Source organism: Schistocerca gregaria, chromosome 5, assembly GCF_023897955.1.
Source record: "Schistocerca gregaria isolate iqSchGreg1 chromosome 5, iqSchGreg1.2, whole genome shotgun sequence".
In the NCBI taxonomy this organism is placed as follows: domain Eukaryota; kingdom Metazoa; phylum Arthropoda; class Insecta; order Orthoptera; family Acrididae; genus Schistocerca; species Schistocerca gregaria.
The window spans coordinates 179,486,789-179,630,967 of record NC_064924.1 but is presented as its reverse complement, the minus strand read 5'-3'; the positions used below and the strand labels follow the sequence as shown (position 1 = coordinate 179,630,967).

The 144,179-nt window shown below is 43.5% G+C and overlaps 1 non-coding gene across 1 annotated transcript; it reads right to left on the bottom strand.

Moving 5' to 3' along the window:
• Positions 1 to 14,659: 14,659 nt before the first annotated feature.
• Positions 14,660 to 14,743, bottom strand: Trnas-gga (transfer RNA serine (anticodon GGA)). The gene is given in 2 exon segments: positions 14,660 to 14,694; positions 14,704 to 14,743. It is a non-coding gene; the product is annotated as a tRNA-Ser (tRNA).
• Between the last annotated feature and the right edge of the window lie 129,436 nt (positions 14,744 to 144,179).

Sequence of the window (144,179 nt, the reverse complement as noted above, 5' to 3'; positions counted from 1 at the left end):
AGTAAGTCCATATCTACTCTGAGCTGCTGTAACGATGTGGAAAGTCTAAATCTGACTCTGAAAAATAATCAACTGGCTGTTTGACCTGTTTTCTTACTTTTCTTGGCATTGAAGTAATGAAATCTAGCTTACGTCGTTTTGTTTCTGCAGCACGGTCTTTTCTGTCTTTTGTACGACTTTCCTTCTCAGTAGCAAGCTTTCCTTTTGCATACATTCTTCTTCTATTCCCTCTTTATTGTGTGTAGACGTCAGAAGCATATAAGTCAATGCTTAGCCAGAATATTTCCCCTAAACCTTCATTTCATACGGTTGGATTATATCTTCAGATGAAGTAATCTCACGCAGTGTGGCTTAAACATCATCTTTTGAGGGGAGGCTGGTGGAGGCCATAATTGTCGTCACATTATTAGATTCTCACCAAAATACGTGTGGGGATTTAACTCATTTCGCCACTCTCTGATTAAAGCGCCATTTTTGATTTTGGAGACCAAGTGAAACAATTATTTCCTCGGGAAAGTGGAGCTTTTCAACACTTGCATTATACGATGTTCAAGTATAACATAGAAAAGTTACATGTAAGTAGCAAAAAACAGACTTATTTCATTTTCTCACCCCTGCAGCGACGTGCAGGGACGAGCTGTCATGGAACAGAGAGTTACAGTAAGACAAACCTGCCACCTTGGGGTCAGCTCCTGAAGCGATGGCAGCCAGTTAAAAAAACTCTGCAAGTGGTTTTACCCCCACCTACTCTACAGCGACACCATATCAATATGAATACATCAAGAAAGACAGACGAAAGGTGTCATCTGTTTAATTGTGTTTAACGGAGTAGGTTGGTTAAACATTAAATACTTATTTAGTAATTAGCTGTAGAAGCATTCGACAAAAGTGTATAACTGAAGGGAAATAACACCGCAAATGCTTATTTGTTCGTTTCAGAAGCGTGGATTATTTACTGCGGAAATACATAGCAGCACTACCTACTGAGCTTCCAATACAATATATCTAATCTTTTCAGTTTTATAGGCCGCTTCTAGCGCTATGAAAAGTGAATTCCGATGAGTATATGAACAGTATCTTTTCTGTGTGCGTCATTTGTAATGAAGTTGACCAATTCGTTGAAATATTCCTCGTTATCATTAAAGAATTTCGACAGTCATCTGACTCTGCTTCAAGTTCTCTTAGCATGTAGAACGACTTCCAAGCCACTTTTCGACCATCGTCGCTTCATCTTGCTTTTCTTTTTGCGGCACGTAGCGACTGCAATCGCAACAGATGCGAGTTTTATTTCGTCAAACGCAGACGTTTTCACTGGGAAGGCAGAGTTCTAATTGACGCGTCCCGAGCATAAATAATGTGCAGTAATATTGTGCCGTTCTTGGCCTCCTAAATTTCGTGCAATATATTAACACAATATTATTGTGCAATAAGTATTGAGTGTCTGAGGGCTCCTTTAAATATTTTACCATCTTACGCTGTTGCCCGCATTACGTTCAGGTGTAAAGGGAGATTTTGGCCACACTGCAAACCACTTTAGGAATCAATGTGGGGGTTAAGGAAAGAGGATTTGGAATAGACAAAAAGTCATTCATGGTAACGTTCTGAAGCACTAATAAAAAAGTGGCAACACCAAAAAATAATTAACGTAGAGCAGTGAAACTTCTGGAATGTCTAGGTAACAGATTTAAGTGATAAACATTGCAAGGTCACAGGTTAATGGAAGTGCGAGATAACCTATTGCAAATGCGAAATGCTTGTACGTTACTAACCGGTGTAACCAAAAGAATACTGAGCGCAAGCATGGTTAACGCTGTTTATGAATAACGCTGAAGTTGTAGTCCGATGCTGTCCCATATGTGTCGATTGGAGACAGATCTGGTGAACCTGCAGGCCAAGGGAAAACGTCGACACGCTGTCGAGCATGTTAGATCACAACAGCGGTATATGAGCGAGCGGTATCTTGTTATAAAACACCCCCTGGAATGCTGTTCGTGATTGATAACACAACAAATCGAATCACCAGACTGACGTACAAATATGCAGGCAGGGTATATGGGATAACCACAAGATTGCTCCTGCTGTCAAACGAAATCACACCTCAGAGCGAAACCAGACCATAACTCCAGGTATATGTCGAGTGTATCTAGCACTCAGACGTATTGATACCTGGCCGTCAACTGGCTTCATTCTAAATAACACACGGCCACCACCGGTACCGAGGCAGAACCAGCTTTCATCAGAAAACACAACAGACCTCTACCCCGCCTTCCATGAGCCCTCGTTCGACGCCACTGAAGTCACAAATGGAGGTGGTTTGGGGTTACTGGAACGCACGCCACAGGGCGTCTGGCTCTGAGCTGTCCTTGAAGTAACCGATGTGTAATGACAAGGAGGTAGTGCGCACCAAGCCTTCTGCCTTGGACTCCGGAACTTGATGAGCTACGCCAGTCGATGCGAAGCTCAAGGAAAAGGTATCAAAGGAACTGTATACCAGATCAGAGGAGGTATTTATTAGAAATTATAGAATGTATAGGAACAATTTGAAAGAGAAAATAAAAGAGGTCAGACAAAACAGTTAGGAGTCATTCGTAAATGATATCTTTTTAGACGCCTGGGGTATTCCCTACAGGAAATAGAGGAAAAAGTTACAACCCCACTGTTCTTTCTACACTGAGCCGTGGAAATCAAACCCTGAGTTTACGATGGATTGGCGAGGTACTGCAGAAGTATTAATACGAACTTTATTACCAGATTACGATGAAAATGAAGATACCTTAGAACAAGCCCGAATTAGAGCAGCTGACAATGAGCCATACACTAACAACTTAAATGTGTACCTATTATCTGTGCTAGAAATTAGAGAGTAATTGTGCTCATTCTAAAACAGGAAGGCCCCGAGCCAGACCGAATACCCGTAGAAGTACTGCACTGTTTAGCTCCAAAATTGGCTCCCGTTCTCATAAACTTATTCAATGCATGCCTTGCGCAACAAAAATTTCCCAAATGTTGGAAAAAAGCCAATGTTGTGATATTGACGAAAAGCACTGATAGGGACCCAACACTTCTTAAGTCGTACCGCACGGTTTTTTTCTTAGACATAATGAGAAAAACGCTAGAAAAAGTATTATGTGGAAGATTGGATATCCAGCGACTATTATGCGTTCAAAATGAATGGAAGTATGGCTTCCGAGAAGGAAAATCCACAGAGGACGCCATTAACAGGGCCCTTCATTATGTTCATTCCACCGAATGTAAAGATGTCTCTGGGGTCATGGTGAACATCGCAGGCGCCTTCGATGGTGTGGTGGCCGGAATTCTTCTCCCACGTGAGGGAGATGGACTGTCGCCAGCGGCTGCATGCTTGTCTGAGGACCTACTGTGAGTGTAGATCGCGGTGCTCTCCGCTCTAGCATGTTCCTTTAGTAAGAGGGTAACCAAGGCTCTGTTTTGGGACAGGTTTTCTGGGGCATTGATATGGAGCCGTTGCTGAACAACTTTCAGCAAGAGGCGGCTATCCTTTGGGCGGTGGCCTATGCAGGGACCTACTTTCCTTGGTTCATAATAATTCCATAAAACAGCTCGAGGTAAGATCCGCGACTATCATGAAATGCTTGATGGACTGGTGTTGGACGACCAAACTGGCTGTTGCACCAGAACAGTCCAATTATATTATGTTCAAATGTAAGATCTTAAGAGACTCCAGTACCAATATAATAGTTTCAACAATCAAACGTCCGCTAGATATGGAAATGGAAATGAGCGTTTGGCTTCTTTGGCCGGGAGGCCCCTTGCGGGGCAGGTCCGGCCGCCTTGATGCGGGTCTTACTACATTCGACGTCACATTGGGCGACCTGCGCGCCAGATGGGGATGAAATAGTGATGAGGACAGCACAACACCCTGTCCCTGAGCGGAGAAAATCCTCGACCCAGCCGGGAATCGAATCCGGGCCCAGAGGTCGCCAGTCTGTCACGCTGACCACTCAGCTATCAGGGCGGACTCCTCTAGATATCTGGGTGTCCATCTTGATCAGAATTTGAACTTTGACTCGCATATTGAGCAAGTGAGCATGAAGATCTTAATTTGTATAATAAAGTCACCAGTATTGGACTGAGGAGATTTCATCCCCCCCCCCTCCCTAATGTGATTAAAATATACAACAACAGACTACTTGAGTCAGTGGTGGGTTACGGCTCTAATGTCTGGCCCACAGGAGTAGGTTGGTTAGGCCAACAATGGTGGTATGCAGAGTGCAACGAAATATTACTATGAGATCAATAGGGGCCTTTCCAACAGTGACTATCTGACTATCAGTGGCTTGTATGTAATTATGGGGTTACATCTGAGAGATCTGGTCATTAGACAACGGGCTGCAATTTACTGGCTTAAAAGGAATGAGTATGTGCGAGTGGAACAGATTATGAGGAGAGTTTGTCAAAATGTCAAAGAAATTAAACAGCTAGCTTGGCACAGGGATTGGGAACTCAGAAACCGCACGTAGGACGTTTCAGTTTTTACCATCAGTAAGAGAAAGACTAAGATCAAAACACCTAAATTCAACTCGCAGACTAGTGCACTTTTTGTCCGGCCACAGTCCCCATCTAGTGTATTTTCACCGAGCGGGTAAGAGGTATGATCAATCTAGTGAATATGAGATTGAGATGGGCACACCAGAACATGCCGTTTTTGACTGTCCAGTTTACGCACGAGTTGCCTCCAATGAGAGGCAAAATCTTACCATTAATAACATTGATGAAATACTACATCAAGTTTATTTGTAGCGTTAGCAAATAAAATATAGCCCATGCTCAGCCTCTTTGTAGGAGACAGATGCTGCAGCAGAGCAATATATAGGTGAGAAAAGCCATGTGTGCCGTGAGACAGACATTGGCAGCAATCCATTGCCTAAACTCAGAAATACAGTTCCTTACAGTGTTGTCTTTACCACCCTAGGGAAGAGAGTAAAGTTTATGTAGAGTATAGAACGCAAGAAGACGGCAAGTAGGGTAGCGTGCCGGCCGTTGTGGCCGAGCGGTTCTAGGCGCTTCAGTCGGGAACCGCGCTGCTGCTACGGTCGCAGGTTCGAATACTGCCTCGGGCGTGGATGTGTGTAATGTCCTTAGGTTAGTTAGGTTTAAGTAGTTCTAAGTCTAGGGGACTGATGCCCTCAGTTGTTAAGTCCCAAGGTGCTTAAAGCCATTTGAATTTGAGGGTAACGTCTGGAACACTTCTCCATCTAGCGAGAGTTAGGTTTAGGGAGGAATCAATAGGAAAGGTTTCTTGGTCAAGGCTTTGACTCTCATCCTTCTAAACACTTAATTTGCTATAATGTGCTTTTAAAGGATGCTCCAGTGGAGAAACATTTAGAAAGAACACCAACGACTGTTTAGTTAATAAACCTATTTGTGTTAATAATTGTTATAGTTAGATAGTAATAAAAAGGCAGTGGCTTCGCTAATAGTAGACCCCGCCCTCTTCCCCGTGATTGGGTACGGGTACTAGGCCCCCTCCACGGGGCTTGCTAAGAGGCAGCGAATTGTGTCTAATAAACAAATTATTGTGACTTAATGTAAATGAAGCAGTATATTGGGCGTTTTTGTTGATTTTCTTTCATTTGTAAGGTCTGTGCTTTGTAATCTACACTCATCCTCACAAATTAAGGATAATGCTGATACATGGTGAAATAACACTCTGGTGGGCGGTTTGCGGGTTTAAATCACCTCGGGCTATCACCATGCGGTGCATTTCATCTGCAGTCGTCGCACGGTGGCGCTGGCAGCAATCTACATATGCAGAGATTGTAAGGTGTCAGGCAAATCCAACACTTTCCATGAAAACCCTGACATGATAAGCAAATCTAGTAGTATGTCACATAGCTCCGAATAAATTCGTGACATTAAATTAACCAAAGTAATACGAGTAACGAGTGAGCAAATGGAATACCACAGACTAACACAAGAATGCCTAAATGCATGTCATACCTTCCCACCGTGAGACAGACGCAGTTCTGAGGGGAGAAACGAGAACAGAAGCAGAGAGCAGAACTGTGTTAATCTGGAAGGCCCTACGATAAGGGACGTACTGGACACCCACGTCGCCAGCTAACCACTAGGACAACGCCAGCTGCAAGTTTTAGCGTGAGACTTTTTCGCGTCTCTGTTACGTCAGGACCACCCCCCAGCCCATGTTAAAAGATAGAGCCCTCCAGAAGAACAGTATAGATCTTACGATAACACTAAAAGGACCACACCAGCTGCAAGTTTTAGTGTGAGACTTTTTCGCGTCTCTGTTACTTCAGGACCACCCTCCAGCCCATGTTAAAAGATAGAGCCCTCCAGAAGAACAGTATAGATCTTACGATAACACTAAAAGGACCACACCAGCTGCAAGTTTTAGCGTGAGACTTTTTCGCGTCTCTGTTACGTTGCAAACTTTAAAAACATTGCCCCACCACGAAAGGTATAACGTTGGATACACAGAACTTTTGTAGGCGTAGTTTAAGGTTAACATTGAGACCCTGATTGGTCAGAAGAAAACGCAGCCAGATAGTTTTTATAAACCAACTTCGGTAAATTGTAGTAAGGAGAAGTTAGGAGAAGAGAGTTCCGAGACGGCGAGGTGAGCAGAGCTGTGCTGCCCGCCGCCCCCTGACGAACACCGACAAGGTAATGAACGCACACGATGCCGCATAACAGCGCATAAAGCTTCACTCAGAACTGCAGAAGTCTCATCTGCTACAGTCCCTTTTTGCGTAATACTAGTGTCGATCGTCAATTAAAGCTCATGGTATTCACATTTGCCACGTAAGTTACAATCTGAAACGCGATGATTCTTCTGTTATATAGTTATTGAGAAGCCACATCAGCCACTGTAATTTACGATAAGTTAGATAAGTAATTAAAGATAATTGAGGGTCACTGTAGACCATTTTGATAGTTTTCTCTCTTGTGAAACTTAATTTAAACCTATATTATAAATGTGATATGGCATGGTCATCCTTCGATACATTGTAGAACTTGGAAACCCACTCAGGGAATATTCGTTCACATTTTTGTTGAACGCAGTTGGTTTTTATCATCCTGTGTTAAAACATTTCCTTTTATCAATAGTGCAATTTATAAACAATATTTTATGAATAGAATAAAATTTCCAATGGTAAACTTAACTGCTTTTTCGACATTATTTTACCAGCTAACTAAAAATAGGAAATCCTTGAACCTCTTCCACTAAATTTAGTTAGTATTAAGGTTCTTTTACAGGAAGTGCAGTGGAGCTGACGCTGAAATCATTATAAGTATTTGGTTATATCATCGCTAGCCTCACTGAACTCTTCTGAAATCTACATGTCATGTGTGGTCTGACGTCTCCTTACCAGGAACAGGTCCCAGGTTCAAACTAGTCAATTCCCTAAAAAACAAGCTCAGCGCGTCGTTGCGCGAAAGTGGTAGGGCGACACGTTATAGAACAACAGACACCACGCAGAATGTTAGAAGATGTGTTGGAGCATGTCAGAGTACGTGCTAATGGTGACTGTGTGTTGAAAATGGCACAAAGAACACATATTGATAACGTTATGAGGGGTAGAATACTAGGGCGACCGGAGGCTGGCCAAACACAACAGTTCGTAACACGGGCACTCCGTGTGCCACAAAGTGTTATCTCAAGATTATGGCAACGATTCCAGCAGACAGGTAACTGGTCCAGGCGCTACAGTACGGGACGTCCACAGTGTACAACACCGCAAGAACACTGATATCTCACCATCAGTACCCGCAGACGGCCACGGAGTACTGCAGGTAGCCTTGCTCGGGACCTCACCGCAGCTACTGAATCAGCTGTCTACAGACGACTGATAGGACATGGTTTATTCGCCCAGACACCTGCGAGGCGCATTCCACTGACACCTGGTCTCAGGAGAGCCCGTAAAGCACATGGTCATCGGAATAGTGGTCCCAGGTGATCTGAACAGTGATTCTCGCCGGGTTTTCATCTGGCGTGAATCAGGAACTACATACCAACCCCTTAAAGTCCTTGACAGGGATCAGTATGGAGGTCGTGGTTTGATGATGTGGGGTGGGATTATGATTGGTGCACATACACCCCTGCATGTCTTTGACAGAGGAGCTGTAACAGGTCAGGTGTATCGGGACGTCATGTTGTACCAGTATGTCCGCCTTTTCAGGGGTGCAGTGGGTCCTACTTTCATCCTGATGGATGATAACGCACGACCCCACCGAGCTGCCATCGTGGAGGAGTACCTTGAAACAGAAGATTTCAGGTGAATGGATTGGTCTGCCGGTTCTCCAGGCCTAAATCCCATAGAGCACGTCTAGGATGCTCTCGGTCGACGTATCGCTGCACGTCTTCACACCGCTAGGACACTTCAGGAGCTCCGACAGGCACTGGTGCAAGGAATGGAGGCTATACTCCAGCAGCTGCTCGACCATCTGATCCAGAGTTGCCAACCCGTTGTGTGGCCAGTGTATGTGTCCATGGTGATCAAAAAATGGTTCAAATGGCTCTGAGCACTATGGGACTTAACTACTGTCATCATCAGTCCCCTAGAAGTTAGAACTACTTAAACCTAACTAACCTAAAGGCATCACACTCATCCATGCCCGAGGCAGGATTCGAACCTGCGACCGTAGCAGTCGCGCGGTTCCGGACTGCGCTCCTAGAACCGCTAGACCACCGCGGCCGGCCATGGTGATCATATCCCATACTGATGTCGGGGTACACCTGCATCACGTGGTCGTGCGGTAGCGTTCTCGATTTCCACGTCCGGGTTCTCGGGTTCGATTCCCCTAGTGCTCAGAGCCATTTGAACCATTTCTCAACTTATCACGAATACCGTGGACTTACAGATCTGTCTAGTGTGTGTCCCCTATGTGCCTATGCTATTAGCGCTAGTTTTGTGTAGTGCCACGTTGAGTGGCACCACATTCTGCAATTATCCCTAATTTATGAGCAAGAGTGTAAATAGTAGACCATAACTTAACAGCAGATGTAGAAAAAATAAAATAAAATAAAATATAAAAAGATGTCACTGTTGTGCTAACTGCTGGTCAAATTTCTGCTGCAGATGTCATGATGCGCCAGAGCCATACGCCGAAGGCTTTGTTCTTCCCTCTCGGTAGTGTCACATAGCCGTCCAGTGACCAGTCTTCCTGTGGCTGTACATTTCCGTGATCACCGCTACCAGCTATCATGTGCAGAGGTTACATTCCTGCCAAGTCTTTCTGCAATATCGCAGAAGAAACATCCAGCTTCTCGTAGAGCTATTGCACGACCTGATTTGCATCGTCGTAGTGGCGCTATTGGCTCCACTCTTATGCGACCGGCACGAAATTTGAATAGACATCATCTTTCAGATGTACACTACTGGTCATTAAAACTGCTACACCACGAAGATGACGTGCTATAGACACGAAATTTGTCCGACAGGAAGAAGATGCTGTGATATGCAAATGATTAGCTTTTTAGAGCAATCACCCAGGGTTGGCGCCGGTGGCGACACCTACAACGTGCTGACATGAGGAAAGTTTCCAACCGAATGCTCATACACAAACAGCAGTTGACCGGCGTTACCTGGTGAAACGTTGTTGTGATGCCTCGTGCAACGACGAGAAATGCGTACCATCACGTTTCCGACTTTGATAAAGGTCGGATTGTAGCCTATCGCTATTGCGGCTTATCGTATCGCGACATTGCTGCCCGCGTTTGTCAAGATCCAATAGCTGTTAACAGAATATGGAATCGGTTAGTTCAGGATGGTAATACGGAACGCCGTGCTGGATCCCACCCGTCTCGTATCACTAGCAGTCGAGATGACAGGCACCTTATCCGCACGGCTGTAACAGATCGTGCAGCCACGTCTCGATCCCTGATTCAACAGATGGCGACGTTTGCAAGACAACAACCATCTGCACGAACAGTTCGACGACATTTGCAGCAGCATGGACTATCAGCTCGGAGACCGCAGCTGCGGTTACCCTTGACGGTGCATCACAGACAGGAGCGCCTACGATGGTGTACTCAACGACGAACCTGTGTTCACGACTGGCAAAACGTCATTTTTCCGGATGAATCCAGGTTCTGTGTACAGCATGGTCGCATCCCTGTTTGGCGACACCGCTGTGAACGCACTTTGGAAGTGTTTATTCGTCATTGCCATACTGGTGTGTTACCCAGCGTGATGCTATGGGGTGCGATTGGGTACACGTCTCGGTTTCCTGCTGTTCGAATTGACAGCACTTTGAAAAGTGGACGTTACGTTTCAGATGTGTTACGACCCGTGGCTGTACCCTTCATTCGATCCCTGCGAAACCCAACATTTCAGCAGGACAATGCACGACCGCATGTTGCAGGTCCTGTACGGGCCTTTCTGGATACAGAAAATGTGCGACTGCTGCCCTGCCCAGCACATTCTCCTGATCTCTCACCAACTGAGAACGTCTGGTCAATGGTGGCTGAGCAACTGGCTCGTCACAATACTCCAGACCCTACTCTTGATGAACTGTGGTATCGTGTTGAAGCTGCATGGGCAGTTGTACCTGTACACGGCATCCAATCTCTTTTTGACTCAATGCCCAGGCGTATCTTGATGAACTGTGGTATCCTGTTGAAGCTGCATGGGCAGTTGTACCTGTACACGGCATCCAATCTCTGTTTGACTCAAGGCCCAGGCGTATCGAGGCCGTTATTACAGCCAGCGGTGGTTGTTCTGGGTACTGATTTCTCAGGCTCTATGCACCGAAATTGAGTGAAAATGTAATCACATGTCAGTTCTAGTGTAATATATTTGTCCAATGAATATCCGTTTATCATCTGTATTTTTTCTTGGTTTAGCAAATTTAATGGCCAGTAGTGTAGAAACACACCTACCAACTTCCTTTTATGTCGCATAACCCTTTTTGGTGCTGTGATTTTTTTTGTCTGTGTGTTTTGACGCTAAACTGAAATATCTATTCTACATGTCGGTGTATAATATCAGCGGAGTTTCGTTGACAAGATAGTGCCTGGCGGACAGAAGAGGTTTCTGTTCCACCGCTACAAAAATACGAATCACGCCCACCATTCCGCGAATTGTTTCCACGTTATGAAAGCATCCGCCCAGGTATAAAAACACGCAAAAGGGAGAATAAAAAAAACGAGCCGAAGTCAGCCGCGGAGCGCTGGCAGCCGCCTTGGTTGCAAGTACTGTACAGTAGCTCCAGTGGCCAGCGCCGGTCCGGTGCGAGTAAAATAAACAGCCGAAAGCCGCCGGTGCGGCGTGCTCTTCAGGAGGCAGCAGCAGCAAGTCGGCCGCCGCCGCCGCCCGCGCGCTACCGTGTAACTTTTTCTCCATTTAATAAACGTTATGTTGGGTCGGCGAGCGGCCGGTTTGCGTATTATTTTCGTGCGCGCTCCTTTTGTGCGCGCGCTGTTTCGCGTTGTCGGCGGCCGCGCGGCTCACTTGCAGGCTAATACCGGCCATTGTCTCACCGATATTCCCTTAGAGTGCCCCGAGCAGGATTAAAAACGTAGCGAGCGCGCGCACCGTGCGGCGCTATATTTTAAATGCCCTCTGAGCCCCGCTCTCGCAGTCGGACGCAACTGTTGTGCCGAGCTGTTCCGCGGCAGTGTACACGACGCGAGCCCGCCCGGGCTGTGCTGGCCACCTCGCTGATTAAAGCTTTTCGGCCCGTCCCCTCCCTTCCTCCCCTCCCCCCACCACCCTCCCTCCCAGTCTTGTGTATCTCTGGCTCGTGCTGTTGTTCTCCCTGCCGTGCAAGCGCCGCCCTCCCACTCACACTCTTAAATAACTCATTACGGCCAAATAAGCCTTCGTTACTCGCCAGTGGGTTCGGTGCGGCCGGTGGTTTTTTTTTTTTTTTGTTTTAAAAACGACCCGGGTAGCTCGGTCTCTGACCTCGCGCGGTGGGAAATAAGATTATGTTTCGTTTCCCATTATTCGCGGGGTGTACCGGCGTAACTGTCTGGAGTTCTGCCTACCTACGGCTTGTTTTGTTGCGCAAAAGCCGAGTTCTGATAATGCGAATGAAAGCTGGTTGTTTGCGGGATTCCGACTTTTGTAAATTACCTCACTATTGTTCTCCCGTTTCTGACAAGTCGAGAAATTTTCACTAAAAGTTACACACGTCTGAGTAAAGGCGCTGTTGCAAATAAGCTCAACAAAAGTTAAATTATACGTGTCCTTAAATGTTCCGCAATTAAATCATTAGCGACGTAGAATGTTGGGAAATTAATGCCAAATTCCGTATTATAAAAGCACTTTTTTATTCTCTAAGGCAGCGCTTCCCAACGTGTCGTCCGTGAACCCCTTGTGGGTCCGCCGGTTCTTTCTATGGGGGTCCGCGGCCACCTTTCACAAAATCGTGTAAAATAATGAGTAAGATTATTGAATAAAGATTTGAAAAAAAAATTCATCACTATTTTCTTGTTTCGTGTGAAAAACATGTTTACTTTTACTTCAGGTCGTATTCCCAAGCAGCCTTTGCGGTTCTTCATCGAGAAAGCATACACAGTTTAGTGCCAGAGAACGCGGCTTCTCTGATCGACTGTTTCGCGGCAATACGGGGGTCCTTTGTGCGCCGGCTCACAGCGCTAGATGCGCTGAAACCTTTTACGCATGCGCGGAGCGAGCTTTGTCGACCAATCAGCGAACAGTTTGGACGTGCGTTGATTTCTCTTGGAGGAAGGCAGCTCCAACGTGTGAAATGTCAATTACAAAGTAATTTTAATCAGGCTATTGTGTGTTGAAAAAAGGGAGTAAATCCAGTAGCAAGTGTCTGGATACAGTGGGAATTCAAATTGGATCGTTAATTTCAAGTTGTTTTCATTTATCTCTAAACCAAAGACTATTCATACTTGGGGGGAGGCGGGATCATTTGGAAAAAGGCACTAGCATTAAGAAGCTTTCAGTTCCCATGGGTTTCGCTCTGAAAGTTAAAGTTACTGTGCTCTTGACTGATTAGAGGTCCGCCATGGATTTTCGACTGAAAAAGTAGTCCGCCAGCTGAAAAGTTTGGGAAGCCCTGCTCTAAGGTATATTTTCGGTGACGGTACTCTGACTGGCCATTAACGGATCCTTACAGGTTCTGCAATTAAATAATTAGTGAATAACAATGCTTAACAGTGTGGAAATAGGAAGTGGAGTGAGACAAGGATGTTGTCCGCCCCAAGTCTCTTCAACCTGTATGGAGAAATGCTGGCGAGAGAAGCGCTGAAAGGATATGGAAGCTACAAAGTAGGAGGACGTCTCATCAAAACCATCTAGTATGCAGACGACCTGGTAGTGTTCGCCAGCAATCAGAGACAACTGCAACACACGATGAACAATTTGGTGGAAACGGGAAGAAGATGCGGCATGGAAATCAACATCGAAAAATCAAAAGTGATGCGCATATCAAAACGTGAGAAACACTTGAAGACAGCTGTTGACAATCGGGAACTGGAAGATGTGAATCAGTTAAAGTACCTGGGAAGTTTTATCACACCACTGCACCAACGAAATCCGAGCAAGGATCGCCAAGGCCAAAGCTGCTTTCAACAAGAAGAGGACTCTGCTGACAAGCAGGTTCAGTTTGGCATTGAGGAAAAAACTGATAAAGTGCTACATTTGGAGCATTGCACTGTGTGGTGCACAGACATGGACCATGAGAAAGAAGGGGAAAAAATACTTAGCGAGCTTTGAAACGTGCTCCTGGCCGAGAATGGAAAAGATCAAGTGGACAGATCGCATAAAAAATGACGATGTACTGCGAAGAGCAGGAGAGAAGAGAAGTAGTCTGCATACAGTTCTTCAGAGAAAGACATGAGGGACTCATACAGGATGTCATCGAAGGGAAACTCAGAGGAAACGCAGGGCGAGGAAGAAGAAGAATTCAACATGTGGACGATATGAAAGATGGAAGGAGATACAACAGACTGAAGGAAGAAGCTGAAGACAGGGAACAGTGGAATCAGAAATTCTCCGTACGAAGACATGGACCTGCCACTAGGCAGAATATTACATAATAATAGTAATAATAATAATAATAATAATAATAATAACGTTTCTGAAGGTATATCTTCTAAAATATGTGCGATACAGTGACATAATTTTGTAGGTACCTTCAGCAAAATATGTGGATACTGTCTGTAAAATGTATTGCGAATGGAGTTCGTTGCAAAGAAGTAATACATTTAAACTTCAAAAACAATGCTGCAGTTTTTCACGCATTTCACTTTCTTCTGACGGCGTAGCTCCTGAACCATGTGTCGTTCAGATGGCTCTGAGCACTGTGGGACTTAACATCTGACGTCATCAGTCCCCTAGAACTTAGAACTACTTGAACCTAACTAACCTAAGGACATCACACACATTCATGCCCGAGGCAGGATTCGAACCTGCGACCGTAGCAGCAGCGCGGTTCCGGACTGAAGCGCCTAGAACGGCTCGGCCACAACGGTCGGCGAACAATGTGTCGTACAATGGTGTAATACTGTAGGCACATCGCAAAGGCCTGAGGCTGTGTGTAAAGTTTGTTGCAAGAAGGTAAGTGCTTCAAATGGTTCAAATGGCTCTGCGCACTATGGGACTTAACATCTTAGGTCATCAGTCCCCTAGAACTTAGAACTACTTAAACCTAACTAACTGAAGGACATCACACACATCCATGCCCGAGGCAGGATTCGAACCTGCGACCGTAGCGGTCGTGCGGTTCCAGACTGTAGCGCCTAGAACCACTCGGCCACTCGGGCCGGCAGGTGAGTGCTGTGGACGATGGAAGTATGGGAATTCACGCTTCGGAGGTACGCTTCCTTTTCACCTCCAGCCCCAGCCGTTTGACTGGTAGGTTGTTCTTAATACTGCAGCGATTATTGCCTAACAGTAAGGTATGTATGTACCAAATTCGGTTGAAATCGGCCTAGAGTTTTTGGAGATGTGGAACACACATACACACAAAAGAACGGTGCAGTACTTTGGGAGATGAGGAACATAGATACACACGAACCTACACAAATACATAAATCCCTTTTTATGATATGTATGGATGTACAGAGAGATCACAAATTCCCATTGCCCCCTATGTATTACATAGATGTTAATGACTTGTCATTCCTTACTGTCGCAGGTGCCGATATACATCTAAATGATGGCTGATGAGTCCACTTACGCCACTGAGGAAGGGATCTTAATCAGCAAATGGGATCACGAACATCACATACAGGAAAATTATTGTGAGGTATTCAGTCACCTTGATTTCGCTGTAAGGTTTCGGAAACCTTCATAACGAAGACCAAGAATATTATGGTGGAGAAATTGCTCTTTGCAGCTCGTTGTACAAAATGTAAGCCCCGCTCAGGACAGCCTCCAAAACGACTGCAAACGTGTGTGGAGGTTGCACTGTCTGCCGAACCTTCGCCAAAGAAGTCCATTTATAGGTGGTGAGGAGTATTGGGAGTTCCATACTCGACATTACAAAAATGTTTGGGGAAGGACTTGAATTTAGAGGCATTTAAATGTTATTTTGTTAACGTACAGACTAATAATGACCCGCCAAATGTCATCAACCTTGTGGGCGAATGCTCGATGTCCTTACAACTCTTCCTACAAGGGGAAAAACTGTTTTTCTCACACGAGTGCGTAATGCAGCGCGGTGCCAAAGCGAGAAATATGTATTTCTGTAGTAAACAAAGAACTTGCTCACAACCCATGCCCTGATCTGCACTACAATGTCTGCCACCCACTTGGTATGTCAATATTTCTTTGACGGTGCTGTGAATCACATTGTATATCTCACCATGTTACGTGATTGGTTTATTCCACATCTGCAAGGTCACTGACTGGTGGTGTATGGATCTAGCAAGATGGAACACCAGTCCAGTATGCTATTGCCGTAGAGATCTCAAAGTGGCATTTCCTGATAAATAGATTGGACGTGCTTCTGACCATTTAACTGCACCTTTGGAGTGGCCATGGTTGCTGCCACATGTGACGAAACAGTCGACGAAATAAATACTAAAGAAAAGTCACACTGTAGCGTCGCAAGTTGTTCCGAGCGAACGTTTGTTTTAGGGTAGCTTGCTATATGTAAATTCGGGGGTTGACATCTAGTGGCCTACCCGGGAAACACACGTGCGTCTGTCACTGCCTGCCGTGGGAAAGCCATTCAATGTCTCTTACTGAACGCGTACATTCACCACCTATAAGAGTCTAAATAAAGGATAGTAGTTTTTGTGTAATAGCTTTCAAAATTTGTATACTTTGTTATTAATAGAAAGGTGGTTTGAAAATCTAAGCTTTCTAGCGGGCATATTTTCGGAGATAGAAAAATTTACTTTAAAGTTAAAAAAACTACACTTAAGAAAGGAAATTCACCTGGGAACATTTATGACTTGTTTTTGGTTGTCGATTGAAATACTCACCTAAAGTGTCAGGGTAAACAACTATTTAATTGAAATTTAATTTAAAAATTTCAAATAGCTTACAATTTTTGTAGTCTGAAATATATAATAACTTCAGAAAGAACTATTAAAATCAATATTTATTTTATCATGCGTTATGTGAGCCTGTGGGTAAATGAGAGTGTGTATAGGGGACATTCGTCAAATTTCAATATTCCATTATATACCGTCTTAAGTCACGTGCAAGAGTTACACAAGCCTGTCGTGAGAAAATTATCCTAGGGGATTTACCGACTTTGCTGATGACTGCTATTGTTACAGAACAGCCAGAAAGTCAGCTGGAGTAAAATCTGTATCTAAAGAGTATTTCCAGAATTATTGTATTTTCGTTTTCGTTTATTAAACATTACTATAATATCTGTATATCAGATTGAAACAAATGCGTCTGTGTATAAGGATTGGTGCAGACCAGTCTTGGCGCGAGTATGACCACGAGCGAGTATTTTGATTGGCAGTCAGTGTGGTCAGCCAGTCAGAACTGAGCCGGTTCCCGCTCGTTACCTGATTGTTATACTGGGAGTGAGGCTGGAAGAAGGGAGTCGCTTGCTAGCTTTGAACGTTGACGGTCATGTTACAGGTGCCAGTAAAAATAATGGGTAAGATGAAGAACTAATTAGTGTTTGAGTTAGTGGTGAGCTAAGTCGATAGCAGTTGTTGTTGAGGACTGCTTGGCGAAATTTCAGAGAATTTGACTAAATCTGTTGGACAGATATTCGCGGGTGAAATATTGCCTTCATAGAATCAAACTGGCATTTTTCAGTATTCAGCTACTGAGCATTTTTTGGTGAGCAGTTACTTTTTTAGTAATCCACTAGAAGGACTGAATGTAATAAGTCATATTAGTGGTGAAATTAATGACTGTGAAAACGTTGTTTAATTTGGGTCGGGTTTGGACAGATTTCTGGCTGCTGTGGATGTGAAATGTGTGTATAAATCGTGAACTGGAAGGAAATAGCCAATAGTTTAAATGTGGACTGAATAGTACCTTTTCTTTGGTTATCAAGGACAAAATAAACATTATTGTGTGGAAATTTCGGACATTATTTTTCAGAAGCCAATCCATTTTCTTACTGCCCGATAAAATTGGATGACAGTATTTCTAAAGAACTTTCTTTCACAACTAGATTTGCGCGGCCTCAGTAATTGTAGATATTAGGTGGTGTTTTTTTTAATCAACGCTGCTTCTACATCATCTTGTAAGTATCTACGTTGCTGAGTGAAGGGACGTTGAGCAGACGCCGTTCTGAGGTAGGTGAATTTTAATTTGGAGTGACAATGACGAATAGACAAGAGAAATTAAACCTCGACCCGTCGCCACGCTACCTCAAAGTTGTCCTCTGCCATGAACAGACTTTCATACAATTCGACCATCTACGAACATGTGCACAGGCAGTAGCAGGAAATGGGACTCTGTGATCACTGTGTATTCCAAACATAGGATTTCGGCTGACTATAAATATATTGTGTATTTTAATTACACAATGAATATGCGACCTGATGTTTTCTCGGAGTGTTTCTAACTTACAGAATTCTCGGTTTTCCGCCTGGGTCACATCGTAAGTTCTTAGTGATATTCCGGCAAACAGACTAGTAGTCATTTACAAGTGGTTCCCGAACACTGCTGCTCTGCTCTGGTCGGCTGTAGCATTTTCCCCCAGAAAAGGTACCTCATGTTTTGCCGGCGTATTTCTAATGCGTAGAATATGCAGGTGTACGCCCGCGTCATATCGTAAGCCTCCCACGATAATTCTGTACATGTCCAGCAGTCACCATAACTTCCAGCGGGGAGACGTTTTACGCCCGATTCATTTGCTACCAAGATAGCCTTCCAACTGAGCTGAAGCACCTGGAGATAACATTCCGAAGCAATGGGTAGAGCAACACGAAGATAATCTGTAGACAGGTCCTAACTGGATAACTGCAGGAAGAAAAAGAGGAGCACGAATCACTACAGTGCATACCACAGTTGGTTAACATTTAGAAAAGTCCTGGAGCGACACAGTGTCAGATCTGTACTTCGCTCACCCCCTGCGTGGCACTCGACATTATCAGCAATACGGGTTTACCACTATAGCTTGTTCACTTTTTAACGAACTCTGTGGTACTTTAGGGAGAGCAGGTGTGAGGGCACGGAAGGCTTAGCAACAGTTGCCGCAGAGGTGAAGACGGCTCGTCTATTTGAATTTCTCTCCAGTAGTTGTAGTAACAGTTTCTACAATATTGGAATACATGTCTTTAGTACTGCTTTTTATCGTAATGTTGGATAATGAAACTGTTTGAATTTCTTTGCCTTTTTTCCCGCAAACGTGCTTGGACCATGTCAATAGACGGGCAGTAAGAGAGAGTCTCAGTGTTACAGCAACACTGACCTTACGTCTTATGTTAGAAGAAAGATTAAGTAAAGGCAAACCTACTTTTCTAGCATTTGTAGACTTAGAGAAAGCTTTTGACAATGTTGACTGGAATATTCTCCTTCAAATTCTAAAGGTGGCAGGGGTAAAATGCAGGAAGCGAAAGGCTATTTAAAATTTGTACAGAAACCAGATGGCAGTTATAAGAGTCGAGGGGCATAAAAGGGAAGCAGTGGTTGGGAAGGGAGTGAGACAAGGTTGTAGCCTCTTCCCGATGTTATTAAATCTGTATATTGAGCAAGCAGTAAAGGAAACAAAAGAAAAATTCAGAGTAGGTATTAAAAGCGATGGAGGAGAAATAAAAACTTTGATGTTCACCGATGACATTGTTATTCTGTCAGAGACAGCAAAGGACCTGGAAGGGCAGTTGAACGGAATGGACAGTGTCTTGAAAGGAGGATATCAGATGAACATCAACAAAAGCAAAACGAGGATAATGGAATGTAGTCGAATTAAGTCGGGTGATACTGAGGGAATTAGATTAGGAAATGAGACAGTTAATGTAGTACAGGAGTTTTGCTATTTGGAGAGCAAAATAAGTGATGATGGTCGATGTAGAGAGGATATCAAATGTAGACTGGCAACGGCAAGGAAAGCGTTTCTGAAGAAGAAATATTTGTTAATATCGAGTATAGATTTAAGTGTCAGGAAGTCGTTTCTGATAGTATTTGTATGGAGTGTAGACATGTATGGAAGTGAAACATGGATGATAAATACTTTCGACAAGAAGAGAGTAGAAGCTTTTGAAATTTGGTGCTACAGAAGAATGCTGAAGATTAGATGGGTATATCAGATAACTAATGAGGAGGTATTGAATAGAATTGGGGAGAAGAGGAGTTTGTGGCACAACATGACAAGAAGAAGGGACCGGTTGGTAGGACATGTTCTAAGGCATCAAGGAATCACCAATTTAGCATTGGAGGGAAGCATGGAGGGTAAATGGTAGTGGGAGACCAAGAAATGAATACACTATCCAGATTCAGAAGGATGTAGGTTGCAGTAGGTACTGGGAGATGAAGAACCTTGCACAGGATAGAGTAGCATGGAGAGCTGCATCAAACCAGTCTCAGGACTGAAGACCACAACAACAACAACATCAGTGTTAATAATATTTTCCGCGTATTTGGATTCTTTTTTACAGATCGCAAATTTCTTTTGAGAAAACTCAATAGGTTTACCAACTAACTGAGCGTGTTTCGAACCCTGATGACTTACTTAGTAAAGAAGGCTTCGTGCTTTTATTTTGAACCGTTTGTAAGCATGCAATGCGTTGGGGAATTGGATTATTCCTTGTTTCTGTAGCGTCCTTTATTGTTAAGTCAAAATGTAAGTAGATATCATCAAACTTGCGGTTAGGTGTTAGGTTACATTTCTCATCCACATCCTTGGAGGCAAAAGGAGCTTCCTGGCTCAAAATCGCTTCATAATCAATTTAAGACGCAATCACGTCCAAGTCATACAATCAAGTCAAGAATGAGATCGGTGTAATACGCACACTCCGTCTCCAGACATAAGCTTTCATCGAATCACGATGCCATTAAACGTAACGCCCAACAAAGCGACAATAACAACAATAAAGTATTTTGCGCTCACTGAGTAAGTGACGACCACTGCAGCACCACGCGTTGCTACACCGCATAATTTGGCACCAATTGCAAAGCGCTGCGAAAACTTTCGAATAACGACCGATAAGATCTAATCAAAATACCGTCGACGTGAAAACAAGATAAGTCATTCTTGGTCACAGCAGCGACAACTGATGAAGGGAGAGGTGGCGAGGGTAGAATGCGACTTTCCTGTGTCCAGCCTACAACACGAACCAAACATTTTGAAATAAAACCATTTTCTTTAACATTATACAAATGGTGCTTTTATCGATAGGCTTTCTATCGTTTCACTAGAACAATTTCAGTCATTGCAGCGAATATTATGTTTATTTGTACGTATACCATCTCAGCGTCCTTGTGTACCACCAATTATCTGGGAACCATGGTCTATGGCCATCGCAAACCAGAGGTCTACCAGATACCTTGACAATGTTGTGAGGAATAAACTAGGAAAACCGTACGCATGGTAAAAAAGAGGTACCATGAACACAGATGCCACACTGAATTACATCAGAGCACCAAATCACCTATGGCTGCCCGGAGTGTAAAAATTGGGAATACTATAGATTATAGCAAAGCCAAGATATCTGGGTAGTCCTCCTTCTTCTAGGATTGTGTAATTAAAGAGGCCACTGTAACTACAGCCCACACAGTCTAATTAACAAAGATAGCGGACTACAACTGTTACAAGCTTGGAACTTTACAGTGGGGCGAGAAAAAGCAAAGCGTTCTCGTTCAGTAATAGTGTTACTTAAACATCGATAAACTATCGATTTATAAATAGTGTTTGCATTATCGTCGCTATAGGTACTTTGATTTAACTATCGATAGTCATATCGTTTATCACGTAATTCTTTTTTAATTGTCACTTGAAAAATTGTCGGATCCTGTTACCTCCACTGCATGTGGAATGCAAGGGAAAAGTAAACTCCATGAGTATATTTAATCAGCATCAAATATGGTAACACCTTAGCCAGTCTATGCTGTTCACATACGTGTGTTGTTAATAGATTGGCCTCTGTGGGGGAAGGGACGTGAGAGAGGGAATTTTACTTGTTTGTCTTCCAGTGATGACAACACACTCCGTGCGTGTCTCGTACCGATCAGGTCCATATGGTAAAAATTGCACAAGCAAATAACATGAAATGATTAATGCAAGTTATACTGATCTCCATCCGCAAATATGTATGCATACTTGTAGCGCGGAATACAAATGTAAATAAGGGTGCTGTAACAGAAAGTAGGTAGTAGAGGAAAAAATGACTTTTAAACATTTGTTAAGCCTTTGCGATTGTATTACATAACGTATTTTACAATAAATGCGATTATTATCGTTATTAATTAAACAACCTCACTCTTGTAGTCTCCTGTTACCGAGCCCTCATTGTACTTACAAGTGTTTTCAATTGTATACGGTGTATTAGGCGTTTCGAAAACACAAACCGTCGACTCAGTCCTCACACCCCATGTCACTTATGCCTTTGAAGAACCACAAGTGTGGTTCACATGTTGGTTTCCCGCGTTTTGTTCGATTATCAGAAGTTGTTCCTCTAAGGACGCACCAGTACCCGTAAAACTGAATATAGTAAAAGCACAACCTGTCGAGTGCCAAGTTTTCTATTTGTATGGTGGCTGGACATAATCATTAAAATATACAGCTGTATTTACATGCTGTCTGCTTCCACAGTATTGCAATGCATATTCATACGTAATTCGGACGAAATATGAATGTTTCAATGGATGCGACACAAAATTAATATCCTCTTGTCAAGAGGTGAATGTGAATGTTCGGTAATGTTTTTGCAAAAACTCCTAATCCTGTAGGAATTTCTTAAGCTCTCGCCCGTTAATGCTGAAACTTGCAGAGCGGGTGAATTAGCTCACTATTTTTATTTTTTATATTTTTTCCGAGTTTACAGCATTCTGCGACCTAATTAATAATTTTTCGAGCGTCACGTGCAATATTGCTGCCCCTAAAGCCTCTTGCTCTTCAGGGTGTCGTACTAACTAATCTCAAAGTGCCAACTGAATATAAACATCCAGGGAAAACGACCAATATCAGACCACTTGAAAAGAAAGCACTGTGCAAAACTAAACTATCATGGATTAGTAATAAAATTGAAAGATGAGGGAATAGCAGTAGTAGGGATCTGGGGGTGTCAGCACACTTTTCATATCAAATTAATTATATTGATCAATTAATCACCCCCACCCCCGACCACCACCACTCACCCACGCCACCGGATGACGTCACGTGTTTCTCAGCTACACATGTGCCCCAGCGCACTCCTCCTCCCCCCCCCCCCCCCACCGTCCTCCCGCTCCCAAAACCTACCACTTTGGTGGGAATATCGAACTTTGGTGGGAATGTCGAATTTTGGTGACAATTTCTTTGTACCAGAGCTGTGCTGACACCCCACCCCACCCCCCACCCGAGAATTGGTGAGAAAATAAAATTGGCGGTTCCCTTTCTGGGACTCGAACTCTGGTTCTACTGGGCAGAAAACCCTTTTGCACCCCACTAACGCAATCAAAACACCAGAGGCGCTTGAAATTGGTTGTAGCCAATAGGAACGCAGCATCCGATCACAAAGGGGATATAAGGCAGGCCTAGCAGCTCTGCAGCCTCAGTCCTGGTCAGTCACCCAGAATGAAGTTCCAGTTGAGATTGTCCAGCCACTGCAATAAACAGATTAAGAAGAAGCCGCGGAAGAGTGAGTACCCCTTGCTTAATGTCTGTGTTTATTACGGTGTCTCTGTGTTTCTATCATCGCTTGTAATGGTTTTTATGTTTGCTCATCAGCAGATGAGATGTCCTCCAGCCTATCGGGGTCTGCAATAGTGACGTGTCCCAGCCCATCGGGACCTGCAGCAGCAACAGCTTCCTGGGATCCTGTCGCGCACCTGGTCAGCTTGATGGAGCAAGACAGTCAGCTGTTATTGTCGGCTGAAGGCACCCAACTAGCCCCTGACTCGCTGAAGTGCGCCGGAGGTCCTGGTCACCATAACAAAGGTCGGTACTGGTCTCCATCACACGCGCCCTCGCAGAATATTCCAGTGATACTGTTGTGACTAACTATTTGCAACTTTTCTCAAAAACAACTTTTATTTACGTAATCTCACAAGGTTTCTGACTGAATAACAGAAGAAATGTAACAATAAAAATGCCAGCAAAAGTCTCCTAATTGACGCAAATAAAATTCACTTCTTAATTTTCACAAAGGTTCGAGATAACACACACACACACACACACACACACACACACACACACACACACACACACACACACACGCACGCACACACACACTAGTAAAGTCCAGTTCAGACAAAGACGTAATCTTCAGTGATCGAAGTCCACGAAGTCGGCATCCAGACTAAAATGAACTTTGGGGCTGGTTTTAGCCATTAACTAGCCTTCTCCAGGTAATCAGGTTTTGGTGTAGTGATACTTTCTGCAGGACGTGGCTCAACCTCCAGCTGCAGGAAGTTTCCATTCTGTTGTATGTAAATAGCTGGTGTTTACGACAGTGATATTTGGTACACCTTGGACATAGACAACCCTGTCCTTTGTGGTGTAATATGGGTTGCCGGCCCTCAGGGGCTACCTTAGCTCCGTTATAACACCCTTCCTCCCCTTGGAAAAGCTGGTGTGGCATGGGCGACCACGGAGGAGAGGGTACCAATATAGCCTGATGCCGTAGGCTGATCTGCAGCTAAGTCCTCTTGAAGGAGGCAGTGGCACCTGGCTGCGAGAGATTAGGGCGCCTCCTTCCGCGTGAAGTGGCTGGAACGCCAAAGCAGTGGCAGTTGCGAGGTGATGGCGGCTAGGGCAAGCGACATGGGAAGTCTGCATAGTCCAACCAAGGCGGTGGTGAAGAGGAGGCGGGAAGTGGGTTCAGGGGAAGATCCAGGAGCTGCCCCAGTTCTGCAGTAAGCGGCGGCGTGGGGCTAACAAACGGCGTCTGCTGGCTATCTCCGGGAAGATCATCCACCAACTGAGGAGAAGGCATCAACAAAGGTCCCAAGGAAGGGGCCGGTGATGGAAGAGAGAGAGGAGCCGGCATTTAGGGCTGCAGCTGCTCAAAAAAATGAGGACACAGTTGGTTACAATGACGCAAAACCACCCTGTTGATCAGGTGTACATCGAACAGTTGTCAACCATGGGGCCAGATAACGACCCCTGGAATCCAGTTGGTCTGGGACCCGAAACCACGAGCCCACACCTTGGAGCCAGATGAATATCGGGAAGCACCAGGCAGGGCCTGAGGTACAACCTGGAGCAGGAGGAGATGGAGTTGGGTCCGAGGCTGGTGACCATGGAGCAGTTTGGCTGGACTCTTGTCACCCACTGTAGATACTGAGAAATAACGTGAGAGCTTCTTGCAGAGAACCGTCCTCTGTGTATTTCTTCATCTGAGTTTTAAAAGTGTGAACAAGCCGCTCCACCTCTCTATTTGATTGGGGATGGAAAGGAGGGGTAAAGACGTGGTGGATACCATTATTGTGGCAGAATTAGGCGAACTCTTGACTGATAAATTGTGGGCCATTGTGAGATATTAAGGTGATGGGAAAGCCTTGAATGGAAAATATTTTTGACAGGGCCATGATGGTATGCTCTGTGGTGATAGAGGAGCGTCAGATAATGAAAGGGGAGTAGGCACCTGTGATGAGTAACCAGTAAGCACTGAGGAAGGGTCCCGCAAAATCCACATGGATGCGTTCCCATGGGAGGGAAGCGGCCGACAAGGATTGGAAGGACTGGCGTGGTGTGGGAAGGGCCTGGGTACACTGCTGACAACCACAGACCATGCACTTTGCATCCACTGTCATGCCTACCCAGAAGACATGGTGACATTGATGTAAGATGTGGAGAATGCAGGACCATAGGAGCACCCTGATGACAGCCACCAATTGATGGTGGATGGAGAAGGAGAATCGGAGGTCAGCCTGGGCGCGAGACGGAGGAAGTGTCGGTCAGCCATGGAGAACATACCAGTGCACCAGCTGCAGGAGCAGATCTGCTGTCGTTGCTGCGGCCACCCTCTCAGCTGTGACTGGGAATGCAGCTAACACATTCTGTATGACTTCATCGAAAATTAGGAGATCCGACAAATCGAATGCCAAATTCTAGCCGAAGCAGAGCCGAGAAAAGGCATCAGTGTTGGCATGCTGGGAGGTGGATCAGAAATGAGTACCTAAAACGTGAAAGGAATAGGGCCCATCCCTGCAGGCAGTGGGAAGTCTTTGTGGGTAAATGGGCTGATGGGGAAAATAAGGCCACGAGGGTCTTATGGTCAGTGATTAAGCGAAAAGACAAACTGTAAAGGTACGGGAGGAATTTGGCACAGGAAAACATGATGGCTAGGGTATCAATTTGGGGATATTTGCATTGGGAATCTGTAAGGAATTTTGATATGTACGCCACCAGGCATTCCGATCCATTCAGTAGATGGTGCGAAAGGACAGCGCCAACACCATAGTCGGAGGCGTCTGTAGCCAAGAGGAGGGAAGAAAGGGGTTATATGGCATGAGATACGCCGCAGAGTGTAACCTTCACTTTAAGGTTTGGAAAGCCGATTCACAAGCTGGGGACCAATGTAAAGGCACGTTCTTTTGGCATAGATGATGGAGGGGGCTGCGATGTGGGCGGCTTAGGGAATGAACTTTCAATAGTAAGCAATTTTACCCAGGAAAGACCGCAATTGGTGGACGATGCGCAGAGGGGGAAGGGCCGCTATAGAGGCGATGTGGGAGGAGGTACGTGATATGCCATCGCTGGAAATGATGTGACCTAGGTAGGGGATAGCAGGTTGAAAAAAGGAGCATCTAGCAAGGTTGCATTTTAGGCCCGCATTCTGCAGGTGCAGGAACAATTGTTGCAGTTGACTGAGATGTTCATCTGTGGTACGGCTAGTGATGATGATTTCATCGAGGTAGTTGATACAACCTGGCTCATCCCACAAGAGCTGTTCCAAGTAATGATGAAAGATGGTTGGTGCATTAGCGATGCCATACATAAAGCGGTTCAACCAGAACAGCTGAAACAGTGTGTTGACGACAGCCAAGTGAGTAGAAGGCTCATCGAAAGGTATTTGGACTTAGGCTTCGGCAAGATCGATCTTCGAAAAAAATTGTCCCCCTACAAGCTTGGAGAACATGTCCTTGGGACGCGGGAAGGGATAGTCATCAACCTGTAGCTGAGGATTAAGCATAGCCTTGAAGTCGCCACAAACTCGAAGACGCCCATCTGGTCTCTTTAGGACGACCAAGGGTGTCGCTCACGAACTGTAATGGATCGGAGTGACTGTCCTGTTCATGTTGAAGATGTTGCCAGAGGGCATGGGGAACTTGCTGGCCTGGAAGAACTTCGGGTGGGCAGACGGTTCCAGGTGGAGCGAAGCATAAAAGTCTTGAGCACAGCCAACGCCCGGCGAGAAGAGGTCCTGGAATTCCGTGCATAAGGTATCGACTGTCAGAAACGGAACCTGGGAAGACACCAGATGAACGTCGTCGTCCATGGTGAAGCCAAATGCCCAGAAGGCATCCAACCCAAAGAGATCCGCTGTGGTCGCATTGTTGACCACAAGGAACGTAACTTCCTAGGAAACCGATTCATACTGGACAGAAGCCGTGCACTGACCCAAGAGGGCGATTGCTTGCTTATTGTAAGTAAGGAGGCGCTGAGGTGTGAGCGCCAGGAGGGGGGGGAGTCAATCTTCGCATAAGAGGAATAGTTGATCAGTGAGACCGCTGCTCTGGTATCTACCTACATCTGCAGCGGCCGATCTGACATGGGTACACGCTGCACAATACGCCTACCTGTCAGGGCAGTCTTCCTGTGCATGATTCTTAAAGCATCCCGGGCAGGTTGGCAGGTGGACTGGCTGGCGGCGCTGGCGAGGGTGCGGGGGTCTCCATGCTCCGACGGTCTGCGCCAAACCCGCGGAGCCGTCAGAGGGTACGAAGTCCTGGACAGGGCGGCTGCCTTGTTGACGCTGTGCAGAACAGGACGGGCGGTTCCAGTCATCGGAACAGACGGTGGCAACGTCTTCGACCTCGCGGAGGGCCTCCACTTCCATCCAGGATTCCAAACGCGCCGTAGAGACTTCATACTTGCATGCTAGATCAATGATCTGGTCCAGAGTAGGATCGTCGAGTCTGAGGGCGTCGCGCCAGAAAGCCGCGTCAGGGGCAGCCTGGATGAGGTTGTTGTGGACCATCTCATCCGCGTAGGTTTCTTTGGAGACATGTGCTGAAGTGACATTTCCGGCTGAGACCTTGCAGTTCCGCAGCCCACTGGCAATAGGATTGGCCAGCGTTCTTGTGACACTGGTACAATTCGACACGGGAACCCAACATGTGGGACCGTCGTCGGTAGTAATCCGCGAGAACCTCACAAATCTTGTAGAAAGTCAAAGAATCCTGAGGTTGAGGTTGGAGTTTCGTCAAGAGAACATACACTTTGGACTGGTTCCAGGACACAAAGCAGGTTCGACGAGCAGCCTCTTGGACAACCTGGCGGATTTGAAAATGCTGCTGGAAACGCTTCTCGAATGTTTCCCAGTCTTCAGCATCCTCGTTGAAAGCGGGAGACAGTGGGAGCTGCGGAACCGGGCGGTTTTGCAAGTGAACCGTAAATAAATGTTCCTGTGTATCTTGAGATTTCTTGCAAAACTGTTGAAAACCCTTTAGTAAATCGTGCACACTTTGGACCAGCTGCTGAAGTACAACTTCCGCCATGAGCAAGACACACGCAGGCACCAATTCGTCGCCACTTGTGTTGTGACTGACAGTTGGTAATTTTTAATAAACACGACTTTTATTTATGCAAGATTACAAGGTTGATGACTGAACGACAAAAGAAAAGTAACAATAACGATGCCAGTAAAAGTCTCCTAACTGAAGCAAACAAAAGTTCACTTCCAATTTTCCACAAAGGCTTGTGGTAAGACATATATATACCAGTAAAAGTCCAATTCAGAGACGAAGACGTAACTTTCAGCGGTCGAAGTCCACGAGGTCGGCATCTGGAGTGAACTGAACTTTGCTGCTAGTTCTAGCCACTAAATAGCTGTCTCCAGCCAATCAGGTTTTGGCATAGCGATACTTCCTGCAGGCCGTGGCTCAAGATCCCCCTGCAGGAAACACTGCTTCTATGTATATAGCCGGTGTTTACCATGGTGCTTTTGATACGCCTTGGATATAGACAACCCAATCCTCTTTGGTGTAATATGGGATACCGGCCCTCAGGGGCTACGGCATAACAGAAACTACATGGACAGAGTGAGAATGTAGTGGATGAGATGATACCAATTAAGCATTGTGCACCACTACTCTTCTCTTCAGTGTACAATTTAACCGCTAGTGGTTCGTAGCGTGTACATATTGGTATAGAAGCAGCCAGAGACAGGGAGTGGTGTATTGTGATAGAGATCCAGAATGCACCTAAAAGTATTAAAGTGCCATTTACGGATGTGGAATGGGATGAACTCTGTCGAGCAAAAGCGTATATCATACAGCAGTTGACTGCGGAGTATCACTCGAACCGTCCTCCTCCCGACATTTACTGTGCCGCTCTAACTCTATCCATTACAACATTGTACAATGACTCTGCACTCCGTGTGAAATCAGCTGACACATCCGTTTATCTACAGCACTCCACCGTTCAAAACTTTTACGATCAACAGATGGTACTATTCATTGTGTTGGAAAATACTGAACAGTCCGCTGTCTTGTGTTAAAGCTGTGTATAGAGACATTGCAGACTATCTAAGGATGAACTATGTAGACGACCTCGAACATTGGGTCAGTAAGGTGCCGACGAAAACTAATGTACTGCCAATAAGTTTGGGAGAAAGACATGCTGTATTCTGTGCTTACTAGAAGGCTATATTTTCTCTATTCTGTACTGGCATTAAGATATAGAAAGAACCAGTTGATGCAGCGCATCCTGTGTATGGTTACTGAATTAAAAAATGTATGTAACCAAGTATGTGTTTTTTACTTCTTGCCTCTTATTATATTGCAAGTGCTAAACCTATTGCCCTAGTATTTTCACTGGAAACATAGAACAGCAGAAAATTATGTAATTTAACTAAATTCTCTTTAAAAGCCCATTGCACGCCAGTACCTGAAATGGCCGGTATCATGTAAAGGGCATAGTGTTCATTATTTTCTATAAAAACCCATTGCACGCCAGTACCTGACGTAGTAGGTGTCTCAGCAGGGTGGGGGAAGCATAAAGACTTTGTTGTAAGCGAGTGCAGCTGTGACGGTGCGTAAGAAGACCGGAAGAAGAACAATGGCGTACTCCTTCACGACAATATAGTGCAATAATTGTAAGTCCATCCAACTGCGGCAAGACAAATGTTCTCATGTCGCTGCTAACACATCCGGATGGAATCTTCGTTGGTCCATTATGGACCCTGGGACAACGGCTGGTATGTATTTCTTGATGCAATAATTTACCAATAGCCGTATGTATTGTAGAAATTGATTTTGTAAACTTCTTATGTGCTACCAGTTTCGGCATTACATTGATGTCGCCTGGCCACCAAGAGCTGTTGCATAACGATTTGATTCACGGATTCAGTTATATGGCTCCTTCCTTGTATAGCGATTTTACGACTATGACGTGTGGGGCCTGAAGATGGCATCAATGTACTGCCGAAACTGGTAGCACGTAAGAAGTTTATAAAATAAATTCCTACAATACATAAGGCTGATGGTAAATTATTGCATCAAGAAATACATCCGGATGGAGTCCTCTTTGAGGATGTATACATATTTTCAAAAACATTGTTTCAGCCCAAATTCCAACTATTAAATGCGATTCTGCAGGGAGCAGATGCTGTGACATGCACGAAATTCAGTGAGATCAGTGATATCCCTCCACCGGAAAAAGTAAAGGCAAACACAATGTTCATATCTGATGATTTTGCTGTGGACAACCAAGATCAATTTAGGTGTTATTCCTGTTTCGGTCGCCATATGGCTGTTGATGTATTTTATATGGGTCAGACATATTCCAGAATCCCAAAACAGCTGGTGAGGGATAACACAAACCTAATTATAGCATTCATGCAGGACAATCTGAATTTGAAACACATTTACCAGGCTCGTGTAGGAACTAACATGTCGTTCAATGATTTTGTAAAGATATGTGCAGATTTCTGGAATCAGTTACAGTATAGATTTCTCGTTACTGATAAAACAAGAAAACTGAATGATGGCAGGTACAGACGGAGCATCCAGGAGTTCATACATATAGCCATTCAAAGAGATGAGTACATCAGTGTATACATCACCCTGGATAAATCCGCACGCATGCCGGGAGCTCAGTTTGATAGTATGGGTGTACATAGGCAAAACATTCGCTTGTACGTGGACACGAAAATTAAAACTCTCGAACATGAAGTTGGAGGTGTACGCAAGGAACTAGAGACGTAATGTCAAACCCTTCTGAGACTGAACAATACACTGAATTATCGGGTTAATGCAATCGAGAAGAAAGTAAACGGTTTAACTGAAGGGGGGACAGCTGTCATTGAGAACGGGAAGTTGTACGAACGGGTTGTCGCAATTGAAAAGAAAATAGGCAACTTAACTGAAGGGAAAATAGCTGTTGCCGAGAATGGGGAGAATCATAAGAAGAGCGGATTATAAAACCTCACGCTACAAGGAAGTCCCATTAGTATACAACGAGATGTCTACTAAGCGGAAGTCAGCGAGGCCGTTCGCGAGAAGTTACGGTTGCTGAGGTTAGGGCATTTGAAGCGGGAGCAGACCAGATACTGAATCTCTCGATGAACTGCGCAACGACGACGATGACGCTATTGCCGATTTCATTAACCATCACAGCGACGCTAGGCTAGACAAAACATTCGGTGTTAGTAGTGAGAAACCAAATACGTTGGGCACAAAGCCTATAACTTTCAATGAAAAAAACGATACAGATCGGCGATAAACAATTTCAAAGAACACCCCGTCTACTGAACCTTATTTCCTAAGGCCCACAAAAACTGTAAGTTATTTGCCTAAAGTTCTGGAAACGTATCGTGAAATATTGATTTTAACTGATCTGTATAACAATGCAAAAAGGCGAAGCAATGTGAAATACAAATCTATTATAATACCTATTTTGGATGGTGGAGAAAGTAGCAGTGGTGATGATATTGATATTCAGCATAAGAGTGTTAGCAGTCGCCTCCCTCAGCATATATGACGACTCCAATGAACTAGTAAATGGTTCAAATGGCTCTGAGCACTATGGGACTTAACATCTGTGGTCATCAGTCCCCTAGAACTTAGAACTACTTAAGCCTAACTAACCTAAGGACATCACACACATCCATGCCCGAGGCAGGATTCGAACCTGCGACCGTAGCGGTCACGTGGTTCCAGACTCAAGAGTCTAGAACCGCACGGCCACAGCGGCCTTCCAATGAACTAGTAGACCTGCTACGACTGCTCATGGCATCAGCTGCCGCTGGGAATACAGCTCATTCGAATGAAGTTGTTTCGATAATTTCTGAGCTTAGAGAGAGGCACCATCGAATAAGTATGGAGACTGCAGTTCGAGAACTGCACAAACCAGCACGTAAAAGATACCCTCGTAGATATGTTATGATGAAAGGTGTGGACGGCCTGTGGCAGGCGGATCTTGTCGACATGAGAGAATATTCACTTGTGAATAACGGATTTAAATATATTTCATGGTCATTGATACTTATTCCAAATATGGCTAGGCACTGCCTGTGAAAGCGAAAACAGGGAAGGAAGTGGCATATGTGTTTGATGTATTGCTGCAGACGGAAATGAATCGAAGCCCAGACAACCTTCAGACTGATTACGGCGTTGAGTTTTACAATAAATATTTCAAGGCTCTGATGGAGCAGTATGGGATACTACTCGACGTTCACCCATCTGAAGTTCGTGGAACTTCTGAACAGAACAGTGAAAACCCAGATGTGGATGCAATCCAGTCTTCGTGTCTCACACAGATGGACCGATGTCCTCCCGCAAATAATTACACAGTGTGATTGAACCGAACATCGCACAATAAAGTTGACAGCAATCAGTATCCGTGATAATAAACTTCTAGATACAGTATACGATCGTATTAAAGTGGCAGATCCGAGCAAACAGCAATTTAATGAAGGTGGTTTAGTACGTATTTCAAACCACAAGACAACGTTTGAGAAATCATACGTGCCAAATTGTTCAACCGAGATAGTCACAGTTTCCAAAGTGCAGAGAACGAATCCTAGAATCTACCTCTTAAAGGACAGCAGTGGTGCTGAATCTGCAGGATGCTTTTACACACTAGAGTTACAGAAGAGCTCGGAACCAGATGTGTATCTCGTAGAGAGGGTCATACGGCGTCGAGGGAATAGAGCATTGTTTAATTGGCTTGGTTTCCCCGCATCACAAAACAGCTGTATCGACGCTGACGATTTGTTATAATAACAGGGAGCGCAGACCACAAGCTCTTCAGTAGCATAACATGCGTGACAGGAGACGCATAAGAGGAGGAGGCGGTATTCTCGACAAACTATCAGTCGAATTACACATTCCTGGATGTAACTACTGTAGAGCTGGAATAAAACTTTAAAAACGTTTGGCACGCGCGGTAATAAAAGAATAAATCTACTCGACTAAGCGTGTATGGAACACGACATGGCTTATGCAGCGAATAAAGATCGTCACATCTCCGATCGAATTGTAGCTGATAAAGCTAAGGCAATACGTACGAGAAAGGATGTTGGTAAAGGTCAACGCATTTCAGCATCTGCAGTTGAAAAAAAACTATGCGTGGTAAAGTTGGGTTTGGGTGTGAAGAGGTTCAGCCAAGTTATGAGCGCTGCACGTAGGGCGCTAAGGAAGAGGATGAAAACCAAAGGGTTGACAGCGCCCGGAAGCAGAAATGCAGAAAGGAGTGAGAAAAGAAGATCAATTAAACAACCCAGGATTCTACCAATACTCAGGACGTCGGGTGGAAGTATTCCCCTCCTTATTCCTGCCTTATCCGGGTCTCTCAGCGGTGGGTTCACTGGCTGGGGGTGCTGCAGCTGTAGCCAGGACACTCAAGAATGCTCAAAGGGCACGAAGACATAACCGCATGATGGAGGCCGCAACCATCGGAAAAGGGCTATACTTGAAACCATACAAGAAAGGACTAGGTTTCTTCACAAACAAAAAGAAAAGACCCCTAGCTGTCCTACCACACAGGGCGCTTACAAATACAGATCTGCCTAAGTTTGTTACGAAGAAATTCAACATCCCGCGGCTCGGGGTGTGTTTATACGGAATACATTACCGAAGACTATGTGGAAATCAGGAGATACGAAATTGTGAATCTGGATGTAGCAGAAGGCCCTGGAACTCACTGGATCGCACATGTTAAAAAAAAAAAAAGAAGTACAAATAACGTCTACTATTCCGACTCATTCGGCGACCTGCAACCCCCAGAAGAATTACAACGATACTTCACAGGCAGCCAGTTTAACTACAGATTTATTTTTCTTGTTGCTGCTCATTGGCTCCTATTAGTTGTAATGTTGCATTTGCTTTGTTTATTTAGATATACTGCTGCTTGCTTTGACAATTTGTATTTTTTGTCATTGCTGTTTGTGTTAATTGTTTTGTGCTGCTGCATTGTGTCGTCCCTTAGTTTATACATCTGAGCTCAGTAGATTTAAGTTAGCATAAGATGGGGTAGGCTGTATGAGAGAATGAGTTGTGATGAATTGGAAGAAATGCATTGAGAAGTTATGTGAAAAATATTTGGGCCAAAATGAGTATTGTACAATGAGAAATAATTATTTTGAAAGAGGATATGAACCAAACAGTAGGGTTTAGGGACAACAGGTATAGATAGGACTTTTTGGGAATAATGATGAACTAAGGGAGGTGTCCAGGAAGTAAAGAAAGTTTTGTTTGCAAATCAGATACGATAAATACTGCAGTAAAACAAACCTTGTTATTTCCTTTTGTGTTATTCCGCTATGTGCTTGTGTACCCTTGTGTTTTTGTGTTCGTCCTGTCTTTATATGTTTATCTGATAAGAGTTATGTTGCAGAATTTTTCTAATAATATGTTATTTACTTTGTAAAGATATTTAGACATTATTTATTCTATTCTAATGCTCATGTGTGAAGTTAATCTTTCGAAAGCTCTTCTCATATTTTAATTTATTTACTTATGTCATAATTCCTGTAACACCGATGTGTATGTTTATTTCTATTCTTTTGTAAAGCGTGTATTACTACAAGAGTTATCTGTATTATTATGTTCCTTAATTATATATTTTGTACCTTTGTAATTGTATTCTCATGTCGTAAGTTTGTAATTGTATAGACACCAGTTCTTCGATTTAAGTTTCATTTCACTGCACACATTTCTGTTGGTCATAGTGTATGAATAATATGTGAGAAAAAAAAGGGGGCGTCAGTGCTTCCACGTGTACAAGGGACTGGTTAACAGCACTGCTGATTCTAAGGACATTCTAAAAAAAATTGTGATTGCACAAGTGGTGGCTCATGGACTTGCAATATTGTCCGCAAGACTCTTAGATGGTGATTATGCACCCGCACAGTCGCAACAGATGGCTGCTGGCCATCTCTACAAGGACTACAGTGGGTCTACACCTTTGATTGCCCACCAATACCATTATTTCTACAAGGACTGCAGTCGGTCTGCACCTCTGGTGACCCACCAATACCACATTCTCTATCAAGACTACAGTGGGTCTGCTGTGATGACCTACCTACCAATATTCTTCAAAAGTTCGACTGACTCTGCTGTGGGTTTGCTCTGTTGTGGCCCATTACCTGTCTGCATGTCAAGAGGTAGCACTGTCTTTCCGTCTACTTCTTCAAGACTGCATGGAAATCCACTACTTCCGTGTGCATTTTCTTTTACTACTCAGACTTTGAGAAAAACACATTACAACTAATAGGAGCCAATGAGCAGCAACAAGTAAAATAAATCTGTAGTTAAACTGGCTGCCTGTGAAGTATCGTGTTGAGAAAAACACAGCAATTTTACTTTGATGAATGATCAGGACTGTCTTTATGGACTGTGAGAAAATTTTAGCTTCTGACCAACATTGTATCAATAAGGGTGTGCATTTGATATATTTGTTATCGTTAATATAAAAAAATTTGCAAATAAGTATTGGCCAGTGCCCAAAAGAATTTATAAAAAAAATTTCTGGGAAGCATGGGGGCTATGTAAGTACGCTGTTTGGGTTTTTATGTTGGTAACGCCACATAGCACTATGTATGAAAATCACTGACTGTGCTGTGTGCAGTCTGTGGCTGGTTTGCATTGTTCGAATATTTGCTATTGTAGTGGTGGGTGGTTGGATGTGAACAGTGCATAGCGTTGTGCAGTTGGAGGTGAGCCGCCAGCAGTGGTGGATGTGGGGAGAGAGATGCCAGAGTTTTGAGAGCGGACGATCTGGACGTGTGTCTGTCAGAAAAAGGAAATTTGTAAGACTGGGTGTTATGAACTGATATACATATTATGACTTTTGAGCACTGTTAAGGTAAATATATTGTTTTTTCTCTATCAAAATCTTTCTTTTGCTAACTATGCCTTTAGTAGTTAGAATCTTTTATTTAGCTGGCAGTACTGGCGCTCGCTGTATTGCAGTAGTTTGAGTAACGAAGATTTTTTGTGGGGTAAGTGATTCAGAAAGGTATAGGTTATTGTTAGTCAGGGCCATTCTTTTGTAGGAATTATTGTGTGTCAGTTTAGTGATCATCAAAGTAAGTAAAGTGAGAAATGTCTGGGTAAGTTCAGTTTTGCTTAGCTGTTTGAAAATCAAATAACGTAAGAGGTTTACCAGCATTGTCATTCTTCATTTTTCCAAGGGGACGTTTCAGCCTTTCTTCTTCTCCCTCCCTACTACCGCATTCCAGTCCCTCATGACTATTAGATTTTCATCTCCTTTAACGTACTGTATTACCCGTTCAATATCCTCATAGACTTTTTCTATCTCCTCATCGTCGGCTTGTGACATCGGCATGTATACCTGAGCTATTTTGTCGGTGTTGGTTTGCTGTTGATTCTGATGAGAACAGCCTTATCATTGAACTGTTCACAGTTACACGCTGTCTTAACTTCCCATTCATAACAAATCCTACTCCCATTATACCATTTTTTGCTGCTGTTGATATTACCCTACGCTCATCTTAATAGAAATCCTTGCCTTCTTTTCATTTCACTTCACTGACCCCTGCTATATCTAGATTGAGCCTGTGCATTTGCTTTTTCAGGGTTTCTAACTTCCCCTATGTTATGCGATGGTCTGGCAAGTGGAAGGAAACACTCAGCACGTTCCCTGTTTAGTGATAAATATCCAGAATGCGTTCGTGACCAAACTGGATTTTTTCAGCGTTTTTGATTCCCTAAGACACGGACAGAAGCTTGCCTTACTATTGAAACGTCCCCTTAGAGAAATTATACATGACTGTGCTTAAACTGACACACAATATTTTTGGCGCAACGCAATCTGACTTTCAATAATCCCTGCAAGAGAATGGCCCTGACTAGCATTAACCTATACGTTTCACAAATCACTTACCTCACAAAAATCTTCGTTACTCAAGCTACTGCAATACAGCGAGCGCCACTACTGCCAGCTAAATAAAAGATTCAAACTACTGAAGGCACTAACTACTGATAGGCATAGTTAGCAAATGAAAGATTTTAATACAGAACAAACAATGTATTTACCTCACTAGTCATAATATATATAGCAGTTCATGACACCAATTCTTACAAATTTCAAAACTCCGCCATCTCTCTCCTCACGACCACCACTGCTGGCGGCTCACCTCCAACTGCGCAACGCTACCCGCTGTTAGCATCCAGCTGCCGCTGCCCAACACTACAATGGCAGACAACAATGCAAACTAAACACAGACTGCGCACAGCACAGCCAGTGATTTTCATACAGAGCGCTACGTGGCGGCGGCGTTACCAATAAAAAATCCTAAACAGCCTACTTACACTATGAATCGGCACCATACTGAACAACTCTTTTAGCAGTGTGTCACAAGTTCAGGTCACATGTAATATAAAGCAGACTTCATTAGAAGCTCTGCCGTTTCACAGTAAACAAATAATGTGTTCTCGCTAGGTTACTTCATGTTGTAGGTCGTTCGTAATAGCAAATATATTTCAGCTTGTTAAAACATTCTTACCTTTGTGACTACCTAAGTGTAGAATTTCGAAAGAAACGTTTTACTTTTGCTTCTCAGTGAAATCTTTAGACTATAACCTGACTGTGTATGAGATGTAGCTTAGCTCACTAATGATTACATGTAACCATTAATTGTAATACATCTGAAATACTTATGTGCATGAGTGTGTGAATTATATAGAATAATCGCCTCCATAACTGAGCAGGCAGCTCGGCAAGACGCTATGCGAGGGGCCCGGGTTCAATCCCCCGGCTGGGTAGGAGATTTTCTCCGCTCGGTGACCGGCTGTTGAGTTGGTTTCATCATATCATACTTGCCGGCAGGCAAGTAGCAGAAGTGGCGTTGACTAAAAAGACTTGCTCCAGGTGACTGGTCTACCCGACGGGAGGCCCTAGCCACAAGACATTTCATTTCATTCCATGTAATCCTTGCGAATACTACGCATTTGACCTAATGTACATGAATTTTACGTTATTATAAACTGTGGAGTAATGTCAATACAAGGCTCTATAGCGCAAACACTTGTAGAGCCACTAAACGCAATAATATGAGGTAGTATGTGAAAACAAGTTATGAAATCTGAAAAGACAATCGTTGTTCCATAAGTGTACAAAACAATGTTTAATTCTAGCCCTAACAATCACTTGGCTTCCCTGTGCGATAACGGATAGCTAGGCTGTCGCAGTACAGTTAGTGTTTTTTCTGGAACACGCTGAAAGAAATGACCCTACTTTTGCCATAATTTAAATGTAACTTGCAGAGGGTAATGTAAGTGTGCTAATCGTCTGCAGATTACAAGTTAATAATCGGATTTCCGATCTGCTGTGATTGAAAAACTTTGAAATTACTGAATAATTTTAAAACCAATGGCACGTCAGTGTTGTAGTCACTAACAGATTATAGGGTATGAACATGCGTACAGTGTAAAACTTTGTTGTGAACAATTCCAATAACTTTGAGTATTGAACACAAATTTCGTAATATTAGGTTGCTGCATAAGTTCGCTGCGTTTTAGTTTTGTACGTTGGTGTTCCAATTGCTACAGCTTCATTTATAGATTGTCATTTTTATTTGTAGCCAGCTGTTGTTTTATTTGAGCTTACATACTGTCATTTGGAGATAGCGAGTGCAGCTGTGGACTCTAGAAACTAGAGTCCAAATCGGAGATATCGGTACGTTTCCGACGTATCCTTCTGTCTGAGTTCAAAAGGGGTTGACGGCAGCTGGGGCAGACAGAAATATTTGCGCCATGTATGGGGACAATGCTTTTTGACAGGGCACGGGAAGAAAAGGGCTTTTTTCTTTTTAAGGAGGATAGTTTTCACATCGGTGACACTCTACATTCAAGAAGAACTTCAGGATTTGACGGAGACAGTTTAAACGCGTTATTCCACAACGATCCACGTCAGTGTACTCGAGAACAGGCAGATGTGATGAACTGTGATCATTCCACCATCATGCGACACTTTCAGGCAAAGGGGAAGATTCAAAAATTAAGTGTGTGGGTATCGCATGCTCTAAGCCAAAATCACAAAAGTCAGTGGGTGGTCATACATGCATCTCTGCTAGCTCGTCATCAACTGGTTCGTGAACAAACCGACCATACCTGTTCTTTATCGCTACTGGTGACGAAAAATGGTGTCTTAATGCTAACGTAAGGAAAAGAAGGCCCAAACAAAGCAGTAACTCGTAGAAAGACCTGCGCGAGTCCACAAAAGATATCACCATGCATCTGGTGGAACAGCGACAGTGTGGCATAGTACGAATTCCTCCAGCGAGGTCATTGCTGATTTTTATTGTCAACAACTGAGACGTCTAGCAGATGCACTCCAAGAGCAACTGTAAGTAGGCTGTTTAAGTTTTTTTTATTGGTAACGCCGCCGCCACGTAGCGCTCTGTATGAAAATCACTGGCTGCGCCATGTGCAGTCTGTGGCTGGTTGGCATTGTTGTAATACTCGCCATTGTAGTGTTGGGCAGCGGCAGCTGGATGCTAACAGCGCGTAGCGTTGCGCAGTTGGAGGTGAGCCGCCAGCAGTGGTGGACGTGGGGAGAGAGATGGCGGAGTTTTGAAATTTGTAAGAATTGGTATCATGAACTGATATATACACTCCTGGAAACTGAAATAAGAACACCGTGAATTCATTGTCCCAGGAAGAGGAAACTTTATTGACACATTCCTGGGGTCAGATACATCACATGATCACACTGACAGAACCACAGGCACATAGACACAGGCAACAGAGCATGCACAATGTCGGCACTAGTACAGTGTATATCCACCTTTCGCAGCAATGCAGGCTGCTATTGTCCCATGGAGACGATCGTAGAGATGCTCGATGTAGTCCTGTGGAACGGCTTGCCATGCCATTTCCACCTGGCGCCTCAGTTGTACCAGCGTTCGTGCTGGACGTGCAGACCGCGTGAGACGACGCTTCATCCAGTCCCAAACATGCTCAATGGGGGACAGATCCGGAGATCTTGCTGGCCAGGGTAGTTGACTTACACCTTCTAGAGCACGTTGGGTGCCACGGGATACATGCGGACGTGCATTGTTCTGTTGGAACAGCAAGTTCGCTTGCCGGTCTAGGAATGGTAGAACGATGGGTTCGATGACGGTTTGGATGTACCGTGCACTATTCAGTGTCCCCTCGACGATCATCAGAGGTGTACGGCCAGTGTAGGAGATCGCTCCCCACACCATGATGCCGGGTGTTGGTCCTGTGTGCCTCGGTCGTATGCAGTCCTGATTGTGGCGCTCACCTGCACGGCGCCAAACACGCATACGACCATCATTGGCACCAAAGCAGAAGCGACTCTCATCTCTGAAGACGACACGTCTCCATTCGTCCCTCCATTCACGCCTGTCGCGACACCACTGGAGGCGAGCTGCACGATGTTGGGGCGTGAGTGGAAGACGGCCTAACGGTGTGCGGGACCGTAGCCCAGCTTCATGGAGACGGTTGCGAATGGTCCTCGCCGATACCCCAGGAGCAACAGTGTCCCTAATTTGCTGGGAAGTGGCGGTGCGGTCCCCTACGGCACTGCGTAGGATCCTACGGTCTTGGCGTGCATCCGAGCGTCGCTGCGGTCCGGTCCCAGGTCGACGGGCACGTGCACCTTCCGCCGACCACTGGCGACAACATCGATGTACTGTGGAGACCTCACGCCCCACGTGTTGAGCAATTCGGCGGTACGTCCACCCGGCCTTCCGCATGCCCACTATACGCCCTCGCTCAAAGTCCGTCAACTGCGCATAGGTTCACGTCCACGCTGTCGCGGCATGCTACCAGTGTTAAAGACTGCGATGGTGCTCCGTATGCCACGGCAAACTGGCTGACACTGACGGCGGTGGTGCACAAATTGCTGCGCAGCCAGCGCCATTCGACGGCCAACACCGCGGTTCCTGGTGTGTCCGCTGTGCCGTGCGTGTGATCATTGCTTGTACAGCCCTCTCGCAGTGTCCGGAGCAAGTATGGTGGGTCTGACACACCGGTGTCAATGTGTTCTTTTTTCCATTTCCAGGAGTGTATATTATGACTATAAAGGTAAATACATTGTTTGTTCTCTATTAAAATCTTTCATTTGCTAACTGTGCCTATCAGTAGTTAGTGACTTCGGTAGTTTGAATCTTTTAGTTAGCTGGCAGTAGTGGCGCTCGCTGTGTTGCAGTAGTTCGAATAACGAAGATTTTTGTGAGGTAAGTGATTTGTGAAACATATAGGTTAATGTTAGTCAGGGCCATTCTTTCGTAGGGATTTTTGAAAGTCAGACTGCGTTGCGCTAAAAAAATATTGTGTTTCAGTTTAAGCACAGTCTTGTATAGTTGTTTTAGGGGGACGTTTCACAGCTACCAGGTAGATTGCGTGACGTGATGCTACTGCCCGATGACGCCCGTCCGCATTCCTCTAGCCTGACCTTATTCACCTGGTCTTGTGCCTCAGATTTTCGCCTTTTCCGCTCTCTGTCGAACAATTTTGAAAGAACTTTACCTGATGGAAATGCGCTCCGAACATGGCTTGACGAATGCTTCGCCTCAAATGGTTCAACTGGCTCTGAACACTATGGGACTTAACTTCTGAGGTCATCAGTCCCCTAGAACTTAGAACTACTTAAACCTAACTAACCTAAGGACATCACACACACATCCATGCCCGAGGAACGATTCGAATCTGTGACCGTAGTGGTCGCTCGGTTCCAGACTGTAGCGCTTAGAACCGCTCTGCCACCCCGGCTGGCGCTTCGCCTCAAAAGCACGCGATTTTTATAGTCGCGGAATAGAAAGTTACTCCAGCGTTGGCAGACTGTTGTAAATAGTGAAGGAGAATATATTACTGATTACTAAAGTCTCTGTTTGTGTAACTGTTGTGTATTAAACTTATGGAAAAATGCTACGAACTTTTACACCAACCCATTAGTACTAGACATGGCAATGACTCTGAGCCGTGCACGGCTCGCGCTCATGCCGTTTATTGCTCGTCATCTTGTTTTTACGGTTCTGTTGGAGGTTTGCTTGCCCGTGAGAGGCAACAGCAGCACTTATCGATAAATGCAGCGTCGTACTATCTCTGGAGCGACCGCTGGTATTTCCGGGTCGCCGTGTGTCTGGAGTTGAGTTGGGAGCTGAGTCGGGACGCAGCAGCAGTGGCTGCAGTGAAGTCGGGCACGGAGCAGTAGTCGCGACGGAGTGCCAGTGAGGTGCGGACTGCCAGTATTTGCCGAGTGCTGGCGACACACATGAACTGTCCGACGGAAGGAGATTGGAGCGGGACGATCGTAGGGTGGTCGATCGGTTGGTCGTCTCATCGGGCGACGTGTATTTGGTCTTTTGAGCGTTTCTGGGCCTCGTCACTTGGTCAACTTGTCGGACGTGGCTCAGTTCCTTCCTTGAGCGGAGATGTCGGGTGCCCAATGGGCAAGTGGGAGATGTCGGGTGCCCAATGGGCAAGTGGGAGATGTCGGGTGCCCAATGGGCAAGTGGGAGATGTCGGGTGCCCAATGGGCAAGTGGGAGACGTCGGGTGCCCAATGGGCAAGTGTTCCCTCTGTATTGTTGGGTCCGAGCCAGTGCGCCCGAGTCGCCGAGTCTCCGAATTCCGAACGGACATCGAGTTGAGTCGGGTTGGAGCTGTAGTCAGCTTAGGACAGCCATGACTCGCCCGATCGTTGCCGACACACGTAAGTTCAGCGGAAAAGATCTGGGTCGGTCGTTTGGTCGGTCGTCTCATCGGACGACGTGTATTTGGTCGCCGATGTGGGAACTTCCCGTGTGTCAAATTGATTCGTCCTTGTTGTTCCACAGTGATTGCTTTTACGATTGTTCGAGTTCTTGTCAAAGTGTGTTTACGTGAAACCGTGTGTACCTCCTGTGATTTCCACTGAGCAGATGAAAGCTTTCTGAGTTCTGAAGTAGTCACTCGATCGGTTGAAATAGAGCAGCGAGTGTATCGGGTTGGTTGGTTCTTGAGCCGTCCCTAGGTCGTGTTGCTACTCAGTTGTTTAGCGTTACGCTTGGCTGCCTGTCTCACCTAAACTGTGCTTAGAGTTCCCTCCCCGGGCCGACCCTTGGAACACTCCTGAACACCACTGTCTGTTGTTCGTGATTGTCATTTTATTTGGTCGGAGGTACTGTGCCAGGCCTTCAGCTGTGTATTAATATTGTCTGCTTTATGTTTAGTATATGGCCTTCAGCCGAACTTCATGACAACTTTTTTAAGCTCAGACCTTCAGCCGTGTTTTATTTAAAATTCTTGTTGCTCTGTCTTTAAGCCTTCAGCCGCGTTTGTTTCCGAATCTGTGGCCTTAATATGTAAATCCTTGTCCGAAGGTTTTTTGCTTTAATTATCTTAGATTCTTGAAACGGCCTTCAGCAGTGTTCTGTAAATGTTTGTCTTAAGGTTGTCTTTAATTATTTTTGAGTAATTATTTGGGCCTTTAGCCGACAACATACTTCAAGTTTTGCTAAGATATTTTTCTGTTGTACTGTGTAAAAGCTTATCCTTAAAGCCTGTCTTTTATTGTCTAAAAAAAATTATATGGGCTTTGAGCCGAATAACTAATCTGAATTTCCCTTAATATGGCCTTTAGCTGAAATTTGTAAATGCTTCGCTTTTAAAGAAATTCCTTAGCTGATCTGAAATATTATTTTGACCATTAGCCGAGAAGATATTGCAATTTTACTTAAGTAATGCCTTCAGCCATTACTCTAAATCCTGGTGTTTTAAAAGCAATCATTTAAACTTATTCTGGAGAAGTTACTTGGGCCCTCAGCTGCGAACTGATCTTTGTTGTTTTATAGAGAAAACTGTGCATTGGTTTGAGGAATAAAGTTGTGTGTGTTCTTGTATAACTAACAGTAATTGACCTTGGCCCCTTTCCACAACCTGATCCGCTCTGTCCTGCGAAACTTCAGATATTAGTAGGTGTTCCACATTCGATCTGGCTAGATCAGCGAGATGGTTCTACCTACGATATTCGCCACGAAAAACTTGTACGTCTGTATTTCTTGTTCGCGCTCAGCGCGCATGACAGATGTGAGAAGGAACTCCGGGCTGGCGGTGCCACAACGACCGGCTTCGGCGCTCTCCGGCGCCTTCAACTTGTCCGTCAGCCCCGCAGTGGCACCCGGACGGAGCGGCCAAGTTGGCTAATAAGCCGGCGTGCGGCGCTTCTTCTTGCCGCGGGCCCCCGCGGGACGCCGGCCTAATCACATTATTATTATGCCCTTTACGGGGCGTGGCCGGGCCGCCTAAGCCCGGCGCCGCGCTAAATACCCTGCAGGTAGCGAGCGCCACCGCCTCCGGGGGCGTCGGCCGCCGGACTTAGCGCAACTGGAGGCCAACTCTGTGGCTGATCCCCTTCCAGCTGCCCAGCTGCCTCCGGGGAATCCACAACAGCTAGCACCGGATGCTAATGGTATTCCAGAGTTCTCACTTCGTTACGGGAAAACGCCTATGCTCTAAAATTCTCTTAGTATGTCCTAAATACGCAGAACTTACGACGATCTCATCACGCTGCGTCTACACGAATGCTGAATATGTGAAAGATCTTCACCATATGAGCTTTCACACTTTCTCTTCGAATTTCGTCGATGAAATTGTAGGGAAGCCGCATACTCACACCTTATAATTCACATCAAGCTTTCCATTGTGTGCCAGCCTAGTCCGCTGTAACTAGCTCTGACGTCATAAATATTGCGCAATACTTTAAAATGAAGTAAATAACCTGAAACGTTTCTAGCATGTCAGCAGTAATACAAAATCAATATGTGTTGGATATCAGTTCAATAACTGTAACCATTTTCGAAATTTGGATGTTTTTCTGTAAAAACCATTGGCGCAACAGAAAAGAGCTAGAAACTTAAAAATTTATATTTAGATTCCTTTTGCATAATAATTTAGTAGAAACAGTATTCCGGATCTCACAAATTAAAATTTTAGTTGGAATTCATGATTTTCTGGTTTTTGTCTTAGAAATTAAGGAAGCAATATAGATTAAGTAGGCGAATAAATAAAGCTAGGATGTTTAAATTTAAGTAGAAGGGAGATCCGCTATAATCATAAAAATGTGAGAAATTTCAACAGAATAAATATAAAACTATAGCTATAGCGTATCTCCAAAGAGCAAGTTCAGAGCTCGTCTACTGCGTGTAGTGTAATTAAATTAATTCTCTCGCCCAAAATATTTCACTTAGCCACGTCAGACTTTTATTATGATTATTTACTTGTGTACTGATTGCACAATTAAATTGAAAGTTTCATCGGCCACCAGCAAAGGAAGCAATGATTTATTCGATAACTTAAAGTGATGCATTACTAGCCCAGCAGTTAGTCGGGAGAGCAGATTTGATCAGGCATTCCCTTAGCCGTCCGCACCGCGGCTTTATATGTAAGAATGCATGAGGAAAGTAGGCCTCAGTTCTCTCCAGACCCTGATTAGCGCACCACCTGTGCCGGGAGTCGCGTCGCGTCGGTATCGTTGATATAAACAGCCTCGGATGCAGTAATAAGTTACTCGGGATATGCGTAACCATGAAATCGTTTTCGAGTGAAGTGTTAATTTTGGGATGACGTTAATGATCTATCTTTAGTTTTCGTATGTCGTATTTTCACGTGGCGCCGCAGAACAGACATTCTACTATTATTAGCGTGGCGTTTGATGAACATTATCATGAAATTATGGCGAGCATTCAGTTAAACATTTAATTTGAACAGTTATAGTTGCATCAGCGCATTAGACTCTGAACTGCTCTGGTAGTTGGATTGTGTGGATTATTTTAGGTCTGTGACTTTCAGAATATAGTGAACTTTTTAGAGAGAATTGTTTTTGATTATGAATGCCAGACAATCTCCTAATTCCTCAGATCTATGAGCTGTAGCTAAATATGTATTTCTCAGATGTAGTGGGCACTAGGAATTCTAATTACAGGCTTCATGTTTTGCTAATCACTTTCTGGTTGCCAATACTGTAGTTAGTGAACCAGTGTTGAGAACGGCAAACAACAGCATTAAATAAATAATAGGAACATTAACAATCATTCCACCCGCCGCCCCACAAAATCTATTCGTGGTATCAGACGAGAAACAGCATCTTCTCGAAACAATATATCGACGAGTTTCTTATACGAGGACTAGTCAAAAAGTAGGGGCCATTATGACATTAAAAAAAGCTAAGAACAAGAAATACATTTTATTATTCACATCTGAAAGAGCGACTGACATATTACTTTTCCACATAGTCACCAGACACATTGAGGCTCTTGTCATAGCCGGCCGTTGTGACCTAGCGGTTCTAGGCGCTTCAGTCTGGAACCGCGCGACCGCTATGGTCGCAGGTTCGAATCGTGCCTCGGGCATGGATGTCTGTGATGTCCTTAGGTTAGTTAGGTTTAAGTAGTTCCTTGTTCTAGGGGACTGATAACCTCAGATGTTAAGCCCCATAGTGCTCAGAGCCATTTGAACGGCTGAAAATATTTGTAGCACTACGGGCAGGCCTTGAAAGACAACCTAACGTGTCTATTCGACAGAATTGCATCTGAACCAGAGTTGTTCCAAGGCCTCACTGATTTGCCCAATTTGTAAAGCTCTTCCATCCAGTTTTTCTGAAACTGTAATTACTTGTTAATCTTTTTCTGTACATCAAATCTACAGTTTTCCGTTCCATCGGGATAATTCTCTCGTGGTGCGCCTTATTTTGTCGTAGACTGTAAATTCAAAACCAATTGGCTCTGAGCACTCGATTTAGAACTACTTAAACCTAACTAACCTAAAGACATCGCACACATCCATGCCCGAGGCAGGATTCGAAACTGGGACCGTAGCAGCAGCGCGATTCCGGACTGAAGCGCCCTCAGTACATTGACGGAGCTGTTATTTGTACTCAGGTGATTCGTGTGGAAAGATTTTCTGTGTGGTTATGGCGGCACGATGTTAATTAAAAGACTGAACGCGGAATGGTAGTTGGAGCTAGAGCATGACACATTCATTTCGGACATCGTTAGGGAGTTTGACATTCCAAGATCTGCAGTGTCAAGAGTGCACCGAGAGTACCAAATTTCGGGCATTATCTCTCACCAGAAACGACGCAGTGGCCGACGACCTTTTCTAAACAACCGAGGGCAGCGGCGTTTGCGTGCAGTTGTCAGTGCTAACAGACAAGCAACACTGCAGAAATCAATGTGGGACGTACGACGATTGTATCCGCTAGGACAGTGCGGCAAAATCTGGCCTTAATAAGCTGTGGTAGCGGATGACCAACGCGGGTGCCTTTGCTAACAGCGCGACATCGCCTGCAGTGCCTCTTCTCGTGAACATATCGATTGGACCCTAGACGATCGGGAAATCGTGACCTGGGCAGGTGAGTTCCGATTTCAGTTGGTAAGAGCTGATGGTCGATTTCAAGTGTGACGCAGATCCCAAGAAGCGGTGGAACCAAGTTGTCAACAGGGAACTGTGCCAGCAGGTGGTGGCTCCATAATGTTGTGGGCTGTGTTAACATGCAATGCACTAGGTTCTCTCATCCAACCGAACCATCTGAGTCCATTTTCAGCCATTTATGGACAACAGGTTCTCAAACAACAAAGGTATTGTTATGGGTGACAATGCGCCATGTCACCGGGCCACAATTGTTTGCTTCCAACAACTTGTCGAGTCCATTCCATGTTGAGCTGCTACACTATATTTGGATGTATCCCATGACTTTTGTCACATAAATGTATATCAGCTTAGTAGATGTTTGCTGTAACAACTTCTGTTCGCTGTTGCAATGCTGCATAATGCCTGTGATCAACAGGGATAATGGTAACCTGGCTCTGAGCACTATGGGACTCAACTGCTGTGGTCATAAGTCCCCTAGAACTTAGAACTACTTAAACCTAACTAACCTAAGGACATCACACACATCCATGCCCGAGGCAGGATTCGAACCTGCGACCGTAGCAGTCGCACGATTCCGGACTGCGCGCCTAGAACCGCGAGACCACCGCGGCCGGCAATGGTAACCTCATGTAAGGGTTAGAGACTGGGAATAAAATACAAATTTGTGATTGGCATATAGCATTTATTCATTAGCAGATTGATTGCTAGTTTTTTTTGCGCCGTTGTCCATTATTGTATTACCAAAGCATATCCTGTGCTGAGAGGGCGACAAACGAATATATATATATATCGCAATGCAGCCCGTTATCAATAGCTAGCTGACGTTGTCCTCCATAGAAATAACGCCTAGGAAGAGTTTTCAGAAGCTGCGCCGGACGACATCACACGTGGTGGACCTTCCAAATGCACATATCTGCAAGAAAAGATAAGTTTTTGTTATTGTGTGTCAACTAATCAATTCTGTCGCCCTACAAGAGCGACCAGCACTGTCTTGCTATCTAACATTTTTGTAGCTACACTTTAAATTTACAACCTAAAACGTCTAACCAAAGCAATAGTTGTTTTCTCGCCTGGTTTCTCTCAGGTAGAAGATATGTACACACACACACACACACACACACACACACACACACACACACACACACACACACACACACGTTGTACTTCCTGCCATTGTCTCAGAAAGTTTAGTTCTAAATGTATGTATTGATCAACAAACACCTAATAACATGTAGCACAAAAGGAATTAATATAGTCCCACTAAAATAGCTCATAAAAAAATACAGAACAGGAAAGGACGAACCAATCTGTTTAAAACTGTAGGAACAGCGATCAGTACCCTGTAGGTACTGAATGAAGAAATATCTCTTTACCTCAGAAGAGAACTGTCATAACTATCCACCCGTACTGGCTGCTATGGTGCATAGTTGAACATTGGCCCAGGCCTACGAGGGGCCATGCAATGGTTCTGTTGTGTCTGGTGTTGCAGGCTACTTCTGCATATTCAAAACTGCTGCTCCGCAAACTGTCACTGCCAGCTATAATGTAGGATTCGTGACCGAGGCGACCAGAACAGTACAGAGCAGTAGCTTAAACTTCACTGTCGCTATTTAGCTCTCAAGGGAATGGTCCAATCCGACGTGTTGAAACCTACCCTGAAATTTTTCACGCATGAACAAATACACTAAAGCAAGGCACTGTCAAAGTTTTAGATGATAAGGCGCACTGCAAGCGTTTTTTTTTAATTGTTAAAGTTACTTATTAGATCTATTTATAACCGCTGTTTGTACAGTCCTTCCTGCCTAGCGCGTATCGGCGAATAAGCAGCCACGGCCTTGACAAGAGGACGTATGCCGCCGCGTAAGTCCGCCCCTGGTAGCTGAGAGGTCAGAGCGACGGAATGTAATACCTAACGGCCCGGGTTCGATTCCCGGCTGGGTCGGAGAATTTCTCCACTCAGGAATTGGGTGTTGTGTTGTCCTTATCATCATCATTTCATCCCCGCCGACACGCAAGTCGCCGAAGTGGCGTCAACTCGAAAGACTTGCACCAGGCGAAAGGTCTACCCGACTGGAGGCCCTAGCCACACGGCATTTTCACACTGCTGCTTAGCGCGAAGTGCACACTGGCGAACTTGAAGCACCTAAATCATACTAAAAACACTTCAAATCATGAATTTTTTGAATAAGTGGCAGTTCATATCGACAGCTAAACTGTTACGGATGAAATTGCTACACAAATAACTAACAGACTGTGTATGATGGTAGATTACAGATGACTTTCATCAATCAGGACGTGAATTTGTTGACATTAAATATTCTGTGTCATTTCCTGTAGCACAGTACTTGTAATAATTTTTAATAATGTTTGTTTTGTTAACAATGAAACAGTTCCTTGTTTGTTCCCTGTAGTGTGAACTGGATGATGAAAACAAGCACCAGGCACACTTAATAAAAGAAAGGTTACTGCATAAGTTTCTTCAGAATAATTCCTAGTTTATTTAGACAGAACTGGGATGAAATAATAAATATTCGAGGCCGTTGTTCTGCGAATTGTGCTACGTACCAGGCATACATGATCAAATTCGTATAATGTGGTGATGGAAATTGACAATGTAGAAATGACTAATGTTTAACAATACTGTTCCACTGGTAAACCTCGAATGACAAAGAGCTATCGGAAATTATACTATCCGAAAGTTTTGAAAAAATTTCTTTACACAGGTTAAAAATTATTTTTGTCGATGGGCTGAATCACACTATCAGTTCCGGATGGAATCCGAATTAATTAACAATCTTTTCGTTGTCCTCCTAAATACAAAGGTGTTATTAAGTCCAGGTCAAGAGTCCAACAAAAGCAATGTATTTTCTACAGTTGGTAGAACGACGTATCGAACTTTACATTGAAAATCATTCTCTGCCATTTCCCCATATTTTGCTATGTTGCTTACAAAACTTTTGAAAGTAAAGTCATTTTTTTTACTTTTGGTCCTAATTTGCCTTGATGTCCCTGAAGACACAAATAAACCTGCGGAAACATTAATTCACTGATACTTATCACTGGCCTAGTTGCATACGAATGGGCCATAGCATTCATCGATTACACAAGTGACTGCCATTTCTTTCCTCGAAATAATGATGTATGGTTTGTGCTAAACCTTACAGACTGGCTTTACGCGCAGTTTTCATGAGATAGTAAGAAGCTTCGCCTTCACATAGTTACGAATTTCTCTATAGTATTACCTATTAATGACAGCACATCTGTGTATATACTTGATGGTAATTTTGCGACTTCCTTTTCCAAACAATTTTCTGAATATCTGTAATCAGATCGAAGAAGCCTGGAAATCAGTAATGTTTATCTTACAATTCAGAGCAACCACTCTCGTAGATCTCCCTCCGTAAGAGTGCACTGACTCTCACAAGCAGTTTTAGATCTTTCGAGTGGCTTTTCTTTCAGAGTTTTTTGAGTCTCGTTTGGCACATATCTCGTATTTCCTGTAACGTTTCCTTCCATTTATACAATCCCTGTTCAGATATTACGAAACGAAACCAGCTTTGCACAATTTGTAGCCTTTTCTTTCTCACTGAGGACTATTACTATGCATGTTTTCTTTGGTCTTGGAAGGTACTCTATTTCTGTTCTGTAATTAGCACAACAATCATCTTTCAAACCACAATTCATGCAGTCGTCAAAGTTCTTTCTTGTTTCTCCTAATGTTTCCAGAATATCTAACGAATGTCGACATCATTGAAATCAATGGCCAAGAGACTAACAAATATCAAGTATGTGTAGTGGCAACTTGTGCCGCCAAATGTATCAGGATGACCAAATGTACCGGGAAGAGGTAGAAGGCACACTGTATTAAGACTCATCCGAGCTTTCCACGTGATTTATTGTTTCCAATACAGTGCCCCCGTTCCTCTCGATCTGCGTCACTGGGTTCCGCAGTGCTGAGGACACCACTTCGCTGTCTGCAAAACGGTGGACTGGAACACTGGAACCCCATCTGCTGCTGCGTGTAGCTGGTGGTGTCAATCTCATTAGAAACCCGCACCTATTTATACGCGGCTGTGCGCCTCGGTTTTGCCATACATGACGCTTTGCATCACGTACTCATAACATGCTAGGTTGGCCAGTGGGCCCCTTCTGCCTGTAATTTGTGACATGAAAAAGCGCTATGTATGCTCTTTCAGCAATTTGATGGCCCTGTGGCCTCTATTCTACTTCGCAACTGCAATCCGGCCCGTACCTAGCTGTAACTTGTACTCAGAATGTTGCACAAAACTAACTTTCCCTATCCTTAATGGTGATGCCGCTACATATACATGTCTTCAGGAATAGTAGGTGATTTCGATTGCATACCAAACTCTTCATATTTCATATTTGAAAGGTAGAAAACATTAAATGGATTGCACATTACTGTGAAAGTCTGGAACCTGCACAAAGACAAATACTATTAGCAAGCATATATGAAGAAATCGCAAAGAAAATTGAGCTTGATCTCCACTGTGAATACTTAGCGATACCGCAAAGGCAGCTGATAATTGTTACGGATATTACATGGATTGCAAATACGAGGGAACAGTAACCGTGAACAATTTACTGTGGTAGAGAAAGTATCTACAAAAACTGAAATTCGCTCTATAAATTACGATCGTGTTGTGTCCTGTTGTGTTTATTGATGAGCCGTCAACCAAGGCTATGTACCCACCCTGTTGTGTATGCGCTATCTGCTATAGCTATGGTAGTGTTGCACATTTATCGAGACACATGGCGAGCTACAAAGTTGTCATATTTTAAAATTTTTTTCTAAACACTTCCAGTGTGTCTTAGAAGTTAAAATTTTGCATTGTGTTTCCTTCAATGTACTCTTATCATGTAGAAAAAAAAATTCAAGACAGGTTTCGACGTATCCGTTTGGACAGTTCCCTTGTCAGTAAGTGGATACAGGATGTATCACTCTGCAGTTCTTTTCGATGTATGTTTGATACCAACTTATTGTTTTGTTTGTCGGTCTTTCTCAGTTGCTTTCATTACTAACACAACTAACATCATTGTGTAGTCTATCCACAGCATGATGCACGTCGTTTCTCCAACGGCACCTTTCTCCTCGACAAATATTCACGCATAAACTGGCTAGCCAGTAATCCTGCACTACGATCCTGCCCAGGTTCGCGCTTGAGAATGTTTGCACTAAACTAATTGTCAAATTCTTGCGGTGCTGACTTCTTATAGGTAGGGTGTGTGGTGGTCTTCAGTCCTGAGACTGGTTTGATGCAGCTCTCCATGCTACTCTATCCTGTGCAAGCTTCTTCATCTCCCAGTACTTGCTGCAACCTACATCCTTCTGAATCTGCTTAGTGTATTCGTCTCTTGGTCTCCCTCTACGATTTTTACCCTCCACGCTGCCCTCCAATGCTAAATTTGTGATCCCTTGATGCCTCAAAACATGTCCTACCAACCGGTCCCTTCTTTTTGTCAAGTTGTGCCAAAAACTCCTCTTCTCCCCCATTCTATTCAATACCTCCTCATTAGTTATGTGATCTACCCATCTAATCTTCAGCATTCTTCTGTAGCACTACATTTCGAAAGCTTCTATTCTCTTCTTGTCCAAACTAGTTATTCTCCATGTTTCACTTCCATACATGGCTACACTCCATACAAATACTTTCAGAAACGACTTCCTGACATATAAATCTATACTCGATGTTAACAAATTTCTCTTCTTCAGAAACGGTAAGGTAAATAGGTAGGGTAGGGTAAGGTGGGATAAATCCGGCCGGCTGGGTAAACCCGACCGCCCTCTATTTGTAAGAAATGGCAAAGAGGAACAATTTCGCATTAGCGTTACGATATAGAGCATTCGAAATAACGAAAATTTCACTTTGAGAGCTTTCCCGCTTTTGACATTTAAAAACTCAAAAGACAGTAAGTGTATTTTCGATTGTTTCAAATTAATTTTTGTACGAATTGCATCACTAGATTTACCTTATTAAATAAAACGACTGCAAAACAAACGGTAACTGGTTTGTAATGCATTAAGTGACCTATTCAGTGTGTGTATCGTTTTTGTTGGGAAATTCGTGTAAACTGTTTCTATGTGTATTACATGAAAACTGGCATGGTGGGGTAAAGCCTACCGCTAAATGGTGGGGTAAAAATCCGACCCCATATTTTTTATCGTTTATGTGTATGGAATTATTTATTTATGGAAACAAAGTGAATTTTTTGTTTTTAGAAAAATGGTACGAAATTACAAACCAAAAACGACAAAACGCAATCAAAACGATATTCGCCAAGCAGTTGCTGCAATGCAAATGGGAATGTCTTTACGAGCTGTGGCTTGTCATTTTAACATTCCGAGATCGACATTGCTGTTGCACCGCCGTGCAATGAAATCATCTTTCTTCAATTAAAATTTACATTCATTTAGCTTTCAGTACATTTAGTACTCTAAACTTTGTTATTTTTTGAATACATTTTGTTTATTTCAGTAAAAAACATAATTGCTTATAATTATTTCCCCAAAAAAACATTCATTCAGAACTATTTCTGTGCAAAATTAGCCGAGAAATAGGGGGTCGGATTTATCCCACCATTTTTGCAAATGGCAAAAATGGACTATTCTTAAAATACGGATATCTCAAAAACTATTGATGGTATAACAAAAATATTTTGCCAACAGTTGCACTTTTATATTACCTGTAAATCAGTGTATATAACATTAAGATCCGACCTCGGATAAGTGTTTTATAGCCACAATAAACTACTAAGTCGGATACATCTCACCTTATCCCAGATATTTTGCAATAAATTATTTTAATTGTCAAAATTTATAATATATAATATATTTTAAATTATTCCTTGGGGTGTTGGTGAAATATTTATATACTTACAGGTGCCAGGTGGTAGGTGATCCACATTCAGTCTCTTTCATACAGTCACAACTACATAGATGGTACGTCCAATAGCTCTCACACGCTTATAATCATGTCACTATTCTCGAGTTCTCACCTTTGAAAACTCGCAGAAAACGTGTTTCTGTGCTTTTAATGTCGGAGTGTATGTATTTCTTTGTTTGCAAATTGATTAAAATTTTTCCTCCTATTTACTTTGGCAGTATCTTAGTTTTTCGAGATCTGCATGTGAAGCACATTCGGTTCTTTTGGCACTGTTGCCGCATTTCCCTCGCTTAGGCCGTCGCTTAAGCCGTGACATGCCGTCAAATCTAAGTAGAAAGAAACATAGGAACTACGTGTTTTTTTTTATTTTGATATTCATTTATATTAAGTTCTTACGTACTTTTGTAGGGAACGAATGGTCTCCGATTTGGTAAGTAATATCAACCACTCAAACAGGTTCTTTCGTTTCCCTCGCCGTTTCGAGCCGAGGAAACTTTGCCGTTGTCGTCAAATAAACCGATTACTTCTCAGTTAACGTACTGGGTGACGTTAAAGTGGGACCATGATTTTGTTTTTTGGGTTTCAAGGAAGCTGTATGCCATGGTACACAGTGAGGAGTACCGAGACTCAAACTCCGAACCCTCGGTAACAACACCCCTTGTTATTCCTGCACGACCTGACCTGGTAAATTTCACAACAATAGGCAGTGGCAACGTGTTTCATGTACTTTGCGAGGCAGAGGTCGTAAGTAATGCTCATTTGTGCGGCGGACCATGCGTCGTGTCGCTAATTTTCTGTCATTCGAACGCGTAAACGAAGTCAGCAATTTTGCAACTGATGCTAAAGCAGTGTTATTAAATGTTCTGCCGCCAAACGGATCTGCGAAGCGACAAATTGCCAGAGATAGGTAATTGACTACATCGAGTTCCCGCTAATCGCTTGCCGAAATATGAGCGCACATGCGTGTGGCCTTTCGTGCGGTGACCAAAATTCCAATTGAACGGAAGTCCGCGGGTTCGAATACTGAACTGTAGCCTACGGGTTTGAATACTGTAGTTATCCACTTTCTTCCGTCATAAAGTTAATAGTGTATCACAACTACAGTTAGTGTTTACGTCAAAATGCGGTACGGTACCTGTGCTGTGTGAATTTTCTTTTAAAATTTTCAAAACATGGTTGAACAGGATACACATATTAGTCTGCTGTGACGCTTATTGCTTCTGGTTCCCATTTGCGGATTATCTCTATTGGCTATAACTGATCGCTGGAATGAAAAATCCTTAAGGACACTTACAGAAAAAATAATGTCTACGATTGTGCTAGTAATATATCTGATGGCAGGTTTTGCTCTCTTGCAGAAATAATGTACAGTTGAGAACATCAGGTAGCAGATGTGATCTAAATTTAGCAAATGTTGTACACTTTCTCAGGGCAAAAATATTCGAATATGCTGATCAATTAGATGATTATCTTTTACGTTAATGTTAAGCTGCGTTTATTTTTTATGTGGTGATTTATACTAATCTCTGTACCTCACTCTCTCTCATTCCTGTTATCATACACACACTCTCTCTCTCTCTCTCTCTCTCTCTCTCTCTCTCTCTCTCTCTCTCTTTGTCTTTGTCTTTCTCTCACTCACTCACACAGACACAAACAGACGTATACACACACACAAACATATATTTTAATATTATGTCGTATTACTCATTCAGAAATTTAGGTGTAGGAAAGATTATGAACCATATATGCTTTCTGTCAGTATTTAAAGTTAATTTTATTACGTACATGGTGTAGAAAAATATATAAACAAATATTTGGAGTTTCACAGGAGGTAAAAACAATCTATTATGTGGATAAAATGTCACAAATGCATCGTTTCCCCGCTGGACTTCATGTACATTCTGATGCTAGAAATGTTCAGAGACATTATTCAAACTGCAACGGATATTGTTTCAGAGGTTTTGCTGAAATGTCGTGTGTTCCACCATCAAAAGAGATTTTCTACAAATGTACGTGTCTGTTATAGTGTCTGTTATTATTCATGACCAACTGACTCAGGCGTTTCTTCCGCCGAACACGCTCAATGGAGGAAATTACTGTACCTATCTCCGTGAGTTATTATCGCAAATGCTGGAGAATGTCCCGATAGTAGTGAGGCAACGATTATGGTTCCAGCATGATGGGGTTCCACCACACTTTGCCTTTGATGTCAGGAAAGATTTAGACAATCTTTTCCCTAGTTGCTGGTTTGGTCAGGAGTGGGGCAGTACCGTAGGGGGAAGTGAAGCGTGTAGTGTACGAGACACCAACAGACGCTCTAGAAGAGCCGACGGCCCGTTTGGCTGAAGCTGCAGCCTCTATTCGTGCAACTCCTGGTTGTTTTGAGCGTGTTAGACAATCACTACCACACAGAAGCTATTAACATGAAGGACGACATTTTCAGCATTATTTCTAAAATAATATTCACAATACAGCAGTTTGAACACTGTCTCTGAACATCACTACTGTCAATGTATTTAGACCTGTAGAGGGAAACGGCGCACGTGTGACATTTTTTTCACAAAGTGTTCCCTTTCATCTCTTCTAAACACTCTAAAATGATGTACAGGTATTTTTAACATCCTGTATGATGCAGTGACGTGACATAGTGGTAAGACAATGGGGTGTCACAGTCGGAAGAACAATGGTTCAAAATGCTGTCCGTAGTTTTCCTAAATAGATTGAGGGAAATTCCAGAATGGTGGTTAGTTTTAAGAGGACACGACTGCCTTCCTTTCCCCATGCATTCCAAATCCGAACTTGTGCTCTGTCCGTGATGTCCTCATCAGCTACGTGACAATGAACGCTAATCCGCCTTCCATACTTGGCCAAAACTGCAGGAGAACTTGAAGCAGAAGTCAGGGTCCAGAACTGCAACGGGGCCACAGCCAGACAGCAGGTGCTTGCTGGCCATTGATCAGCTCCCGCGTCGTCGGAGCACCAGTACCGAAATCAGGCTGAAACGTCCCCTTTGAAAAATTGTACAAGACTGTGCTTAAACTGACACACAATATTTTTAGCGCAACGCAATCTGACTTTCAATAATCCCTACAAAAGAATGGCCCTGTCTAACATTAAACTATACCTTTCACAAATCACTTACCTCACCAAAAACCTTCGTTACTCGAACTACTGTAATACAGCGAGCGCCACTACTGCCAGCTAAATAAAAGATTCAAACTACTGAAGGCACTAACTGCCAGGCATAGTTAGTAAATGAAAGATTTTGATAGAGAACAAACAATATATTTACCTCAATAGTGTTCAAAAGTCATAATGTATATAGCAGTACATGACATCCAGTCTTACAAATTTCAAAACTCCGCCATCTCTCTCCCCACATCCACCACTGCTGGCGGCTCACCTCCAACTGCGCAACGCTACGCGCCGCTAACAGCCAACTGCCCAACGCTACAATGGCAAGTATTACAACAATGCCAACCAGCCACAGACTGCACACAGCACAGCCAGTGATTTTCATACAGAGGTGGTGTTACAAATAAAGAAACCTAAACAGCCTACTTACAAGGCCACAAGCCACGGTCATAGGCCGCAGCCGGTCGTCGCCCATGCTTGACCAGCGTCCTCCAGCAGCAGCAAGATTTTCGTGACACAGTTCCTGGTGCGAGTGCCGTGGGGCGTTCCATATGGTTCACAGTGGCCCGGAAACGCAGCCCTTACGCGTATGCAGCACCGAGAACCAGCATTAACCAGCATTTAAACACTGGTCCAGGCGAGTACGTCGCGAGTGGCACGACAGGGCCATGTGTGTCAGCCGGGAGTCTCCACTGTAAACTCAGCCGCCACTGGGCCGCGAACGACAGATCTCTAACTGTCTGCCCAACCCGGGCAGTCGATACGGCTCTAGCCTCAGCCGCTGCTCTTCAACGTCGGTCCAGGTTTCGACTTCGGACAACGCCATCACCGTGTCGCAGGGACGACCCGACCTTTTCCGAAGCAGTGGAGACGCCCGTGTCGCAGTGTGACCGTATCTGACGCCTCAGTTCACCTCCCATGCCAGAGACGCCAAGGGTGGTGGTGGTGGTTAGTGTTTAACGTCCCGTCGACAACGAGGTCATTAGAGACGGAGCGCAAGCTCGGGTTAGGGAAGGATTGGGAAGGAAATCGGCCGTGCCCTTTCAAAGGAAAGACGCCAAGGGCAGGGCTCTGACTCCCGGGCAGCGCGAGTACGCCGCTCGCCGTACTTCATCGCCTGCCGCTCAGCGGGGAGTACACTGTCTGAAAAAAAAAAAAAAAACACAGCACCAAAAACTTACTTATGTAGAGCAATGAAATTTCGGAAATACATTTGTCTAGTTAACATACACTCCTGGAAATTGAAATAAGAACACAGTGAATTCACTGTCCCAGGAAGGGGAAAATTTATTGACACATTCCTGGGGTCAGATACATCACATGATCACACTGACAGAACCACAGGCACATAGACACAGGCAACAGAGCATGCACAATGTCGGCACTAGTACAGTGTATATCCACCTTTCGCAGCAATGCAAGCTGCTATTCTCCCATGGAGACGATCGTAGAGATGCTGGATGTAGTCCTGTGGAACGGCTTGCCATGCCATTTCCACCTGGCGCCTCAGTTGGACCAGCGTTCGTGCTGGACGTGCAGACCGCGTGAGACGACGCTTCATCCAGTCCCAAACATGCTCAATGGGGGACAGATCCGGAGATCTTGCTGGCCAGGGTAGTTGACTTACACCTTCTAGAGCAGGTTGGGTGGCACGGGATACATGCGGACGTGCATTGTCCTGTTGGAACAGCAAGTTCCCTTGCCGGTCTAGGAATGGTAGAACGATGGGTTCGATGACGGTTTGGATGTACCGTGCACTATTCAGTGTCCCCTCGACGATCACCAGAGGTGTACGGCCAGTGTAGGAGATCGCTCCCCACACCATGATGCCGGGTGTTGGCCCTGTGTGCCTCAGTCGTATGCAGTCCTGATTGTGGCGCTCACCTGCACGACGCCAAACACGCATACGACCATCATTGGCACCAAGGCACAAGCGACTCTCATCGCTGAAGACGACACGTCTCCATTCGTCCCTCCATTCACGCCTGTCGCGACACCACTGGAGGCGGGCTGCACGATGTTGGGACGTGAGCGGAAGGCGGCCTAACGGTGTGCGGGACCGTAGCCCAGCTTCATGGAGACGGTTGCGAATGGTCCTCGCCGATACCCCAGGAACAACAGTGTCCCTAATTTGCTGGGAAGTGGCGGTGCGGTCCCCTACGGCACTGCGTAGTATCCTACGGTCTTGGCGTGCATCCGTGCGTCGCTGCGGTCCGGTCCCAGGTCGACGGGCACGTGCACCTTCCGCCGACCACTGGCGACAACATCGATGCACTGTGGAGACCTCACGCCCCACGTGTTGAGCAATTCGGCGGTACGTCCACCCGGCCTCCCACATGCCCACTATACGCCCTCTCTCAAAGTCCGTCAACTGCACATACGGTTGCGGTCCACGCTGTCGCGGCATGCTACCAGTGTTAAAGACTGCGATGGAGCTCCGTATGCCACGGCAAACTGATTGACACTGACAGCGGCGGTGCACAAATGCTGCACAGCTAGCGCCATTCGACGGCCAACACCGCGGTTCCTGGTGTGTCCGCTGTGCCGTGCGTGTGATCATTGCTTGTACAGCCCTCTCGTAGTGTCCGGAGCAAGTATGGTGGGTCTGACACACCGGTGTCAATGTGTTCTTTTTTCCATTTCCAGGAGTGTATATGAGTGATTAACATTGCAAAATAACAGATTAATGCAAGAACGAATGAGTTGTTGCAAATGTAAAATGCTGGTACATTAAAATATGGTGTAACCACTAGAACTTTGAAAGAAAGCGTGCAGAGAGCATGCATTGTGTTGTACAGGTGCCGGATGTCAGTTTGTGGGATGGAGTTCCATGACTGTTGCACTTGATCTGCCAACTCAGGGACAGTTAATGCTGTCTGTGGATGACGCTGGAGTTGTCGTCCGATGATGTCCCTTACGTGCTCGATAGGAAACAAATATTGTGGTCGAGCAGGCCCACGTAACATGTCGACACTCTGTAGAGCATGTTGGTTTACAACAGCAGTACGTGAATGAGCGTTAGCCTGTTGGAGAATACCTTCTGGAATGCTGTTCTTGAATAGCAGCACAATAGACCGAATTACCAGACTGACGTGTAGATTTGTGGTCAGAGTGCGTGGGATAGCCACGACGGTCCTCCTTCTGTCATAGGAAATCGCCCCTCGGACCATGACCCAAGCTGTAGGTCCACTGTGTCTATCAAGCAAACAGGTTGGTGGCAAGTACTTACCTGCAACGGATTTGCATCCTCATAGTGGCTCCATTAGCACCACTTTTATTCCACTGACGTGAAATTAGACTAGATATCATCTTTCAGATGTAGGAACACGCTGACCAAAAAATCGTTCAAATGGCTCCAAGCACTGTGGGATTTAACATCGGAGGTCATCACTCCCATAGAACTTAGAACTACACTACTGGCCATTAAAATTGCTACAACACGAAGATGACGTGCTACAGACGCGAAATTTAACCGACAGGAAGAAGATGCTGTGATAAGGAAATGATTAGCTTTTCAGAGCATGCACACAAGGTTGGCGATGGTGGCGACACCTACAACGTGCTGACATGAGGAAAGGTTAAAACTGATTTCTCATACACAAACAGCAGTTGACCGGCGTCGCCTGGTGAAACATTGTTGTGATGCCTCGTGTAAGAGGGAGAAATGCGTACCATTACGTTTCCGACGTTGATAAAGGTGGAATTGTGGGCTATTGCAATTGCGGTTTATCGTATCGCGCCATTGCTGCTCGCGTTGGTCGAGATCCAATAACTGTTATCAGAATATGGAATCGGTGGGTAAAGGAAAGTAATACGGAAAGCCGTGCTGAATCCCAACGGCCTCGTATCACTAGCAGTCGAGATTACAGGCATCTTATCCGCATGGCTGTAACGGATCGTGCAGCCACGTCTCGATCCCCGCGTCAACAGATGGGGACGTTTGCAAGACAACAACCATCTGCACGAACAATTCGACGACGTTTGCAGCCCATGGACTATCAGCTCGGAGACCACGGCTGCGGTTACCCTTGACGCTGCATCACAGACACGAGCGCCTGCGATCGTGTACTCAACGACGAACCTGGGTGCACGAATGAAAAAAAGTCATTTTCTCGGATGAATCCATGTTCTGTTTACAGCATCGTGATGGTCGCATCTATGTTTGGCGACATCGTGGTGAACGACCATTTGAAGCGTGTATTCGTCATCGCCATACTGGCGTGATGGTATGGGGTGCCATTGGTTATACGTCTCGGTCACCTCTTGTTCGCATTGAAGGCACTTTGAACAGTGGACGTTACATTTCAGATGTGTTACTACCCGTAGCTCTACCCTTCATTTCATCCCTGCGAAACGCTACATGTTATTTGTTGTTGTGGTCTTCAGTCCTGAGACTGGTTTGATGCAGCTCTCCATGCTACTCTGTCCTGTGCAAGCTTCTTCATCTCCCAGTACCTACTGCAACCTACATCCTTCTGAATCTGCTTAGTGTATTCATCTCTTGGTCTCCCTCTACGATTTTTACCCTCCACGCTGCCCTCCAATGCTAAATTTGTGACTGAACTTGAACAGTGATCGTTACATTTCAGATGTGTTACGACCCGTGGCTCCGCCCTTCATTCGATCCCTGCGAAACCCTACATTTCAGCAGGATAATGCACGACCGAAAGTTGCAGGTCCTTTCTGGATACAGAAAATGTTCGACTGCTGCTCTGGCCAGCACATTCTCTAGATCTCTTCCCAATTGGAAACGTCTGGTCAATGGTGGCCGAGCAACTGGCTTGTCACAGTACGCCAGTCACTACTCTTGATGAACTGTGGTATCGTTTTGAAGCTGCATGGGCACATGTACCTATACACGCCAACCAAGCTCTGTTTGACTCAATGCCTAGGCGTATCAAGGCCGTTATTACGGCCACAGGTGGTTGTTCTGGGTACTGATTTCTCAGGATCTATGCACCCAAATTGCGTGAAAATGTAATCACATGTTAGTTCTAGTGTAATATATTTTTCCAATGAATATCCGTTTATCATCTGCATTTCTTCTTGGTGTAGCAATTTTAATGGCCAGAAGTGTACTTAAATCTAACTAACCTAAGGACATCACACACATCCATGCCCGAGGCAGGAATCGAACCTGCGTCCGTAGCGGTCGCGCAGTTACAGACTGAAGCGTCTAGAACCGCTCGGCCACTGCGGCCGGCTGACATGCCCACCAACTTTCGTTTATGTCGCACAACTCCTTCTTGGTGCTGTGATTTTTTTCCGTCATTGTATTAAGTGAAGAAGGAAGGCCCTTGAATGTTTGTAACTTTTTGTGTTAGTGATGCAATCAAGTCGAATGAGTGTATAAAATACTTAGTGTATGTGCACCGCTGATGTGTCTGCCTTTCACCCACACACAACATCTATCTCCAAAACCATCTAGTGACCTTACAATGACCCCAGAGAAGCCGAACCGATCCCTACAACAAGAAGTGCTGGTTCGCAGAAGAGCTTCTGGGAGGTTTGGAAGGTAGGAGACGAGATACTGGCAGAATTGAAGCTGTGAGGACGGGGCGTGAGTTTTGCTTGAGTAGCTCATATGGTAGAGCACTTGCCCGCGAAAGGCAGAGGTCACGAGTTCGAGTCTCGGCCCGCACACAGTTTCAATAAGTGCTCATGTTTCGCTCCAGTTCTCCCACAGGTACCCCTGGTCTACGCTTTGGTGCCCAACGTGGGGCGATTCTGCATTCACCTACTATACTTCTTCTCTTCCTTAGCATCAATCATATTTTTCACGACATTGACTAAGTGGTATTAAGGATCTTCAACTTCTGCAGTCCTGTCTTCCTCAGTTGCGTGTAACATTACGGTATATTGATAATTTTTACTTTTTGGACCGTCTGACTACGATTGAATGAAACACAATTTTCGTTCCATACGCGTTTAGCCTTCATTCTCTGCAAGGCATTGTCACTGTCCTGGGATATGACATATTTTTACTGTTTTGTTTACATTTTGGGACCATGTATCTATAGGTTATAAACAGTTCTGGTGGTTGGTTTTTGCTGTGGCGTACTAATATTTTAAATTCCACTTACAGATTGCGTGGACCATTTTCTACACATTATGGTTCTGTTCCATTTTTGTGCCGTTCCTCTTCTTATAACTGACACTTGGGGCTTTTCCTCATTTCACAGCACCAGGAACTTGAAAGTCAAAATAAATGTTCAGTTTCTAGTGCTGTGGAGAGTGACAGCAGCAGTAGAAGGAAGGAATGCGATATTGTCAATAAGAGAGAGCAAGAGGGAGAGTATAAGAATGAGAGGAGACTGTAGTAGAAGGTCAGAACAAGGGCGATTTTAGTTGCAACAGATAGTGACAATGCGTTGGTCTGAATGATCGTTTGACGCACAAAATAGCAACGGTTGGCGCCAAGAGTAACGATTTAGTTGCGGTGATACGATTGGCTGTCTCACATAACATTTCTACGGAAGTAATCTGTTCGCGAAAAACTATTAAAGTGTGTTTAGTGATGTGCTTCCGTACGTTCACATCACGGAACAGTTACGGTAATTCGCAAAAAGAATCGTGAGAAATAGGAGTTATATCCTCGTGCATCTCCCGTGCGGCGAGAAAGACAATATTGTTTGTTTCAACATGAGGCAATCAATATTAATATTAATTTTTCACCTACAATATTCTCTTTTTAGCAAGATGCGTCGTTTTCGATGCATTTAGCAGTCTTGCGTTTAAACAAACATCCTGCACAGCATGTGAACAGTGCAGCCCTGTGGAAAGCTTAATATCATGATATACTGAATTTCTATCAGATCTGTGTTACATCAGTCGGTACTGTAGCACCCTTTATTCCCTCCGTAGTACACTATTTACTGTAGCAACATTTGAAGCGCTTGCAGTGCCTTGTAAAATCTTGTGGTTCTTTAGAAAACAAGAACATTGTAGTCTTATGCTTAAGTTAAAATGCACCCCAAGTCTCTGTCTTCGTTCTTGTAGAAGATTTATGAACCCGTATACATCTGCTTTAAACATGAAGAATGCGTCTAACAGTTCCTGTAGCGCCAGAGGCTATGTACAGTGGTAAATGCACTGCACAGGCATGTACAATAATAAGAAAACACCAAAAACACAAAACACTACCATATCAGTTACGATTTAGGAAAACCGTTGGCATTAATACAGTTACCAGTCGTCTCGGCATGGGTAAATTTAGGTCTTGCATTGTTTTCGAGGGTCCTGCCCACTCGTCTCTTATAGGCTGCCTAAAACATGCTTTCTTGGATAGCTACACAATGTGCAAATCACATTAATGGTATTTTTAAAATAAAGTAGAGTGACAATACTTTGGTTAAAAATGTCGTGTTACCAGCTATTGCCGACCCGAGGGGCCGTGCGGTTCTAGGCGCTACAGTCTGGAGCCGAGCGGCCGATACGGTCGCAGGTTCGAATCCTGCCTCGGGCATGGATGTGTGTAATGGCCTTAGGTTAGTTAGCTTTAAGTAGTTCTAAGTTCTAGGGGACTGATGACCTCAGCAGTTAAGTCCCATAGTGCTCAGAGCCATATTGATGTGATGACTATGGTGGACGTGGTAAACGTGACAGTACATCCTCCTGCTCACAAAACCAGCGCAGGACCATGTGAGCTCTGTGAACAGGGGCCCTGTTGTATTGGGACACAGCATGACCACTGGGCGACAAATATTGTGATATGAGATCGATCTGATCAGTCAAAATGGTCACGTAATCATTGACAGAAAAGCGATCTTGCAGAGTAACTACGGCGCCCCTGGAATACCACCACATCCCCGCCATGTTTCACTCTTGGAACGTAACCTCGTCCAGAGATTGGAAACAGTATATAACAAGACTCATTCGACCAAATCACTTCCTTCCATTACTCCATGGCTTCAGTACCACGTTCTCCTCTTACAGGCATTTACTTCACTGATGAGTTGTGTTGGAATTCAAGCTCTCCCTGCAGCTCACAGTTCACTGTTTATGGAGCTCCCTTCATGTTAGTTTGGTGACGATGACGTTTGTTTTGTCGGGCGCTTAACTGCGCAGTCAACAGCGCCCGTATAAAGTCCCCATTTTTACTCAGTCCTATTTTTACACAGTCCTATCTAGCCACTGTCACCAGTGATCATGATGATCATGAAATGATGAGGACAACACAAACACCCAGTTCCCAGGCAGAGAAAATCCCCAACCCGTTCGAGAATAGAACCCGGGACCTCGTGGTCCAGAGGCAGTAACGCTAGCTACTAGACGACGAGCTGCAGACATGTTATTTTGGTGCTGACAGGGTTTTGGGAGCGCGGCAGTCAGCTCTGCGGTCACTTTTGCAGCCGTGTCCTCTTAGTTTTCGTCACAATTTTCAGCACAACATTTTCGTCGGTGGTTTGACTTTGCGGAAGATTTTTTCTTATAAATCTTGATACGGTGCACCTCGAAACTCCGAACACCACGGCTCTCTTGTTTACGAAAAAACACCACCATGTGTGCACGAACAATTAGTTGCATAGCCACTTAGATTCGACACAATGCCCTCACTATTCAGGCGCTTCAGTCGGGAACCGCGCTGCTGCTACGCTCGCAGGTTCGAATCCTGCCTCGGACATGGATATGTGTAACGTCCTTAGGTTATTTAGGTTTAAGTAGTTCTAAGTCTAGGGCACTGATGACCTCAGATGTTAAGTCCTATAGCACTCTAAAATACAGTTTACAAACACGTGCCTCATGTGCACTAATCATTAAAGTCCTCGTACCACGCGCAGGGCTGATTTCCGACCATACGTTCCTATCTCAAAATAATTAAGGATTTTGTACCGTCAGAATAATTTTATTTGTTGTGTTTATTTATTTACAATTAATCTGATAAGATTAGGGACTTCAGGCACTCTCCTACATCGGACCCAGGTTTCACACATACGTTACATAGTTTTACTTCATAGCTAGATAATAAATACTATTTTTACCACGACAAAGTAGTAACAAAATGATTTGAGTGTCTGTACAGACAATGTGAATAAACAGTACTGACTAAGAATTAATAACGTTAATACTGGCAATGTGAATAAACAGTACTGACTAAGAATTAATAACGTTAATACTGGCAGTATATCCACTAACGCTGCTGCAGCTGCCACCAATGAAACCGACCTCGCCTATGGTATTGGACGTGTCACAAGTGGCGGATAGCATATGTTCCACCAGATGCGGTGGACAGCTTCGAATATAAAAAAGCAGTCTTGGACCAACGCGAAACAAAACCAAGTCTACCTTGCGTCTGTCTTGTAGCAAGCGGCAAAGTCGTCAGCGTCTGTTCATCAGTGGTGCGGCTGACATTTATATTTTGGAACTTAACCTTCCAGTCTTAACACTCTGAGTTCACTCAACGGGTCTACTCGACCCCACCTGATTGCAGGTACGGTCATGGTGGAGCATTTTCATAATCACAGTATTACCCCAGGTGGTCAATAGACTGCCAGTATTACTGGCTAATATTGATATTGATTCTGATCATTATTTAACGCGAATAAAAGTAAACTTTCAACCTCAAAAACTCTTCAACACAAAAAATGTTTGCCCAAAATTTGATACTCCTGAAATAAACCCAAATGTAGTGAACCAACTTGACAAAAAACAATCCAACAATTGTCAAAGAATAAAAGAAAATTCATCAAAACAATACAACATTTAATTCCGCTTCGGAAGAAACAAAAACATCCTTGGCGGAAAGCGGGTTGTGAAACAATAATCAAATTTAGGCAAGAGGCATTCAAAAACTGGAACAGGAAAAAAACTGCAAATACATACACCACCTTTCTAACTGTAAGAAAAGAATCGTGTAAATTAATCCGACAGACTAAAAGAAACTACGAAAATGCCCAACTTTTAGAAATTGAAAAAGACTTCCAAAGGAACGATACATGAAACTTTTATAAAATATTCGGAACGAAAATAACCGCTTAACAACCTCAAAGTCTTTGCTTCAAAAATAAAAATGGCACTTTGGCCGTTAGTAAGCAGGAAAATTGTAAGGGGCACTTGCTAATTATTTTGAAAAACTATTAAGCTGTCCAAAGCCAGCGAATAAATTTCAACCACAGGAAACTAATAACACTAACCCTAACTCTAAATAACCTGACGAAATCGAAATAACGAAACAAATTAAGAGACTTAAAAACAATAAAGCATCCGGAATAGACGGTATAATTGCAGAACTACACAAATCAGCCATTCGTAGCAACGTAAAGGAGACCCGCGGACTGGAAACCTGCCCTAATTCACCCAATGCATAAAAAGGGGATAGAAATAATTACTGAGGAATCTCTCTTCTCCCCGCCACATACAAAATTCTCTCGCATTGTTTACTTGATCGAGCCCAAGAAAAGTTAGAACCTAAAATTGGTGAACAAATTCTTAGTTTAAAACTAACACTTAGGCACCAAACGATTACTAGTAACAATATTCTATGTACATTTGTGGATTTTAAAAAGGCCTACGACTCAGTTGATCGTGAATCTCTTTTCCAAATTTTAAAGGAACATGGGCTAGATAATAAAACGCTAACACTGATTAAGAAAACGTTAACCGACACTAGTTCTAATTAAGTTCATGGGAGAAATTTCTGAACCGTTTGATATAAAGTCTGGTGTTAGACAGGGAGATGGACTCTCCCCATTACTGTTTAACTGTGTTTTGGAAAAAGTAATTACAGAATGGCGTAGAGTAGATTGCCTCGCCTTTGCAGATGATCTGGCAATTTTAACTAGGGGTATCATCACAAATCAAATTGAAATTCTTAATAAGTTGCGGAAAAAGTATGACTACAAATATCATTCGAAAAAAACAATATATGACAAGTAAGAAACAAATACCAAAGTTTTTGAACATGAAATATGGAAAATAAAAAAGGATTTCTCAGTTTAAATACTTGCAGTTTAAATACTTGCTAGAAATCATACAGGAAAAAGCTGCAAACGAAGTTTCGCTGTAAAAAAATGGCAACTGCATACGGATTAACGAAAAAATTTATTATAAATAACCACTTTCTAATTTCAGAAAACTTAGGCATTACAGCATTGTAATCAAACCAGAATGTCTTTATGGAGCGGAAACTTTAATTTTAATTAGAAAGAGGGATAATGAAGAGATCCAAAAGAATGAAAGAAAGAAAGATTATTAGGAAAATATTAAGCACCAAAATTACTTATGGAGAAATTTATGGGCTGATAAGTAACAAGGAAATAGAATACACAGGCATACATCGTAAAGTGAGTACCCGTGGTCTAGGGTTGCCGGCCGCGGTGGTCTCGCGGTTCTAGGCGCGCAGTCCGGAACCGTGCGACTGCTACGGTCGCGGGTTCGAATCCTGTCTCGGGCATGGATGTGTGTGATGTCCTTAGGTTAGTTAGGTTTAAGTAGTTCTGAGTTCTAGGGGACTGATGACTACAGCAGTTGAGTCCCATAGTGCTCAGAGCCATTTTATGCCGGCACGGTAGCTCAGCGTGTTCGGTCAGAGGGTTAGCTTCCCTCTGCAATTAAAAAAACTGAGTTAATCGATCAACTACGAACTTAACTGGATTTCTTACGACGTCCGCCCCGAGCAGATGAAACGAACACAAGAGAACAAAATGATATCAAGAAAAAAAACAAAAAAGCGGGGATAGCGTCTTTGATTCATAATCAAAACGTCTTCGGTCCCGGGTTCGATCCCAGTCACTGCCTAAATTTTGATAAATAATCAGCATTGGCGGCCGAAGACTTCCGACATAAGAAGTCAGCCTCGTTCTGCCAACGGCCTTGTCAAAGAGGGCGGAGGAGCGGATAGAGGTTCAGGGTTCTCTCTTGTCCTAGGGGTGGAAAATTGCCCCTAAAGGCGGAAGAATCAGCAATGATCAACGACATGAGGATGTAGAAGGCAATGGAAACCACTGCATTAAAGACACGTAACGTGTATCCACATGACATGTGGCCTTCAGTTGAAGAAGTGTCATGATGATCTCTCCATTGGCAAAAGATTCCGGAATAGTCCCCTATTCGGATCTCCGGGAGGGGACTGCCAAGGGGGAGGTTACCATGAGAAAAAGATTGAATAATCATCGAAAGGATAATGTTCTACGAGTCGGGGCGTGGAATGTCAGAAGCTTGAACGTGATAGGGAAACTAGAAAATCTGAAAAGGGAAATGCAAAGGCTCAATCTAGATATAGTAGGGCTCAGTGAAGTGAAGTGGAAGGAAGACAAGGATTTCTGGTCAGATGAGTATCGGGTAATATCAACAGCAGCACAAAATGGTATAACAGGTGTAGGATTCGTTATGAATAGGAAGGTAGGGCAGAGGGTGTGCTACTGTGAACAGTTCAGTGACCGGGTTGTTCTAATCAGAATCGACAGCAGACCAACACCGACAACGCTAGTTCAGGTATACGTGCCGACGTCGCAAGCTGAAGATGAACAGATAGAGAAAGTGTATGAGGATATTGAAAGGGTAATGCAGTATGTAAAGGGGGACGAAAATCTAATAGTCATGGGTGACTGGAATGCAGTTTTAGGGGAAGGAGTAGAAGAAAAGGTTACAGGAGAATATGGGCTTGGGACAAGGAATGAAAGAGGAGAAAGACTAATTGAGTTCTGTAACAAGTTTCAGCTAGTAATAGCGAATACCCTGTTCAAGAATCACAAGAGGAGGAGGTATACTTGGAAAAGGCCGGGAGATACGGGAAGATTTCAATTAGATTACATCATGGTCAGACAGAGATTCCGAAATCAGATACTGGATTGTAAGGCGTACCCAGGAACAGATATAGACTCAGATCACAATATGGTAGTGATGAAGAGTAGGCTGAAGTTCAAGACATTAGTCAGGAAGAATCAATACGCAAAGAAGTGGGATACGGAAGTTCTAAGGAATGACGAGATACGTTTGAAGCTCTCTAACGCTGTAGATACAGCAATAAGGAATAGCGCAGTAGGCAACACAGTTGAAGAAGAATGGACATCTCTAAAAAGGACCATCACAGAAGTTGGGAAGGAAAACATAGGTACAAAGAAGGTAGCTGCGAAGAAACCATGGGTAACAGAAGATATACTTCAGTTGGTTGATGAAAGGAGGAAGTACAAACATGTTCCGGGAAAATCAGTAATACAGAAATACAAGTCGCTGAAGAATGAAATAAATAGGAAGTGCAGGAAGCTAAGACGAAATGGCTGCAGAAAAAATGTGAAGACATCGAAAAAGATATGATTGTCGGAAGGACAGACTCAGCATACAGGAAAGTCAAAAGAACCTTTGGTGACATTAAAAGCAACGGTGGTGACATTAAGAGTGCAACGGGAATTCCACTGTTAAATGCAGAGGAGAGAGCAGATAGGTGGAAAGAATACATTGAAAGCCTCTATGAGGGTGAAGATTTGTCTGATGTGATAGAAGAAGAAACAGGAGTCGATTTAGAAGAAATACGGGATCCAGTAATTGAATCGGAATTTAAAAGAGCTTTGGAGGACTTACGGTCAAATAAGGCAGAAGGGATAGGTAACATTCCATCAGAATTTCTAAAATCATTAGGGGAAGTGGCAACAAAACGACTATTCACGTTGGTGTGTAGAATCTATGAGTCTGGCGACATACCATCTGACTTTCGGAAAAGCATCATCCACACAATTCCGAAGACGGCAAGAGCTGACAAGTGCGAGAATTATCGCACAATCAGCTTAACAGCCCATACATCGAAGCTGCTTACAAGAATAATATACAGAAGAATGGAAAAGAAACTTGAGAATGCGCTAGGTGACGATCAGTTTGGCTTTAGGAAAAGTAAAGGCACGAGAGAGGCAATTCTGACGTCACGGCTAATAATGGAAGCAAGGCTAAAGAAAAATCAAGACACGTTCATAGGATTTGTCGACATGGAAAAAGCGTTCGACAATATAAAATGGTGCAAGCTGTTCAAGATTCTGAAAAAAGTAGGGGTAAGCTATAGGGAGAGACGGGTCATATACAATATGTACAACAACCAAGAGGGAATAACAAGAGTGGACAATCAAAAACGAAGTGCTCGTATTAAGAAGGGAATAAGACAAGGCTGTAGCCTTTCGCCCCTACTCTTCAATCTGTACATCGAGGAAGCAATGATGCAAATAAAAGAAAGGTTCAGGAGTGGAATTAAAATACAAGGTGAAAGGATATCAATGATACGATTCGCTGATGACATTGCTATCCTGAGTGAAAGAGAAGAAGAATTAAATGATCTGCTGAACGGAATTAACAGTCTAATGAGCACACAGCAGGGTTTGAGAGTAAATCGGAGAAGGACGAAGGTAATGAGAAGTAGTAGAAATGAGAACAGCGAGAAACTTAACATCAGGATTTATGGTCACGAAGTCAATGAAGTTAAGGAATTCTGCTACCTAGGCAGTAAAATAACCAATGACGGACGGAGCAAGGAGGACATCAAAAGCAGACTCGCTATGGCCAAAAAGGCATTTTTGGCCAAGAGAAGTCTACTAATATCAAAAACCGCCCTTAATTTGAGGAAGAAATTTCTGAGGATGTACGTCTGGAGTACAGCATTGTATGGTAGTGAAACATGGACTGTGGGAAAACCGGAACAGAAGAGAATCGAAGCATTTGAGATGTGGTGCTATAGACGAATGTTGAAAATTAGGTGGACTGATAAGGTAAGGAATGAGGAGGTTCTACGCAGAATCGGAGAGGAAAGGAATATGTGGAAAACACTGATAAGGAGAAGGGACAGGGTGATAGGACATCTGCTAAGACATGAGGGAATGACTTCCATGGTACTAGAGGGAGCTGTAGAGGGCAAAAACTGTAGAGGAAGACAGATACTGGAATACGTCAAGCTAACAATTGAGGACGTAGGTTGCAAGTGGTACTCTGAGATGAAGAGGTTAGCACAGGAAAGGAATTCGTGGCGGACCGCTTCAAACCAGTCAGCAGACTGATGACAAAAAAAAAAAAAAAACATGGTGAAATGAGAAAATGAAGGGCACATGAAAAGAATGGCACCCACCAGGTTGACTAAACAAATAGTGGAATTCTATGAAAGCAGAAGTAAGGCCAAAACTGAGCCAATTAAATGGATCGCTGCGATTATAGGGGGTGTTAAAGTAGCTGGTATAACTCAGGCAGACGTTACAGATAGAGAAACATTCAGGCTAAAGATATTTGATTTGAAAGTTGGTCAGAGGGAAATTAGAACACGGACTGGAAAACCGTGGTCTGATGAAAGAAAGATACTTCATTCTGAAAGGATGATACAAATTTGGGCACAAAGGAAAGCCAACCATCAAAAGCGACATTGACTGAATTTACCTCGCGTGGTTCTTTTGGATGATGATAGTGACAGAGATAAAAGAAATTGTAGGTTTACAAAATAGATATTTTGTGATACAGCTAGTTCTGAGGAACGGAAGTAGGGAGACTGCACCAGCTAAGAACACTGGGAAACGAGGAAGATCTGATTGGAATGAAGGATGTACAGGGATAGCGATAGCATACAGGGACAAACGTAATCATTACTACTGCCTCAGTAAAATTTCGTTAACTGTCTTTGGAAAATGAAGATTTTCTTCAGTTCTTTAATATAATGAGAGAGATTGTTCCAGAGACGGGTTCCTCCTACTGAAAAGGACTTCGAGAAAGTGGCTGAGCGATAGAGTGAAACAGAAAGAATTTTGCCCTGATGAGAACGAGTGTTTCTGCCACGTTGTTCAGACAAGAGCGTTAAGCTCGAGATGAGGTATGTGACGGGCAGTGTACGTTGATAAGACAGTAGAGAAGACAGAAGGCTTGGAAACCTCAGCGCTTGTCTACAAGCAGCCAGGATAACTGTGCATATGACGCAGGCGTTAATAACCAGTTCAAGGTGCCGCGAACTTTCATGAGAAAGACCTTGCAGAGTAACATTGCTGTAACCAATGGTTGGAAGTATAAGTGCTTGTATAAATTTCTTTTCAAAGTCAAGAGGGAGGAACTTTTTATATTTATGCACGGCATGGAGGAGATAGAGGATTCAGTATTGGAATCAGAGTTCAAAAGAGCTTTGGAAGACTTAACATCATATAAGGAAAAAGGGATTGACAACATTCCATCAGAATTTCTAAAATCATTGTGGGAACTGGCAACAAAACGGGTGTTCACGTTGGTGTGTAGATTGGATAAGTCTGGCGATATACCACCTGACGTCCGGAAAAATGTCAGCCACACAATTCCCAAGATTGCAAGAGCCGACAAGTGCGAGAGTTATCACACAGTCAGTTTAACAGCTCATGCATCCAAGTTGCGAGCAAGCATAATATGCAGAAGAGAGGAAAAGAAAATTGAGCATGTGTTAGACGACGATCGGTTTGGTTTAGGAACGTTAAAGGCACCAGAGAGCCAATTCTAACGATGGAGTTGATAATGCAAGAAAGACTGAAGAAAAAGCAAGACACGTACATAGGATTTGTCGATCTGCAAAAAGTGTGCGTCCATGTTAAATGGTACAAGATGTTCGAAATTCTTGAAAATAGGGGTGAACTATAGGGACAGAGGACTAATATACACTATGTACAAGGACCAAGAAGTAACAATAAGGCAGGAAGGCCATCAACGAAGTGCTCGGATTAAAAGGTTGTAAGACGGGGATGTAATCTTTCGCTCCTACTGATCAATACACCGAAGAGACGTTGACGGAAATAAAAGAAGTGTTCAAGAGTAGGATTACAATGTAGGGTGAAAGAACATCAATGATAAGATTCACTGATGACATTGCTATCCATTGTGAAAGTGAAGAATAATTACAATAAGTGTTGAATGGAATGAACAGTGTAGAATATGGATTGACAGTAAATCAAAGGAAGAGAAAAGTAATGAGAAGCTGCAGAGATGAGAATAGCGAGAAACTTATCAGTATTGGTGATCACAAAGTAGATGAAAATAAGGAACAGTGCTACCTAGGCAGCAAAATAACCCATGACGGATGGAGCAGGGAGGACATAAAAAGCAGACTAGTGCTGCCAAGAAGGGCATTCCTGGCCAAGAGAAGGGTACTGCTATCAAACATAGTACTTCATTTGATGCAAAACATTTCTGAGAATGCACGTTTGGGGTACAGCACTGTAAATTAGTGAAATATGGACTGTGGGAAATCTGGAACAGAAGAGAATCGAAGCTTCTGAAATGCGGTACTACAGGAGAATGTTGAAAATTAGATGGACTGATTAGGTGAGGAATGAGGAGGCTCTCAGCAGAATCGGTAAGGAAAGGAATTATCTAAAAAACTCTCAAGGAGAAGGGACAGGATTATAGAACATCTGTTAAGACTTCATGGGGTTACTTCAGAATAATTCCTAGTTTATTTAGACAGAACTGGGATGAAATAATAAATATTCGAGGCCGTTGTTCTGCGAATTGTGCTACGTACCAGGCATACATGATCAAATTCGTATAATGTGGTGATGGAAATTGACAATGTAGAAATGACTAATGTTTAACAATACTGTTCCACTGGTAAACCTCGAATGACAAAGAGCTATCGGAAATTATACTATCCGAAAGTTTTGAAAAAATTTCTTTACACAGGTTAAAAATTATTTTTGTCGATGGGCTGAATCACACTATCAGTTCCGGATGGAATCCGAATTAATTAACAATCTTTTCGTTGTCCTCCTAAATACAAAGGTGTTATTAAGTCCAGGTCAAGAGTCCAACAAAAGCAATGTATTTTCTACAGTTGGTAGAACGACGTATCGAACTTTACATTGAAAATCATTCTCTGCCATTTCCCCATATTTTGCTATGTTGCTTACAAAACTTTTGAAAGTAAAGTCATTTTTTTTACTTTTGGTCCTAATTTGCCTTGATGTCCCTGAAGACACAAATAAACCTGCGGAAACATTAATTCACTGATACTTATCACTGGCCTAGTTGCATACGAATGGGCCATAGCATTCATCGATTACACAAGCGACTGCCATTTCTTTCCTCGAAATAATGATGTATGGTTTGTGCTAAACCTTACAGACTGGCTTTACGCGCAGTTTTCATGAGATAGTAAGAAGCTTCGCCTTCACATAGTTACGAATTTCTCTATAGTATTACCTATTAATGACAGCACATCTGTGTATATACTTGATGGTAATTTTGCGACTTCCTTTTCCAAACAATTTTCTGAATATCTGTAATCAGATCGAAGAAGCCTGGAAATCAGTAATGTTTATCTTACAATTCAGAGCAACCACTCTCGTAGATCTCCCTCCGTAAGAGTGCACTGACTCTCACAAGCAGTTTTAGATCTTTCGAGTGGCTTTTCTTTCAGAGTTTTTTGAGTCTCGTTTGGCACATATCTCGTATTTCCTGTAACGTTTGCTTCCATTTATACAATCCCTGTTCAGATATTACGAAACGAAACCAGCTTTGCACAATTTGTAGCCTTTTCTTTCTCACTGAGGACTATTACTATGCATGTTTTCTTTGGTCTTGGAAGGTACTCTATTTCTGTTCTGTAATTAGCACAACAATCATCTTTCAAACCACAATTCATGCAGTCGTCAAAGTTCTTTCTTGTTTCTCCTAATGTTTCCAGAATATCTAACGAATGTCGACATCATTGAAATCAATGGCCAAGAGACTAACAAATATCAAGTATGTGTAGTGGCAACTTGTGCCGCCAAATGTATCAGGATGACCAAATGTACCGGGAAGAGGTAGAAGGCACACTGTATTAAGACTCATCCGAGCTTTCCACGTGATTTATTGTTTCCAATACAGTGCCCCCGTTCCTCTCGATCTGCGTCACTGGGTTCCGCAGTGCTGAGGACACCACTTCGCTGTCTGCAAAACGGTGGACTGGAACACTGGAACCCCATCTGCTGCTGCGTGTAGCTGGTGGTGTCAATCTCATTAGAAACCCGCACCTATTTATACGCGGCTGTGCGCCTCGGTTTTGCCATACATGACGCTTTGCATCACGTACTCATAACATGCTAGGTTGGCCAGTGGGCCCCTTCTGCCTGTAATTTGTGACATGAAAAAGCGCTATGTATGCTCTTTCAGCAATTTGATGGCCCTGTGGCCTCTATTCTACTTCGCAACTGCAATCCGGCCCGTACCTAGCTGTAACTTGTACTCAGAATGTTGCACAAAACTAACTTTCCCTATCCTTAATGGTGATGCCGCTACATATACATGTCTTCAGGAATAGTAGGTGATTTCGATTGCATACCAAACTCTTCATATTTCATATTTGAAAGGTAGAAAACATTAAATGGATTGCACATTACTGTGAAAGTCTGGAACCTGCACAAAGACAAATACTATTAGCAAGCATATATGAAGAAATCGCAAAGAAAATTGAGCTTGATCTCCACTGTGAATACTTAGCGATACCGCAAAGGCAGCTGATAATTGTTACGGATATTACATGGATTGCAAATACGAGGGAACAGTAACCGTGAACAATTTACTGTGGTAGAGAAAGTATCTACAAAAACTGAAATTCGCTCTATAAATTACGATCGTGTTGTGTCCTGTTGTGTTTATTGATGAGCCGTCAACCAAGGCTATGTACCCACCCTGTTGTGTATGCGCTATCTGCTATAGCTATGGTAGTGTTGCACATTTATCGAGACACATGGCGAGCTACAAAGTTGTCATATTTTAAAATTTTTTTCTAAACACTTCCAGTGTGTCTTAGAAGTTAAAATTTTGCATTGTGTTTCCTTCAATGTACTCTTATCATGTAGAAAAAAAAATTCAAGACAGGTTTCGACGTATCCGTTTGGACAGTTCCCTTGTCAGTAAGTGGATACAGGATGTATCACTCTGCAGTTCTTTTCGATGTATGTTTGATACCAACTTATTGTTTTGTTTGTCGGTCTTTCTCAGTTGCTTTCATTACTAACACAACTAACATCATTGTGTAGTCTATCCACAGCATGATGCACGTCGTTTCTCCAACGGCACCTTTCTCCTCGACAAATATTCACGCATAAACTGGCTAGCCAGTAATCCTGCACTACGATCCTGCCCAGGTTCGCGCTTGAGAATGTTTGCACTAAACTAATTGTCAAATTCTTGCGGTGCTGACTTCTTATAGGTAGGGTGTGTGGTGGTCTTCAGTCCTGAGACTGGTTTGATGCAGCTCTCCATGCTACTCTATCCTGTGCAAGCTTCTTCATCTCCCAGTACTTGCTGCAACCTACATCCTTCTGAATCTGCTTAGTGTATTCGTCTCTTGGTCTCCCTCTACGATTTTTACCCTCCACGCTGCCCTCCAATGCTAAATTTGTGATCCCTTGATGCCTCAAAACATGTCCTACCAACCGGTCCCTTCTTTTTGTCAAGTTGTGCCAAAAACTCCTCTTCTCCCCCATTCTATTCAATACCTCCTCATTAGTTATGTGATCTACCCATCTAATCTTCAGCATTCTTCTGTAGCACTACATTTCGAAAGCTTCTATTCTCTTCTTGTCCAAACTAGTTATTCTCCATGTTTCACTTCCATACATGGCTACACTCCATACAAATACTTTCAGAAACGACTTCCTGACATATAAATCTATACTCGATGTTAACAAATTTCTCTTCTTCAGAAACGGTAAGGTAAATAGGTAGGGTAGGGTAAGGTGGGATAAATCCGGCCGGCTGGGTAAACCCGACCGCCCTCTATTTGTAAGAAATGGCAAAGAGGAACAATTTCGCATTAGCGTTACGATATAGAGCATTCGAAATAACGAAAATTTCACTTTGAGAGCTTTCCCGCTTTTGACATTTAAAAACTCAAAAGACAGTAAGTGTATTTTCGATTGTTTCAAATTAATTTTTGTACGAATTGCATCACTAGATTTACCTTATTAAATAAAACGACTGCAAAACAAACGGTAACTGGTTTGTAATGCATTAAGTGACCTATTCAGTGTGTGTATCGTTTTTGTTGGGAAATTCGTGTAAACTGTTTCTATGTGTATTACATGAAAACTGGCATGGTGGGGTAAAGCCTACCGCTAAATGGTGGGGTAAAAATCCGACCCCATATTTTTTATCGTTTATGTGTATGGAATTATTTATTTATGGAAACAAAGTGAATTTTTTGTTTTTAGAAAAATGGTACGAAATTACAAACCAAAAACGACAAAACGCAATCAAAACGATATTCGCCAAGCAGTTGCTGCAATGCAAATGGGAATGTCTTTACGAGCTGTGGCTTGTCATTTTAACATTCCGAGATCGACATTGCTGTTGCACCGCCGTGCAATGAAATCATCTTTCTTCAATTAAAATTTACATTCATTTAGCTTTCAGTACATTTAGTACTCTAAACTTTGTTATTTTTTGAATACATTTTGTTTATTTCAGTAAAAAACATAATTGCTTATAATTATTTCCCCAAAAAAACATTCATTCAGAACTATTTCTGTGCAAAATTAGCCGAGAAATAGGGGGTCGGATTTATCCCACCATTTTTGCAAATGGCAAAAATGGACTATTCTTAAAATACGGATATCTCAAAAACTATTGATGGTATAACAAAAATATTTTGCCAACAGTTGCACTTTTATATTACCTGTAAATCAGTGTATATAACATTAAGATCCGACCTCGGATAAGTGTTTTATAGCCACAATAAACTACTAAGTCGGATACATCTCACCTTATCCCAGATATTTTGCAATAAATTATTTTAATTGTCAAAATTTATAATATATAATATATTTTAAATTATTCCTTGGGGTGTTGGTGAAATATTTATATACTTACAGGTGCCAGGTGGTAGGTGATCCACATTCAGTCTCTTTCATACAGTCACAACTACATAGATGGTACGTCCAATAGCTCTCACACGCTTATAATCATGTCACTATTCTCGAGTTCTCACCTTTGAAAACTCGCAGAAAACGTGTTTCTGTGCTTTTAATGTCAGAGTGTATGTATTTCTTTGTTTGCAAATTGATTAAAATTTTTCCTCCTATTTACTTTGGCAGTATCTTAGTTTTTCGAGATCTGCATGTGAAGCACATTCGGTTCTTTTGGCACTGTTGCCGCATTTCCCTCGCTTAGGCCGTCGCTTAAGCCGTGACATGCCGTCAAATCTAAGTAGAAAGAAACATAGGAACTACGTGTTTTTTTTTATTTTGATATTCATTTATATTAAGTTCTTACGTACTTTTGTAGGGAACGAATGGTCTCCGATTTGGTAAGTAATATCAACCACTCAAACAGGTTCTTTCGTTTCCCTCGCCGTTTCGAGCCGAGGAAACTTTGCCGTTGTCGTCAAATAAACCGATTACTTCTCAGTTAACGTACTGGGTGACGTTAAAGTGGGACCATGATTTTGTTTTTTGGGTTTCAAGGAAGCTGTATGCCATGGTACACAGTGAGGAGTACCGAGACTCAAACTCCGAACCCTCGGTAACAACACCCCTTGTTATTCCTGCACGACCTGACCTGGTAAATTTCACAACAATAGGCAGTGGCAACGTGTTTCATGTACTTTGCGAGGCAGAGGTCGTAAGTAATGCTCATTTGTGCGGCGGACCATGCGTCGTGTCGCTAATTTTCTGTCATTCGAACGCGTAAACGAAGTCAGCAATTTTGCAACTGATGCTAAAGCAGTGTTATTAAATGTTCTGCCGCCAAACGGATCTGCGAAGCGACAAATTGCCAGAGATAGGTAATTGACTACATCGAGTTCCCGCTAATCGCTTGCCGAAATATGAGCGCACATGCGTGTGGCCTTTCGTGCGGTGACCAAAATTCCAATTGAACGGAAGTCCGCGGGTTCGAATACTGAACTGTAGCCTACGGGTTTGAATACTGTAGTTATCCACTTTCTTCCGTCATAAAGTTAATAGTGTATCACAACTACAGTTAGTGTTTACGTCAAAATGCGGTACGGTACCTGTGCTGTGTGAATTTTCTTTTAAAATTTTCAAAACATGGTTGAACAGGATACACATATTAGTCTGCTGTGACGCTTATTGCTTCTGGTTCCCATTTGCGGATTATCTCTATTGGCTATAACTGATCGCTGGAATGAAAAATCCTTAAGGACACTTACAGAAAAAATAATGTCTACGATTGTGCTAGTAATATATCTGATGGCAGGTTTTGCTCTCTTGCAGAAATAATGTACAGTTGAGAACATCAGGTAGCAGATGTGATCTAAATTTAGCAAATGTTGTACACTTTCTCAGGGCAAAAATATTCGAATATGCTGATCAATTAGATGATTATCTTTTACGTTAATGTTAAGCTGCGTTTATTTTTTATGTGGTGATTTATACTAATCTCTGTACCTCACTCTCTCTCATTCCTGTTATCATACACACACACTCTCTCTCTCTCTCTCTCTCTCTCTCTCTCTCTCTCTCTCTCTTTGTCTTTGTCTTTCTCTCACTCACTCACACAGACACAAACAGACGTATACACACACACAAACATATATTTTAATATTATGTCGTATTACTCATTCAGAAATTTAGGTGTAGGAAAGATTATGAACCATATATGCTTTCTGTCAGTATTTAAAGTTAATTTTATTACGTACATGGTGTAGAAAAATATATAAACAAATATTTGGAGTTTCACAGGAGGTAAAAACAATCTATTATGTGGATAAAATGTCACAAATGCATCGTTTCCCCGCTGGACTTCATGTACATTCTGATGCTAGAAATGTTCAGAGACATTATTCAAACTGCAACGGATATTGTTTCAGAGGTTTTGCTGAAATGTCGTGTGTTCCACCATCAAAAGAGATTTTCTACAAATGTACGTGTCTGTTATAGTGTCTGTTATTATTCATGACCAACTGACTCAGGCGTTTCTTCCGCCGAACACGCTCAATGGAGGAAATTACTGTACCTATCTCCGTGAGTTATTATCGCAAATGCTGGAGAATGTCCCGATAGTAGTGAGGCAACGATTATGGTTCCAGCATGATGGGGTTCCACCACACTTTGCCTTTGATGTCAGGAAAGATTTAGACAATCTTTTCCCTAGTTGCTGGTTTGGTCAGGAGTGGGGCAGTACCGTAGGGGGAAGTGAAGCGTGTAGTGTACGAGACACCAACAGACGCTCTAGAAGAGCCGACGGCCCGTTTGGCTGAAGCTGCAGCCTCTATTCGTGCAACTCCTGGTTGTTTTGAGCGTGTTAGACAATCACTACCACACAGAAGCTATTAACATGAAGGACGACATTTTCAGCATTATTTCTAAAATAATATTCACAATACAGCAGTTTGAACACTGTCTCTGAACATCACTACTGTCAATGTATTTAGACCTGTAGAGGGAAACGGCGCACGTGTGACATTTTTTTCACAAAGTGTTCCCTTTCATCTCTTCTAAACACTCTAAAATGATGTACAGGTATTTTTAACATCCTGTATGATGCAGTGACGTGACATAGTGGTAAGACAATGGGGTGTCACAGTCGGAAGAACAATGGTTCAAAATGCTGTCCGTAGTTTTCCTAAATAGATTGAGGGAAATTCCAGAATGGTGGTTAGTTTTAAGAGGACACGACTGCCTTCCTTTCCCCATGCATTCCAAATCCGAACTTGTGCTCTGTCCGTGATGTCCTCATCAGCTACGTGACAATGAACGCTAATCCGCCTTCCATACTTGGCCAAAACTGCAGGAGAACTTGAAGCAGAAGTCAGGGTCCAGAACTGCAACGGGGCCACAGCCAGACAGCAGGTGCTTGCTGGCCATTGATCAGCTCCCGCGTCGTCGGAGCACCAGTACCGAAATCAGGCTGAAACGTCCCCTTTGAAAAATTGTACAAGACTGTGCTTAAACTGACACACAATATTTTTAGCGCAACGCAATCTGACTTTCAATAATCCCTACAAAAGAATGGCCCTGTCTAACATTAAACTATACCTTTCACAAATCACTTACCTCACCAAAAACCTTCGTTACTCGAACTACTGTAATACAGCGAGCGCCACTACTGCCAGCTAAATAAAAGATTCAAACTACTGAAGGCACTAACTGCCAGGCATAGTTAGTAAATGAAAGATTTTGATAGAGAACAAACAATATATTTACCTCAATAGTGTTCAAAAGTCATAATGTATATAGCAGTACATGACATCCAGTCTTACAAATTTCAAAACTCCGCCATCTCTCTCCCCACATCCACCACTGCTGGCGGCTCACCTCCAACTGCGCAACGCTACGCGCCGCTAACAGCCAACTGCCCAACGCTACAATGGCAAGTATTACAACAATGCCAACCAGCCACAGACTGCACACAGCACAGCCAGTGATTTTCATACAGAGGTGGTGTTACAAATAAAGAAACCTAAACAGCCTACTTACAAGGCCACAAGCCACGGTCATAGGCCGCAGCCGGTCGTCGCCCATGCTTGACCAGCGTCCTCCAGCAGCAGCAAGATTTTCGTGACACAGTTCCTGGTGCGAGTGCCGTGGGGCGTTCCATATGGTTCACAGTGGCCCGGAAACGCAGCCCTTACGCGTATGCAGCACCGAGAACCAGCATTAACCAGCATTTAAACACTGGTCCAGGCGAGTACGTCGCGAGTGGCACGACAGGGCCATGTGTGTCAGCCGGGAGTCTCCACTGTAAACTCAGCCGCCACTGGGCCGCGAACGACAGATCTCTAACTGTCTGCCCAACCCGGGCAGTCGATACGGCTCTAGCCTCAGCCGCTGCTCTTCAACGTCGGTCCAGGTTTCGACTTCGGACAACGCCATCACCGTGTCGCAGGGACGACCCGACCTTTTCCGAAGCAGTGGAGACGCCCGTGTCGCAGTGTGACCGTATCTGACGCCTCAGTTCACCTCCCATGCCAGAGACGCCAAGGGTGGTGGTGGTGGTTAGTGTTTAACGTCCCGTCGACAACGAGGTCATTAGAGACGGAGCGCAAGCTCGGGTTAGGGAAGGATTGGGAAGGAAATCGGCCGTGCCCTTTCAAAGGAAAGACGCCAAGGGCAGGGCTCTGACTCCCGGGCAGCGCGAGTACGCCGCTCGCCGTACTTCATCGCCTGCCGCTCAGCGGGGAGTACACTGTCTGAAAAAAAAAAAAAAAAACACAGCACCAAAAACTTACTTATGTAGAGCAATGAAATTTCGGAAATACATTTGTCTAGTTAACATACACTCCTGGAAATTGAAATAAGAACACAGTGAATTCACTGTCCCAGGAAGGGGAAAATTTATTGACACATTCCTGGGGTCAGATACATCACATGATCACACTGACAGAACCACAGGCACATAGACACAGGCAACAGAGCATGCACAATGTCGGCACTAGTACAGTGTATATCCACCTTTCGCAGCAATGCAAGCTGCTATTCTCCCATGGAGACGATCGTAGAGATGCTGGATGTAGTCCTGTGGAACGGCTTGCCATGCCATTTCCACCTGGCGCCTCAGTTGGACCAGCGTTCGTGCTGGACGTGCAGACCGCGTGAGACGACGCTTCATCCAGTCCCAAACATGCTCAATGGGGGACAGATCCGGAGATCTTGCTGGCCAGGGTAGTTGACTTACACCTTCTAGAGCAGGTTGGGTGGCACGGGATACATGCGGACGTGCATTGTCCTGTTGGAACAGCAAGTTCCCTTGCCGGTCTAGGAATGGTAGAACGATGGGTTCGATGACGGTTTGGATGTACCGTGCACTATTCAGTGTCCCCTCGACGATCACCAGAGGTGTACGGCCAGTGTAGGAGATCGCTCCCCACACCATGATGCCGGGTGTTGGCCCTGTGTGCCTCAGTCGTATGCAGTCCTGATTGTGGCGCTCACCTGCACGACGCCAAACACGCATACGACCATCATTGGCACCAAGGCACAAGCGACTCTCATCGCTGAAGACGACACGTCTCCATTCGTCCCTCCATTCACGCCTGTCGCGACACCACTGGAGGCGGGCTGCACGATGTTGGGACGTGAGCGGAAGGCGGCCTAACGGTGTGCGGGACCGTAGCCCAGCTTCATGGAGACGGTTGCGAATGGTCCTCGCCGATACCCCAGGAACAACAGTGTCCCTAATTTGCTGGGAAGTGGCGGTGCGGTCCCCTACGGCACTGCGTAGTATCCTACGGTCTTGGCGTGCATCCGTGCGTCGCTGCGGTCCGGTCCCAGGTCGACGGGCACGTGCACCTTCCGCCGACCACTGGCGACAACATCGATGCACTGTGGAGACCTCACGCCCCACGTGTTGAGCAATTCGGCGGTACGTCCACCCGGCCTCCCACATGCCCACTATACGCCCTCTCTCAAAGTCCGTCAACTGCACATACGGTTGCGGTCCACGCTGTCGCGGCATGCTACCAGTGTTAAAGACTGCGATGGAGCTCCGTATGCCACGGCAAACTGATTGACACTGACAGCGGCGGTGCACAAATGCTGCACAGCTAGCGCCATTCGACGGCCAACACCGCGGTTCCTGGTGTGTCCGCTGTGCCGTGCGTGTGATCATTGCTTGTACAGCCCTCTCGTAGTGTCCGGAGCAAGTATGGTGGGTCTGACACACCGGTGTCAATGTGTTCTTTTTTCCATTTCCAGGAGTGTATATGAGTGATTAACATTGCAAAATAACAGATTAATGCAAGAACGAATGAGTTGTTGCAAATGTAAAATGCTGGTACATTAAAATATGGTGTAACCACTAGAACTTTGAAAGAAAGCGTGCAGAGAGCATGCATTGTGTTGTACAGGTGCCGGATGTCAGTTTGTGGGATGGAGTTCCATGACTGTTGCACTTGATCTGCCAACTCAGGGACAGTTAATGCTGTCTGTGGATGACGCTGGAGTTGTCGTCCGATGATGTCCCTTACGTGCTCGATAGGAAACAAATATTGTGGTCGAGCAGGCCCACGTAACATGTCGACACTCTGTAGAGCATGTTGGTTTACAACAGCAGTACGTGAATGAGCGTTAGCCTGTTGGAGAATACCTTCTGGAATGCTGTTCTTGAATAGCAGCACAATAGACCGAATTACCAGACTGACGTGTAGATTTGTGGTCAGAGTGCGTGGGATAGCCACGACGGTCCTCCTTCTGTCATAGGAAATCGCCCCTCGGACCATGACCCAAGCTGTAGGTCCACTGTGTCTATCAAGCAAACAGGTTGGTGGCAAGTACTTACCTGCAACGGATTTGCATCCTCATAGTGGCTCCATTAGCACCACTTTTATTCCACTGACGTGAAATTAGACTAGATATCATCTTTCAGATGTAGGAACACGCTGACCAAAAAATCGTTCAAATGGCTCCAAGCACTGTGGGATTTAACATCGGAGGTCATCACTCCCATAGAACTTAGAACTACACTACTGGCCATTAAAATTGCTACAACACGAAGATGACGTGCTACAGACGCGAAATTTAACCGACAGGAAGAAGATGCTGTGATAAGGAAATGATTAGCTTTTCAGAGCATGCACACAAGGTTGGCGATGGTGGCGACACCTACAACGTGCTGACATGAGGAAAGGTTAAAACTGATTTCTCATACACAAACAGCAGTTGACCGGCGTCGCCTGGTGAAACATTGTTGTGATGCCTCGTGTAAGAGGGAGAAATGCGTACCATTACGTTTCCGACGTTGATAAAGGTGGAATTGTGGGCTATTGCAATTGCGGTTTATCGTATCGCGCCATTGCTGCTCGCGTTGGTCGAGATCCAATAACTGTTATCAGAATATGGAATCGGTGGGTAAAGGAAAGTAATACGGAAAGCCGTGCTGAATCCCAACGGCCTCGTATCACTAGCAGTCGAGATTACAGGCATCTTATCCGCATGGCTGTAACGGATCGTGCAGCCACGTCTCGATCCCCGCGTCAACAGATGGGGACGTTTGCAAGACAACAACCATCTGCACGAACAATTCGACGACGTTTGCAGCCCATGGACTATCAGCTCGGAGACCACGGCTGCGGTTACCCTTGACGCTGCATCACAGACACGAGCGCCTGCGATCGTGTACTCAACGACGAACCTGGGTGCACGAATGAAAAAAAGTCATTTTCTCGGATGAATCCATGTTCTGTTTACAGCATCGTGATGGTCGCATCTATGTTTGGCGACATCGTGGTGAACGACCATTTGAAGCGTGTATTCGTCATCGCCATACTGGCGTGATGGTATGGGGTGCCATTGGTTATACGTCTCGGTCACCTCTTGTTCGCATTGAAGGCACTTTGAACAGTGGACGTTACATTTCAGATGTGTTACTACCCGTAGCTCTACCCTTCATTTCATCCCTGCGAAACGCTACATGTTATTTGTTGTTGTGGTCTTCAGTCCTGAGACTGGTTTGATGCAGCTCTCCATGCTACTCTGTCCTGTGCAAGCTTCTTCATCTCCCAGTACCTACTGCAACCTACATCCTTCTGAATCTGCTTAGTGTATTCATCTCTTGGTCTCCCTCTACGATTTTTACCCTCCACGCTGCCCTCCAATGCTAAATTTGTGACTGAACTTGAACAGTGATCGTTACATTTCAGATGTGTTACGACCCGTGGCTCCGCCCTTCATTCGATCCCTGCGAAACCCTACATTTCAGCAGGATAATGCACGACCGAAAGTTGCAGGTCCTTTCTGGATACAGAAAATGTTCGACTGCTGCCCTGGCCAGCACATTCTCTAGATCTCTTCCCAATTGGAAACGTCTGGTCAATGGTGGCCGAGCAACTGGCTTGTCACAGTACGCCAGTCACTACTCTTGATGAACTGTGGTATCGTTTTGAAGCTGCATGGGCACATGTACCTATACACGCCAACCAAGCTCTGTTTGACTCAATGCCTAGGCGTATCAAGGCCGTTATTACGGCCACAGGTGGTTGTTCTGGGTACTGATTTCTCAGGATCTATGCACCCAAATTGCGTGAAAATGTAATCACATGTTAGTTCTAGTGTAATATATTTTTCCAATGAATATCCGTTTATCATCTGCATTTCTTCTTGGTGTAGCAATTTTAATGGCCAGAAGTGTACTTAAATCTAACTAACCTAAGGACATCACACACATCCATGCCCGAGGCAGGAATCGAACCTGCGTCCGTAGCGGTCGCGCAGTTACAGACTGAAGCGTCTAGAACCGCTCGGCCACTGCGGCCGGCTGACATGCCCACCAACTTTCGTTTATGTCGCACAACTCCTTCTTGGTGCTGTGATTTTTTTCCGTCATTGTATTAAGTGAAGAAGGAAGGCCCTTGAATGTTTGTAACTTTTTGTGTTAGTGATGCAATCAAGTCGAATGAGTGTATAAAATACTTAGTGTATGTGCACCGCTGATGTGTCTGCCTTTCACCCACACACAACATCTATCTCCAAAACCATCTAGTGACCTTACAATGACCCCAGAGAAGCCGAACCGATCCCTACAACAAGAAGTGCTGGTTCGCAGAAGAGCTTCTGGGAGGTTTGGAAGGTAGGAGACGAGATACTGGCAGAATTGAAGCTGTGAGGACGGGGCGTGAGTTTTGCTTGAGTAGCTCATATGGTAGAGCACTTGCCCGCGAAAGGCAGAGGTCACGAGTTCGAGTCTCGGCCCGCACACAGTTTCAATAAGTGCTCATGTTTCGCTCCAGTTCTCCCACAGGTACCCCTGGTCTACGCTTTGGTGCCCAACGTGGGGCGATTCTGCATTCACCTACTATACTTCTTCTCTTCCTTAGCATCAATCATATTTTTCACGACATTGACTAAGTGGTATTAAGGATCTTCAACTTCTGCAGTCCTGTCTTCCTCAGTTGCGTGTAACATTACGGTATATTGATAATTTTTACTTTTTGGACCGTCTGACTACGATTGAATGAAACACAATTTTCGTTCCATACGCGTTTAGCCTTCATTCTCTGCAAGGCATTGTCACTGTCCTGGGATATGACATATTTTTACTGTTTTGTTTACATTTTGGGACCATGTATCTATAGGTTATAAACAGTTCTGGTGGTTGGTTTTTGCTGTGGCGTACTAATATTTTAAATTCCACTTACAGATTGCGTGGACCATTTTCTACACATTATGGTTCTGTTCCATTTTTGTGCCGTTCCTCTTCTTATAACTGACACTTGGGGCTTTTCCTCATTTCACAGCACCAGGAACTTGAAAGTCAAAATAAATGTTCAGTTTCTAGTGCTGTGGAGAGTGACAGCAGCAGTAGAAGGAAGGAATGCGATATTGTCAATAAGAGAGAGCAAGAGGGAGAGTATAAGAATGAGAGGAGACTGTAGTAGAAGGTCAGAACAAGGGCGATTTTAGTTGCAACAGATAGTGACAATGCGTTGGTCTGAATGATCGTTTGACGCACAAAATAGCAACGGTTGGCGCCAAGAGTAACGATTTAGTTGCGGTGATACGATTGGCTGTCTCACATAACATTTCTACGGAAGTAATCTGTTCGCGAAAAACTATTAAAGTGTGTTTAGTGATGTGCTTCCGTACGTTCACATCACGGAACAGTTACGGTAATTCGCAAAAAGAATCGTGAGAAATAGGAGTTATATCCTCGTGCATCTCCCGTGCGGCGAGAAAGACAATATTGTTTGTTTCAACATGAGGCAATCAATATTAATATTAATTTTTCACCTACAATATTCTCTTTTTAGCAAGATGCGTCGTTTTCGATGCATTTAGCAGTCTTGCGTTTAAACAAACATCCTGCACAGCATGTGAACAGTGCAGCCCTGTGGAAAGCTTAATATCATGATATACTGAATTTCTATCAGATCTGTGTTACATCAGTCGGTACTGTAGCACCCTTTATTCCCTCCGTAGTACACTATTTACTGTAGCAACATTTGAAGCGCTTGCAGTGCCTTGTAAAATCTTGTGGTTCTTTAGAAAACAAGAACATTGTAGTCTTATGCTTAAGTTAAAATGCACCCCAAGTCTCTGTCTTCGTTCTTGTAGAAGATTTATGAACCCGTATACATCTGCTTTAAACATGAAGAATGCGTCTAACAGTTCCTGTAGCGCCAGAGGCTATGTACAGTGGTAAATGCACTGCACAGGCATGTACAATAATAAGAAAACACCAAAAACACAAAACACTACCATATCAGTTACGATTTAGGAAAACCGTTGGCATTAATACAGTTACCAGTCGTCTCGGCATGGGTAAATTTAGGTCTTGCATTGTTTTCGAGGGTCCTGCCCACTCGTCTCTTATAGGCTGCCTAAAACATGCTTTCTTGGATAGCTACACAATGTGCAAATCACATTAATGGTATTTTTAAAATAAAGTAGAGTGACAATACTTTGGTTAAAAATGTCGTGTTACCAGCTATTGCCGACCCGAGGGGCCGTGCGGTTCTAGGCGCTACAGTCTGGAGCCGAGCGGCCGATACGGTCGCAGGTTCGAATCCTGCCTCGGGCATGGATGTGTGTAATGGCCTTAGGTTAGTTAGCTTTAAGTAGTTCTAAGTTCTAGGGGACTGATGACCTCAGCAGTTAAGTCCCATAGTGCTCAGAGCCATATTGATGTGATGACTATGGTGGACGTGGTAAACGTGACAGTACATCCTCCTGCTCACAAAACCAGCGCAGGACCATGTGAGCTCTGTGAACAGGGGCCCTGTTGTATTGGGACACAGCATGACCACTGGGCGACAAATATTGTGATATGAGATCGATCTGATCAGTCAAAATGGTCACGTAATCATTGACAGAAAAGCGATCTTGCAGAGTAACTACGGCGCCCCTGGAATACCACCACATCCCCGCCATGTTTCACTCTTGGAACGTAACCTCGTCCAGAGATTGGAAACAGTATATAACAAGACTCATTCGACCAAATCACTTCCTTCCATTACTCCATGGCTTCAGTACCACGTTCTCCTCTTACAGGCATTTACTTCACTGATGAGTTGTGTTGGAATTCAAGCTCTCCCTGCAGCTCACAGTTCACTGTTTATGGAGCTCCCTTCATGTTAGTTTGGTGACGATGACGTTTGTTTTGTCGGGCGCTTAACTGCGCAGTCAACAGCGCCCGTATAAAGTCCCCATTTTTACTCAGTCCTATTTTTACACAGTCCTATCTAGCCACTGTCACCAGTGATCATGATGATCATGAAATGATGAGGACAACACAAACACCCAGTTCCCAGGCAGAGAAAATCCCCAACCCGTTCGAGAATAGAACCCGGGACCTCGTGGTCCAGAGGCAGTAACGCTAGCTACTAGACGACGAGCTGCAGACATGTTATTTTGGTGCTGACAGGGTTTTGGGAGCGCGGCAGTCAGCTCTGCGGTCACTTTTGCAGCCGTGTCCTCTTAGTTTTCGTCACAATTTTCAGCACAACATTTTCGTCGGTGGTTTGACTTTGCGGAAGATTTTTTCTTATAAATCTTGATACGGTGCACCTCGAAACTCCGAACACCACGGCTCTCTTGTTTACGAAAAAACACCACCATGTGTGCACGAACAATTAGTTGCATAGCCACTTAGATTCGACACAATGCCCTCACTATTCAGGCGCTTCAGTCGGGAACCGCGCTGCTGCTACGCTCGCAGGTTCGAATCCTGCCTCGGACATGGATATGTGTAACGTCCTTAGGTTATTTAGGTTTAAGTAGTTCTAAGTCTAGGGCACTGATGACCTCAGATGTTAAGTCCTATAGCACTCTAAAATACAGTTTACAAACACGTGCCTCATGTGCACTAATCATTAAAGTCCTCGTACCACGCGCAGGGCTGATTTCCGACCATACGTTCCTATCTCAAAATAATTAAGGATTTTGTACCGTCAGAATAATTTTATTTGTTGTGTTTATTTATTTACAATTAATCTGATAAGATTAGGGACTTCAGGCACTCTCCTACATCGGACCCAGGTTTCACACATACGTTACATAGTTTTACTTCATAGCTAGATAATAAATACTATTTTTACCACGACAAAGTAGTAACAAAATGATTTGAGTGTCTGTACAGACAATGTGAATAAACAGTACTGACTAAGAATTAATAACGTTAATACTGGCAATGTGAATAAACAGTACTGACTAAGAATTAATAACGTTAATACTGGCAGTATATCCACTAACGCTGCTGCAGCTGCCACCAATGAAACCGACCTCGCCTATGGTATTGGACGTGTCACAAGTGGCGGATAGCATATGTTCCACCAGATGCGGTGGACAGCTTCGAATATAAAAAAGCAGTCTTGGACCAACGCGAAACAAAACCAAGTCTACCTTGCGTCTGTCTTGTAGCAAGCGGCAAAGTCGTCAGCGTCTGTTCATCAGTGGTGCGGCTGACATTTATATTTTGGAACTTAACCTTCCAGTCTTAACACTCTGAGTTCACTCAACGGGTCTACTCGACCCCACCTGATTGCAGGTACGGTCATGGTGGAGCATTTTCATAATCACAGTATTACCCCAGGTGGTCAATAGACTGCCAGTATTACTGGCTAATATTGATATTGATTCTGATCATTATTTAACGCGAATAAAAGTAAACTTTCAACCTCAAAAACTCTTCAACACAAAAAATGTTTGCCCAAAATTTGATACTCCTGAAATAAACCCAAATGTAGTGAACCAACTTGACAAAAAACAATCCAACAATTGTCAAAGAATAAAAGAAAATTCATCAAAACAATACAACATTTAATTCCGCTTCGGAAGAAACAAAAACATCCTTGGCGGAAAGCGGGTTGTGAAACAATAATCAAATTTAGGCAAGAGGCATTCAAAAACTGGAACAGGAAAAAAACTGCAAATACATACACCACCTTTCTAACTGTAAGAAAAGAATCGTGTAAATTAATCCGACAGACTAAAAGAAACTACGAAAATGCCCAACTTTTAGAAATTGAAAAAGACTTCCAAAGGAACGATACATGAAACTTTTATAAAATATTCGGAACGAAAATAACCGCTTAACAACCTCAAAGTCTTTGCTTCAAAAATAAAAATGGCACTTTGGCCGTTAGTAAGCAGGAAAATTGTAAGGGGCACTTGCTAATTATTTTGAAAAACTATTAAGCTGTCCAAAGCCAGCGAATAAATTTCAACCACAGGAAACTAATAACACTAACCCTAACTCTAAATAACCTGACGAAATCGAAATAACGAAACAAATTAAGAGACTTAAAAACAATAAAGCATCCGGAATAGACGGTATAATTGCAGAACTACACAAATCAGCCATTCGTAGCAACGTAAAGGAGACCCGCGGACTGGAAACCTGCCCTAATTCACCCAATGCATAAAAAGGGGATAGAAATAATTACTGAGGAATCTCTCTTCTCCCCGCCACATACAAAATTCTCTCGCATTGTTTACTTGATCGAGCCCAAGAAAAGTTAGAACCTAAAATTGGTGAACAAATTCTTAGTTTAAAACTAACACTTAGGCACCAAACGATTACTAGTAACAATATTCTATGTACATTTGTGGATTTTAAAAAGGCCTACGACTCAGTTGATCGTGAATCTCTTTTCCAAATTTTAAAGGAACATGGGCTAGATAATAAAACGCTAACACTGATTAAGAAAACGTTAACCGACACTAGTTCTAATTAAGTTCATGGGAGAAATTTCTGAACCGTTTGATATAAAGTCTGGTGTTAGACAGGGAGATGGACTCTCCCCATTACTGTTTAACTGTGTTTTGGAAAAAGTAATTACAGAATGGCGTAGAGTAGATTGCCTCGCCTTTGCAGATGATCTGGCAATTTTAACTAGGGGTATCATCACAAATCAAATTGAAATTCTTAATAAGTTGCGGAAAAAGTATGACTACAAATATCATTCGAAAAAAACAATATATGACAAGTAAGAAACAAATACCAAAGTTTTTGAACATGAAATATGGAAAATAAAAAAGGATTTCTCAGTTTAAATACTTGCAGTTTAAATACTTGCTAGAAATCATACAGGAAAAAGCTGCAAACGAAGTTTCGCTGTAAAAAAATGGCAACTGCATACGGATTAACGAAAAAATTTATTATAAATAACCACTTTCTAATTTCAGAAAACTTAGGCATTACAGCATTGTAATCAAACCAGAATGTCTTTATGGAGCGGAAACTTTAATTTTAATTAGAAAGAGGGATAATGAAGAGATCCAAAAGAATGAAAGAAAGAAAGATTATTAGGAAAATATTAAGCACCAAAATTACTTATGGAGAAATTTATGGGCTGATAAGTAACAAGGAAATAGAATACACAGGCATACATCGTAAAGTGAGTACCCGTGGTCTAGGGTTGCCGGCCGCGGTGGTCTCGCGGTTCTAGGCGCGCAGTCCGGAACCGTGCGACTGCTACGGTCGCGGGTTCGAATCCTGTCTCGGGCATGGATGTGTGTGATGTCCTTAGGTTAGTTAGGTTTAAGTAGTTCTGAGTTCTAGGGGACTGATGACTACAGCAGTTGAGTCCCATAGTGCTCAGAGCCATTTTATGCCGGCACGGTAGCTCAGCGTGTTCGGTCAGAGGGTTAGCTTCCCTCTGCAATTAAAAAAACTGAGTTAATCGATCAACTACGAACTTAACTGGATTTCTTACGACGTCCGCCCCGAGCAGATGAAACGAACACAAGAGAACAAAATGATATCAAGAAAAAAAACAAAAAAGCGGGGATAGCGTCTTTGATTCATAATCAAAACGTCTTCGGTCCCGGGTTCGATCCCAGTCACTGCCTAAATTTTGATAAATAATCAGCATTGGCGGCCGAAGACTTCCGACATAAGAAGTCAGCCTCGTTCTGCCAACGGCCTTGTCAAAGAGGGCGGAGGAGCGGATAGAGGTTCAGGGTTCTCTCTTGTCCTAGGGGTGGAAAATTGCCCCTAAAGGCGGAAGAATCAGCAATGATCAACGACATGAGGATGTAGAAGGCAATGGAAACCACTGCATTAAAGACACGTAACGTGTATCCACATGACATGTGGCCTTCAGTTGAAGAAGTGTCATGATGATCTCTCCATTGGCAAAAGATTCCGGAATAGTCCCCTATTCGGATCTCCGGGAGGGGACTGCCAAGGGGGAGGTTACCATGAGAAAAAGATTGAATAATCATCGAAAGGATAATGTTCTACGAGTCGGGGCGTGGAATGTCAGAAGCTTGAACGTGATAGGGAAACTAGAAAATCTGAAAAGGGAAATGCAAAGGCTCAATCTAGATATAGTAGGGCTCAGTGAAGTGAAGTGGAAGGAAGACAAGGATTTCTGGTCAGATGAGTATCGGGTAATATCAACAGCAGCACAAAATGGTATAACAGGTGTAGGATTCGTTATGAATAGGAAGGTAGGGCAGAGGGTGTGCTACTGTGAACAGTTCAGTGACCGGGTTGTTCTAATCAGAATCGACAGCAGACCAACACCGACAACGCTAGTTCAGGTATACGTGCCGACGTCGCAAGCTGAAGATGAACAGATAGAGAAAGTGTATGAGGATATTGAAAGGGTAATGCAGTATGTAAAGGGGGACGAAAATCTAATAGTCATGGGTGACTGGAATGCAGTTTTAGGGGAAGGAGTAGAAGAAAAGGTTACAGGAGAATATGGGCTTGGGACAAGGAATGAAAGAGGAGAAAGACTAATTGAGTTCTGTAACAAGTTTCAGCTAGTAATAGCGAATACCCTGTTCAAGAATCACAAGAGGAGGAGGTATACTTGGAAAAGGCCGGGAGATACGGGAAGATTTCAATTAGATTACATCATGGTCAGACAGAGATTCCGAAATCAGATACTGGATTGTAAGGCGTACCCAGGAACAGATATAGACTCAGATCACAATATGGTAGTGATGAAGAGTAGGCTGAAGTTCAAGACATTAGTCAGGAAGAATCAATACGCAAAGAAGTGGGATACGGAAGTTCTAAGGAATGACGAGATACGTTTGAAGCTCTCTAACGCTGTAGATACAGCAATAAGGAATAGCGCAGTAGGCAACACAGTTGAAGAAGAATGGACATCTCTAAAAAGGACCATCACAGAAGTTGGGAAGGAAAACATAGGTACAAAGAAGGTAGCTGCGAAGAAACCATGGGTAACAGAAGATATACTTCAGTTGGTTGATGAAAGGAGGAAGTACAAACATGTTCCGGGAAAATCAGTAATACAGAAATACAAGTCGCTGAAGAATGAAATAAATAGGAAGTGCAGGAAGCTAAGACGAAATGGCTGCAGAAAAAATGTGAAGACATCGAAAAAGATATGATTGTCGGAAGGACAGACTCAGCATACAGGAAAGTCAAAAGAACCTTTGGTGACATTAAAAGCAACGGTGGTGACATTAAGAGTGCAACGGGAATTCCACTGTTAAATGCAGAGGAGAGAGCAGATAGGTGGAAAGAATACATTGAAAGCCTCTATGAGGGTGAAGATTTGTCTGATGTGATAGAAGAAGAAACAGGAGTCGATTTAGAAGAAATACGGGATCCAGTAATTGAATCGGAATTTAAAAGAGCTTTGGAGGACTTACGGTCAAATAAGGCAGAAGGGATAGGTAACATTCCATCAGAATTTCTAAAATCATTAGGGGAAGTGGCAACAAAACGACTATTCACGTTGGTGTGTAGAATCTATGAGTCTGGCGACATACCATCTGACTTTCGGAAAAGCATCATCCACACAATTCCGAAGACGGCAAGAGCTGACAAGTGCGAGAATTATCGCACAATCAGCTTAACAGCTCATACATCGAAGCTGCTTACAAGAATAATATACAGAAGAATGGAAAAGAAACTTGAGAATGCGCTAGGTGACGATCAGTTTGGCTTTAGGAAAAGTAAAGGCACGAGAGAGGCAATTCTGACGTCACGGCTAATAATGGAAGCAAGGCTAAAGAAAAATCAAGACACGTTCATAGGATTTGTCGACATGGAAAAAGCGTTCGACAATATAAAATGGTGCAAGCTGTTCAAGATTCTGAAAAAAGTAGGGGTAAGCTATAGGGAGAGACGGGTCATATACAATATGTACAACAACCAAGAGGGAATAACAAGAGTGGACAATCAAAAACGAAGTGCTCGTATTAAGAAGGGAATAAGACAAGGCTGTAGCCTTTCGCCCCTACTCTTCAATCTGTACATCGAGGAAGCAATGATGCAAATAAAAGAAAGGTTCAGGAGTGGAATTAAAATACAAGGTGAAAGGATATCAATGATACGATTCGCTGATGACATTGCTATCCTGAGTGAAAGAGAAGAAGAATTAAATGATCTGCTGAACGGAATTAACAGTCTAATGAGCACACAGTAGGGTTTGAGAGTAAATCGGAGAAGGACGAAGGTAATGAGAAGTAGTAGAAATGAGAACAGCGAGAAACTTAACATCAGGATTTATGGTCACGAAGTCAATGAAGTTAAGGAATTCTGCTACCTAGGCAGTAAAATAACCAATGACGGACGGAGCAAGGAGGACATCAAAAGCAGACTCGCTATGGCCAAAAAGGCATTTTTGGCCAAGAGAAGTCTACTAATATCAAAAACCGCCCTTAATTTGAGGAAGAAATTTCTGAGGATGTACGTCTGGAGTACAGCATTGTATGGTAGTGAAACATGGACTGTGGGAAAACCGGAACAGAAGAGAATCGAAGCATTTGAGATGTGGTGCTATAGACGAATGTTGAAAATTAGGTGGACTGATAAGGTAAGGAATGAGGAGGTTCTACGCAGAATCGGAGAGGAAAGGAATATGTGGAAAACACTGATAAGGAGAAGGGACAGGGTGATAGGACATCTGCTAAGACATGAGGGAATGACTTCCATGGTACTAGAGGGAGCTGTAGAGGGCAAAAACTGTAGAGGAAGACAGATACTGGAATACGTCAAGCTAACAATTGAGGACGTAGGTTGCAAGTGGTACTCTGAGATGAAGAGGTTAGCACAGGAAAGGAATTCGTGGCGGACCGCTTCAAACCAGTCAGCAGACTGATGACAAAAAAAAAAAAAACATGGTGAAATGAGAAAATGAAGGGCACATGAAAAGAATGGCACCCACCAGGTTGACTAAACAAATAGTGGAATTCTATGAAAGCAGAAGTAAGGCCAAAACTGAGCCAATTAAATGGATCGCTGCGATTATAGGGGGTGTTAAAGTAGCTGGTATAACTCAGGCAGACGTTACAGATAGAGAAACATTCAGGCTAAAGATATTTGATTTGAAAGTTGGTCAGAGGGAAATTAGAACACGGACTGGAAAACCGTGGTCTGATGAAAGAAAGATACTTCATTCTGAAAGGATGATACAAATTTGGGCACAAAGGAAAGCCAACCATCAAAAGCGACATTGACTGAATTTACCTCGCGTGGTTCTTTTGGATGATGATAGTGACAGAGATAAAAGAAATTGTAGGTTTACAAAATAGATATTTTGTGATACAGCTAGTTCTGAGGAACGGAAGTAGGGAGACTGCACCAGCTAAGAACACTGGGAAACGAGGAAGATCTGATTGGAATGAAGGATGTACAGGGATAGCGATAGCATACAGGGACAAACGTAATCATTACTACTGCCTCAGTAAAATTTCGTTAACTGTCTTTGGAAAATGAAGATTTTCTTCAGTTCTTTAATATAATGAGAGAGATTGTTCCAGAGACGGGTTCCTCCTACTGAAAAGGACTTCGAGAAAGTGGCTGAGCGATAGAGTGAAACAGAAAGAATTTTGCCCTGATGAGAACGAGTGTTTCTGCCACGTTGTTCAGACAAGAGCGTTAAGCTCGAGATGAGGTATGTGACGGGCAGTGTACGTTGATAAGACAGTAGAGAAGACAGAAGGCTTGGAAACCTCAGCGCTTGTCTACAAGCAGCCAGGATAACTGTGCATATGACGCAGGCGTTAATAACCAGTTCAAGGTGCCGCGAACTTTCATGAGAAAGACCTTGCAGAGTAACATTGCTGTAACCAATGGTTGGAAGTATAAGTGCTTGTATAAATTTCTTTTCAAAGTCAAGAGGGAGGAACTTTTTATATTTATGCACGGCATGGAGGAGATAGAGGATTCAGTATTGGAATCAGAGTTCAAAAGAGCTTTGGAAGACTTAACATCATATAAGGAAAAAGGGATTGACAACATTCCATCAGAATTTCTAAAATCATTGTGGGAACTGGCAACAAAACGGGTGTTCACGTTGGTGTGTAGATTGGATAAGTCTGGCGATATACCACCTGACGTCCGGAAAAATGTCAGCCACACAATTCCCAAGATTGCAAGAGCCGACAAGTGCGAGAGTTATCACACAGTCAGTTTAACAGCTCATGCATCCAAGTTGCGAGCAAGCATAATATGCAGAAGAGAGGAAAAGAAAATTGAGCATGTGTTAGACGACGATCGGTTTGGTTTAGGAACGTTAAAGGCACCAGAGAGCCAATTCTAACGATGGAGTTGATAATGCAAGAAAGACTGAAGAAAAAGCAAGACACGTACATAGGATTTGTCGATCTGCAAAAAGTGTGCGTCCATGTTAAATGGTACAAGATGTTCGAAATTCTTGAAAATAGGGGTGAACTATAGGGACAGAGGACTAATATACACTATGTACAAGGACCAAGAAGTAACAATAAGGCAGGAAGGCCATCAACGAAGTGCTCGGATTAAAAGGTTGTAAGACGGGGATGTAATCTTTCGCTCCTACTGATCAATACACCGAAGAGACGTTGACGGAAATAAAAGAAGTGTTCAAGAGTAGGATTACAATGTAGGGTGAAAGAACATCAATGATAAGATTCACTGATGACATTGCTATCCATTGTGAAAGTGAAGAATAATTACAATAAGTGTTGAATGGAATGAACAGTGTAGAATATGGATTGACAGTAAATCAAAGGAAGAGAAAAGTAATGAGAAGCTGCAGAGATGAGAATAGCGAGAAACTTATCAGTATTGGTGATCACAAAGTAGATGAAAATAAGGAACAGTGCTACCTAGGCAGCAAAATAACCCATGACGGATGGAGCAGGGAGGACATAAAAAGCAGACTAGTGCTGCCAAGAAGGGCATTCCTGGCCAAGAGAAGGGTACTGCTATCAAACATAGTACTTCATTTGATGCAAAACATTTCTGAGAATGCACGTTTGGGGTACAGCACTGTAAATTAGTGAAATATGGACTGTGGGAAATCTGGAACAGAAGAGAATCGAAGCTTCTGAAATGCGGTACTACAGGAGAATGTTGAAAATTAGATGGACTGATTAGGTGAGGAATGAGGAGGCTCTCAGCAGAATCGGTAAGGAAAGGAATTATCTAAAAAACTCTCAAGGAGAAGGGACAGGATTATAGAACATCTGTTAAGACTTCATGGGGTTACTTTCATGGTACGAGAAGGAGCTGTAGAGGGTATAAACTGTACAGGAAGGCAGAGACTGGATTATATCCATCAAGTAATTGAGTACATTGGTTGCAAGTGCTACTCTGAGATGAAAAGGTTGGCACAGGAAAGGAATTCGTGGCGGGCCGCATCAGACTAGTTGGAAGACTAATGACAAACGAAATGTTGTGTCCTTCAACATCGCAGTTGCGAGCTCATTCTAATTTGTATTTTCATCTATTAGTCCTAGACTTTTTGCTGAGGGAGAGAGGTTGATGTTTGTCTCATTTAGGATTCAAGATCGTAGGGATTCCCGTTATTTCGGTTTAACGAGCCTGGAATGACCAACCAGTAGCCCCTTGAGTTTTGGATGGGCTGAGCTTTAACCCTATATTCTGTGCCAATTTCGACTGTTTACACAGGTCAGTAATGAAATTCTCAATAGGTCTCTTCAGGTTTATTGGTTTTCTACTTAGATACAACCAATCCTAGACTTTTTGCTGAGAGAGAGAAGTTGATGTTTGTCTCATTTAGGATTCAAGATCGTAGGGATTCCTGACATTTCGGTTTAACGAGCCTAGAATGACCAACCAGTAACCTCTTGAATTTTGCATGGGCTGAGCTTTAACCCTATATTCTGTGCCAATTTTGATAGTGTACACAGGTCAGTAATGAAATTCTCAATAGGTCTCTTAATGTTTAATGGTTTTCTACTTAGATACAACTAGCGATCATCAGTATACATGTGGTATTTGCAGTTGGACAAAACTGATGACACATGATTGACATACAATGAAAAGAGCATAGGAGTCAATACTGAACCATGGGAGACGCCTGAGACTACCTGCCACCATTGTAACTTTGTGGTGGCGGACATGACAGACATCTGACAAACGTCAGGAACAAGGGAAACCATTTCTCTGCACTTGGAGAGAAATTTAGGCTGCTAACTCTGGTAAGTAAAATGTCGAAGTCGATAAAGGCTTTGATGAAGACTAAGAAGAACATGACAGACCCTAAATGTTTGGTGCGTCCTGTACCCGACGCAGAAGAGGCAAAGACGGGAGGAAAGGCAGTCCCTTTGTGTGTGTGTGTGTGTGTGTGTGTGTGTGTGTGTGTGTGTGTGTGTGTGTGTCTGTGTGTGTGTGTGCGTGTGTGTGTGTGTGTGTGTGTGTGTGTGTGTCCGCAGGCGGGGCAGGTCGGGGTACGGCGTGGGACCGCTTCTCCGCGCCGGGACAGGATCCCGGGCCGCGCAGATACCATCTGCGGCGCGTTCAAGGCTCGGAGCTCAGACCTCATGGCGCAGACCACGCATTACGCCGATACCATCGCGGCTGCTCGCTGCCTTATTTACATCTCTCGGCGGCAGGTGGACTGCCGCGGGTAACTGTAAACACACGGCGAGGCAGCGGGGTTTCAATGCGCCCATACGACAGTGCGATACCAATTCCTTGCCACGAATGAATGTAACTGCCACAGAATTAAGGCAATAATTATGTGTAATCTCTCAACCCGCTGCAGGGAAATGTAGCTTTGTCTCCTAATTCAGGCTCCGTCAAAATTACATCCCGTATTTCAAATTTTGTTCAAAACGGACAAACAAACAAATTACTTTTATGTGTGAACAATAAATGCTATGCCATTGGCCGGCAGCAGTGGCCGAGCGGTTCTAGGCGCTTGAGTCTGGAACCGCGCGACTGCTACGACCACAGGTTCGAATCCTGCCTCAGGCATGGATGTGTGTGATGTCCTTAGGTTAGTTAGGTTTAAGTAGTTCTAAGTTCTAGGGGACTGATGACCTCAGATGCTAAGTCCCATAGTGCTCAGAGCCATTTGATATTGCTATGCCATTTTAAATTTTTTGGTTTTAAAAATTCTCTGAAAAGCTAATCATTTGCATATCACAGCATCTTCTTCCTGTCGGTTAAATTTCGCGTCTTTAGCACGTCATCTTCGTGGTGCAGCAATTTTAATGGCCAGTAGTGTATATGACAGCAACTATATGAAGAGCTCATTTGGTCATGAGGTTCAGATTCTTCGGAGCCAGATACGAATGTTAGTGCCTTGTCTTATACATGCACGAGTGATACTTGGTGTCGTTCACGCGACAGGCCTGAAGACAACGTGATTGGAAAACTGATTGTCTAATAAAACAATATCAAATAGCGGTCGTTGATACTGTATATAAGGTAATGTTTCAGTTCCAGGATCGCAACGCTCTCTTCACTCTTTCGATGGTCGGGTTTCCAAGCTGGTCATAATTGCAGACGGCCGTCTTTATTGAAAGTGTGCCAGAAATGTTTATCTCGATCGCTTCTGTTATATCATCATCTCAGAAATCATTTGTCCGTTTAATCATAGATCTCTCGCTGAATGCACTTCCGTGCCTTTTTTTAAGTCATGTGTTGCTAACGCTGATTTGTCGAAATACTATAGGCGGAAACACCCCTCGTGCTCTATATGGCGTCCTTCGTCAGTGTGCAGGGTAGGGGTCGCCAGTACCCCCGCTGAAAACCCCTGATGTTATTTTCTGATGCAGACCGAGGACATGTGCGCGTCGTTAGACGCAATTAAATACCATTCGAGATTATTCCATTTAGAACTTGGAGTACAAGTCGTTGCTGTGTCTTCTGCGACGGCTAGTGTCTACGTAATCCGGAAAGGAGTCGTTGAATCCAACATCTGACTCGCTGCTGCCGAGGACGCTGCATCAGCTCGGAGAGGAACTCAGTGACACCCTGGTACAGTGGTTTGCCGCGCGCTGGCGAGATACACACCTCCCGTCGGTAGTCATGCTTAGACTTGGTGGTGACCGCGACGTGTGTGTGTTTGATTCACACGCCATTTCGGGGAGTGCTCAATGCCTCCCAGATCACTGCCCATGTTGCGCCTCAGGTGGACCGCGATGTCGGATGCTGTGGTGTGGTGCTGAATGCTGAACCTGGCCCGCCAGTACGGTAGTCCGTCAGACTCGTACGACACTGGAGTTTCAGGGCAGCATCTGCCCTGGACTGGAGCCGTGTTGGTGGCCCCCTGGACTTCGTTGGGTGCCGGACTTCGTTATCCTCTTCTACGAATCGCTGATTTTGTCGTGAGGCAATAAGTGTAAAACCAACAGCTGACCAATATCACACACAAGATGTTACAATACCAAAACCAGAGAATCGATACGAAGGACATGAACCCCATCGATCCTACTGCTTGAGTGCTCTAAGCTACATATTTTTGTAGTTGGGGAGAGGCTGCGACGTCATCCGTAATGACCGACTCGGTTCTCTTTTCGAGTTGTCAGCGGTGTACAGTTCCGCTAGATTTGCTTAACGAATTTTTACACTGTCTTCATTGCTTAGTCAGACTCCTGCTAGGCAATCTTGCGTCCGACCTGGTGTCTCTTGCATAACGTTATGCGGGTAACGAAGGCAGGTCGGTCTGTGCACTTCTAACCATTTCCTGCTGAGCTCGCCGGCTGTTTGTACTCATAAAATTTTTTCCTCTCGTTTCCTTACTAATTTGTCGCTTAACGGCACAGTCTGTCCATTATAAAACTGTTCGCATCGACACAGTATTTAGCACATCACCGAGGTTCTGAGGCCTACAGCATCTTTCACAGGTCTTCTTAGGAGCCGGCTAATCTTTCCGATTACAGAGCCACAAAACAACAAAAACGTAAGCTTCTTCGTGTCCTCATAGGGAGAGTTCTACTTGCATGTCTTCGTTGAAAAGTATTGCGAAATTTTTCGTTTTTTGTAACCGTAAGCGGCTCTGTTTTCAGGTTTCCAGCAAGAATTCGACGTCTCAAATGGCCTGTGAAAGATGATGTAAGCCTCAGAATGCCAGGGCTACAGAAGTGAATAAAGAGCGTGAGATATTCGCGATTATTATTACAGGACACTCAGAACTTCACAAGGTGTTTGCTTTATCAACATAAAAACTTTGTGTTCTGCCTTACGGCAGGTCTTGTCATGGAGGAAGCCTCGTCAGAGAGGTCCACTGCATGAGCGTCTATGGAAGTGATTCCAGTGGTGGTTTCCCGTTATCTTCCACTGTATCAACATACAAGAAAGTTATAAAAGGACAGAAAAGTCAAATGACAGACTTCAGAGATGCTGTTCAGAAAATGGCTCTGAGCACTTTGGGACTCAACTTCTGAGGTCATCAGTCCCCTAGAACTTAGAACTACTTAAACCTAACTAACCTAAGGACATCACACACATCCATGCCCGAGGCAGGATTCGAACCTGCGACCGTAGCGATCATGCGGTTCCAGACTGGAGCGCCTAGAACCTCACGGCCATACAGGCCGGCCCTATCGTTGCGGTCGCACGGTTTCGGACTTTAGCGCCTAGAACCGCTGGGCCACCCCGGCCGGCAGAGATGCTGTTTCTTCGACGTTTTTTACATTATGGTTACGCATCCTCCTCACAATTACCAGTCTCGAGGGTGACGATCAGCTGAATGGGAACATGGATGGTCGCATTCCACCATGCGTAGTCAAAAGGAATGAAGAAAGATTAGGATTTAACGTCCCGTCGACATCAAAGTTATTAGAGACGGATCACAAGGTCGGAATGTTTAAAGGATGAGAATGGAATCGGTCTTCCTCCTTTCAAACAGACCATCCCGGGGTTTGTCTGGAGCGGTTTAGAAAAATCACGGAAAACCTAAATTAGGATTGCCGGACGCGGATTTGATCCGTTGTCCTCCCGAATGCGAGTGTAGCCTGCTAAGCGCTGTGCATAACCAGGGAGGAAGAACCGATTTTTGTTTTGATACGTATCATGTCGGTACCGACGTTCAAGTACTGGATAGAACCTCAGTATTGTAAGGAATTTCAGAGTCTCGGTAGCGGAATTAGCGAATGGTTTTGTTAAAATAATGACCTATAACAGTTGTTTAATGTGTATCCGTGTAGTATACAGGTAACACAAGAAAAAAAATGGAAATGAGCGTATGCAGTCATTGGCCGGGAGGCCTCTTGCGGGGCAGGTCCGGCATTTGACGCCACATTGGGCGACCTGCGCGCCGGATGATGATGAAGACAGCACAACACCCATTCCCTGAGTGGAGATAATCCCCGACCCAGCCGGGAATCGAACCCGGGCCCGTAGGACGGCAATCCGTCACGTTGACCACTCAGCTATTTTTTTTTAATCTCATTTTACTCTATATTGGTCGATGAATTTGTTCGTGGCGGTCGTCCGATGGCAGTCGTTCAGGTTCTTTGTTGATCCGTTCACTCAGTTTTTTTTTATTACAGAGAGCAGCTAACCCTCTGATAGAGCACGCTGAGCTACAGTGGCGGTAGCTACCGGAGCAGACAGGTAACACAAGATACCAGTAAAAACTGCATGCCGTTTGCATATCAGATTTTAACAACATACGCCTATGGTATTAAGCATACACCCACTAGCTGGACATAGTGCTTAAATAAAAGGCACTCAAAAAGTTTTCGTCTGGAGAGCGCTGGAGTCCATAATCGGTAAGCCAACCAGGCAAAATCGTCGTTAGCATTGGGGCAACCATACCACCGACGTACCAGGTTGAAGACACTAGTTTGGTAAAATGCTGTGTACTGCTGGGTGGAAAAAGTCAGTAACTGCCTGCTGCACATCCTCATCCGTCAGGAATCGTCCATCCTTCAAGAAAATTTCTTAAGGAACCGAAGGCGTGATAATCGCATGGGAAGAGATCAGGATTATAGGGCGGGTGCTCTAGTGGCTACCACCTGAATTGGCTAAGTTCTGCATTACGACATTTGCGCTATGGGGACGTGCGTTATCAGCGTGGAACTTGGCGCACCATTGCACAATGTTGGTTTTCGACAGAGATGCTGCCCTTTACGTATTCTTCATTCTCCGACGGATCACTGCGTGTGGTTGTCCTCCGGCGGCCAAGAAAAGAATAATGGCGCTTTGATCCTGTTTAGGAGCCTTTGGTAATAACGTCACCACACTTCCCGTTGCCGCATTTATAGCACGCACGTCGGAAAGAAACGAATGCCATGCTGATCCCTTATCCACATGTTGGTGCTTATATACCCGCATCAGAGTCGCGCTACTTTCTATATACGCTGCAGCAATGCCGTCAAACGGAAACTTTTGGATCACCGTACATTATTCATTTTATTCTGTAATTGGCTCATGTAAACAACATAATTTTCATGTTTCCTTCGTATTTTAGATGAATGATTTGGTATTAAAGAAAGGGGTGTTAATAACGGTTTATGTATGTAGCGTACAATTTATGCGAAAACCTGAAATTCATTCCTGTTTGGCATATCTGCCTTTTCCTGCTTATGTTTGTACTTGATTTTATTCTTAAGCTGGCTCATGCAAAAGTAGCAAAATTTCCATATTGTGCTTCTGTTTCAAACAAATCCTTTTCTGAAAAAATACATGTAAAATTTTATAATGTAGTCACTGCATTGAAACACTTGATGCTTTTGTTCAAATGTTGTTAAAGTATCGATTCAGTTTTAGGTATTGCCATCAGTAACAAATATCGCATTGAATCTGGTATTCGGATGCCACATTGCGTAGCACTACGGTAGGTATTTTTGCGTCTCGACCTGCCTTAATGGAACGGGAACAATTCGTCAGATTTTGTTATTTTGTAGCCATGCAAACGTCGAAGTGCATCAAGTTGTTGGTCACCCATTGCAACAAACGATCGTATACCGTTTTTCGTTTGAAGCGATTTCTCCCTCCAGGCATTCGTCGTCTTCGGTTCCTGGGCGATCGGTGAGGTGGTCAATCTTTTCCCGACGACACGGTGCATCGGAATCAATAGTATTTTGACCTCTGACAACTCCATAATCTTAGATAGGCAGTGTTTGAAAGTTCCTATCATTTCCCGCCGCCAGCATTTATTCGCTGTGATGCCTTACGAGGAAACTGGTACATCTTATGCGCGGTGAATGACGTCCCAAGTTCGGTCGGATTTTTGTCAGCGGTGTGAAATGTCGGCACATTGTATGTGTGGGTGGCATGAGTGATTAATTCTCTTCTTCCTTCTGTGACAGTTGACTCCACAAGTAGGTAATAATTTTTCGATTTTCCTTGACTAGACTGTAGTGTTATTTGCTGTTTATTTGCAACTGTCTCGAATGAGCAGTTCGTGACTGGTCTATTGTCCCATCTGCTAGCTGTTTGTGTAAACTGCATTAATATCACAGTGCTATGAGTGTCACTGTTCAAGTAACAACAAAAACAGATGCGCTTGAATTTTCTGGGCCAAATATTGTGAAGGGAGTTTCGGAAATATTCCTCGAACTATTGAAGAAAGCACGTCCAAGGCGTTTAAACGAGCGACTGCATGCGCGTTATTTCAACACTGAAGGCTCCGACTGCAGCTACTGCTCATCTACAATTGTAACTTTGTCTTCTGCAGCTTCAGGTGGGATCTAGTGTTTTTGTTGACCTGAACCACTCGATTTTTCATAATTTAAGAAAGAATATAGATTAATTTTAAGTAAAACTATGTGTCAGATCTTGTTAGTTTATGCCTATTCGTTAAAACCAATTTCTTTGTCTGGAGTAATTAAGTATTCATTACTGCAATTGAAACACACGTTAGTTGGATTTTAAAAGTATGTACATAGTTAAAGATAGTGTCTTTGCGTATAAAGACAGTATGTTTAAGTAATATTCACATTGCATCTCTCTGAGCATATAGTTTAAATTATTACTATTATTATCTGTTTATAATACCATTACGAGTACTCATAGTACTTAGAGGTAGGCATCCGCGTTCCTTTCTGCTCATATTTCTTTCATTCTCTTCCTGTCGGCTTCCTTTCTCTCTTCAGACCATGTTGTCCCATTCTTCCTCTTTTGTGTTTTCTCTTGGTCAACATACCATTTTTGAACATGCGACCTGAAGATTTCACTGTTTTGGTCACCTTCTGGAGTAATTCTTGTCAATTTCAAATCAGTTTGGATCCCGTTAACTCATTTCACCGTGTCCGGCTTTGCTCCTATTACAAAAAAGTAGTGTCTCTATGCATATTGCGCATTATATGATTTCCTGATTCCTTCGGAGTCGGTATTATTCGTGTATAAGTTCTAGGCATCGAATTTTTCTTACGACTTTGCGACCCGTTTCTGAATGTTTTAAATATCTGTTTTCCTGCTCAAAGTAAGTATTATGGTCCGTAGAGGCATTCTGGTTTAATTATACATAATGTCTTAGTTTTGTGGACTGTTGCAGGTATTTCGATTAAGTCGGTATGCAGCTTCAATCTTTTGTCAATTTTGGTGCTTCTTGTTGCACGTCTGCAAATGCTAGACAATCTATAGATAACTTGATTCTGCCTACAATGGTTGGTTGGTCAATTTGGAGGATTGATGTCTGTTTTCGACATTCTTATATGGCTTTCTCAAGGGCATAGTTGAAAAGCAACGGAGACATTACATGTCCTTGTCTTACTTCTGTTTTGACTTCAAAAGTATCTGAGAGTTCGCCATTAATGTAACCTTGGACTTCGTATTTGTCAGTGTCTATTTTATGAATGTTTTCAGATCTAGAGCATGTTCTTTTAATGTCTGGAAGAGTAATCCGCAGTCATCTGATTCATAGGCTTGTTTTAAACCAACAAATGCGCAGATTAAAATTTTGCTCTAATTTCTCTTTTGTCTAAAAATTAGCCTTAGGTACAGGATTTGCTCTGGACACCAACGACCTGGTCTGAATGCTGCCTGATATTCTCCAATCTTTGGTTCTAAAGTTGTTTCTGTCTCCCTTCTTGTGTAACAGGAGAATTAACCCATTTTCCCAATCTTCTGGAATTTGTTCTATTTGCTAAATGTCATGCATGATTTTTATGTTTTCTTTTGTGGTGTTTAAGCTTTCCGATTAAATTACTTTATATTATGTGTATGTGTTCGTACGAAGCAGTATGGACGTGATGATTCATTTTTCTGAAGTAAAATGTGTTTCTTCCATTTACATTCTGTACTTTCATGGTGTGTTCTGTAATTTGACTTCGTTGCTATTCAGCGTCGTATAACCGCACTCACTGATTTGTTATTTGTGTCTGTTGTGTTTCATTCGAGCCAGTGTGGTTCTTTTTCACTATTGTATTACTAACGTGAACGTAATCTGAAGAGAGCCTCTTTCATATTTCATTTTGTTTAGTTAAATAATGTTATCCCTAACTATTAGTCACATGATGTCTGCTGTAACCAGTATGAGAGTACTTCAGAATGAATCGCAGATACGCTTAACGGTGAGGCAAATTTCACTGCATATTTGTGCTCTGTAGGATTTATTTTGTTGGTACACTGTACTGAGATAAGAATAGCAAAGTGATTGACACTGCAATATGCCTGCGGTAGCAACAGCTGTGCAGTTCCGTGGTCGGTATCTTCACACTGCAGACATTGCGATTAATTGGAATTGTTCGAAAGGTGATGCGAAATGCCGTTAATGAACTGTCTGCTGCTGGTTCCCTATTAGCTGGAAAATTAACCTCGCCTGCCAATCTTCTGTTCTGTTGGCTGTTGTGGCATCAGCTTCCTCACATCTAGCGTGGGTTTCACAAGCAAAATAGAAACTTTATGATGGAAGGCAACAGCGTAATGCTGCAGATTAGCAAACGGGCAGACCTGGTAAGTAATTCAAATATGTTCATTACAAAACACATGAAATGTGAGGTGGCCTGTTAAGCTTTACAAGACATCGATCCACTGACAATTAAAGAAATAATCTAACACGAAAACGTCTTGCTGCAGGTCAAGATGAAACACTAAAACTGTATCGAACATAAGAAATATCCCCTGCGGGTCTGGGGGTTAGAGTAGGTCCGAGGTATTCCTGCCTTTCATAAGAGGCCACTAAAAGGAGTTTCACACATTTCGGCCCTATGAATTCAGGTCCCATTCTATGGTTTGACCTGCCACTTTCAAAATTCTACAGACTTGCGGGCCATATGAGGAAGAACGCCTTATGTGGTGCACGAGTTATCCATAGTGCCCTTAGATTCGATCTCCTGAATCTCTTGTCATGGCTCTGCATCTCCACCTGCGATTCAACTATTTGGACGAGGACACTTTCCGGGCTGTGTCATCTTCTTCCACTGTCTCCTGTCCTTTTACGTCCCCATGACAATATTGGATTTCTCCGCACTCACTATCCAGCACAGTAGCCAGTCCGTTGTGGTGGGGCTGTCATGTACCGACTGCCGGCAATAGCCATCTTGCCAGTTCGCCTTTGCTGTGGCTGGGTGGGGCCCGTTGGGAGAGCCCCTGACCGGAGTGGGTGGCATCAGGGGGGATGACCCGCAATGAAGCCGGCTAAGTCATCTCTTGTCGGTGACTGTACGGCGCCAGCAGTCTCTATGAAGGGCAACATTGAGTAAAATGCTAACGGATATCACCCTAAATCGTTTCCCTCCCTCGCTACACCATGGGAGGATCGTAGGGCTACATGAGGATATGATTTCGTAGACTTTCCCGGTTTAATAACATCTGATATTCTTCACGGGTTTGCAGCCGGATCATGTCGTCGTCCAGACACAATATTTCGGCGGACCAGCTGGCCGCCATCTTCAGGTGAGTCAATGCTAGTGAACTGCCTCGCCGGAACTGAATTCCAGCCACATAATTAAAGATAATTTGGGCTTGAGGAGGCACGGGGTTTATGAAATTCCGTGTCACTGTGGAAAGAAGCATATTGGTCAAACAATTCGAACTATTCAGGACAGGTGCGTGGAACATCATCGGGACACTCGGTTGTTCCAACCTGAGAAGTCGACAGTGGCGGAACGTTGCCTTAACGAAGGACACAGGATGATGTATGACAAGACACAATTGATCTCTCCTGCTTCTCGCTATTGGGAATGTGTTCTTATCCAGTAATATTATTAACATGGATAAAGGTTTCCCTCTAAGTAAGATATGGAATCCGATTTTGTCCGACATTAAACAGCAACGGTTTGCTTTTCGATCATTGGATTCTTCCAACTAGTGCTGTTGCGATTTATCGTTTCTGCCGTCTTCTAACACTGGCGCGCTAAGTGTATACTTGCCGCCAGGAGGCGCTGCCCATCATCTCACGCACGCGCGGTGTATAAAAGTTTCCGTCGTTGTGGCTGGAATTCAGTTCCGGCGAGGCAGTTGACTAGCATTACTTCACCTGAAGATGGCGGCCAGCAGGTCCGCCGAAATATTGTGTCTGGACTACGACATGATCCGGCTGCAAACCCGTGAAGAATATCACTTTGAGGATACGTTTGGAGAATTGACAACACTGTCCAAGATGCGAAACGGCGCAGTCTTGATTGAGACAGCATCCCCAGAACAAACCCGGTCGTTACACGCCTGTGACAAGCTGGGTGATATTCCTGTTTCCATGACTCCCCATAAAAGCCTCAACATGGTCCAGGGGATGATTTTCCATCACGATCTCCTCTTGGAGTCTGACGACGAGCTCCGCGTCAAATTAGAGCGGCGGGGTGTTCATTTCATCCGGCGCGGGTGATTAATTGCCTGAAAACGTCAAGGTGATGGTTTACCGCAATGACGTTAAGTCATACGATACAGAAAATGTTCGACTGCTGCCCTAGTCAGCACATTCTCCAGATCTCTCACAAATTGAAAACGTCTGGTCAATGGTGGCAGAGCAACTGGCTTGTCACAATACGCCAGTCACTACTCTTGATGAGCTGTGGTATCGTGTTGAAGCTGCATGGGTGGTTGTACATGTACACGCCATCCAAGCTCTGTTTGACTCAATGCCCAGGCCCATCAAGGCCGTTATTACCGCCAGAGGTGATTGTTCTAGGTATTGATTTCTCAGGATCTATGCACGCACATTGCATGAAAATGTAATCACATGTCAGTTCTAGAATAATATATTTGTCCAGTCAATACCCGTTTATCATCTGCATTTCTTCTTGGTGTTGCAATTTTAATGGCCAGTAGTGTACTTCCCTATCCGACTGAATCCAACGTCCACGCATATCTTTCATTAGGCCGCCAAGGATGTGAAAATCACGCCGTGAAATATCCAAGATGTATTAAGGATGTCGCAGCGTTTCCCAGCCAAATTGCTGAAGCGTAGCCTTCGACCTATTCGCAATGCGGGGTTGGAAATTATCGTACAAGGGGATGATTCCGTTCGATGCATTGCGACTGTCAAGGCAAACAGCAATACCAAAAGTGGACACATCTCACAATTTTTCGTCAAAAGCTGTCCGCACAAGTTCCAGTAAGTTCTTGATAACCTTCGACTGCAGGGGTCTTCTCTTCATTGATTTCCTTGAGCATGGAACCACAATCAGTGTCCAGTGCTGTGAGAACACTTTGCAGAACGTGGAACACACCTGAAGTCAAAACACCAAGGAGTGCTCTCGGATGGAAGCATCCTGTTGCATATTGATGACTCCCACCCCCACACTTCCAATCGGACGAAGGCTACAAGTCAGCGATTTTGTCGGGGAATACTTCTACATCCTTCACTCAGCCTATATTTTTCACTGAGTGATTTTCACATCTTTGGCGACCTGAAGAAACACATTCATGGACGTCAGTTTCAGTTAGATGAGGAAGTGCAAGAATGGGTGCACTTGTGGATCCACCGGTGGCTGACCGCATTCTATGAAACTGGAGTTGATAGTCTCATCTCCCAGTGGAATAATTGTCGTACCGTGTGCGGTGATTACTTTTGAACGAAAGCATTTCATGGTCCTGTTGTGGCGAATGTTCGGTTTTCATTTACTGCCTCTCGTATTATGGCTGTATGGTAGACTTACGCCTACGCTGCCAGCAACATACGTTACATCCACCTTATGCGGGCAGCCTACTTCCTTACAAACGACATTTGACGTCTGCCGTGCTACACGCAGACAACAGGCGGCGACTGAAACGTCAGCGTACGTTGCTGTCCCCACGGACCTCTTTCCTACGTCGAACACGTGACAGGAGGTAAGATCAACTGTATCCTGGTGCCGAGGGCTGTACCTAGCATACCACCTGGGCCCTAAGAGGCCAGTTCACTCTCGTGAGCTTCCAGGATCAGGCACCGAATGCTTCTGCATTTCTTTAATCACGAACTCACTTTGAAGTCACAGTAACGATGGCGCAAAGCTTCATGTTTCTGGGAGTAGACGTGTATGAATTCTGGAATTTGTTTTCATTTATCATACACTGGATTGACTATGTTTTCGTCAAAATTGAACCTCCATAGTCGACTAACCTTTGGGGACTTTAACTTGAGCTGTGTCTGAGTTCTCAACATTTTAATTTAGGTGTGTCCTGTTGGTACTTGAACTTATTTCTAGTGTAGTGCATTGTGTATGTGCTGGTTAGTAATATTTTCCAAAAGTGTTTGCTTTCGCACTAGTGGCCTTCTGCTTCAAATGGTTCAAATGGCTCTGAGCACTATGGGACTTAATATCTGAGTTCATCAGTCCCCTAGAACTTAGAGCTACTTAAACCTAACTAACCTAAAGACATAACACACATCAATGCCCGAGGCAGGATTCGAACCTGCGACCGTAGCGGTCGCGCGGTTCCAGACTGAAGCGCCTAGAACCGTTCTGCCTTCAGATCATATTATTTATGTCAATTCTTCCATGTCACTGATATTCTTCCTCTGTAACTGTTTAGGATTAACTTCAGTTCACAACTCCTGGTTCATTTTCAGTTAATAGACCCTCTCCACAAGTAGCGTCGTCACTGATTGACGACTTGTTTCCATGCAAGAAAACTGTGTTCTCTTAGTTCAAATATATTTGGTATTGGTTGTATACCTGAGCTTCACTTTTCACCACCTGCAGTGGATACTTTAATAATCAACAGTTTTTTTTTCATTATTGATTATTGCAGTTAAAGAAAGTGGTCCACGTACCCACTGCACAGTGGGCGACTATAGACTGATCGCTGATCTGTAATTACAACAGGATCTTACCAGTGATTTTCATCACTGATGTTTAATTATTCATACTATGTCTGTCTGTCATTAAGTTGCAAGACTTATGTGAGAGTGAGTTGCTTCTTTGATTCTCTTTTCATTATCAAAATCAGATTGCGTCACAGATTTTGATTATTTGGGTGACAAGTTTGTGTGCAACAAGGTAGAGTTTCACTAAATGAGGGCGAAAAAGATTCTGCTTACACTAGTTTACTGAAAGAGCAGCCAGCTTGCACAATGGATGCACGTAGAACCTCGGGGTGCTTCGTTACGATTACGTTTGGGATGGATGTTTTCATTTACCTTATACAAACGTTCAAAGTGCCCTCCATCTGACTCACGACAAACACGCACATGACTGTCGAACTCGTTCCATTCTTTTTCGAGCATGTCTGGAGTTTCTACATTTACTGCTGTTGCCATGCAACGTCGCAGTTCACCCAAAGTTATTGGAACGGCAAGCACTTAGACGGAGTCTTTCACAAACACTCACAGAACAACAATAAAAACGTATCTTGAGATCGGTCTACCTTTGAGGTAAATGATGCAATGTGAGGTCCGTACACTCCATACGCTATAGGGGGTGTAGTGACATACCATAGACGAAAATCACACTGCACAGTTGCAAGTGTGTAAGTGAACTGGACCTGCTGAAGCGAAGAACGCAAAACGCATTTTGCTGCCGCGTCATCTCCATCTCGATGCGAACCACATTTGACACTAAAGGAGAGAGCGAGTACACCATGAACCTGTTGCTTACAACTGGCGCCAAGACGAACGTTTAACCTAACATGCTTTTAATTTCGACATACGATTATTGGAGCTTTTAATAGTGGCAACTATTTATTTACATCTAGTACAAAATAGACACGTCTTACAAAGTTTTACTGACCTTCAAAGTATTCACCAGCATAGTGTATAACCCGTTGCCAGCGATGTGGAAGTATCTTAGCAGTGCCATTTGTGTTGACAGTTCGAGCGGCGCGGTCTATTGCCCGATGAATTTGTAGCAGTTCTGAAGCGAATGCCGTGAAATATTTCCTTCGGTTCAGAGATCGAGTTGAACTCACGAGGGTTTAAGTCAGGGGAGTGCAGTAGGTGGTATAGCACTTAGCAGCCCCATCAGTCAAACAAATCAGTAACAGCTTGCACTGTACGTGCTTGAGCATTGTTCTGCAAAATGATGGTCAGGTCCTGCAGAAAGTGTCATCACTTCTGTCTCTATGTTGTTCATTTTTGAAACACAATCTACGACCAGCTTACAGACAGAATTGATGACACTTTCTGCAGGATCTGGCCATCATTTTGCAGGACCATGCTCAAGCACGTACAATGCAAGCTCTTACTGATTTGTTTCACTGATAGCGCTGCTAATTGCTAAGCCACGTACTGCACCTCCCTGACATAAGCCCTAGTGACTTCAACTCGATTCCTAAACTGAAGGAAACACTTCACGGCCATCGCCTCAGAACTGCTACAAATTCGTCGTTCAAAAGACTGCACCGCTCGAACTGTCAACACAACTGGCACTACTCAGAGTATCCTTCGACTTCCACATCGCTGGCAACTGGTTATATACAATGCTGGTGACTACTTCGGAGGTCAGTAAAACTTTGAAACACGTATCTGTAGGAACTGTAAATAAATAGTTTCCACTACTAAAGTTCCAACCCAGGTATAAGTTACACTGTCCTATAAACGTCGTTAGCACGGTAGCTGCGGTGACAGCTTAAACTGACAACTGAAAACAGCAAATGTGGATTCGACTATTCAGTTGTGATAGCCAGTGTTAAGTAGTGAACGCGCGGATACGATGTGACAAACTAGTTGTGTTACACATCATAGAGGAGAAAATCGTCTCTAAAGTGCTCAAGACACTCTCCAGAATGTTTTTAAGAAGAGAAGTGCTTGCAAAGTTAGTGCGGCACACCTTGGCTCCAGAACAAAACCAATGAAGTATGGAAGCCTGCTACGACTTGGTTGAAACGAAAAACGTGGATAGGTCTTTTTCTGGAAAACCATCAGGGTTAGGAGACTTGTTGTTATCAATGTGAACCTACCATAAAACGACGAAGCGCTGAAATTCTCATGAAAGGTCAACACTACCCGTCCCCGAGGTCGTTAACGCACGTTTGTGCAGTGGTGCTCGACCCGGAAGTAAGCCGGTTCGAATCCTGGTGGTGGAAAAAGTTTTTACTGCCAGTTTTTGCCCGACGAGGGGAGGGGGGATGATGGCGTAAAGTTTCTAACCACCAAACTTTGCGCCAATGTCCTGGTTTAAATACCGAACCTCTTAGAAGTGTCTCATTAAGTGAGGGCGCGTGATATTCTTGACGGTGATCCTTCCTTGGATAGGAACGTTAAGTCGGCGGACTCCTTGGTGCCATTCGCGACGAGTAGGCTATGTGGCGGCACCGAGTTTCACCCTCACTCGTGTTTCATCATCGTCATAACCATCATACAACACAAACATTACATTACACTCCACATACCCACACACACTCACACACACACACACTACACACACACACACACATACACACAATACATACATGTAGCATTAAAATATTGTAATGGAGCATGTTTTAAATAAATAAGAATAAAAAAAGAATAAAAAAGGGTCAACACTTTGAAGACATAACAGAAATTCGAGCTTATGTGACGTATGACTATAACAACATCCCAAAGAAGGATTCTTCTGACAGTTTTACTTAGTTCTATGAACATTCTGTGTGATGAACTCAAGTGGAGACTATGTAGACTATGTAGAGCACCTGCAGCATTAAAACCAACTTCTTAGCTTTTCTCAATTTTACACTACTGGTCATTAAAATTGCTACACCACGAAGATGACGTTCTACAGACGCGAAATTTAACAGACAGGAAGAAGATGCTGTGATATGCAAATGATTAGCTTTTCAGAGCATACGCACACGGTTGGCGCCGTTGGCGACACCTACAACGTTCTGACAAGAGGAAAGTTTCATACCGATTTCTCATACACAAACAGCAGTTGATCGGCATTGCCTGGTGAAACGTTGCTGTGATGCCTCGTGTAAGGAGGAGAAATGCGTACTTTGATAAAGGTCGGATTGTAGCCTATCGCGATTGCGGTTTACCATATCGCGACATTGCTGCTCGCGTTGGTCGAGATCCAAATTCTGTTAGCAGAATATAGAATCGGTGGGTTCAGGAGGCTAATACGAAAGACTGTGCTGGGTCCCAACGCCTCGTATCACTAGCAGTCGAGATGACAGGCATCTTATCCGCATGGCTGTAACGGATCGTGCAGCCACGTCTCAATCCCTGAGTCAACAGATGGGGACGTTTGCAAGACAACAACCATCTGCACGAACAGTTCGACGACGTTTGCAGCAGCATGGACTATTAGTACGGAGACCATGGCTGTGGTTACCCTTGACGCTACATCACAGACAGGAGCTCTTGCGATGGTGTTCTCAACGACGAACCTGGGCGCACGAATGGCAAAACGTCATTTTTTTCGGATGAATCCAGGTTCTGTTTACAGCATCATGATGGTCGCATCCGTGTTTGGCGACATCACGGTGAACGTACATTGGAAGCGTGTATTCGTCATCGCCATACTGGCGTACCACCCGGCGCGATGGTATGGGGTGCCATTGGTTACACGTCTCGGTCACCTCTTGTTCGCATTGAAGGCACTTTGAACAGTGGACGTTACATTTCAAATGTATTACGACCCGTGGCTCTACCCTTCATTCTATCCCTGCGAAACCCAACATTTCAGCAGGATAATGCACGACAGCATGTTGCAGGTCCTGTACGGGCCTTTCTGGATACAGAAACTGTTCGACTGCTGGCCTGGCCAGCACATTCTCCAGATCTCTCCCCAGTTTGAAACGTCTGGTCAATGGTGGACAAGCAACTGGCTCGTCACAATACGCCAGACACTACTCTTGATGAACTATGGTATCGTGTTGAAGCTGCATGGGCACCTGTACCTGTAGACGCCATCCAAGCTCTGTTTGACTCAATGCCCAGGCGTATCAAGGCAGTTATTACGGCCAGAGGTAGTTGTTCTGAGTACTGATTTCTCAGGATCTATGCACTCAAACTGCGTGAGAATATAATCAGATATTAATTCTAGTATAATATATTTGTCCAATGAATGTCCGTTTATCATCTGCATCTCTTCTTTGTACAGTAATTTTAATGGCCAGTAGTGTATATTAATCCAGTCTCGATACTTTTTTGACAGGTGGCGTAGTCTTGTGAAACTGTATGGTTCTTTTTAAAACAGTCTGCATCCTACAACACGTTAACTCAAATCTCAAATCTTATAATTGTTCGCATGTAGAATTTAGACAGCAAAGTACAGCAAAGTGTTCTGAAAACTTTGATTTAGTGCATGGCAGACATTATAACTGCCTCTCTATGTGTTATGACATTACGGCTATTATGATCAGTACCGCAGAGTATAATTTATGGACGGGCCGTGTACCTCGCTGGTGACGTCAGAGGGGTCAGTCAGCGCGGGCTGCCCGGAGGCGCAGCAGGCCGGGATGGTTTTGCGTCTGTAGCGGTGAGGCGGGCGGCGTTTAGCGAAACACCTCGGCGGAAGGTGGTTATTATCGGCCATAGTTATACATTATTACCTGCTGCCCCGCGCCGGCCAGCACCCAGGGCGATAATATCGAGCCCCCTCCACCCTCCACCTACCTTCGACCCAGCCAGAAATTGGCCGCCGTCTCCGCGCCTTATCTGACAGCTTACCCATCTCCGAACTCCACGCCCACAGGGTAAGGTTCAGCAGAGACGCGGCATTTCTGTAGTCCGCTATCCACAGAGGGCCCTCCCATTCATGATATGCTAGTGAACTAAACAGTAACATAACCCTGAATTTGATTTGTCGCATCCTGTGCGCCGTATTTCGTGCTTGTATCAGTTACAGTCGCGGATTGACGAGTGTACATCACCAGTTCGATTCCAGCCTCTGCAATTTATGATTTAATTTTTGTGATTTTGGAAATCTTCTAGGGTTTAGTTATTTATCGCATATTTTAATTTGCTACAAGACTGAATGTGCACAGTCTAACATACACTATGTGATCAAAAGTATCCGGACACCTGGCTGAAAATGACTTACAAGTATGTGGCGCTCTCCATCGGTAATGCTGGAGTTCAATATGGTGTTGGCCCACTCTTAGCCTTGAGGACGGCTTCCACTCTCGCAGGCATACGTTCAGTCAGGTGTTGGAAGGTTTCTTGGGAAATGGCAGCCCATTCTTCACGGAGTGCTGCACTCAGGAGAGGTATAGAAGTCGGTCGGTGAGGCCTGGCACGAAGGCGGCGTTCCAAAACATCCCAAAGGTGTCCTATGGATTAAGGTCAGGACTGTGTGCTGGCCAGTCCATTACAGGGATGTTACTGTCGTGTAACCATTCCGCCACAGGCCGTGCATTATGAACACGTTCTCGAACGTGTTGAAAGATGCAGTCGCTATCCCCAAATTGCTCTTCAACAGTGGGAAGCAAAAAGATGCTTAAAACATCAGTGTAGCCCTGTGATACGATAGTGTCACGCAAAACAACAAGGAGTGCAAGAACCCTCCATGAAAAACACTACCACACCATAACACCACCGTCTCCGAATTTTAATGTTGGCACTACACACGCTGGAAGATGACGTACACCGGGCATTCGCCATACCGACACCCTGCCATCGGATCGCTACATTGTGTACCGTGGTTCGTCACTCCACACATCGTTTTTCCACTGTTCAGTCGTCCGATGTTTACGCTGCTTAAACCAAGCGAGGCGTCGTTTGACATTTACTGCCATGATGTGTGTGGCTTATGAGCAGCCGCTCGACCAGGAAATCCAAGTTTTCTCACCTCCCACCTATCATAGTACTTGCAGTGGATATTGATGCAGTTTGGAATTCTTGCGTGATTGTGAAGGATAAATGTCAGCCGCTTACTCAGCAGTACCGAGCGAGGTGGTCCAGTGGTTAGCACACTGGACTCGCATTCGGGAGGACGACGGTTCAATCCCGTCTCCGGCCATCCTGATTTAGGTTTTCCGTGATTTCCCTAAATCGTTTCAGGCAAATGCCGGGATGGTTCCTTTGAAAGGGCACGGCCGATTTCCTTCCCTAACCCGAGCTTGCGCTCCGTCTCTAATGACCTCGTTGTCGACGCGACGTTAAACACTAACCACCACCACCACCACCATCTTACACAGTACGACCCTTTTCAACTGTCGGCGGTCTCTATAACTCAACAGACGATGTCGGCCTCTACGCTTTTGTACTGTACGTCTCCCTTCACGTTCCCACTTCACTATCACATCGGAAACAGTGGACCTAATGATGTTTAGGAGTGTGGAAATCTTGCATACAGACGTGTGACACAAGTGACACAGTGGACCTAGTGATGTTTAGGAGTGTGGAAATCTCGCATACAGACATCTGGCAGAAGTGACACAGTGGACCTAGTGATGTTTAGGAGGGTGGAAAGCTCATGTACAGACGTGTGACGCAAGTGACACAGTGGACTTAGTGATGTTTAGGAGTGTGGAAATCTCGCGTACAGACGTGTGACACAAGTGACAAAGTGGACCTAGGGATGTTTAGCAGTGTGGAAATCTCGCGTACAGATGTGACACAAAGTGGGCCTAGGGATGTTAAGGAGTGTGGAAATCTTCTGTACAGACGTATGACACAAGTGATACCCAATCACCTGACCACGTTCGAAGTCTGTGAGTCCCGCAGAGTGCCTCACTCTACTCTCTCACGAAGTCAAATGACTGCTGAGGTTGCTGATATGGAGTACCTGGCAGTAGGTGGCAGCACACTGCACCTAATATGAAAAATGTATGTTTTTGATCATTTAGTGTAAAAACTGTAGTAACATAGAGACAGGTTCCGATATCAATGTAATTTCTTACGCGTACACACCATTGGCAAGTATGTAAGTGATTATAGTTGAAATTCACAGTCCGTGAGTGTTGCTTATATTTAGCTTTGTTACCAGGCCTGGTAGAGTATGTAAGAAGCGTGAACAGTGTCTAATGTTGAATGACAGCAGCGAAGCACAGGGAGATGGCGTGTCCTCGTGCGATACAACGTTATTAGCACCTGACAGAGTTCGAAAGAGGTCACATTGTGCGTCTCTAACGACAGGTCAGAGTAATCGGATTTGTGTGTCATTCAGATGTGATAGTTGCCCGATGTTTGGACTGCATGGGAACTTCGCCAGCGTCGATCAAGTCTGACCAACACAAGGGAGGATCGTTGTGCTGTCCACCAAGCACATCGTCACCGCTTCACATCCGCTCCTGCCGTCCGAGAGCAGCAAGTAATGGGCCCCCGACACATTCTGCGTCATTCTGCACCATTGGTCGGAGACTAACACCAAGCCGAGCAGGGAATTGCCGTCCCATGTGTAGGCTATCGTTAACACAACACAAACGTCTGCATTTGGATGCGGTGCTGTGACGGTAAGCATGGACTGCTGATATATGGCGTGGCATTCTGAATTGCGGTTGTGCTCTACCCCGGATGGTCACCCTCGGTGGGTGAGACAGGGACCTTGGGAGATGTCCCATCCTTCCAGTGTTTTTGAGAGGCACAGCGGTGCTGTTCCTGGCCTCAAAGTGTACAGAGCCATGGGTTATAACTTCAGATCACACCTGGTAGTGGCTAGGGCACAATGGCAGAACGGTACGTCCCAGACGTCCTGTGTCTCCATGTCCCCACGTGACAGTATCGTGGTGCCATTTTTAGCAGCATAATGCTCGTCCACACACGCCACGATTCTCCGCACTATGTTGATGTATTCCTGTGGCAAACAACCTCTTCATATCTGTCCCCGATAGACTGTGTGTGGGCGCAACCCGGACATCACCTCCGTCCCAGTGTCGGTATCCAGGACGTCTAAGATCATTTGCTTGTACAACAATTGTGGGTCACGTTGAGAAAGGAGAGGATATACTGGCTTTGCAACACCTTTCCCAACCTAGTCGGTATATTCAGCCAGGGCAGTGGGCTGCAACTTTACAGTGATTCATTCAAATGGCTGTAAGCACTATGAGACTTAAAATATGAAGTCATTAGTCCCCTACACTTAGAACTACCTAAACCTAACTAACCTAAGGACATCAGACACATCCATGCCCGCGGCAGGATTCTAACGTGCGACCGTAGCAGCAGCGCGGTTCCGGACTAAAGCGCCTAGAACCGCTCGGTCACAGCGGCCGGGTTTCACACTGATTAATGGGATCGTATTGCCAAATTTTTCGTAAATCTGGCACTATTTTTTTAATCACTGGAGTGACATTGCACACCTCTGAGCCCAATTCTGGATGATTCACTTTTATTTGTCAAGCAGCGTAAGTGTAGACAGGAGCACTCTCAGTTAAATGGTTGTTTATTGAAACACAACCGGTGTCGCGGCCCAAATCCGCATCATCAGGTGCAACCTTCACGGTAAAAAGAAAAGTGCAGCGTCACCACATTTCGTGGAGATAAAAATTAATAAAGGATCGTCTAAAAGATACTCACAACGTTAAAAGAACATAGGCATAATCATCGCTCCTAGTCAAAATTTATTATTAAGAGTATCGTCAATACACTATGGCGAGAATAAGATATAGAAGACGTGCTCCATTCTTTAAAATTTGCCTGCATCTAAAAAAAAAATTTTGTGAGTGGATGCTAAAAGTTAATTAGAAGGGTCCAGATTGGGGATAAAAAGTTTTAACTGCTAATATAATTAGTTGTGGCACTGTGCAAATTGCTCTGTGGAATAGCATCCCGGCTAATTTTGGCTGTTTGTATGATTGGGTGTTAGTACGTAATAAAATTCTGTATTTGTAAAGGTAGCGACCCAGCGCTCCTCGTGATGAGTACATGACTTCACACTGTCCTTATGAATAGCTTAGGTTCCGCTAGCCGGCTAGTCTTTGTTCGCTTTTGCTTTGCCCTCCTGCGATCTGCACTGAATCCCACTGGCAAGACATTACTACATTACTACGTTAACGTCGCAGTTTACACATCCTGATGGCGCAGTGGTTAGCACAATGGACTCGCATTCGGGAGGACGACGGTTCAATCCCGTCTCCGGCCATCCTGATTTAGGTTTTCCGTGATTTCCCTAAATCGCTTCAGGCAAATGCCGAGATGGTTCCTTTGAAAGGGCACGGCCGATTTCCTTCCCCATCCTTGCCTAACCCGAGCTTGCGCTCCGTCTCTAATGACCTCGTTGTCGAAGGGGCGTTAAACACTAACCACCACCACCACCACCACACATCCTGATGTCGTTCCTATTCACTCTACCCAGTATTTTCTGGTCCCTGCTTCATGGTGTTGATATTGTTCAATCACGGTAGGATTGTAGGGTGCTTCATTGCTGGTCTGCGAGTAGCTGACGAGATAAGATACCCAGCAAAATTTTCACTTTCCGTTGTCACCACTATTAATGTATTCTGTATACCGCAAACAGAATTTTAGTGGGTCAGTTCTTCCTCACCCACTAGCTCTGTCTCACTTAAAGTGAGATTGGAAATTCAGTAGGGAAATGTAAAACTGATACCGACGATCACTTCTATTTTTGCATTACTTACGTTTATCCGACTTTTTCCCTTTTATTGCTACAGTAATGCCATCAATTCAGAGTAATTGCTGAAACATTCTGTGTGTAAAGAGAGGATCAAAAATCGATCTTTCGTTAGGTCCATTAACGATTTCTCCATAGCCGAAAGTATTCAGTGCTAATGTGTTAACTTATCGTATTCTTTATACAAGTTTTCCAAGATTTTTCTACATTGCTCCAGGTTTAATAGCAGTAAGATTCCTTCAGGACTGCAAGGCTGATTCCAGTGCCGATCACAGTCCAATCCGAAGTTACGATCTTTTTCCAAAAATGGTGATGACGAAAGGATGTCGATACCTATTATTCAAACGAGGGGAGTTCAGAACAGCAAGTAAAGTGTGTCGTCCCTAGCTAAGATATCTGCGCAGGAAGAACGGCGCGTTGTCAGAAGACAGTACATGTTCTGAATTTTTAGTGAACACAATTCTATTGCGCTACGGATAGCAGGTGTATCGCAGTGTGGGAGCTAAATGGCGCGGCGACTGGAAGTTGAGGTACGAGGGACAGTAAGATTATTGTAGGTGCAACGTCTAAATTCGACGAGACTCAAGGTGAAATTGTGCCGTTATATGGACCAAAAGCAGTATCATGTCCAGCTGTAACGGAATGGTGCCAACAATTTGGCTAAGGCCACACAGGTGGGAATCGGGGAAGAAGGCCATCGGCAACAATTCCTGAGGAAAATGTCCAGGCAATCGAGGAACAACATTTGGATAGGGGGGAGTTGGGGAGGGGAAGAGACTTCCATTCACACAGTGGTCCTCGAATGGTTCCATGACAGAGCAACCGTTTCTTATCGTCGAGGAAATGAACGATTGGTACAACATTTGGACACTTACAGCGGCGTTGTGAAATAGTATCATATATCTGTGTCGCTTTGAAGTTTAAAGTAACATTCGGTAAAAAGTTTTTTCTGTTTTTTTTTTAATCTATTTATTGCAGATTGACTTTAGCTACTGTGTAGCTATCTTCAGTGCATTATATCTGAGATATCCCAGTCATGATCAGTTATCCTAAATATAATACCACATTGTACCACTTGACTTTACAGTTTAACTGATGTTCGTTATCTGTAATGACAGGTGGTACCATGTGCTATTATATTATCCTCAGTGTGTTCTATCGAAGTAACGATGACTTATAGTAAATTTGATAGCACGTAGTACCACTTGACATGACAGTTCAACTGATGTTTGTTATGTCAAGTGGTAACATGTGCTGTTACATTTAGGATAAGCCATCATGACTTAGATATAACGTACTGGAGATAGCTACACAATAGGTGAAATCGATCTGCAATCAACAGAATAAAAATTTACGACCGATGCTGCACTTCCCCCTACCGTGGATCTCATTAACGGATCCTGGAGCACGATGTCCCTGATGCAAACAAACCCGAAAAAAACAGTTAATTGGCTTGCCGTAATAAGGAGATGCTAAATTTTTGAAATCCCTTGTACTATCAGCGTTTCAGTAGAGTCGACAAAGTAACAGTCATCTCGCTGCATTCCATAGATTGGGTTTCATTCACTGTCTTGTGACGAATGTAAAACATTCTAAACTGTCGCTGAATTACTGAGAGTTTCTTTACACTGCTTTGGGAAACGTGGTAAAAAATTATTTATAACGGTATTTAGTCATATTCCATAAGTATGTTGTCTTGTCACCGACGATCTCTTCTAGTTTGCTTCATACATCGTTGGTAGCTGATCAGACGTTTAACTTCGGAAAATGACAGGAAGGAAAATTGCCAAAATGAACCGCACTAGCCAGCTAAGCGTCCGCTTGCTGATTTAAAAATCTAAACTCCCTTGCGGAACTCAAACAATTGTAATAACTGAGGTCATGACGTAGATAAAACTAATTAATCTAAATTTGTAGGGGATTTCGTCAGATTTGCAGTACGGCAAGACTGGATGAACAGCCTACTGCGGAAGCTCAAGCACACAGTTGGAAACGGTAGCTGCAGCCTAAGCAACGTGTAAGCCATACTAATCCGTCAGTATCACCGCTCTGGACCCGATCGCGTCGCAGTACCAAATTGAATTGGTGCTATCATTTGACGAAAGCTAGGAGCCATCAAAATCGCATCTGAAACTTCGTGAAAACCACACCTTAATCGTACGCAAATTGATAGAGGCGCTTACGTGGTAAAGCTATTCATAATGACCTGTGTATTACGCTAATTTCGTCTCTTGTGCGCATACAAATTGTTTTCTATTTCGTTAACACACTAATGAGATTTGCTGGAACAGACTGGACGAAGATGGCAAGCAAACTGTTTCATGGATAAAGTTTCGGTATTCATGCCGCGTCATTCTCGTCGTTTCGACAGCTGTCTTCAGGAGGAAAACTGTTGACACCGAGGCTTGGCGCTGCGCTGCACCTAACCGTCTGCCAACCACGACAGTCAGTAGCCTTTCTACTGTTCACAATGGTGGAGACGGACGTCGGCAACCCGAGAATTTTATTGCAAAAGAAACGGATGGAATACCAAAATGACTTCCTTTAGTCGTCGCAGAAGACTCATAGGGCACAAATTACTCCAGCTACATCAGTATATGGCGGGGAACCGTGGGTTGCATGGAACAAGGGCGTAAAAGACCATCAGTATGATTTTGCCTGCTGCATGTTTCACGATTGTGCGTATGAAGAACAGTTGTCGGTATACCTCCCTGTAAGCTCCATTTTCTCTAATTATACTACTGTGACTGATTAAATGATCAGACTACATCTTAGAGAATAGAATAACGAAAGGCAAGCCTACGTTTCTAGCTTGTGTAGACTTAGAGAAAGCTTTTGACAATGTTGATTGGAACACTCTCTTTCATATTCTGAAGGTGGCAGGGGTAGAATACAGGGAGCCAAAGGCTATTTACAATTTGTGCAGAAACCAGATGGCAGTTATAAGAGTCGAGGGACATGAAAGCAGTGGTCGGGAAGAGAGTAAGAAAGGGTTGTAGCCTCTCCCGATGTTCTTCAATCTGTATATTGAGCAAGCAGTAAAGGAAACAAAAGAAGAATTCGAAGTAGGAATTAAAATCCATGGAAAGGAAATAAACACTTTGAGGTTCGCCGATGATATTGTAATTCTGTCACAGACAGAAAAGGAACTGGAAGAGCAGTTGAACGGAATGGACAGTGTTTTGAAAGGAGGATATCAGATGAACATCAACAAAAGCAGAACGAGAATAATGGAGTGTAATCGAATTAAATCGAATGATGCTGAGGGAATTAGATTAGGAAATGAGACACTTAAAGTAGTAAAGGAGGTTTACTATTTGGGGAGCAAAATAACTGATGATGGTCGAAGTAAGGAGGATATAAAATGTAGACTGGCAATGCCAAGGAAAGCGTTTCTGAAGAAGAGAAATTTGTTAACATCGAGTATAGATTTAAGTGTCAGGAAGTCGTTTCTGAAAGTATTTGTATGGAGTGTAGCCATGTATGGAAGTGAAACATGGACGATAAATAGTTTGGACAGGAAGAGAACAGAAGCTTTCGAAATGTGGTGCTACAGAAGAATGCTGAAGATTATATGGGTAGATCACATAACTAATGAGGAGGTATTGAATAGAATTGGGGAGAAGAGGAGTTTGTCGCCGAACTTGACCAGAAGAAGGGATCGGTTGGTAGGACATGTTCTGAGGCATCAAGGTATCACCAATTTAGTATTGGAGGGCAGCGTGGAGGGTAAAAATCGTAGAGGGAGACCAAGAGATGACTACACTACGCAGATTCAGAAGGATGTAAGTTGCAGTGGGTACTGGGAGATGAAGAAACTTGCACAGGATAGAGAAGCATGGACAGCTGCATCAAACCAGTCTCAGGACTGAAGACCACAACAGCAAGAACAACAACGGTGTAACACTTGATGTACGTCTGATTGTCCCATATGTCATCTACAGGCTTCATTCAGAGACTGAAAAGGTGATCCTTGCTCTAGTTCTATGGGACTTTATTAACCGTTGATCCTTATCGTTTATGGTCTTAAATATGTTTGTTCAAAGGGGTAATCACAGATTCCTATCGTTCATTAAGCAATTCTTAAGTTATATACCAAATATTAGGAATGCAAATATTCTCTCATTGTTACACTTGTGTGTTCTGTGGTTTGCTCTGAAGGTTGTGACAATAAATGCAAAATCTAAAGTGAAGCGCTGGGGCGAATTAGTCCTTTCCCTTATCTTTAACTTATTTGTCACTTGTTATTAAAATTGGTTGGGGGAATAGTTTATTGATTGACCCCGTAGAATGAGTGTATCAAACCTATACATTTTTCGCTCGATGCACATTATTTCCTGTGTCATATGCCGGCACAGATTGTTAAACGTTTCTAAAACGCTTACGCATTGGCCAGAAAAACAAGTGGTAAATCATAAAACTCTTCGTTTCGTTTCTTTCCCTTCCTTTCCTTTGCTTTCGTTCGTCGGCAAGTAGGACAGACACACTTGAGGAATTCTTTTCGATCTCATACATGTATACAGTGTGTCTGTATATTCCCGTTACTAACTTCTAGAACTTGTAGAAGGGAGTGAGTACATAATATTTTGAACAGGAATCCATGTCCGGAAACGTACCGTTTACGTTCTACGACGGTTTTTATTCGGGTGTTTAACTCATCCACATCTACTTGAGGAACTGAATTAGCTGTGACACAGTACAAATATAAGCGTACAATTCGAAAGGAAACGTAGCGAAACATCTACTTATCACTTAAGCAAGTTAGTTTATATTAACACTTAAACATTACCTGTTAATATTCAAAAAAAGAAGAAAAACAATCATGCTGTTGGTACAATATAGTACTGAAGCATTACAACAGATGCTCATTGCGGCGAACTCTAACACTGTTGCAGACATTGCACTACGAAGCATATTATGGTACACACTCTGCATCCCACTTTGTTCTTCAGTTTCTAGTGCAGCTGCCAGGAGCCTCGTCAGCAGGTCTTTTTCTCTTTCCAGAAGACTCGCAAATTAACCTTTGCAAGGCAGACTTTAAGTGACATCAGGCGACCGTCTGCCATAGTACACATTATACGGTCTACCATTTTGCATACCAGGGTAAGCAGCTCTGACTTTTCTCTTTCCCTCAGCAGAAGTGGTCGCGTTACACATCTGAATTGAAGCTGTCAGAGAACGGAAATTAAGCGTTTCCGGAGACTGACTTCTACTCAAAATATTATGTACTCAATCCACTCCTCAAGTCCTAGAAGTTTGTAACGTGAATTTCCGAACACCGCGTATATTAACACTTGCTATATGCGCTTCGTCTTGATAAACTGTTGGAGTCTGATGATTGCTGTGGTACTTCTAGGGCTGTTGTAGTTGGAAATGTACAGTGTCTATGATGGTCTTTCTTGTATTACTCCCGTGAAATGACGGAAATGGTATTACACTATGAAGCACAAGTGCAACATTTACCAACTCAGTGAAGGTACGTATGATAGGAGTGTTAAACTTTCATTCCATTCGAAATTGATGTCCATCATCGACGTCAGTATGAGGCGTGAACCCATTCTTGTATTCGATGTGGCACGGAGGCAAGCAGCTTCCGAGTGTTGTTTGAAGGCATTTCTTGCCATGCCTTAAACTTATACTGTGACAGTTCATGAATACGGCTTGCTGCAGAATAGTAAGAAACTGTAGGTCTTCGCAGCCCATGTCAAACATACTGTGTGAGTGAAAAATCATGTACTGCATGAGTGACAAATCATGATTTCATGACGTATGGGTCTCGAAGCTCGATGCCTCCTGTGAGGTTTGACCAAGTCGTCAACGGATATGTAATCTTGGACGTGATCGCCACAGACAGAAGGGAGACTCATCACTGAGCACGCGCCACCCTCCTTCCGAAGTGACTTTGGGCCTACAACGTGTTTTGTATGGCCATCCTTGTGCCTGGAGGTCTGTGGGACTACTGGTGTTTCTCTCGTAAGAAAATGAAACACCTACAGCCGTCCTTATGTCAGTTACCGTCTAGGTACCAGTTTCGGCGCTTCACTGCACCACCTGAGTTGACAGTTAATGGTTGGAGAGACCAAATCACAGTTACAGGTAGTCTGCGTAAACCAGTCGTTGGCCACTGATGCACTGTATATATGGATCGTGATAACTCCTTCAGCATCAACTGAGGCCTGAAGAAGGTGCACTGAAGCGCCGAAACTGGAAGCTACACAATAAATGACATCATAAGGACAACTGTAGGCATCTCATTTTCTTTCACATTGTTAGTATCTGTTGTTTGTCGACAGCGGTAATCAACGTGTCGCAGCTCGAGATCTCAACCCGGCTGACACTAATGTACTCTTTCCAGAACATCCACAACTGTTGCCAATGTTTTCCATAATGAATAAATCCGCTCTAGTTGTACTTAACTAATTCTTCCCAGGTTTCAGGATGAAAATCCCATCTTCAGATGCAACAAAAAAAAACAACGAAACAAATAGGGATTCTTCATAGAGTAAATTAACATTAAAAGTGCCCATACAAATGTGAACATCAAGTTATACCTTGATTGCTTACAGAAAGTCGTACCAGTGATGTGAACAAATCGAGAAAATTTATCAAGTATCATGCGAGATCGCATGCGGGTGAGACATAAAAAGGTTCTGAGTCAATCAGTACCACATCGGGTAAACGGGGCCTAACTGAAAAAAGACGACTGTAACAGCAGATAAGTTCACATTGCCAGTCAAATGCAACCTATGGGGCAACTGCGAACGACTAGCCATGTGACATGGGCTCAAGGGACTAAAATGAAGGCGTCAAAGCCGCAGAATGCCAATTTGTGAACCTCAAAAGTAGCTCACCATCAGTGTCCAGCCCGCTGCATATCGTGGAGGCCCCGCAAGACTGGTCAATAGACTACCATACAAACCGCCATGAGACTCCTGTGTACACATTTACGTCAGAGAGTGGCCTCCACCGGAGCTAACACCGAGGCCAGGAAGGACCACCCGAGAAATCTAACAGCACGGCACACACCTACGTTTCCTCCCAAACGTCACCCGCCACTAACAGCGCTACGACACCTTACTTCTGCATGACAGAAGGGGTTTTCATCCTGAAGCCCGGATCGTGTGTACGATTTCATCAAAATAAACGATTACTTAAGTAACGGAGTTCAGCTGTTGTATTCCGTCAGAGCCATCCGAACAGTCGTACAACATCAAGGTGCATTGCTTCTTCAGGAACCTGTGCCTATTCTTCGTGCCTCATTCTTGCCCAGAGTGCATCTCGTCACCACTCGTTCTGTCATTGCGCCACAGACAGCTGTCTGTGATCCATCGCTGTGGTGCTCCAGTGTCCCTCATACTAGTGATCCGATGTTTCTCCAAATCCGCAAGATGGTGGTAAGCTGCGCTCGCACTTCCTCAGTGTTGTGATCTCCACCCGAAAAACTTCTGTAGCGTTGGACTAGAGTTGGGCTCCACCAAATCTATAGTTCGGTAATATTGGTACAGTACATAAATGATGTAGTAAATGGTAGGATTACCGGTGGTATTGGTAGAATTGCTATGAAATAAATATAAAAGAATATGTGAGGGAGAAATTTTGAGCCAATGACTTCTCTTTGTTTTTTGTTTGTTTGCTTTGCTCCTGAACAAAGTCTAGATTCCATTTTATAAATAATAAAAATTAGTAGATCACATAACCACTGAGCTTTTAGGTAACCAAATACTAATAATAATGTCGTGTGACTGGGGCCTCCCATCGGGTAGACCATTCGCCGGGTGCAAGTCATTCGATTTGACGATACTTCGGCGACTTGCGTGTTGATGGGGATGAAATGATGATGATTAAGGCAACACAACACCAAGTCCCTGAGTGAAGAAAATCACCGACCCAGCCGGAAATCGAACCTGGGCCTTTTAGGATTGACATTCTGTTGCGCTGAGCACTCAGCTACTGGGGGCGGACAGGTAACCAAATCAATTACTTTTGATGTTAGTACAGTTTACACGCACAAACATGAAAGAATCTACAAAATTATTGATGTTATTTAGTAATAAATACAACATTCTACAACATAACTGTTATACCGGAGCCAAGGTAGCCCCTGAGAGCCAGCAACCCATATTACACCACAGAGGACGAGGTTGTCTATGCCCAAGGCGTACCTAAAGCACAATGGTAAACACCGACTATTTACAAACAAGATAATGGAAACACATTCCGTGCACTACTTCCTGCAGGGGGAGCTCGAGCCACGGCCTGCAGGAAGTATTACTACCCCAAAACCTGACTGGCTGTAGACAGCTATTTAGGGGCTACAACCCGCTCCGAAGTTCAGTTCATGCCTGATGAACTCATGTACTGCGACTGTCGAAAATTACGTCTTCGTCTCTGAATCGGATTGTTACTAGTGTGTGTGTGTGTGTGTATATGTGTGTGTGTGTGTGTGTGTGTGTGTGTGTGCGTGTGTGTGTGTGTTACCACGAACCTTTGTGGAAAATTAGAACTTTTATTGGCCTCAATTAGGAGACTTTTACTGGCATCGTTATTACCTTTCGTTTGTTGTTCAGTCATCAACCTTGTGAACTTACATCAATGAAAGTTTGTGAAAAATTGCGAATTATCGGTCACGACAATAACCAAAGGCAAGAGATTCCTGATTATTGATAAATGCGAAAGTTGTTTAGGAATAACAGAAACATGATTTATATCAGCTCGACAAAGTATTGAAGCAATGTTTCATATATTATTGAGTTTTTTATTTTACCTTTTTGTTAAGGAAATTGCGTTTTCTAGCAGTAAATGATAGATCTGTATCTTTGTTTTAAATAAAACATGCCTCTGTTTCACGTTAAAAATCAGCAATTTTGGCAGAAAACCTAAATTAAACACTGACCATTTCAATTTTGCTAAAAATACTGTTAATTTTTAAGTAACAGAACAACAACGCTCCGTAGATTACGTAGCCATTTATATTTCGTCACTCAGTTTCTAGATAGTTCACCGCTTCCAGTTGCTAGGTAACACTAGTAAGACACTGATCGCATACACAAACAAAGCGATCGAAATGAGGTAACGCGCGATAGGTATGCAACATACATAAGATGCAGCTAACACCATGTTAACCGACCAAAGCTACTAGGAAAACTACAGTATCATACGCTTACTTCTGATAGTCTATGATATCCATGGTAGTTATACAGCTCTGTTAGACACATCGAACAGCCATCACACACTCACACCATTCTTCATCTGCAGGAATAGCTTTTTCTGTACGGAAAATAAGTCCATATGAGGATGCGATTTTTATTGATATATCTCGCAGTCATGTACGAGCCGTCTTCAGAAAGTATCGGGAACTTCTATTTTTTGGAAATAGTTTTGTTTATTCGTCTATATTAATGTTTGAAACATCCCCTTAGAAATATTGTGCATGACTGTGCTTAAACTGACACACAATATTTTTTAGCGCAACGCAATCTGACTTTCAACAATCCCTACAAAAGAAAGGCCCTGACTCGCATTTACCTATACCTTTCACAAATCGCTTACCTCACAAAAATCTTCGTTACTCGAACTACTGAAATACAGCAAGCGCCACTACTGCCAGCTAAATAAAAGATTCAAACTGCGGAAGGCACTAACTACTGATAGGCATAGTTAGCAAATGAAAGACTTTAATAGAGAACAAACAATGTATTTACCTTAATAGTCATAATATATAAAGCAGTTCATGACATCCAGTCTTACAAATTTAAAAACTCCGCCATCTCTCTCCCCACATCCACCACTGCTGGCGGCTCACCTCCAACTGCGCAACGCTACGCGCTGTTAACATCCAGCTGCCCATCACTACAATGGCAAACAACAATGCAAACTAGCCACAGACTGTACACAGCACAACCTGTGATTTTCATACAGAGCGCTACGTGGCGTTACCAATAAGAAATCCTAAACAGCCTATTTACATGTTATCTACTTCAAAGTAATCCCTATTACAGTTATACACTTACGCCAGAGCTTCTTCCATTCCCCTAAAGATTTATTCGTCTACATTAATGTTATCTCCTTCAAAACGGGCCCCATTAGATATTATACGCTTACATAACAGCTTTTTCCAATTGCCGAAAGACTTCTGCAACTCGATCTTTGGGATATCAGTTAGATCTTTCAGCGATGCGCTTTTAATCTCATGTATGCTTGTAAAACGACAGTCCTTTAGGGTTTTCTTTATTTTTGGTAACAGAAAAGTCACACGGGCCCATATATGATGAATATGGTAGCTGAGGCATCATTAGTGTTGTTTCCCGCCAAAAATTGACGACCAAGTAATGAAGTACAAGCAGGTGCATTATCGTGGTACAAAAACCTTATTTCGTCACAAATCTGGGTGGTTTTTTTCGGATTACTTCCCGCAAACGGTGTTGAACTTGAACCACTGGACGTTTGACCTTTAGGCAAGAACTCATGACACTCTATTCCATCAAAATGGAAGAAAACAGTGAGCATAACCTTCACATTCGACCGCTCTTGTCTAGCTTTCTTCGATCTTGACGACCCAGAATGCCTCCACTGGGATAGAGCCTAATTTTCGACGTCACACCCGTACACCCATGTTTCTCCACTTTCTATGACATGTTTCACCAGTTCTGCATCGTTGTTGACGTCATTTAGCGAATACCGAGCTACTTCTATTCGCCGCTGTTTTTTCTCGAAGTACAACATCCTCGGCAAAAAATTTGCTGTCATACGTTTCACACCCAAAACATGCGAAAAAATTTCGTAGCATGGGGTATCTGATATGCCAACATCATCAGAAACTTCTTTGATTGTGATTAGGCAATTGTTCATAATAATTTATTTCACCTTTTCCGCCTTTTCATTGGTTGTTGATCTGCTGGGGCGTCCAGGAGGTTCATCTTCAGCGTCTTCACTTCCACCTACTAAATGCTTATACCACTCCTACACCCATGTTTTACTTATAGCAGACTCACCAAAAGCAATATTCAAAATTTCTAAGGCTTTGTTAAATTTTATCCCAGTTTTATAGCAAAATTTAATGCAAATTCTCTGGTCCATTTTTGAAACAAGTCAATAATTGCCACTCTTAAGCTTTAAATTTCTTAACAACGAATGACAGACTAAAAATCCAACACGGCTACCAGTTATAGATACCTTTCAGACATGTTTACCAGTACAACGAAAAATCGTGCTACTCTAATACAACCGGCGAAGTTACAAAATTCACATTTTGAACATACCGTATATATACTAGAGCATCAGTCTGGTAGCTTCCAGTCGAGGTGTTTATGATGTAACAGTTTTCATTTCCTTCAGTGCGTTTTACGTCTATATTGCTGCATACTGGTGCTTATATGTTGTGCATGAGTACATGAGTTATCTGCAGTCCGCTCCTAGACTGGTTCTGGGCGCAGTGCGCTCTCACTGCTCTTCCCTCCTCCAGCAGAATCTACAGTGGATAAAATCTTTGACTGTCTTCACTTTTCTCGAGATCAGATTCTCTGATAGATAGGTAGAACAACTCATCTCTTGCTACCATACGATGCTTTAATTAAAGGGCCACAGAGGCGCTATAGTCAGAAATAAAAAGATGATAGAACCATCTATTTTTTTTCTTTCTCACATGTTTTACGGACAGCTTTTACAGAGGTGTAGCAGGCCGATTAAGTTTCGCCTATTTGGCCAACAAGAGAACCCCAGCCATTATCGAGCCTACAGTGAGCCCAGTAACTACAAAAGACAAAAGGAAACAGGTAGGGAATCGTCACGTCGACAATCAACTCACACGTTCCGGCAGAGTGCCGTGGTCATATTCACGGAAATATTCAATAAACTTGTACACAGAATGATTCGGTACAAAATTTGACAGTGTACTCTGTACTGCACAAGGGAAATAAACTTGAAGGCAATATTATAGAAAGGGAAGTGAATATAGATGAAGATGAAATAGGAGATACGATACAGCGAAAATAGTTTGACAGAGCTCTGAAAGATTTTATTGGAATCACTGCTCTGGGAGTAGACGATATTCCGTCAGAACTGCTGATCTCCACGGGAGAGCCAGCCATGACAAAGCTCTTCCATTTGGTGTGTCTGTTGTAAGAGACAGGCGAAATACCCTCAGACTTCAAGGAGAATATAGTAATCCCAATTCCAAAGAACGCAGGTACTGACAGGTTAGAAAATTAGCGAACTATCAGTTTAATAAGCCATGGATGCAAGACATCAACAGGAATTCTTTACAGAAGACTAGAAAAACCGATAGTAGCCGACGTCGGGGAAGATACTGCCCTTATGATTTATCTTAAATGATAGGTTAAAGAAAGGCGAACCCATATTTACAGCATTTGTGGAATTAGATACGTTTCGAAGATGTTGACTGGAAGACTTCCTTTGCAATTCTGAAGGTATCAGGAGAAAAATACAGCGAGTGAAAGGCTATTTACAATTTGTTCAGCAACCAGACTGCAGTAATAAGAGCGGAGAACCATGCAAGGGAAGCAGTGGTTGAGAAGGGAGTGCGACAGTATTGTGGCCTATCCCCGATATTTTTCAGTCTGTGCAATGAACAAGGAGGAAAAGAAACCAAAGAAAAATTTGGAGTAGGAATTAAATTCCAGGGAAGTCAAATAAAAATTTTTATAATGAAATTTTCACTCTGCAGTGGAATGTGCGCTGATATGAAACCTCCTGGCAGATTGTGTGTGCCGGACCGAGACTCGAACTCGTGCTTCGGTAGCTCAGTTGGCAGAGTACTTGCACGCGAAACACAAAGGTCCCAAGGTCGACTCTCGCTCTGGGACACTTTTTGAAACTTCTTGGCAGATTAAAACTTTTTGAGGTTTAGCGATGACATTGTAGTTGTCAGAGACAGAAAAGGACTCCGAAGAGCAGTTGAACGGAAAAAGCAAGACAAGGATAATGGAATGCAGTCGAATTAAAACAGGTGACGCTAAGGGAATCAGATTGGGAAACGTCACTTAAAGTAGTGGACGAGTTTTTTAGTAGATGAGTTTTGCTGTTTGGGCAGCAAAATAAATGATGGCCGAAGCAGAGGATATAAAATGTACACTGGCAATGACAAGAAAAGCACTTCTTCAGAAGAGAAATTTGTTAACATCGGATATATATTTAAATGTTAGGAAGTATTTTCTGAAACTCTTTGTCTGCAGTGTAGCCATGAATGGAAATGAAACTTGGACATTTTAAACAAAAAGAGAATAGAAGTTTTCGAAATACCGCGCCACAGAAGAATGTTGAAGATTAGATGGGTAGATCACATAACTAATTAAGAGGTACTGAACAGAACTGGAGAGACAAGAAATTTGTGACACAGCTTGATCGAAAGGGGAGATCGTTTGATAGGACACATTCTGAGACAATAAGGGATCACCAACTTAACACTGGAGGGGAGAGTAGCAGATAAAAATCGTAGGGGAGAAATGAATAAAGCAAACAGATTCAGGATGTAGGATACAGTGGTTATCGAAGATAAAGAAGCTCGCACAGGATAGAGCAGCATGGAGATCTGCATCAAATCAGTCTTCGGGCTGAAGACAACAACAATAACTCTATATTGATTATTCGGAGGATACAGTTTCAAAAATGGTTCAAATGGCTCTGAGCACTATGGGACTTAACATCTGTGGTCATCAGTCCCCTAGAACTTAGAACTACTTAAACCTAACTAACCTAAGGACATCACACACATCCATGCCCGAGGCAGGATTCGAACCTGCGACCGTAGCAGTCGCGCTGTTCCAGACTGTGCGCCTTAACCGCGAGACCACCGCGGCCGGCAGGATACAGTTTGTCGAAATGAGTAATTTACAGCTGGTGTGGATAAACAAGGTACGATCTAGATAATTGGTTCATAGTACAAGTGTATGTCTGCCACCTAACGTCGAATGAAGAGCTATGATTAAAATACGAACTCTTGGTTATTTCGGACGTAGTGTTCTGCGTCACGAATTGCGATGAGTTTTACGGAAAGGTAAAGTACAAGTACGTTTTGTCTGCGAAGGCAGACAGTAAATTGGGTTTGGTATGGATACCACTTTACTGGAACCTTTCTGCGGGTTTGACATGAAATTGCCTATACTGAAATGTGCACTGGTTGCCAAAGACTGCTTTCTCAAACTTTTCAGTAGACTGGTAGCAAAGAAATTGATCGGTAATAGCCTACATTCTCTTCCACCCTTTTTATAAAGTGGTTCCACTAACGAGTGCTTCAGTCTGTCAGGGAACAGAACACATTGGACACATTGCACGCGTGACTGAGTAATATATGGTGTACTGATCTTCATAATCCCATATGAAATTTCATCATACCAATGGAATCCCTTATTTTGTAACGATGTATTATTTGCTTCAGTTACATACTTGCCTGTTTACTGCACCTGCATGTGATGCAGTTGTTTCGGAACGCCAGCGTTCATGAGTTCTAAATACTAACCTGTATCAACAAAATTTTGATTTACTTGCAGAACAGTCATTCTCACACAAGAGAGGTGTAATATGTAGAGCACCCGCATTTTGCCCTGATACCGCATTTACAAGTGACCATATATTTTTAATTTTGTTCTGGGAGCTTTCTATTCTCTTGGAGTAATGCATTGTTTGAATCCGTCAATTGACAGTCCTCAGCACTTTGTAGTATTGTCTGCAGTGGAATTGTGTTATCGGGAACCGACTGTCCTTCAGTTTTGGCACAGCTTTCATTTCCTCCTATATGATATTCTAATACCATTATTGTTCCTTATTACTACTACGTATGTGCTTGCATTTTTTTAGCTGGAAGTGCTCCAAATCTTACCTTTCAGACTGCGGCTTAACCAAAATCAAACACATGAAAGGACTTGGCCAGGGATTTAAATACACATCATTCATCATTTGACAGACTTTATTACCATTTTAAAAAAACACTGTATATGTTAAGAGAAACAACAGTTTGGATACTAGCAACAGTTATACGAGGGGAGTTCCAAAATACGTTTCCCCTGTCGACTTCTGTCAGAGCTGTGTGTGAAAGGAAACAAAAGAGAATGAGATATTAACGATAAGACATATCTTTATTTTCTACATACTTTCCAAGTACATTGAGACACTTGTCATAACGCTTTATAAGCTTCCAAAAGCATTTCAGGAAAAAATCAGGGCGTTGCATACGGAAGAAGCGTTGAACGGCTTGTTTGACGTCAGCATTGCTGCCATTCGTTGAATGGTTCGCAGCGTGACATTTGTTGACGGCCGAGCATTGGAACCGGCAGCAATTTGCGAATGGGTTGCACTTCCGTCACGTTGAACGATTCTCTTCAATCGTCGTTGATCCCGTTCTTGCATAATCTTCTTCCGGCCGCAACGATGTCGGGGATTTGATGTTTCACCGGATGCCTGGTATTCACTCGTGAAATGGTCGTACTGGAAAATCCCCACTTCATCGCTACCCCGGAGATGCTGTGCCCCATAGCTCGTGCGCCAACTATAACACCAAGTCCAAACTCATTTAAATCTTGATAACCTGCCATTGTTGCAGCAGTAACCGTTCTGACAACTGTGCCAGACACTTGCTTATGTAGGCGTTTCCGACCGCAGCGCCATATTCTGCATGTTTACATATCTCTGTAATTGAATACGAGTGCCTCTACCAGTTTCTTTGGCGCTTCAGTGTTTCATCGCAGTTTAGTCATCAACAGAGCACGATTCCTATTTATTACTCTTCCAATACGACTTACAATTTTGAGATTAATATGAAAGTTTCCTGAGTGTGGTACAGCGCCATATCTACATATCGCAGTCTCAGTTTACCTAAGAGTATTGTACCACGTGTCCACTACTGTTAGGAAAACATTCTGTTAAATACAGACGAGGAAGTAAGAAACCACAGAATTATTTAACAACCAGTCACTTTCCACACATAATTAATTTTGCAGATATCATATAATTAAAGAAAGAATCTGAGGACATTCCCAACAGATTGTTTCAGAGGCACTGTACGACTTGATGGAAGTTCATAATATTATGAAGCACTTACATTGTAACTTGTTTTGAGTGTACACGAAAATACTAGCAGTTGAGTTTGGCAAAGGTGGAGCCGCGTCACTATGCTTCAAAAATTATGGTTGAGAATACTATGGGCACATAGCGTATGTGCTACAGCTCGTTCGCGTTCACTTTGGACTAATGCCCCCAGTACCATTCGGATGAATATGTGCTACAGCTCGTTCGCGTTCACTTTGGACTAATGCTCCCAGTACCATTCGGATGAAAAATTCGACTGCTGACGTAAAACAGTTCACGTTACATCACAATATGCAATTTCAGTCTTCAAAAGCACACAGAGGAGAAAAAAAAACTTCCCCGTGGTGCCGAATTGACGTTAGAACTCGAACTGCGTTTTATTGGCGATGCCGTAAAACCTGAGGCAACTTGATATTCGACAGGTTCCGTGATATTTATCTCCGGTGGAGCGGCGCACATCACCCTCCTGAAATCCCGAAACACAGAAAAACGTGGCTGCGGAAGCAGGTGTCTCGGCTTTGCATTCTCGGCCGGAATACAATGTTTACACTGCCGTATAAGCTGTGTGGCTAGCGGCGCAGGAAGCGTTCGCGAAAATACGCTACTCGGATACTCTGGCAGGTGGGCGATCGAATAACTTGCCAGCCGCACTGTATCCGCGGACAAAGCTACCTGCCGGGAAAAAAGTTCGTGCTCCTTGCAACGCCGGATGACGCAGTTTGCTGTGGTTTTGAATTTAACTGTAACGTACGCGTTGAAAATCTGCGATTTTAAAATTTTCTGATAAAATTCGCATTGGTGTAGAATTCTAATACTTCAGTTTCTACAAAGCATGTAGAAATCGGTCACAGTGTGTAAGAAGACATCTCAAATAAAAATTAGTTTTTTATTGTATTTATCTTTATTAATGGTCCATCACCTAGATAACAAATGTAAAGTTCTCATATGTTTTCTGCCAATGTAAATAATTCTTTTACTATACTGCGACACAGATGAATGAGCGCGCTGCACGAGTGTGAATAAGATCTTTGACTCGTATGTGACTTTATCTGTGATTTGCTTACTCGTCTGTCAGTTATACAGAGATGGGGCATTTTTATTCGAGGCTTAGAAGCGAGAAGATGAATTTTTAGACAAAGAGATTTGACGTTTGTGAATCTGAGAGAAATTATCTGGAATACTTTATTATGGAGCTGAAAACTTGTTTGGAAACATTTTTTGGAGGAATTTTTCAAAGTAAGCAATGCCTTTTCAAGAATGAAATGTTTGTTTTCAGAAATATTATTTGAAGGAAATCTTTGTCGCTCAGGCAACTAATAAAATTTGACCTCTTTGTTTTTATTATGTAACAATGAATACCATTGGTTGGAGTATCCGTAATTATTGTACTGAAAGAATTTCGTAATTGTTAGTATCTTCTTATGTAGTGCAGTTTTTGACAATAATCAGAGTTTAATTTTTTAGTAACGACTTTCTTTAAAGTAAAATCACCCTCTCTCTATCATTCCTAGTAAAGTTTTGAATACTTTGTCGTGTGTGAATTGCACCTAACGCTCAACGAAGCAACAGATTGCTTCTGACAGACGAAAAGAAACAAATATTGTAGAGAGTAATTTATTTTTTCTTTGGTTTCCTACACTTGCTGATTTCTATTCGCTTTCGTGAACTTCAATGCATTGGACACATAAAATCACAGTCAGCGTGAGGTAAGTTACTTTTATTTCAGGCAGATCTCATTTTGCATTCTTATGAGGAGGCAGTTCGTAGTCAGAATAAGGTCTTATGCTAAGCAAGCAGATTAATTTACAATGAACTGTGTAGGTAATCTCAAACAGTTTTGAACATGGCTGTTACTCTGCAGCCGTATTCTAGTCACAACATAGGATTAAACAACCGGTTGTTCTGATGAATACAACCCTAGTAGGTGTCGAAACCTAGTTCATTGTACCTACCGTTTATGTGCAACCAGTTGGCTGTTTAATCCTATGTTTAATCTCAAACAGTTATTTTTTCTGAGTAGAGCAACATTTTATTTTTGTGGATATTTCAAGTTAGAAACTGCACTTCATAGAAATCAAATTTCATGACGTACTTCAGTATTGAGTTTCAGGTAATAGCTTTCATTGAGTACATAATTAGTTACTTTTGGCATTTAATTAGATTACTTTTCATTATTTCAAATTCAATATTTCACTAAGTTTAAAGTTTGTTTCACGACACTGTTAACATGCACAACACAGGGGTGTTATTGCTCAGCAATTGAATAAGATTTCTACAGCTCGCGTCACACAAGGAGCAAGTTTCGGAGAAAAGAATACTCAGCATTTTGATTAATAGATAATTTTTTATTAAAAGCTTAAGCGATATTAGCTTGATTTACATCACATTTTGAAACAAGTTGTACAAAAATATACACGTTTCTATTTTTACTTCCTACAGTATCTAGGATATACTTGAGATTTCGTTACGTGGCAGAGGGTGACCGTACAATACTCCGCTTTTGTTAACAAGAGGTGTCCTTGTCTCTGGATGTAACGCAGTACCCGTTCACCCAGCAGTTGTTTGTAGACATGTGCACGTCCCTCACATCTCGCGGTTGTTCTCTGAGAACTACTCACCTCGCTTCTTCTAAACACGTCCCCTTTACTGTTCCGGAAGTGCTCGTTCGTGGTCTAGTATAGAAGAGGCGCTCTAATTGACATAATCGCAGGAAGTCATTAACTAATGTGCAGTAAATGGCACACAGGTGTTCTGCTTTATTAATTCCTTTGGTTTTTGATCGCACCGCAATCAACACTACACACAGTGTGTTGCGCAACATATCGTTTGCTCTTAAAATTGTGAAATCAGTCTCAGCTTAAATCTTTAATTAGTTCTCGCCCATGTGCACGACCGCACTAATCACCGACCCGCGTGTAAGTCTTTTTAAAAAACTTTTATAAAATTACACTGCAATTTATTCTATGACCGGCCATGTGCGTCCGCGCGCTTTAGCTGATTTCAACCAATTTACTTCTGCCGACACAAGCCACCTTCTGCCTCAAGTATTTTAACCAATCACAGCAAAGAAATTTTTATGCTACTATGGATGCTGGAGCTAAGCTTGGCGAATAGCAAACGACGTTGTTCCTAGCTGGGTGACGCTGTGCCGCGTCAGCAAAATACGGATGCCAAGTAACTGTTATCGAATGCTGCATTACACGTCAGACACAGATATATGACACTGATTTTCAACGTGGTCACCAAGTCTTTCTAAACAACGTCCAACTGTCCGTTCAGTTCCTCGACGATAGAAATACCCTCCCTGCTCACGGAGCCATTCGGAGACCGCTGTGTGAACGTCCTCGTCGTTGGAAAATGCTATTCAACCGTATGCTTTGACATAAAACCAGTTTGGAATACGTAGACAACTAGTACCATTCCCATATGGCACGAAGAGAGAGTAGAGAAGGAAAAGAAGCACGTGCTTCCGTTCTTCTTTTCACTGATACAAACCCGAACACTATATCTAACATTAATTGTGCAACATAAACTTGAGCTTTACACTCATTAAACCCACAGAACAGTGACATTTTCTTTAAGTTAATGGCTCCGGACGGTCCTAAAGTAACAGACGTTGTAATTGAAAACGGTGACTACAAAGTTTTCTAAGTGAATAACGTTTAGTCAGAACTTTGAGAAAAAATTTAATTGACTGTAATATAGTGGAAACGAAATCAACTTCAGGTATAGAACATCCTTGTCTATAAGGTTTAGAAGTGTGTTACTTAGTTTCGATAACATAAGAAAAAAATCTCGAGGGCGCTAACTAGTTAAATAATGTTTAAACAAAAACATATTTTGTATATCTACGCGGTTTTTAACGTTGTGTTGGCAAACACTTTTTTTACACTGTCTATTTTATCTAAACATGTTTTTACCATTTTAAAAATATATGATTTTTGTATTTTTTGTATAAGAAATTATTAAAGAGCAGCCCATTTATCTGTTTTCAGTACGATACATCCGGCTAATTTTTCCTTAATGGCAAGAGTACATCCAATAAAATTTTCCCTAGTTGATGTTTCGGCAGACACAACTCGACTCCATTTGTATTACATATTTGGACGTCAGAGAGTCTTCACTATACAGTTTTGAGCAGTTAGGAGTAGAGATACTTTGGGGTACACGAGCCAGAGCATCAACGCACTTAGAGCAATGCAGAAAATATTTGAACTAATCACTTACAATTTGTTGTTTTTAATAAATTACATCCAACAAAAAATTAATAATTTTTTATGTTCCTAAGATGTTAGGAAACGCTTTTCAAATAAAGTATCAAATAAAAATTTCTTCTCCAAAGCATTAAAAATATATTTTAAGTGCATCATTTATCCTGAAAAACTTCTTTTCGTAAGGGTTTTCTCGGGTCTCCAGTGCCACGAAGACTTTCTGATATTGTCGAACCAAAAGGACGTACCAAAGTCCCAATCACACATTCCAGTGTGAAGTTTTGTAAATAAACTCACAATATTCAAACGTGTGTATGAAATTATCCCTCAACAAGGGTAGAACTCAACAAAGCCAGCATCAGCATGCAGCAGCAAAAGAAATGTGAGAGCAACGGCGATGCATAACACAAAACTAGGTCAGCCGTAATTCTTTGTTGCAAAATTAAGTTTGAAAGAGAGAGTAATTCCTTTATCTATTAAGCAATGAACATTCCACGAATGACATTAGCGAAATGTCAGATGCAACTCGAATTCTGTCACAGCATCAGCGTGACAAAATTACGATATTTACGAT